The following is a 144,179-nucleotide window of genomic DNA, read 5'->3' on the forward strand; positions in this document are numbered from 1 at the left end:
GACCGCCAGTCAGACCTCCGGTATGCCCATGGGATCTGAATTTGGTTCTCTCGGCCTTAGTAGCCCAACCATTTGAACCTTTGCATCTTGCTTCGTTAGTCCTCTTGACAAAGAAGCTAGTCTCCCTAGTAGCCATATCCACGGCTAGAAGGGTATCAGAATTGGCAGCTCTTTCTTGTAAAGAGCCCTATCTAATTATCCATAAGGACCGGGTGGTTATGCGTCCCAACAGGTCCTTTCTACCTAAGGTGGTTTCAGGTTTTCATCTGAATCAAGATATAATCCTACCATCCTTTTTTCCAAATCCTCAGTCCATAGAGGAAGAATCCTTACACACTTTAGATGTGGTTAGAGCAATCAGTCTTTATCTTCAAGCAACTGCTCAGATAAGAAAAACTGACTGCTTATTTATTCTGCCAGAAGGCCCTAGAAGGGGTCAGGCAGCGTCAAAGTCCACTCTCTCGAGATGGATCAGACAGGTTATTTCTCAGGCCTATAGCTTAAAGGGGAAGATTCCTCCTTTTCAGGTGAAAGCGCACTCTACTAGGGCTGTCAGTGCTTCTTGGGCAGTGCATCACCAGGCCTCCCTGGCTCAGATCTGTAAGGCTGCGACTTGGTCATCAATCCACACATTCACCAGATTCTATCAGGTGGATGTCAGAGGGCAAGAGGATATCGCCTTCGGGCGCAGTGTACTGCAGGCTGCAGTTTAGGTCCTCAGGTCCCTGGCGGTCTATGCTTATGATCTGTGTCTCCCTCCCCTCAACCTGAGCATTGCTTTGGGACATCCCACTATGTAATGAAGCTCCTGTGTCCCGTGATGTATGATCAAGAAAATGGGATTTTTATATACAGCTTACCTGTAAAATCCTTTTCTTGAGAGTACATCACGGGACACAGGGCTCCCGCCCCTCTTGGGTTTTACGTGGTTCTTATTGCTTTGCTACAAAACTGAGGTGCCTCCCGGATGGGAGGGGTTATATAGGGGAGGAATTCTCCTTAATTAGGGTCAACCAGTGTCCAATCACCAGAGGTGCCTATATAACCCACTATGTAATGAAGCTCCTGTGTCCCGTGATGTACTCTCAAGAAAAGGATTTTACAGGTAAGCTGTATATAAAAATCCCATTTTTAAGGGCCCTGGGCCAAAGTTTGGAGACCACTGCTCTAGAGGAACCCTAGGTTGATGGATGCCTCTAAGGCCGCGTACACACGGGCGGACTGTTCGCCCAACCTTGTCCGCTGAACAGTGTTTGGGCGGACAGTCCGCTCGTGTGTGGGCTTTCAGCGGACAGTTTCAGCGGACAGTTGGACGGACAAAGTCTTTCGGAAATTCCGAAAAACTGTCCGCTGAAACTGTGTTTGAGCGAACAGTCCGCCCGTGTGTGGGCCTGTCCGCTGTACTTTCGAAATGAGCGGACTGTTCCCGCTCGGAAAGTCCGCCCATTTCGAGCGCGTGTACAGGTAGGTCGGGCCCGCGAAGGAGACTTCGCGGGCTCCGCCGCCTGGAATGGGCTTAAAGGGGAACCCCAACGCCGAAAAAAATCGGCGTGGGGGTTCCCCCAAAGTCCACACAAGACCCTTGTCCGAGCACGCTACCCGGCCGGCCAGGAAAGGGGGGCGAGCGAGCGCGCCCCCCCTCCTGAGCCGTACCAGACCGCGTGCCCTCAACATGGGGGGGTGCCTTGGGGAAGGGGGGGCCGCGCGGCCCCCCCACCCCAAAGCACCTTGTCCCCATGTTGATGAGGACAAGGGCCTCTTCCCGACAACCCTGGCCGTTGGTTGTCGGGGTCTGCGGGCGGGGGGCTTATCGGAATCCGGGAGCCCCCTTTAAGAAGGGGGCCCCCAGATACCGGCCCCCCACCCTATGTGAATGAGTATGGGGTACAATGTACCCCTACCCATTCACCTGTGAAATAAAGTACAACAAAAAAACACAACACAGGGAAAAAATATTTTATTGCACAGCTCCGAGGGGTCTTCCGTCTTCGGGGGTCTTCTCGCCGGACTCCTCCGCTATCTGTGTGTAGCTCTTTTACTAGCGGAGGAGTCCGGCTTTCTTCCTCCCCGCCGCCGGCCTCTTCTCCCGACTTCGGGGGTCTTGTCCCCCTCTTCGGTTCTTCTGCCGGGCCACCGCGCCTTCTTGTAGCTCTTTTACAGGCGGTGGCCCGGTCTTCTGTCGCCGCTGTCGTCGCCGCCGCCGCCGCCTTCCGTTCTTGTTCTTCTTCTTGTTCTTCTTCTTCTTCTCCTGGAGATGTTGACTCGACGAGCTCTCCGGCCGGAATGCCAGAGCCACGCTGTGCGGTCACTTATATAGTGACAATGGGGCGGTGTCACATGGTATATGTCACATGGGTTGGTCACATGGGTTGATGTCACATGGGGACTATGACATCGTAAGGGGGCGGGGTCACCATGTGACCAACCCATGTGACATATACCATGTGACACCGCCCCATTGTCACTATATAAGTGGCAGCGGAGCGTGTCCCTGGCATTCCGGCCGGAGAGCTCGTCGAGTCAACATCTCCAGGAGAAGAAGAAGAAGAACAAGAAGAAGAACAAGAACGGAAGGCGGCGGCGGCGGCGACAGAAGACCGGGCCACCGCCTGCAAAAGAGCTATAAGAAGGCGCGGTGGCCCGGCAGAAGAACCGAAGAGGGGGACAAGACCCCCGAAGTCGGGAGAAGAGGCCGGCGGCGGGGAGGAAGAAAGCCGGACTCCTCCGCTAGTAAAAGAGCTACACACAGATAGCGGAGGAGTCCGGCGAGAAGACCCCCGAAGACGGAAGACCCCCCGGAGCTGTGCAATAAAATATTTTTTCCCTGTGTTGTGTTTTTTTTTGTACTTTATTTCACAGGTGAATGGGTAGGGGTACATTGTACCCCATACTCATTCACATAGGGTGGGGGGCCGGTATCCGGGGGCCCCCTTCTTAAAGGGGGCTCCCGGATTCCGATAAGCCCCCCGCCCGCAGACCCCGACAACCAACGGCCAGGGTTGTCGGGAAGAGGCCCTTGTCCTCATCAACATGGGGACAAGGTGCTTTGGGGTGGGGGGGCCGCGCGGCCCCCCCTTCCCCAAGGCACCCCCCATGTTGAGGGCACGCGGCCTGGTACGGCTCAGGAGGGGGGGCGCGCTCGCTCGCCCCCCTTTCCTGGCCGGCCGGGTAGCGTGCTCGGACAAGGGTCTGGTGTGGACTTTGGTGGAACCCCCAAGCCGATTTTTTTCGGCGTTGGGGTTCCCCTTTAAGCCCATTCCAGGCGGCGGAGCCCGCGACGTCTCCTTCGCGGGCCCCGCCTACCTGTACACGCGCTCGAAATGGGCGGATTTGCCTCCTCCTTACGTGGGCGAGTCCGTTCATTTCAAAAGTTGAGCGAACTGTTTGGCAAACAGTTTGCTGAAACAGTCCGCTCGTGTGTGGGCAAGTCCGCTCATGCAAATTTTGAGCGGACTGTTTGCCGAAACTGTTTGACGAACAAGGTTGGGCAAACAGTCCGCGCGTGTGTACGCGGCCTAAGCCCCTGTACACATGGTCGGACATTCTGCCAACCAAATCCGTCGGATTTTCTCAGTCAGATTTTGTCCGTCGGATCTTGTCCGAAACTGTTGCATACACACGGTCGGACTAAGTTGTCGAAAAATCTGATCATTCAGAACGTGATGACGTAATTTCGTTACGATGGGACTACATTCAGGCTAGTAGCCAATAGCTTTTATGTAGGAATTTGATCTGAGCATGCGTGGCACTTGGTCCGATCAAAATTCTCTACACATGATCGGAGTATGTCCGATCTAACCAGTTGGTCGGAAAATATTTCCAACAAGTTGGAAAATTGGGTCCAACGGATATTCAGACGGAATCAGTCCGATGCATACCACACACAGTCGGATTATCCGACGACACGGTCCGATAGGACACATTCCGACGGATTCTCCGACCGTGTGTACAAGGGCTTATACAAGCGATGTTCATCATACTTTATGAAAAGTTCTTTTTTTTTCCCCTTCTTTTGACATGTACTTATTCTCCTGCTTTAGAAAGAGGAAGATGATCGCCTTGTACCAGGCGAAGATGTCTGACAAGCAGCCGGAAGAGACCTCTGAAAAGCAGGCTGTGGTGACTTTGGAGAAAGACGACTTACCAGACGAGCACACGGCTCTAAAGAAGGAACCTCAGCCGGGCGACATCGAAGTCCAGTGGAAGGACGGGCAGATCACGTCGCTCTTCAGACACATGCCCGAGGAGGATGTGTAAAAAAAAAAAAAAAACCTGGACGTATTTATCTACAGGGCACTGAAGTTCACTAGGCTGGTAGTTTTGATTTGCAGAGTTAGGGTTGAGAACAGTGTCGTAAAACAGCGTTATTTTATTACAGGTTTTGCCTATCCTGCTCATAAGTATTCCATACCAGAACACCAAAATAAGTCCATTTCAAAGGACATTTCCATGTTAGAAAATACACAACAACAGCGGAGCGTGCTGAAACTTTTTACCGTTGTTGCTGAGATTGTGATCCATGACTTTTGACAACCTTGACAATAATTATACAGTAACACACATCTCAGCGCGGATAATTCAATGCTTAGTTAATCAGCAACAGAGGAATATATTAGATGACATTCCCGAATCCCTGCTCCTGCTAATGTCCAATGATGTCCGTAATGCGGCTCCCCGGCACCCCCTGTAGTTGACTTCATGCCTTAGAACTGTTTCTCTGAGTGGTTGGAGTAACTGCAGGAAAACTTTAAATCATGTTCAAAAGAAGAACGACTGTTACAGACATGGGCTCCACCTATATTACAAGGATCTGGAAGTTTAGAATTAAAAATGAATAAAGAGGAATTTGTATTGGAACGTATGGACTCACGCTGAAGTTCTTCTTTAATCCTTTGCGACCCTGTTGGCATTTAATGCTAAACTCAGAAAAGTTTAGAAAATGACATGTGGGTGTTCACCTTTGCCCCATATATTAGAGGGCGGGGGGTCCCCAAACTTTCTAAATAAAGGGACAATTTATTGTCCTTCACTCTTTAGAGGGGTCGGACCATGGCCAGTGAGAGTGGGAATCTTCCTATCATAAGTGGGAGTAAACATCGCCGCATTTGGTATTGGGGAGGAATAGTGCCCCATCATTGGTATCAGTGGGAGGAATAGTGCCCCATCATTGGTATCAGTGGGAGGAATAGTGCCCCATCATTGGTATCAGTGGGAGGAATAGTGCCCCATCATTATCAGTGGGAGGAATAGTGCCCCATGATCATTATCAGTGGGAGGAATAGTGCCCCATCATTGGTATCAGTGGGAAGAATATTGTCCCATCATTGGTATTAGTGGCAGGAATAGTGCCCCATCATTGTTATCAGTGGGAAGGATAGTGCCCCATCATTGGTGTCAGAGGGAGGAATAGTGCCCCATCATTGGTATTAGTGGGATGAATAGTGTCCCATCATTGGTATCAGTGGGAAGAATCGTGCCCCATCATTGGTGTCAGAGGGAGGAATAGTGCCCCATCATTGGTATTAGTGGGATGAATAGTGTCCCATCATTGGTATCAGTGGGAGGAATCGTGCCCCATCATTGGTGTCAGAGGGAGGAATAGTGCCCCATCATTGGTATTAGTGGGAGGAATCATGCCCCATCATTGGTATCAGCGGGAGGATTAGTGTCCCTACATTGGTATCAGTGGGAGGAATAGTGCCCCATCATTGGTATTAATGGGAGGAATCATGCCCCATCATTGGTGTCAGTGGGAGGAATAGTGTCCCATCATTGGTATCAGTGGGAGGAATAGTGCCCCATAATTGGTATTAGTGGGAGGAAGAGTGCCCCATCATTGGTATTAGTGGGAGGAATAGTGCCCCATCATTGGTATCAGTGGGAGGAATAGTGCCCCATAATTGGTATTAGTGGGAGTAATAGTGCCCCATAATTGGTATTAGTGGGAGGAATAGTGCCCCATCATTGGTATCAGTGGGAGGAATAGTGCCCCATAATTGGTATTAGTGGGAGGAATAGCGCCCCATCATTGGTGTCAGTGGGAGGAATAGTGCCCCATCATTGGTATCAGTGGGAGGAATAGTGCCCCATCATTGGTGTCAGTGGGAGGAATAGTGCCCCATCATTGGTGTCAGTGGGAGGAATAGTGCCCCATCATTGGTATCAGTGGGAGGAATAGTGCCCCATCATTGGTATCAGTGGGAGGAATAGTGCCCCATCATTGGTATCAGTGGGAGGAATAGTGCCCCATCACTGGTATCAGTGGGAGGAATAGTGCCCCATCATTGGTATCAGTGGGAGGAATAGTGCCCCATCATTGGTATCAGTGGGAGGAATAGTGCCCCATCATTGGTATCAGTGGGAGGAATAGTGCCCCATCATTGGTATCAGTGGGAGGAATAGTGCCCCATCATTGGTATCAGTGGGAGGAATAGTTCCTGATCATTACAAATAAAGTTATAATCCCGCAACTATCAATAATCAGAAAAGACTAACTGCTGCAATCACCGATATGGTCAATCCGTGGCCCAAAGTAAATATAAATAATAAGTGTGCGGTGCTGCACTGTTACAGGTAAGTGGAATAAACTTGAAACATATAATATAACTAATCAGATAGACAGAACACTGTGCAAAGTGTTAAGACAATAAACTGCCAAACAAACATAAAACATGACATCATCTGACTGAGCAGCAAACCAAGAATCAGCTATAAAGTAGAAACATGTCCAAAAGTGCAACTTCTGCAAGTACAATTCATGCAAATAGTGACTCATTCACAATAAATGATAAACATAACAACGTGACACCAATAAAGTCCTAGGCGACAGTGCTGGGGGGTGGGGGGTGCTCTTTCGTTTTCTTCCTATATAGTGACACCCAAGTGCAGGGTGGCCTCTCACCTCACTGCTGATGTGGAAAGAAGATCTGAACAAATGAATGGGGGGAGGGGAAACTACATGGCAAATGAGGTTCAATGTAGAAAAATGTAAAATAATGCATTTGGGTAGCAAAAATATGAATGCAATCTATACACTGAGGGGAGAACCTCTGGGGGGGATCTAGGATGGAAAAGGACCTGAGGGTCCTAGTAGATGATAGGCTCAGCAATGCCAAGCAGTGCCAAGCTGCTGCTAACAAAGCAAACAGAATATTGGCATTAAAAAGGGATCAACTCCAGAGATAAAACTATAATTCTCCCGCTCTACAAGACTCTGGTCCGGCCGCACCTGGAGTATGCTGTCCAGTTCTGGGCACCAGTCCTCAGGAAGGTTGTACTGGAAATGGAGCGACTACAAAGAAGGGCAACAAAGCTAATAAAGGGTCTGGAGAATATTAGTTATGAGGAAAGGTTGTGAGCTCTGAACTTATTCTCTCTGGAGAAGAGACGCTTGAGAGGGGATATGATTTCAATTTATAAATACCGTACTGGTGACCCCATAATAGGGAGAAAACTTTTCCGTGGAAGGGAGTTTAATAAGACTCGTGGCCACTCATTAAAATGAGAAGAAAAGAGGTTTAACCTTAAACTATGTAGAGGGTTCTTTACTGTAAGAGCGGCAAGGATGTGGAATTCCCTTCCACAGGTGGTGGTATCAGCGGGGAACATCGATAGTTTCAAGAAATTATTAGCTAAGCACCTGAACGACCACAACATACAGGGATATACAATGTAATACTGACATATAATCACACACATAGGTTGGACTTGATGGACTTGTGTCTTATTTCAACCTCACCTACTATGTAACTATGTAAGAACATATGTGGATAATATTGGAGATCCTAGATCAGTGATGGTGAACCTTGGCACCCCAGATGTTTTGGAACTACATTTCCCATGATGCTCAGCTACACTGCAGAGTGCATGAGCATCATGGGAAATTTAGTTCTAAAACATCTGGGGTGCCAAGGTTCGCCATCACTGTCCTAGATGATGAAGTCACGTGGGCGTGACGCTACGCGTTGGGACAGACAGGCACACCGGAAGTGACGTCGGAATGCGAGCTCGCTGCTCGTGGATTACATGTTTTTATTTCAAGTATGAGTATATCAGCTGTTGTCTTTGAATAAATATCATTATATCATTGCTTTTACATACTACACTATCTGGGACCCCTTCTTTCTTTCTATATACCTGATGGGTAAGCCCGGGAGGGACCCCCAGAACATCTATTTGTCCTGAAGAAGTATATTTATTACACTCATCTGGGTGGGAATCATCAACCAGGAGAAGAAATCCCCCCCCCCCCCCAGAGGAAATCGTTTTATTCATCTACTGGAGCCCACAGCGAGACTGATCACATCATCTAGGATCTCCAATAATTACCCCCATATGCTGTTACCTTACAGCAGTAAGGTGAGAGGCCACCCCGCACTTAGGTGTCACTATATAGGAAGAAAAAGATACCCATCTATATTATTTATCTGCACAGAGCGAAAGAGGGATTATATCATGCCACCCACCCCCCAGCACTATCACCTAGAACTTTATTCGTGCCATTATTATGTTCACCATTTATTTTGCATCAGTCACCATTTGCATTAATTGTACTTGCAGAAGTTGCACTTTGGACATAGTTCCTCATCATTAATATCAGTGGGAGGAATAGTGCCCTATCATTTGTATCAGTAGTAGGAATAGTGTCCCTACATTGGTATCATTGGGAGAAATAGCACCCCATCATTGGTATCAGTGGGAGGAATAGTGCCCCCTTATGTTGGTATTGTTGGGGGCAATAGTGCCCCATCATTGGTATCATTGGTAGGAGTAGTGCCCCATTGTTGGTATCATTGGGAAGAATAGTGCTCCATCATTTCGAAGAATAGTGCCCAATCATTGGTATCATTGGGAAGAATAGTGCCTCATCTTTGGTATCATTGGGAGGAATAGTGCCCCATCATTTCGAAGAATAGTGCCCCATCATTGGTATCATTGGGAAGAATAGTGCCTCATCATTGGTATCATTGGGAGGAATAGTGCCCCATCATTTCGAAGAATAGTGCCCCATCATTGGCATCATTGGGAAGAATAGTGCCTCATCTTTGGTATCATTGGGAGGAATAGTGCCCCATCATTTCGAAGAATAGTGCCCAATCATTGGTATCATTGGGAAGAATAGTGCCTCATCTTTGGTATCATTGGGAGGAATAGTGCCCCATCATTTCGAAGAATAGTGCCCCATCATTGGTATCATTGGGAAGAATAGTGCCTCATCATTGGTATTATTGGGAAGAATAGAGCCCCATCGTTGGTATCATTGGGAAGAATAGTGCCCCATCTTTGGTATCAGTGGGAGGAATAGTGCCCCATCTTTGGTATCAGTGGGAAGAATAGTGCCCCATCATTGCGAAGAATAGTGCCCCATCATTGGTATCATTGGGAAGAATAGTGCCTCATCTTTGGTATCATTGGGAGGAATAGTGCCCCATCATTTTGAAGAATAGTGCCCCATCATTGGTATCATTGGGAAGAATAGTGCCCCATCTTTGGTATCATTGGGAGGAATAGTGCCCCATCATTGCAAAGAATAGTGCCCCATCATTGGTATCATTGGGAAGAATAGTGCCTCATCTTTGGTATCATTGGGAGGAATAGTACCCCATCATTTCTAAGAATAGTGCCTCATCTTTGATATCATTGGGAGGAATAGGGCCCCATCGTTGGTATCATTGGGAGGAATAGGGCCCCATTGTTGGTCTCAGTGAGAGAAATGGTGCCCCATTGTCGATGTTAGTTGGTAGACCAGTGTTCTATGTTGTTGCAAGGAATAGCGCCCCAAGGGCCGGATAAAAGCAAGCAAAGGGTTGCAGTTTGGAGACCACTGGTCTAGGGGGATATAATAGAGAAGTATATGTACCTTATTCATGGCTCCCTCAGCAGCCAACACTCTTGAATGTGGATTGTAGATGGGCTATTGATGGCATTAATTGTGCATACTGGAAGTGGTAGGCAGGAAGACTGCATAAACCGAGCTATCATGCATGTTAGCATGTGTTGCAATGGGAAAGCCCGTATATTTACGTGCTTCCTAACATACCAAAAATGGTGCACATGCCATTTCTGGCAGTGCAATGCAAAGCTGGACATTGCATTGCCCCACATTGTGTTGTGCTGCATCCATTGGCAAGGTGCATTGTGATGCGATTCAGAATGGATGACACCACATTACACCAACACACGTAGCACGTATAGCTGTAACACGGTAATGTGAATGGGCTCTCAATGTATGTCTGGAAATTAGATACTTAAAGAGTAAGTCCCCTTTTGTTGACAAAAAGCAATCCCCTCTGGGTGATCAATGTACATTGCAAGGATTTTATTTTTATTTTTTTTAAATCTTTTTATTGAACATTGCAAGGATTTTAACAAATTTTGTTGCAGAGTCCTACCTTTAGTTGCTCTTAACTAGAAATAGTTGTGGAGACAGGTAGAGCAAAAATGAAGGGATTATAACGGTGCAAAAATCAAACCAAGAAATAGTATTATGATAAAATCTTCAAACTTTATTAACAAAATTATCTTAAAAAGTAATGTGAAAAAACATAAGCCTAAACCCATAAATGTGGTCTGTGAACTTTTTAAAGTGGCGTGAAGTTGAATCCCGACATGTTTCGCCCTATGTATTGGGCTTCTTCAGGGTATGCTATCCGCTTGGGTTCTTAGCCTTCTAATAAACAAAAATATACAAATAGGATATCATAATTATTACATAAAAAGCAATTTTTTATATATATATATATTCTCTCATGTATAATTACACAAAGCATTTACATTTTATTGAACTTTATGCAATAGAAGACAAAGTGCTAATTCCACTGCAAAACCTGCAGATGGCCACAGGAGGCAGACAAGGACCAGTCCATGTCTGCCTCCTGTGCTCACCTGCAGGTTTTGCAGTGGAATTAGCACTTCATATTCTATTTGAATAAAAATTGTGACTATTGTCACAATTTGTGTTATTTCCAGAATACAGGGTAAGCATATCGGATAGATAACATGTGCATACACTTGCATAAAGTTCAATGAAATATAAATGCTTTGTGTAATTATACATGAGAAAATATATATAAAAAATTTGTTTTTTTTATGTAATAATTATGATATCCTATTTGTATAAGTTTGTTTATTAGAAGGCTAAGAACCCAAGCGGATAGCATCCCCTGAAGAAGCCCAATACATATTGCGAAACATGTCGGGATTCAACTCCATGCAGATTAAAAAAGTTCAGACCACATTTAGGGGTTTAAAGTGGAGGTCCACCCTAAAGTGGAGCTTCCGCTCATTGGAACCCTCCCCCCCCTCCGGCGCCACAATTGGCACCTTTCAGGGGGGAGGGGGGTGCAGGTACCTGTACAGTACAGGTATCTGCACCCACTTCTGGCGTAGATTCTGCAGAAACTACGCCCCTTTCCGCAGAATCTACGCCCCTTTCCGAAGGTCCCCCGCTGCCTGCTGGGAAACACACGAATCCCAGAGACAGCGGGGACCATCCTTATTGCGCAGCGCGACTCGCGCATTTGCAGTAGGGAACTGAGAAATGAAGCTGCAAGGCTCCACTTCCTGATTCCCATACCCAAGATGGCGACGGCAGCACCCGAGAGACGGTCGAGAGATCGGCTTCGGGTGCCGACATCGCGGGCGCGCTGGGCGGGTAAGTGTCCTTATTTTAAAAGTCAGCAGCTGCAGTATTTGTAGCTGCTGGCTTTAAAAAAAAAAAAAACGGCGGACTCCCGCTTTAAGCTTATGTTTGTTCATATTACTTTATTATAATTTTGTTAACAGCTATCAGCTATAAAAACGCACTGATTACTGTCCGAATGTCACTGGCAGAGAAGGGGTTAACACTGGGGAGCAATCAAGGGGTTAAGTGTTCCCTGGGAGGTGTTTCTAACTGTGGGGGAAGGGGACTGACTGGGAGTACAGAGAGATCGCTGTTCCTGATCACTAAGAACAGCAGATCTCTCTCTAACTCCCCTGTCAGAACGGGGATCTGTTTGTATGTAAGTTTAGGACTACAGAAAATATCGGGGTGCCTTGACGGAGCTCTGTAGCTTATGCATCCATTTGCAAATGTGGGCAGACTAAACACCTGTTTTTAATGCGTACCATTAGACAGGAAAATGTGGTTGTTTGCAGCCTGGTCGGTAAGTTGAACAAGGAATTTCTCTGTTTTTGTTTTACCTGTTTCCAGTTAGCAGTGGAGGCTTGTGCAATGTGGGCACACGGGCGCCACCGCCCATCCTTGCGCCCGGCCCCTTTCAGGATGCCGGATTAATGGATTCCTGTGATGGGGGTGGTACTTTTTGAAGCACATGATTAGACTAAAGTCCGTTCGTTTTGAACTTGATGACGGAAGACGGGACTAAGACCCCTTTCACACTGGGGCGTTTTTCGGGTGTTTTTCAGGCACTTTAGCGTTAAAAAAAGCGCCTGTAAAGCGCTTGAAAGAAGCTGCAACTGCAATCCCAATATAAAAGCCTGAGTGCCTTCACACTGAGATCCCTTTCACACTGGAGCGTTTCTCAGGTGCTTTAGCTTTAAAAAAAAGCACCTGTAAAGTGCCTGAAAGAAGCCGCAACTGCAATTCCAATGTAAAAGCCCGAGTGCTTTCACACTGAGGCGCTGCGCTGGCAGGGCATCAAAAAAAGTCCTGCAAGCAGCTTCTTTGCAGCGCTTTTGGAGCGGTGAATACAATGCTCCTAAAGCGCCCCTTCCCATTGAATCAATGGGTAGCGCCTGTAAAACGCCTGAAAAGCGCTATTGGCAGCAGCGTTTTGTGGGCGCTTTTAACCCTTTATTTGGCCACTAGCAGGGGTTAAGACCCCTTTCACACTGGGCCATTTTTCAGGCGTTTTTCATGCGCTTTAGCGTTAAAAAAAGCGCCTGAAAGAAGCCGCAACTGCAATCCCAATGTAAAAGCCCGAGTGCTTTCACACCGAGATCCCTTTCACACTGGGGCGTTTTTCAGGCGCTTTAGCGTTATAAAAAGCGCATGAAAGAAGCTGCAACTGCAATCCCAATGTAAAAGCCCGAGTGCTTTCACACCGAGGCGCTGCGCTGGCAGGGCGTCAAAAAAAGTCCTGCAAGCAGCTTCTTTGCAGCGCTTTTGGAGCGGTGAATACAATGCTCCTAAAGCGCCCCTTCCCATTGAAATCAATGGGAAGCGCCTGTAAAATGCCTGAAAAGCGCCTGAAAAGCGATATTGGCAGCAGCGTTTTGTGGGTGCTTTTAACCCTTTATTTGACCACTAGCAGGGGTTAAAAGCACCGCAATAACGCTCAAAAAACGCTGGTAAAGCGCTGCTAGTTTAGGCGGTGCTTTACGAGTGTTTTTCGGGCGCTGACATTGTGAAAGGGCTCTTAAAGCACTTGGGCTTTCACATTGGGATTGCAGATGAGGCTTCTTTCAAGCGCTTTACAGGCACTTTTTTAATGCTAAAGCACCTGAAAAACGCCTGAAAAACACCCCAGTGTGAAAGGGGTCTAAAAAAGGAAGTTCAATAGCCAGTAGCCAATAGCTTCCCTTGCGTCGTATTTGGTCCGTTGGACCAGCATACAGACTACCGGTTTTCCCGATAAGAATTGAGTCCGTTGCACAGATTTAAAACATGTTCTATTTCTAGGTCCACCAGATTTTTTAAACGAAAAACGATCGGATTAGCCCACACGCGTTCGGACCTAGTCTGCCGGAAAGTCCGGTTGTGTGTACGCGGCATTAGGATGCCTTTCATTGGGTTTATTGTGAACTGTCGTTGGATTATTTCAATACAAGTTCTTTCATTGTGTGTGCTATTGCCGTTGCAACCCACCTACAAAGAGTGCCAGTGTTAGTACACCAAGGAAGGTGTTGGAGCCAACATCACCTATGGACCTGATATCAGCACGGGCATCATTTCCACCATCAGAAACACCATGTGATAAAACCGTTTTTATTTCCAACATAAAATAAGCTCCCATTATTTCATATAGCCAAAATTTGAATCTGCCATTTTCGTGATCTCTGAGCATTGAAATATATTAAATATAGCTGAAACAAAAAACAAAGAAATGGATCTTATAAAGTTGAGATCTCTGTGTATGATGCATCTTCACTCCTGGCTGCTGCTGTGTATAATAGAAGCTGGCGGACGAGCAAGTTCTGGTTGTCAGAGGAAGTTCTGGTTGTCAGAGGTTCGGCGAGAGCCAACAGGCGCATTCCACACACTGATCAGAAGTCCGGCTCTTTGATAACAAGTGTGGGATGTGAGGTTGGCAGCAGGAGTAGTCTAAACATCTGGATAGCACATCATCAGGTCTTTGGCGTTCAGTACCGCCATATAACGTAAAATTGTTCTTTGATGATAAGCTGACCCTGTTCTTCCCAAATCCAGTAAGAAGCACAACAGCAACCTGTACTAAATATGACCTCCAAAGAAATGCAACATTTAAAGTCTCATGGACCAGAAAATCGCTTTTATTTCCACTGTCTTCCAAATAGAAGATGTCGCTTGTAGCTTATAAATAGACATAATATCCGCTGGGTAGAATGGACATCATGGGGTGGACTGTATAGAGCGGTTGCAACGTCCCTCAACTTGTTGTGCTGTTCTTCACCACCAGTGCTGGGACAAGATTCTTTAGCACCAAGGAAAAACGACCACAGTGAGCCCCATTTGCCCACTACTTCTGTAATATAGGTTGTAGGCCCTTTTGCCCCCCCCCCCCTCCCTCGTTGAAGATCCCAAGGTGGCCAACTTTTTGACTACCCCTCGGCCTGGCCTTGGTCATGCAACGTTCCTCAACTTGCTGTGCTGTTCTTTATCACCAGTGCTGGGACAAGATCCTTTAGCACCAAGGCAAAATGACCAAAGTGAGCCCCCTTTGCCCACTACTTCTGTAATATAGGTTGTAAGCCCTTTTGGCACCCCCCCCTCCCTCGCTGAAGTTCCCAAGGTGGCCAACTTTTTGACTACCCCTCAGCCTGGCCTTGGTCATGCAACATTCCTCAACTTGCTGTGCTGTTCTTTATCACCAGTGCTGGGACGAGATCCTTTAGCACCAAGGCAAAATGACCAAAGTGAGCCCCCTTTGCCCACTACTTCTGTAATATAGGTTGTAGGCCCTTTTAGCACCCCCCCCCTCCCCCTCGCTTGCTGAAGCTCCCAAGGTGGCTGATTTTTTGACTACCTCCATCAGCCAGCCCTTGTTCACTGCATTGTCAACCTCAAGATTTAAAAATAACAGTCCAGATACATTAGCTTCAGACCTTGGCCATCCTTCCTTATTCTGTGATCCAGTTCATAAATAGTGACTCGGGATTTGGTGTCCCATGCCGATAAGGACTTTGGCCTTTTTCATCCCTTAAAAAATCTTAAACCCCTTAAGAAGGGTCAGCGTCGGCGCCTTACGTTTGCTCTGGGCTCTAGATGACTTCACCGTAACAACTTTGGCTTGAGCCACAGAAGGGATCTCTTTGTAACTCAGAGGAGACAGGGTGCTGAGGGTAGGCATGCCATGACGGCTGGACGTTGCAGAGGAGGACAAGGGGGGCAGGCCGAGCAGTGCCCTCTCCTCGCTGATGTACAATGGCGGTCTAATATGATTGGACCTCTCGGCATCCCTCCTCACTTCGTGTATTGCGTCGTGAAACACCTGCTGCACCAATCGGAAATCCAGGCAAGCGGAGACCTCCCGAAAAAGGCAGCCATGACGGGAGGCAAGAGCCGAACCATCTGCCTTGCTGACCTGTCTGACAAATGGACAAAGAATCATTAATACAACTAAGTTACAGTGTGTGCATTAACTAAAGCATGCAACCGAAGAAAACCTGCCTTTTCCTATCTGTTAATAAGCATAAGCCACACTTCATTCGTCATTCTTTCATCTTCTGCATTCTAAACATATTTTCTGCAAAGCTGGATAAAAACTTGTCAAGGTTTTGCATGTTACATTAATCAAAGAGAGTTCTAGTATAATCCTATCTTCCTATTCTTGCCATAAAGCTAGCCTGGTGATTATTTCAGAGATTTATTATTAATTTTATTTACAATAGCATATGTGTGCCTATTCAAGAACGGGGTCATTTAAACCATCTGAGTAGGGATGAGCTTCAAGTTCGAGTCGAACTCATGTTCGACTCGAACATTGCCTGTTCGCCTGTTCAGCGAACAGTGAACAATTTGGGCTGTTCGCGGAAAATTCGAAAAGCCGGAACACCCTATACAAGTCTATGGGAGAAATCTAAAGTGCTAATTTTAAAGGCTAATATGCAAGTTACTGTCCTAAAAAGTGTTTGGGGACCCGGGTTCTGCCCCAGGGGACATGGATCAATGCAAAAAAAAGTTTTAAAAACGGCCGTTTTTTCAGGAGCAGTGATTCTAATAATGATTAAAGTGAAACAATAAAAGTGAAATATTCCTTTAAATTTCGTACCTGGGGGGTGTCTATAGTATGCCTGTGAAGGGGCGCATGTTTCCCGTGCTTAGAACTGTCCCTGCACAAAGTGTCATTTCGCAAGGAAAAAAAGTCTTTTAAAATCACTTTCAATTGTCGGCTCCCCGTAATACAGAGAACACTCAATGAGTTCCCCTTAATATCCATACCAGACCTGAAGGGCCTGGTAATTGAATTTAGGGGAACCCCCACGCTTTTTTTTTTTTTTTTTTTTAATCAATCAATGAATTGTTGGCTCCGTAATACAGAGAACAGTCATTGAGTGTTCTCTGTATTACGGGAGCCGACAATTGAAAGTGATTTTAAAAGACTTTTTTTCCTTGTGAAATGACACTTTGTGCAGGGACAGTTCTAAGCATGGGAAACATGCGCCCCTTCACAGGCATACTATAGACATCCCCCAGGTACGAAATTTAAATGAATATTACACTTTTATTGTTTCACTTTAATCATTATTAAAATCACTGCTGCTGAAAAAACTGCCGTTTTTAAAACTTTTTTTTCATTGGTCCATGTCCCCTGGGGCAGGACCCGGGTCCCCAAACACTTTTTAGGACAGTAACTTGCATATTAGCCTTTAAAATTAGCACTTTCGATTTTGAACGTTCGAGTCCCATAGACTTTAATAGGGTTCTAAAGTTTACACGAAGTTTAGGTCTGTTCGCAGGTTCTGGTGCGAACCGAACAGGGGGGTGTGTTCGGCTCATCCTTACATCTGAGTAGACATGTGCAGATTCGGATGTATCCAAATCTCTGAATTACAATAGTAACAAATTTAAACAGATCTGAAATAACAAAAAACTAAATTTTGTGCAAAATACCACATTCTCCAGCTTCAAATCAAATTTAAAAACAAATTAGAAATTTACTGTAAATTTATTACTGACCATTGCTAATTCCATTTAAAGACTGTGTGTATTAATTCGTATTTCGAAAAGAATATAATAATAAAGAGAATAGAATAGAAAATAAAACAATAGAATAGAATAAAAGAGAATAGAATAGGAAATAAAATAATTAAAATAGAAAATAAAAGAATAGAATAAAACAGAATAGAATAGAAAATAAAATAATTAGAGTAGCAAATAAAAGAATAGAATAGAAAGAATATAGGCTTCTTCCCAAAATCTGAAATAACAAAAAGAAATTTCATGCGAGATAACACATTTTCCAACTTCAAATCAAATTTAAAAACTAATTCGAAATTTACTGTAAATTTATTACTGACTATTGCTAATTTCCTTTAAAGGCGTTGTATGTTAGAATATAGCCTTTTTCCAAAATTTGAATTTCAAAAAGAATATACTAGAATAAACCAGAATAGACTGGAATAGAATAGAAAAGAATAGAATAGAATACAGTATGTGTGCCTATTCATGAACGGGATAATATTAAACCATCTCAGTTATGTGTAGACGTTTCGTCCTAAAACAAAGTTCAAAATTGCAATCGATTGCAAAAATGTAAATCCGATTGAAAATGATTAAACTAAAAGGAAACTATTACCCTATAGGAGTGGAAGCTCCACTTATCTACCTCCTCCTCCCCCCCCCCTCCGGTGCCACGTTTGGCACCTTTTTCGAGGCCCGAGGGCTCTCACACTGGAGCAGTGCACTAGCAGGACGGTAAAAAAAGTCCTGCTAGCAGCATCTTTGGAGCAGTGAAGGTGCGGTGTATTGAAATCAATACGGCAGTGCGGCTATACCGCCGGCAAATCGCCTCTGCAGAGGCGCTTTGCGGTGGTCTTTAACTCTTTCTCGGGTAAAACCACCCCGCTACCGGCCGAGTAGCGGCGCTTTACCACCAATGCACCTCCCGCCCCAGTGTGAAAGGGGCCTTACAGAGAATGGCAGCACCCGAGAGACATCGGCTGCGGTGCTGAAATCACTGGATTCCAGGATAGGTAAGTGTCCTAATAGTAAGTGTCAGCAGCTACAGTATGTATAGCTACTGTTTTTGTTTTGTTTTTTGCTGGGGGGGGGGGAACTCCGCTTTAATGAATCGATCTGAAATTAAACAAATTGTTTTGTTCTGCACATGTCTACGTGTTACTGGCCAATCAGACTATATGTTAGCTGAACATATGCTATCTGGTAAAGTTGGCCATATCACTGATCATGGTGGGAGAGTATTAGCTGATAATGGAGCTGGACGGTATAGGAAGGACCACAGGAGATGGACCATAAGGAGAAGAGGCAGAGTGGGAGCCGATCACGGACCATAGGGGGAAAAGGCACCAGAACAGCAGCTAAACATGGATTTTATTGGTGGTGGTTCTGAAGTGGGGGTTACATAGAGCAGGCAAAGGTTAAATCTGAACATGGGAGAAGGTGGAGATCAGAGAAGAGTGCCGAATAACCGGTGAAAGTTGGGAGAGGTGGGAAAGAGAGTGAGAGCTGAGCGTTTAGCTCAGAGAAGGAAGGGCTAATCATTGACTATAGAGGAAGAGACCCCAGAACAACAACTAAACATGGGTTTTATGGCTTTGGGGGAGCATAGAGGAGGCTGATTTGCCACTGGTTCTGGTCTGGGGGGTGGGTACATAGAGCAGCAAAGGTTAGGTTGGACATGGCAGAGGGTGGAAAAGGAGAGAGAGAGGAGTGTCAACTGACTATGGAACATTGGGAGAGTCTGAAAAGGGAGTAAGAGCTGACCATGGAGTTGATAGAAAGGACAGGCAGAGTTGGAGCTCATCATGAACCAGAAGAAAAAAGGCACCAGATGTCAGGGCTGGGCTCAGCCCTTCCTTCTATGAGCTGAACGCTCAGCTAATTGCCAGCTCCTATCTCTCCACCGTGATTCACCTGTTGATGATCCTGATCGTCAGTCCTGTCAACTTAAGCCGTCCAGTCCAGAGGTTCTCTGCCTTCGCCTTGGTCAACATCACAGAAACTATCTTCTGTGATCCTGTTAAAGACTTGCTTTGCTGACATCCCTTCTGGCTCCAGATCCTGCTTGCTGTCCCACTACATGAATCCCTGACTTCTGGCTTGGCTGACTATCCATTCCGGTTACTGAACTTTGACTATGTTTTGACTATATTTGTTCTGTTTACTTTTATTTATTAAACAAGTGTGATTTAAATGTAATTCTGTCTCGGCCTGATTTCATGGTTTCTGACACCAAAACAGGAACTGAACATGGGTTTTATGGCTGTGGGGGGGCATAGAGGAAGCCAGTTTGCCACTGGTTCTGGAATGAGGAGGGGGTAAACAGAGAAGACAAAGTTAAATCTGAAAATGGCAAATGGTGGAGGGTAGAGAGGAGTGCCAACTGACCGTGGAACATTGGGAGAGGCAGGGAAGAGAGAGTGAGAGCTGACCATCTAGTAAATAGAAAGAGTGTAGGAGCAGATCATGGACTGCAGAGGAAGAGACACTAGAACAACAACTAAACATGGGTTTTATAGATTTAGGGGAGCATAGAGGAGGCTGATTTGCCACTGGTTCTGGACTGGGGAAGGAGCATACAGAAAAATGAAAGCTAAAGCTAAACATGGCAATGGGCAGGGGGGAGTGAGGAGTGCCAATAGGCCATGGAACATTTGGGGAGTCAGAGAAGAGAGTGAAAACTGAGCAGGGAGTTGACAGAGAGAGAACAGGCAAAGTGGGTGCTGATCATGGACCATAGGGGAAGACGCACCAGAACAACAACTGAACATGGATTTTATGGGTGTGGGGGATTATAGGGGTGGCCAATTTTGCATTGGTTCTGGATTGGGGGGAGGGGGGGGCATAGAGGAGGCAAAGCTAAAGCTGAACATGGCAGAGCGTGGAAGGAAGAGAGAAGTATCAACTAGCCATGGAACATGGTAAGGGGCAGGGAAGAGAGTGAAAGCTGACTAGGAAGTAAATAGAAAGATAATGAGGGATGAGCTTGGGTTCAGTTAGCTCTCATGATTGGTCAAATCTGGAAGGAAACTGTCAGTGATGGCCCAATTAACTGTGGCTGGACCATCCCCTCTCCCTTCCCACAGTTGCACATAAACAAACGGGCAGGAGTGCGTATTACATCATTGACTTAAAGTGTTTGTTACCCCAATGTTTCATATTCCTGATTAGAGATGAGCCGGACACCCCCCTATTTGGTTTGCAGAAGAACTCCTGAACAGGGGAAAAATTGGATAAAGACAAGGGCATTGTAAGGACATATTAGAAATGAATGGGGTGTCTGAGCAAATGGGCAGGGATTTTCTTGGTTCCTTTTCACTGCTGGGAGAGCCTGTTTATTTGGGTGGAGTCAGGTGATCGGGGGTTCTGTGCCACCTGGACGGCTGTCTGGGTGAACGTGTGTCGTATTGCCCCAGGCTGCTTGGCCAGAAACCTAAGGCCTATCCCTGGGACATCTGGCTGCTAGGCTGTCTGAGGGCCTATTCCAGAAGCAGGAAAGCAGGGTAGGGTTGGGACTGCGGGCTTGTAATCCAACCAGAAGTAACGGTTCCACTGGCTGGGGGAACCAGTCGTGATTGGAGGTAGAGGGGAAAGCTGTCACCCCTAAGGGACCATCCAGCTTGTTACCCGGAGACCACTGTGAGTAAGCTGAGGCCAGTACCAGAGCAGACTTTTCGCCAGCCGGGGATGGTGAAGAAGTGGGAAAACTTCAGCAAGTGCCAAGTCAGGGACCCAGCGGGACAGCAGAGTTGGAGCATCAGTGAGCGCCAAGCCAGGGACCTAGCGGGACAGCAGAGGTGACGCTTGTGGAGTGCCATACCAGGGACCTAACATGTCAGCAGGGGTGAAGCTTATAGAGTATCTGTGAGTGCCAAGCCAGGGACCCAGTAGAGACTGACACTTGAGGAAGATACTGAGAGCTACAGTGAAAGAGCTCAGGGGATCCAGTGGCTAGTGGATCTGAAGTCTAGTGAGAGAGACTGGGAGCTCATTGTCTGCAGACCCACAGTGAGGGAGTGTGGGGTAAAGAGAACTGTTCGTGTTGCAGATAGTTGAATATCTTTAACATTAGTAACAGCTACAAGATTGTTGTCATAGGAGACAGCAGTCCTACCTATACAGAAGTGGTGTCCAGCTAGAGGCCTTCACCTGTATAGCTGTCTAGCTATAGAAGTCTCAGAGTCTGCTAATTATCTTTGCATCTACCTAAGGGTGTCCTGACCCTAGCCCTCTTTCCCACAGTTCTGTTTCAGAGACAATACATCTCTTTGCATTCAAAAAGTGTCTGGCGCCCACCTGTTCATCTTGCATTTCACCCACCATGCCTTGTAACCCACTCTATACTGAAGGCTGTCAGCTCTCCTTAACTCTGGGGGTAAATATTAGGCCAAAAGAGGCTCGGGACTTTGCTAAAAATAAAATAAAAAGAAATAGTCAATACCCATTTAAATTGACTCACGCATGCAATTGCTGGCTGGCAATATGCTGGCAATATGAAAAAAAAAAAAAAGAAAGAAACTGCAACATTTAAAAAAAATGATGTAGAGTCCCCCCCCAAGAGGGCCCCCAGATACCAGCACCCCTATGTGAATGAGTATGGGCTACATTGTACCCCTACTCATTCACCAAAAAAGTGTAAAAAAAATAATAATGACATTAGCCGGTTTTTGACAATTCCTTTCTAACAAATTTTTAAAAAGTGTCCCCTGATGTAGATCCAAAACTTCAATCACGATGCCTATCACACCACTGGCCATATATTTCCTCAGTGCCATTGACTTAAAGTGTTACTAAACCCAGGAGCCTGCATTTACTAGATCTGGTCTCCCACAGTACACAGAACATGGAAATGCAATTATTTTAGTAAATATAAACTGCTAAATACCTTTTCTCATCAGCAGTATATAGCAGTCTTGTGACTTCTAGCAGTGGCTGGTTAAAGCTTGTATGAGAAGTTTTCATTCTCCCCTGAGTGTAGGGTTGCCACTTCTTCTTCAAGCCAAACTCGAACACTTTAGCAAAAATATACTGTATATTTTATACACTATAACAGTGGTCTCCAAACTGCGGACCTTTGCTTGCCTTTATTGGGCCCTTGAGTCATTATTATTACCATTGACACCAACGATTGGGCATCATTTCTTCTAACGACAACAAAAATTGGGCACATTTCCTCCCATGGACGCCAACAATTTCTCCCCCTAATACCAAAGATCAGGCATTGTTTTCTCCCACTGGGCACAGTCTGGCCACCCTAAAGTCTGAAGAACAGTAAACTGGCCCTTTCTTTAGAATGTTTGGAGACCCCTGATCTATAGGATTGTAACAGGCCTGGGACACCTTTAGGCACTCCAAAGAGAATAGTAATGTGGCATGCATAGTGCCCTCCTCACCCTCCTATTAGGCCCTGTTCTAAACCACATTCCTGTCTGAATATTTTTATATTATCAGTCCACCTGAAACCCGAACACATGATTCAAAACCCGAACTGTCCGGGTGAATCCCGAACAGGTGGCAACCCTACCTGAGTGTCCTATGAGGCTGCAGGACTCCTGACCCTCTGTCTGGACAGTGCTGATTGGCCCTGTGCTGATCACATGCACTCTTCCAAGAAAAATAAACAAAACCTCTCTAGCAATACACACCAAACTGAGCATGTGCAGCTTGCCCCCAAGACTCTGTCCGATCAGCTGATACATTGGGGAAGATGGAAGAAGGGGAGGATCAGGGAAAACTGCCTTTTTAAACAATGCGGAGGATTGACCCCTTAGGTTCCACAGTGAGTATAACAAGCGTGCTTTACTGCATATACAGACTGATTTTACTGTTGTGGGTTTAGCAACACTTTAATATGGCCATATTAGGTCAATGACATTGGCCTAATACCACCATGGCACCATAACAGGTCAATTATGCCACTAGCATTCCTGACCCTTTGTGTGCTTGCAACTGTGTGTGGGGGGGTCCTGGCCGGAGTTGATTGGGCCAGTACTGACAGCTTCTTTCTGGATTTGGCCTGAAGCCCATTCTTACTGGCAAGAGTGTGCGAATCACATAACTGGCTGTACATAAATTACAAAATCTTTGTCAGGTAGGACAGTAGACATGTAAGTATTTCAAATGAATATTTCACTGTTTGCTTGAAGCTCTGCTTTTTAAAATAGTTAAAAACGTATCATGATACCTGCTGCATAGAACTGTCACCTCGGGGCAGAGGAGGAATTGTGAAAGAGGCAGCGCACTCTGTTACCCATATAGAAGAGCAGGTGAAAGGTGGAAGCTATAGACAGGAAAAAGAGAAGCAGGATAGGTAAAAAAAGGAGAGCATTGTATGTTAATGTAATGAACATAAATTGCAGGAATAAAAAGAGGAGGTATAAATTCCAAAACTGAGAGATGCTAGGCGAGAACCTTTTTTTTTGGTCTTTGTTTATTTTATTTTTTAAATTTTTTTATTGTTTTTTTTTTGTTAACTTTGATGTCTTTGTTGACTATAGATCTACAGTTAGGTCCATATATATTTGGACACAGGCACAATTTTCATACTTTTGGCTCTGTATGACTCCAGAATAAAGTTTAAAACAAAACAATTCCAATGAATTTGAAGTGCAGGCTTTCAGGTTTAATTCAAGGGGTTGAACATAAATATCAAGTACAAATTTTAGGAACTGCAACCATTTTTATACACAGTCCCCCCCCATTTTCAGGGGCTCAAATGTAATTGGACAAATGAATATAATCATAAATAAAATGTTATTTTTTTTTTTATATTTTGTTGAGAATCCTTTACTGGCAATGACTGCCTGAAGTCTGGAACCCATGGGCATTACCAAAGACTGGGTTTCCTCCTTTCTGATGCTTTGCCAGGCTCTAACTGCAGCTGTCTTCAGTTCTTTGTGGGTCTTTCTGCCTTTAGCTTTGCCGATTGGGTTTGATCAGGTGACTCAGCCATTGCAGAATATTCCACTTCTTTTCCTTCAAAAGCTCCTGGGTTGCTTTTGCAATGTGTTTTGGATCATTATCCATCTCTACTGTGAAGCGCCGTCCAATCAACTTTGTTGCATTTGGCTGAATCTGGGTTGACAGTATATCTCTAAACACTGCAGAATTCATCCGGCTGGCTCTGTGTTCTGTCACATCATCAATAAACACCAATGACCCAGTGCCACTGGAAGCCATGCATGCCCATGCCATCACACTGCAAGCTCCAGCATGTAACCACAGATGATGTTGTGTGCTTTGGATCATGAGTTGTTCCAAGCCTTCTCCACACTTTTTTCTTCCCATCATTCTGGTACAGATTAACCTAATGCCACATACACACTATCAGACTTTCCGGCGGACCAGAGTCCGTCAAACAATTCGATCGTGTGTGGGCTCCAGTGGGATTTTTTCTTACCTAAAGTCCGTCGGACCTAGAAATAAGACTGGCTTCAAATTTGTCTGCCGACAAGCAGACAAATCTGTTCATCTGTGTGCTAGTCCAACGGACTAACACCAACGCTAGGGCAGCTATTGGCTACTGGCTATGAACTTCCTTATTCTACGTCATCACGTTCAAATCCGTCAGACTTTTGGAGTGATCGTGTGTCGCCAAGACCGTTCGTTGGAAAGTCCGGGGGACCTCAGCTGCAAAGTCCGCCGGATTGTCCGCCGGACCAAGTCCGTCAAAAAGTCCAGTCATGTGTATACGGCATTAGTTTCATCTGTCCAAAGAATGCTTTTTCAGAACTGGTCTGGCTTTTTTTTAATGTTTTTTGGCAAAGTCTAATCTGGTTTTTCTATTCTTCAGGCCTATGAATGGTTTGCACCTTGTGGTGAACCCTCTGTATTTGCGCTCGTGAAGTCCTCTTTTGATTGTAGACTTTGACAATGATACGCCCACCTCCTGGAGGGTGTCCTTCACTTGTCTCCACCTCCTGGGGAGTGTCCTTCACTTGTCTGGATGTTGTGAATGGGTTTTTCTTTACCATAGAGAGAATCCTACGATCATCCACTACTGTTGTCTTTCATGGACGTCCAGGCTTTTTTATGTTGCTGAGCTCACCAGTGCATTCTTCTTTCCTCAGAATGTACCAAACTGTTGATTTGGCCACGCCTAATGTTGCTGCTATCTCTCTGGATTTGTTTAGTTTTTGAAGCCTTACAATGGCCTGTTTCACTTGCATGGACAGCTCCTTTGAACGCATGATGTAGGTTCACAGCAATAGATTCCAAATCCCAATACCACACTTAGGCCGCGTACACACGGGCGGATTGTCTGCCCAACTTAGTCCGCTGAACCGTGTTTCAGCGGACAATCCGCTCGTGTGTGGGCTTCAGCGGACTTTTTCAGCGGACAGTCTGACGAACAAAGTCTTACGGAATTTCCGTAATTTTGTCCGTCCAAACTTGGTTTTGTCCGTCCAAACTTGGTTTCAGCGGACAGTCCGCTCGTGTGTAGGCAAGTTGGACGGACTAAGTATGGCGCATGCTCAGAAAGGATTTACACGGCCGAAGGTTGCATTGCAGTGTATTGGACGTCGTTTTTCTAGTCCCGTCGTACGTGCTGTACACGTCATCGTGCACGCTTTCAGCGGACTGTCTGTTCATCGTGTGTGGTCAAGTCCGTTCATTCAAAAGTTGAATGGACTGTCTGTCGGATTGTCTGACGAACTTAGTTGGGCAGACAATACGCCCGTGTGTACCCGGCCTTAGAATCAACTCCAGACCTTTTACCTGCTTAACTGATGAAGAAATAATGGAGGAGTAGCCCACACCTGACCATGAAACAGCTTTTGATTCAATTCTCCATTTCATGTTGGTCCCTTGAAAAAGGGGGGTGGCTATTCTTAAGAGCTGTAATTCCTAAACCCTTCCTCCGATTTGGATGTACATACCCTCAAATTAAACCTGAAAGTGTGCACTTTCAGTCCATTATAGAACTATAGCTTGAATATGTTTGTAAATACCTGAAAAAACTAAATTGTGCCTGTGTCCAAATATAAATGGAACTAACTTTATGTTTATTCCAAGCATGTTTGAAACCATTTACTGTTGACTGCACAGGACTTACATCGCATTTCAAAAATGTTTTATTCCAGCAGCTATATAATAGTAATATGCACAATAATAACAGAAATGTATTCTAGAAATGACTGAAGGGTTGGGAGAGCGGAGGGTGCAGTTTCTCTTCGGCCAATATGGTTTAGAGCAGCCTTTTTCAACCAGGGTACCCAGGCATCCTGGTGTACCTTGAGGTTTCTTCAGCGGTGCCTTGGCAAAAGGCCTAAAAATGTCCCCAGAATTGTATGGATGGGTGGATGAAACCTGCCTTTTAGTTACACAAAGCCAAAGGTCATTGTATACCATTACAACCTTCTAGCTGCCAACCACTGCCAACCACTAACGACCACTGACATCATCAGTTGATAAGGAGGATATCAGTTGCCTGCAGTGGCATCGGGAGGGGGGGCTGAGGGGGGATGGAGCCCCGAGTGGGTCCCCAGAAGCAAACCTAGATCATGTATACCTAGATTCATCCCTCATCTAAAGAATAGATCTCCGCTCTTCTGCAACACATGGCGTAATTAACAGCTTTGTTATAATAAATGTAAACAATATATCTCCACTTGGATTATCCGGATCACCTACAGGAGCTCTGACCAATTTAAAACTTCCTTTATTATTGCCAGTACCCATTCTGTGGACCGGACTTAGGGGTAACCCCCCCTACTCAGTAGTCACTTGCCCCCCCCCCCTCCTTCAAAAAGAACTGTGCTCTTTTGGAATTGTGACAGCGGGTGTGGGGAGAAGATCCCTGGCCCCCTGTCACAGGGAGGGAGGGGAGGGGTTGATCAGGGGAAGAGCAGGCAGATGGGTGTAACATGTAACATGTTCAGAAAGGTCAACTTAATGCTCTTTTTAAGCAGTAACTGGATGTTTCTTACTATGTGGTATTATAACAGCTATCTTCTATTGATCATGTTTAATATGTTCATAAACGACCTGGAGGATGGGGTAAACAGTTCAATCTCTGTATTTGCAGATGATACTAAGCTAAGCAGGGCAATAACTTCTCTGCAGGATGTGGAAACCTTGTGTGAACACATTAATGGGGTGGGCAACTACATAGCAAATGAGGTTCAATGTAGAAAAATGTAAAATAATGCATTTGGGTGGCAAAAATATGAATGCAATCTATACACTGGGGGGAGAACCTCTGGGGGAATCTAGGATGGAAAAGGACCTGGGGGTCCTAGTAGATGATAGGCTCAGCAATGGCATGCAATACCAAGCTGCTGCTAACAAAGCAAACAATTTTGGCATGCATTAAAAAGGGGATCAACTCCAGAGATAAAACGATAATTCTCCCGCTCTACAAGACTCTGGTCCATCCGCACCTGGAATATGTTGTCCAGTTCTGGGCACCAGTCCTCAGGAAGAATGTACTGGAAATGGAGCGAGTACAAAGAAGGGCAACAAAGCTAATAAAGGGTCTGGAGGATATTAGTTATGAGGAAAGGTTGTGAGCACTGAACTTATTCTCTCTGGAGAAGAGATGCTTAAGAGAGGGGATATGATTTCAATATAAAAATACCGTACTGGTGACCCCACAATAGGGAGAAAACTGTTAAACAGAAGGGAGTTTAACAAGACATGTGACCACTCATTAAAATGAGAAGAAAAGAGGATTTATCCTTAAACTACTTAGAGGGTTATTTACTGTAAGAGCGGCAAGGATGTGGAATTCCCTTCCACAGGCGGTGGTCTCAGCAGGGAGCATCGATAGTTTCAAGAAACTATTAGATAAGCACCTGAACGACCGCAACATACAGGGATATACAATGTAATACTGACATATAATCACACACATAGGTTGGACTTGATAAACTTGTGTCTTTTTTCGACCTCACCTACTATGTAACTCGGTTTATCCTTGGGTTTGTTTGTATCTGTTGTTAGCCTTCCAAGCTTCTTACTGCGATAGCCAGCTATAAGTGTGTCACAAGTTGTGTTTTTTGGTCATGCATCTCACTGACACCTGTGTTGCCATTGTGCTGGGTGTTCAGTGTGCTCCTGTACCTTTAAGAAGGGGTGGCTCCCCTTCAGTCCACCTGCTTTCACCTATCCATCAGAATGCATGTGCCTCCACTGTGGGGACACTTATAAGTTAGTGTTAGGTACCACAGATATTGGGGTGCCTTGGCGGGGCTCTGTGGCTTACGCATGCATTTGCAAATGTGTGCAGACTAAACCCCTGTTTTTAACGCATACTGTTAGACAGGTTAATTGGTTGTCTGTGGGCTGGTGTTAAGTAAAGCTTGGTTTTTTCCTCGGTTTATCCTTGGGTTTGTTTGTATACTATGTAACTATGTAACTATGTGTCATTGAAGGATCAGTGCTAGATGATATGACCATAGTTAGAGGGGGATGCCTGCAAAAATATGGTAAAGCTTCAACAAGCGATTAAGACCCAAAAATGGCGAAACGCATCTTGGGAGTTCCCTACTGGTAGAGAACAGGAGCTGAGGCCCATCTTTTACCCATCTCATTCATATTCACACAACAGGGATTTAGTGTCTGTGTGCAGACGGTCACCATTTTGTTGAAGTCTACTAGATCCTATCAAGCTCACCCAGTCTGTTTTGCGCCAATCTATTTACATGGTGATCCGACTGATACTTGGGGGCCACTTGAGCTGTACCATTTTCTTTGCTCTGGGCTACAAATGCGGGAAAGCCTCTAATGTTAATACCAACCAGTTGGGCAATGACAGCTGGTTTCTTTCACAAGAAATGTATTGAATTTCAAGAGTTGGCAAAGTTGGAAGAGGTAAGATACACATAATAAAGAGCAACAAGCTACAGGGCAGTTTGTATACCAACTTTAAAGGGCTTACAAAAACAGTCATGGAAACATAGGGTGGGAAACCAACCTTTGGATCAAGATTCACTGTTGCTGCTCTTTTCTAGCAGATTCTCCCAAGGGAAAACATGTTCCGAATTATTAAAGGGGAGCGGACAGAAGGGAAATAGAAGACAGATGGAAGAGAGTAGATGGAAAGAGAAAAGAGAGAGAAAAAGGAACCGATTCCCCTGCCATCCTCCCCATGCAACACATACTCAATTAAAGCAAAAATAAATAGTTTGTTCCATTAGTGGGACAAGGATAATCCAACCAACGTTGTCATAGAAAATAGATTTTTGTAATGTTTGTGTAAAAGAATGGCCACCAGCCTCTCCAGTGCTCTGTAAAAACTATTTTTGACTTCTTGGAAAAAAAGAGTGTGGATGTTTTCCAGGCTGTAGCTATTGTTAGCTTCATGGCAGAAAACATCTACAAAATTAATTTCCGTTCTCATCTGAAATCAGACGCTATTGAGAAGGGCTTCCCAAGGGGTTTTTCTCTAAAGTGTATCTTTCGTCAAAGTGTAAAATCAGATATTTGTTTTCCACATCGAATTGCAATTATTTCCAAAACACTGGTGAGGGGGACACACTGGACAGCTTTGCTGCCATGGTGCTATGTGCTGGGTGTCCAGTGTGCCCCCTGTGCCTTTAAGGAGGGCTGGGCCCCTTCAGGGCTCACCTGCCCCCTACCTATCAATTATAATGCATGTGCTTCCATTATGGAGGCTCTCAGAATTTAGAGTTAGGACTACAGAAAGTACTGGGGTGCCTTGACGGGGCTCTGTAGCTTACGCATGTATTTGCAAATGTGTGCCGACTAAACCACAGTTTGTAACACATACTGGTAGACAGAATAATTTGGTTGGGTGTAGGCTGGTTGGTAAGTTGAGCTGGGAATTTTTCTGCTTTTGTTTTGCATGTGTTGCCCTTCCATGTGCTCCTTGCTGCAAAGACCAGTTATAGTTGGGGGCAGCGGCCATTTGTTTGCACAATTAATTCCAGCCTACTCCGATCATTCAGAACTATCTTGAAGTTTGTAAACTTGTTTTGTGAAGATCTCCACATATTTACTTCCCTAAATTCTGTGACACGTAGTCATTATACCCTGTGGGTAGGCACTGCTGTGTCACACATTTCACAGAGCCTTCCTTCTGACCTGCAGAGGTACAGGGTGAAAGAGTCAGTAAAGGAATCAATGCTTTGAGGTATACCAACAGTAGTGGCCGCTTATGCGGGGCGCAGGGGTGCCGCCCTCCTAATTCATGTGCCGGCCCCTAATCTCCATGCAGGATGCGGGACGCATTGGATTGTTATGGGGGTTTTTTTATTCTATTTTATTTTATTTTTTTAGAAGTACGTGATTAGAGCCTGAGGCTCTAATTGGATTTAAAATGGGTGGGCTCGGGGGTGCACTGCGCCCCGAGCCCACCCACTTGTGTGCCAATAGCAAATTAATATTCGCTATTGTTTTCTTGCTTCTGCTCCCGGCCAATCAGGAAGCAGGTCTTAAGACCTGATTGGCTGGGAGGAGAAGCGACCGGATTGGAGAAGCAGTGGAGAAGCCACCAAGGCTGCCGAGGAGGAGAAGCAGCTGGGAAGCAGCTGAAGCCGCCCAGGAAGCCGCTGAGAAGGAGAAAACAGGGGGGAAGCCACCGAAGCTGCCTGCAACCTGGATGGGCCACCGAAGCTGCCTGCAACCGGGATGGTCAACCAATCATTCAATCGGGGAGGCGGCTAGGAGGTTTGTTTGCCGCCCTCCCAAAAATCGAGCACCAACCGCCACTGGGTACCATTGGATATGTAGTCCTTATAATAATAAAAGAAAGTAAACCAATAGAATGAGCAGAAGGGAAGCTGCAAAGCATGCAGGCAATCCTGGAAGTTATGGAAAGAGATGAACCCACAAGTAAGTTTATATTGGATTGCCAAATATAACTATTGTTTTTATTGCTATCACAATGTTAATGTTATAAAATGAAAGTGACCATGGAACTCTTTTGCGTTCTTTTATAATATGGTGGTAATAAGTTAGTATACAGTACATGTATCCATAAATGCTGAACGCTTGTGTAAGACCACCAATTATAGAGTTTATATCCTCTCTGTGACTTCTCCTGAAGTATTAAAGTAGGTTCAAAGAAATGCACTTAGTTGTTTTGGCTGAAGCCAGATTAACATAGGGGCTATTGGAGCTGCAGCTCCAGGCCCCTACTTTAATATAGGCCCAGCAGGGTTGGACTAACCATTTGGACACTGCCATTGCCCTACTGATCCCGCCCACTGCCAAACCCAGCCCCAAATGCATTTTGAAAAAAATAAAAATGAAATTTTAAAACATAATAAAAAATTTACTAAAAATATTTAAAAAAACTGCTGACATTGTCCACTGCTCTACTAACTCCATCCACTGCCCTAGTGAAACTATCCACTGCCCTCCACTGCCCCAAAAGCATTGTGGAAAAAAAAAAAGTTCAATTGTAAAAAATAAAAAAAATAAATAAATAAATAAAAATGTAAAGAATAAAAGATTGCAACAAATAATAAAAAAAAATGTTAAATAGGTATAAATAAAATTTAGACTCATTCACACGGTTCCTGTTGCACATACAGTGTGAATGAGCAGTTTGTTTAAAATACTTAATTTGTTATAATAAAAAGTTGTTTGCATTTAATTTTTTTATTAACCACAAAAACGGCCCTCCAAAATCCTCAGCACCAGGCCCATGATGCTCCTAATCTGGCCCTGGGATGCAGGGGGGTGTTTCAAAAGGAATGGGACTCAATCAATATATCTTTGATTATTTATATTCTTTGCCTGTCCTGAGCAAAATCATAATCATAATCATTAAGTGCGGTGAACTGAGAAAAAGAAGAAAAAAAGTCAGTGTACTCAAAGAAGAATGGCAAAAAGAGAGCATTTCTCTTAGAAGGCTAAAGAAAATGTATTGAAAACCAAGAAGATGTACGGTAGAGCAGCCTTTCCCAACCTGGGTTCTGGGAAACCCTAAAGTTCAGAGAGCTATTTATCCTTCTCAGATAAGTAACCACCGACACCAATTATCTATTTAGTTATCTGTAAGGGGGATCATTCTTCCCAAAGACCACCCCACCAATGTAAGGAACATTCTTCCCACAGGCCACCAATGAAGGAACATTCTTCCCACTGGCCATCAATGTAAGCAACATTTGTCCAACTGGCCACCAATGTAAGGGACATTCTTGCCACTGGCCACTAATTTAAGTAGCATTCTTCCCACTGATCACCAATGTAAGGGGCATTTTTACTACTAATCACTAATGTAAGGAACATTCTTCTCACTGATCACCGATGTAAGGACATTTTTCCCACTGACCACTAATGTAAGGAACATTCTTCCCACTGGTCACCAATGTAAGGACATTTTTCCTAACTGACCACTAATGTAAGGAACATTCTTCCCACTGACCACCAATTTAAGGGGCATTCTTCTCACTGGCCACCAAAATAAAGGGGTATTTATACCACTGACCACCAATGTAAGGAACATTCTTCCCACTGGCCACCAATGTAAGGACATTGTTCCCACTGAAAACTAATGTAAGGAACATTCTTCCCACTGGTCACCAATGTAAGGACATTTTTCCTAACTGACCACTAATGTAAGGAACATTCTTCCCACTGACCACCAATTTAAGGGGCATTCTTCTCACTGGCCACCAAAGTAAAGGGGTATTTTTACCACTGACCACCAATGTAAGGAACATTCTTCCCACTGGCCACCAATGTAAGGAGCATTCTTCCCATTGACCATAGCGACAAGGTAGCGCAAGTTGCAGACACAGTAATTCTTATCAGGGGTTCCTTGAGAACTGAAAGTTTTTTCAAAGGTTCCTTCTTGTTAAAAATGTTGAGAAAGGCTGCAATAGGGTGAATATTACTTGGATTAATTAGCAGCTGTGACATACTCAAAAAAGTGACCAGGAAAACCAAAGAAAGAAACTAGATAGATGCAGTTATAGGGTTTGATACCTGTACCGTTCCATGTCAAGCTTGTTTCCTATAAGCAGAACTGGGCTCTCATGTACGACTCCTTTGTTATACTGAGAGATGACCTCCAAGTATTGAAGACAGCCCTCAAAGCTCTTCTTGTTATCAATGCTGTACACCACTAGAAAGGCATTGGCCCAGGCTAAGTACCGTTCAGGATTCACTGGCCCCTCCTAAGGCAAATGGAAAATAGTATTTAGCATGGAATAATGGATACATTTAAGAAGTAAAGTATGGTAAATAAGAATAGATTAAAGTACACCTGATAAAAATGAACAAACGTGCTATGTATGTTTATGTAGGCTGTGCATAGGAACACCCCTGTGGTTTTGCAGAATGTACCAAAAGCCCCAAAGAGTTTGATGCAAATTTTGACTTTTCAGAATTTTCGAGCTTTGGAACCTCTCTCCGTTGTATCCCAGAATACATTGTGGGTGATTCTCAATATGTTGTTGAGACACTTGCATTGCATCAGTGGATGTTCTACCTAGGCTCCAATTTCTGAAGATCTGGAAACATTTGGAGGGTTCCCCGAGCACAGTGTCTGTGAGAAGACTAGAGCTTTGCCTTTCTAACATTCATAAGCTGGATCTGCACATGAAGAAGTCCACACGAAACATGCTGGGCAGAACTAGTGTCATCCGTTTTACACTGAAGGAGCTTTTTTTTTTTTTTTGATGTTTTAAAAAAAGTGGAATAGTTTAAAAAAGACCTTTATAATTAAACTTGCTGCAAAAATCATTAGTAAGACCTCATCTGGAATATGCAGTTCAGTTTTGAGCAGCGGTTCTCAAAAAGGATATCAGGGAACTGGAGAAAGTGCAGAGAAGGGCAAACAAACTGATAAGAGACATGGAGGAGCTCAGCTATGAGGAAAGATTACAGGAACTGAATTTATTCACTCTTGATAAGAGGAGATTAAGGGGGGATATGATCAACATGTACAAATATATAAGGGGTCCATATAGTGAACTTGGTCTTGAGTTATTCACTTTAAGGTCATTACAGAGGACAAGGGGGCACTCTTTCCGTCTGGAGGAAAAGAGATTTCATCTCCAAATACGGAAAGGTTTCTTCACGGTAAGAGCTGTAAAAATTGGAATAGACTCCCTCTAGACGTGGTTCTGGCCAGCTCAGTGGATTGCTTTAAGAAAGGCCTGGATTCTTTCCTAAATGTACATAATATAACTGGATACTGACATTTATAGGGAAAGTTGATGCAGGGAAAATCCGATTGCCTCTCTGGGATCAGGAAGGATTTTTTTCCCCTGCTGGAGCCAACTGGATCCTGCTTTGCTGGGGGGGGGGGGTTTCGCCTTCCTCTGGATCAACTGTGGGTGAAAGATTGTGTATATAGGATTGTATATTGTTTATTTTATTTGTATTTATTTTTTTATGGTTGAACTAGATGGACTGAAAGTCTTAGCCCTTGTACACACGGTTGGACATTCCGACAACAAAATCCGTCGGATTATGTCTGACGGATTTTGTCCGAAACTTGTGTTGCATACACACGGTCGGACAAAGTTGTCGGAAAATCCGATCGTTCAGAACGTGATGATGTTATTTCGTTACAACGGGACTATGTTCAGGCTAGTAGCCAATAGCTTTGGTCTAGGAATTTGATCTCAGCATGCGTGGCACTTTGTCCGTTCAGAATTCTCTACACATGATCGGACAAGGTCCGATCGGATCATGTTGTCGGAAATTTTTATAGCCAAGCTCTCAAACTTGGTCCATCGGATATTCCGATGGAAACAGTCGGATGGAGCCCACACACTATCGGATTATCCGACAACACAGTCCGATCGGACCGTGTGTACAAGGGCTTAAAGTGGTTCTAAAGGCTGAGGCTCGGGTCACACTGGAACCAACTGCGGATCGCACAGGAGCGCCCCTGTTCTCTGTTTCAAGGACGAATCAGGGCAGAATCTTTGCCTGAATGTGGCCCAGAAACAGAGCCACAGACGCACAGCGTTTCTGTGCAGCTCCTCCCGGAGATATGTGAAGCAGCTCCATAGAGAGCCGATCATATTCTCCTGCTGTGTGAATTGGATGTGGTAAAAGCAACATCCAATTTGAATAGGTGTGAACCCAGCGTGAAGGTTTTTTTTACCCTAATGTATTCTCTGCATTAGGGTAAAAAACCTTCTGCATGTAGCCCCCCCACCTTATACTTACCTGAGCCCAATCCCGATCTAGCGATGTGCGTGAAAGCAGAAGCTCTCTCCCTCCTCATAGGCTCAGAGACAGCAGGGGGAGCCATTACCTTCCGCTGCTATTAACCACTTGCCGAACCCCGTACACAGACGTACGTCGGCAGAATGGCACAGGCAGGCAAATGGACGTACCTGTACGTCCCTTTAAATTTGCCACCTATCGGGCGCTCTACCGCACACCGTGGAAGCATGCCCCGGGAACTTGATGTTCACCCGCGGCCTGCGATTGCAGTGTGGAGAGGTAGAATAGGGAGATGCCTATGTAAACAAGGCATTTCCCCGTTCTGCCTATTGACATGACAGGGATATACTGCTCCCTGTGAGTGGGAGCAGTGATCGCTGTCATGTCAGTGGAATCCCCTCCCCCCCACAGTTAGAACCCCTCCCTAGGACACACTTAACCCCTTGATCACCCCCTAGTGTTTAACCCCTTCCCTGCCAGTGTCATATATACAGTAATCGGTGCATTTTTATAGCACTGATCGCTGTATAAATGACAATGGTCCCAAAATGGTGTCAAAAGTGTCCAATGTGTCCACCATAATGTCGCAGTCACGATAAAAATTGCAAATTGCCGCCATTACTAATAAAAAAAAAAAAAAAAAAAATCATAAAAATGCTATAAATCTATCCCCTATTTTGTAGACGCTATAACTTTTGCACAAGCCAATCAATATACGCTTATTGCGATTTTTTTTTATACCAAAAATATGTAGAAGAATACGTATCGGCCTAAACTGAGAAAAAAATATTTATTTTATATATTTTTTGTGGATATTTATTATAGCAAAAAGTAAAAAATACTGCTTTTATTTTCAAAACTATCGCTCTTCTTTTCTTTATAGCGCAAAAAATAAAAACCACAGAGATGATCAAATACCACCAAAAGAAAGCTCTATTTGTGGGAAAATAAGGACGTCAATTTTGTTTGGGAGTCACGTCGCACGAATGCTCAATTGTCAGTTAAAGTGACGCAGTGGCGAATCACAAAAAGTGCTGTGGTCAGGAAGGGAGTAAATCCTTCCGGGGCTAAAGTGGTTAAATAACAGCCAGTGAGGAAGGAGCAAGCCGGGCTGAGCTGTGCTCTGTGTGTCTATGGTCACACAGAGCCGGCTCGGGAGCGAGCGTTCAGGAGTGCCCCAGAGAAAGCAGCTTATTGTGGTGGGCACTCGGCAGGGGGGGGGGAGGAGGCAGGAGCAACAGCGGGGGATCCAAAAAGAGGAGGATCAGGGCTGCTCTGTGCAAAAACATTGCACATAGCGGGTAAGTATAACAGGTTTGTTAATTAAAAGAACAAATAAATTGAATGTTTACAATCACTTTAGCATATACCATTCCCTACCTCTTCTATGACAAGGTGTAAAGCTCCTAACCAGCGGGTTTGGAGATTTCAGGGCAATAGAAACAATCCAGGAGACGGATCTTCTGGACTGGAATGCAAAAAATGTAAAGCGCTTATTGACCTTCATAGCTGCACACAAGGTCAGCAATGTCCTGTAATAGACCCCATTTGTACAGCTTGGAGGAAGGCACAGGGAAAGTATTATCATAGCCTGGCTAATGCAAAGCCTGGCAAATGGATATTCCCTAGATCAACAATCTCTGGGGGCATTAACTAGAAATGTTAATAGCCAGTTATATACTGTGCATTAAAAAAACATCCAGGCCTTTTTTTTTTTTTTAAACATTGAACTGAGCTGGCTAGAACAACAGAAGTTCTTGAGAGAGTCTATTCCACATTTCACAGCTCTTACTGTGAAGAAGCCTTTCTGTTTGTAGAGGTTACATTTCTCCTATTCCAGACATAAAGAATGCCCCCTTGTCCTCTGTAATGACCTGAAAGTGAATAACTCAACACCAGGTTTACTAAATGGACAACTTATATATTCACACATGGTGATTATTTCCCCCTTATGTATTTATACATAGTGATTATTTCCCCTTTATGTATTTATACATGGTGATTATTTCCCCCTTATGTATTTATACATGGTGATTATTTCCCCCAATTGGTCTACAGTGCAGTACTGGCCTTCTCCTCCATCCTGAGGAGAAACATGGTGTCCACCTCCTCCGCCTCCCCAGCTGTCCTCCGACTCCCGGGAGCCAGCTCAGTGTCGCCTTCCCTCACTCTCTGAGCTGCTGCTGACCTCCTCTGCAGCCCCCCATGATGGATGTCCTCCACGGCTGCTACTTTCTCTGTGTTGACCAGCAGAAAATAAGTCAGCGCCCCAGCCCCCGTGTAGGGTGGCGGCCTTTAGCCCCTTGTTTCCTCGGCCAGGCTAGTAGGGAAATCAGTGGATGGGGGTGTGCCCTAGGAAGCCATGTGCTCTAGGCGGTTGCCTAGTTCGCCTAGCGTCAGCGCCAGCCCTGATGGTGATTATACCCCTCCCCTTATGTATTTATACATGGAGATCATTTCCCCCCCTTATGTATTTATACCTGGAGATCATATCTCCCCTTATGTATTTATACATGGAGATCATATCCCCCCTTATGTATTTATATATGGAGATCATATCCCCCTTAAGTATTTATACATGGAGATCATATCTCCCCTTATGTATTTATATATGGAGATCATATCCCCCTTATGTATTTATACATGGAGATCATATTCCCCCTTATGTATTTATATATGGAGATCATATCTCCCCTTATGTGTTTATACATGGAGATCATATCCCCCCTTATGTATTTATATATGGAGATCATATCCCCCCTTAAGTATTTATACATGGAGATCATATCCCCCCCTTATGTATTTATACATGGAGATCATATCCCCCCTTATGTATTTATATATGGAGATCATATCTCCCCTAATGTATTTATATATGAAGATCATATCCCCCCTTATGTATTTATGCATGGAGATCATATCCCCCCTCATGTATTTATATATGGAGATCATATCCCCCCTTATGTATTTATAAATGGAGATCATATCTCCCCTTATTTGAGCGAAGAGGGTGTATTTAACGCTGCACGCGTGGCGTCTTTGTGACGCCGCTATGGGCAGGCTGTGTTTACCATGCACGTGTACAATGGGGAGGTGACTGTGTGTCGGTGCCGGAGTTCCGGCAATCCGCCATATGGTGCTCCTCCCTCCGGTGCACGGCGTGACATTGGTGGACTTTCCCTCACCTGGTCTATTTAGGGGCGATCCCCAGGTGGTCCCGACATGCGAGGCTTTCTCTACACAAACCAGCACACAATTTGACTACTGCTGATCCCCTTGGCTCCCCCTTATGGGGTTCCTCGTCCTTACAAGTTAAATTAGTCCCACTGCACTATTACTATTTTTGGGCTCATCCATTTCACCATTCACCTTTTGTCCCTCTCCCACCATCCCCACCATACACAACCTTGCCTACTCTTTTTCTTATTCCCCCACATCACCCTTCCCACACCCTCACTATTCTCTCACATCCCCCCCCCTTCCTTCTTTCCCTTTTTTCCTCTTTTCTTCCCTTCCCTCTTTTCCTTTCCCCCTCCCCCCCCTCTTTTCCCCCCTGCTACCCCCCTTTTCTTTACCCCTTCCCCCATTTTGCTCACATTGTGTTTTCCCCTCATAGAGTGCCCTCGCTTGCCGTGCCTGCCCTGGGTATTGCCCCTTTTCCAGCCTGCCGGGTTTCCACCACAGCTCCCGGTAGGAGCTATTATCGGACTGTCTGTGGGGCCCTGCCACCATATTAGCAACACATTCAACCTCAGCACGTAAGCCTTGGTTATTGGGGTTCTATATTTTACCCCCAACCTTGTCTTCTGCACTTGTGTTAGCTTTTTTATTATCATTACATTAATTTTTTACAGATACCACACTCTCTTGCTCCTGACGAGTGGCATGAAAGCCACGAAACGCGTAGAGCTACTGGTTGCCGTGTACTTACCCACTATATCAAGTTTTTCAAATGATTATGTCATTTATCCCCTCAGGTCCAGTGAGGCCATGGGTCCCGTAGGCAATACCATTTGAATACAATTTTTATCCATTCCCTTAAGATGAATTAAGGAATTTTAATGTGTTTATACATATGTAATACTACTATTAACTGCATTGTTATCATTTTTACTGCTTATTATTGTTATCACCATCAACTTATATGGATTGTGTCTAATGGCCCAATTATTATATGTATGTAACTGCTCATTAATGATACCATGTATTTATACAATTCTAACTGAGCTTTCTAATAAAATTCCATATATTCATCCTAGTACCCTTTTGCTGTCCGGTGCTTCATATAAAGTCCCACCCTCCCCCCTTTTTTAAATACACCCTCTTCGCTCAAATGTATATGGGATGGATATTCATGACTCTACCAAATCATGATATCATTTAAAGTCCCTAGGGATGGAAATACATGACCTTACCTGGCCTTGGCTTCCTAAAAGTCCCTAACTTCCCCCCGGAAAAAATTCTGTTTTTTCCAACTTTTTTCTGAATATCTCCCCTTATGTATTTATATATAGAGATCATGCCCCCCCTTATGTATTTCTACATGGCGATCATATCCCCCCCTTATGTATTTATACATGGTGATCATACCCCCCCTTATGTATTTATACATGGCGATCATATCCCCCCCCTTATGTATTTATACATGGAGATCATATCCCCCCTTATGTATTTATACATGAAGATCATATCACCCCCTTATGTATTTATACATGGTGATCATATCCCTCCTTATGTATTTATACATGGTGATCATACCCCCCCTTATGTATTTATACATGGTGATCATATCCCCCTTGTGTATTTATACATGGTGATCATACCCCCCCCCTTATGTATTTATACATGGTGATCATATCCCCCTTATGTATTTATACATGGTGATCATACCCCCCCTTATGTATTTATACATGGAGATCATATCCCCCCTTATGTATTTATACATGAAGATCATATCCCCCCCTTATGTATTTATACATGGTGATCATACCCCCCCTTATGTATTTATACATGGTGATCATATCCCCCTTATGTATTTATACATGGTGATCATACCCCCCCCCCCCCTTATGTATTTATACATGGAGATCATATCCCCCCTTATGTATTTATACATGAAGATCATATCCCCCCCTTATGTATTTATACATGGTGATCATACCCCCCCTTATGTATTTATACATGGTGATCATATCCCCCTTATGTATTTATACATGGTGATCATACCCCCCCCCCCCCCTTATGTATTTATACATGGTGATCATATCCCCCCTTATGCATAGCTCCCAACAGTCCCGGATTTGGAGGGACTGTCCCTGATTTGGAGCAATGTCCTTCTGTTCCTCTTTCCTCCTCATTTGTCCCTTATTTTGGTCTGATCTATATAGTGGTATATAAAATGCACTTTTTATCTTTCAAAAAGTGTTTCCCGGCGCTAAACCTTTCATCTGATTTCTAAATTGCTGCATTTGTACATTTTAAAAGCCAATATAAAGGAATAGTAGTGGTAAAAAAAAGTCCTTGTGGATTTAATTAACCTTTTTTTTGGTTAATTCTCCTTTAAGGGGGTGTGACAGGGGGCGTGTCCTATGCCTACATACATTTGCCAGTAGGTGTCCCTCATTCCCATCTCAAAATGTTGGGAGGTATGCCCTTGTGTATTTATACATGGTGATCATATCCCCCCTTGGGGTATGCCCTTGTGTATTTATACATGGTGATCATATCCCCCCCTTATGTATTTATACATGGTGGGAGGGGCCAGGCTGTGCTGTCAATGGACACAAATAGCAGGGCTAGGGGGGCTCGCTCGATGAGAGCCCCCACAGCAAGTGGCTTGCTATGGGGGCATTAAACAGAGGAGGATTGAGGCTGCTCTGTGCAAAATATAACATGATTGCTATATTCATTATAAAAAAAAAAACAAACAAAAAAAAAAAAAAAACAACGAGCATTTACAATCACTTTAACTGCTGTGAGTAAAGCTGCCTGTTGATGGTGCCAGGCCAGCAAGTGACCATACTGCCCAGACACTGGGTTTATGGATCTCACTGCCTAAAGCAGCAGTTGAAACAGAACAGCAGCCAACTGAAATCTATTTTACTGCTTTAAAGTGCAGAATAATTTGGGTCATTTGGGGTCAGAGGTGGTCAGTCCCCGGACTAGACAGCGGATTTCGATCCTGTGAGACTATAAAAAAAAAAAAGTTTCTGCTCGCAGAATCCTCAGCCAAGGTCAGTGGGGTTTGCATAGGAATTGCACATCTCATGCTCTGATTGACTTACATTTTTCAGCTAATACCGAGAGATCCTTATGGTTTTTAACTCACTTCAAAGACCCCTTTGAATCTGATGAAGACTGAGCTCAAAGGACTCATTGTCTGGTTCCGGGATCGTTCTGTCCTACAACCTGAGCAGAGTGTGCCAGATACCAGGCTGTTTGTGCCCACAAAGCAGCATCTGTCTACAAAAATGCAGAGCACGCGATTAATCGCCTTGTCCGGAGATGAGTGCCGTGAGAGTCAGCGACCCGTCCGTCCCCATCCCCGTCCCCATCCCCATCCCCGTCCCATTGTCCATAGAAGTCAGATACTTGTCATGACAGAACATGTGATATGACGGGAGATGGCAAACATAACTCACAACTGTCCCTGAATTTGAGGGATTGTCCCTGATTTGGAGCAATGTCCCTCTGTCCCTCATTTCTCCTCATTTCTCCCTCATTTTTGTCTGATCCATAAAGATTAGGGCCGTGGAAATTAAAGATTAAATCATCGATTAATCGATAAATTTTTTTGATCGATCAAAATTCTTTTGATTGGTACTCGCCTCTCCGCCGGCTTCCGGATCTTCAGGGAGTTCCGTCGGAGATCCGGTGACGTCACGGACATCAATGTCACTGGACTCCTCCCCCCTTCCCCAAGTGCCTCCGTCTGCTAACGAAGGGAAGGGGGGAGGAGTCTGGTGACGTCGAAGTTCTAAATGAACGTAACGCGTACGGGGGAGGAGCTACGCATGACGCCACCCTCGGCTGCCGTACGGAACTAACACGATTGTCGGCTTTACATGCTGTGTTTTTATCATCTTTATGTGAGTAATTTGTGTTTGAACACAAAAATGAAATCTTATACTTAAGCGGTGAGCACTTAGATCTTTTCTTTCTACCCATGACCCGGCGTCTTTGCTGAGATCTAAGGAGACGTGAGAGATGTTTATGGTCCGTGTTAACCCTTTTGATACCCGCTTGCATGACCACCTGTTTGCACAGGGGTCCGTGCCATAAGGTGAGAGCGATTAGTTAGACCCGAGGTGGAGGGATTGTCACGCTACTGTGGGAAGAAAAAAAAATGACTTACGTCAGTGCTACAGTTTGAATTTAAAACATATTTGTGTGAACTGTGAAGTTGAGTCATGGATTGTGGAAACTGACTAGTGTCGGGTGATTGTATACAGTGTAACCACATTTACCACTGACTAATGCAGAGCTGTAATGCAAGGAGATCAGCTAAAAGTAGTTGGATCTGTATGTGCGTTATAATTTATCAAAATTAGTCCATTCATCGATTTAAAAAAAAAAAAATCGATTAATCGGACACAAAATTTTTAATCAGTAACAGCCCTAATATAGATGTATATAAAATGTACTTTTTTTTTAATCTATCAAAAAGTGTTTTCCCAGCACTAAACCTTTCATCTGATTTCTAAATTACTGCATTTGTAAATTCCAAAACCCGATATAAAGGAATATTAGTGGTAAAAAAAAGCACTTGTGGGTTCAACCAGTCTTGTTTTTTTTTTTGTATAATTCTCCTTTAAGGGGGCGTGGCAAGGGGTGTGTCCTATGCCTGCATGCTTTTGCTGATAGGTATCCCTCATTCCCATCTCAAAAAGTTGGGAGGTATGGGGAAAAGGATAGCGAGGGGGTCATAAAAACTGCAGAGTTTCTAGATGATGCAACCATGTCTTGTGACATCCCCATAAAAATGATAAATATCTGAGGCGTCCTATTCATTTGGATGCAGCTCCACTTGTGCAATTTATGCGGAATAGCCATGCTTACAGTAGAGATATGTTTGTACCATGGGACCCGTCTGTACAGGTTCCACCTCTCTGCGATTCGTAATCACAATCATTAAATTAAAACAGACGCTGCACCTTTGTCCTCTTGTCAATCAAAGTACATTTTATAAATGTCCTGGCAGTGGCGTCGCTAGGGGGGTGGCTTTTGGGGCTATAGCCCTGAATCTGGGGCCCATAGCCCTGAGTCTCTGCAGGGGTCCCAAGGGGAGGGGAAGTTCTCTGGGGACTCTGATGCAAAGGGGAGGCTCTCTGGGTACCCTGATTTTAAGGGGGAGGCTCTCTGGGGAACCTGATGTAAGGGGGCTCTCTGGGAACCCTGAAATAAGTGGGGGGCTCTCTGGGGACCCTGATTTTAAGGGGGAGGCTCTCTGGGGAACCTGATGTAAGTGGGGGGCTCTCTGGGGACCCTGATTTTAAGGGGGAGGCTCTCTGGGGACCCTGATTTTAAGGATGAGACTCTCTGGGGACACTTATCCAGTTCTGGGAGGGTGTCCATAGACGTCCTTCCAGAACCTCACCCCCTGTGCACCTCCTATGGCATCACAGATCATGGTAAAGAACCAATCACAGTGGCCTGTTACCATGTGATCAGCTGTGTCCATTTACAGCTGATCACATGTAAATAGACTTGCCAGCTATTGGCAGTCCTCCAACGCTGTGTCTGTGGGAAGAAAGAAGAGCCGTTAATCGGCAAGCCTATCAGTGCATTGTTTACACTGATAATCAGGGCACTGATTATCCATGCAGCCTAATCAGTGCCAATCAGTGTCCATCAGTGCTGCCTATCAGTGCCCATCAGTACCACCTACCAGTGTCAATCAGTGCCTCCATATAAGTGCCCATCAGTGTTACCTATAAGTGCCCATCAGTGCCGCATATCAGTTCCCATCAGTGCAGCCGCATCAGCGCCCATCACTGCAGCCTCATCAGTGCCCACCAGTGCAGCCTCATCAGTACAGCCTCATCAGTGCTGCTTATCAGTGCAGCCCCATCAGTGCCCATCAGTGCTGCCTATCAGTGCCCATCAGTGCTGCCTATCAGTGCAGCCTCATCAGTGCCCATCACTGCAGCCTCATCACTGCCCATCAGTTCTGCTTATCAGTGCAGCCTCATCAGTGCCCATCAGTGCAGCCTCATCAGTGCCCATCAGTGCTGCTTATCAGTGCAGCCTCATCAGTGCCCATCAATGCAGCCTCATCGGTGCTGCTTATCAGTGAAACCTCATCAGTGCCCATTAGTGCTGCTTATCAGTGCAGCCTCATCAGTGTCCATCAGTGCAGCCTCATCAGTGCTGCTTATCAGTGCAGCCTCATCAGTGCCCATCAGTGCTGCTTATCAGTGCATCCTCATTAGTGCCCATCAGTGCTGCCTATCAGTGCAGCCTCATCAGTGCCCATCAGTGCAGCCTCATCAGCGCTGCCTATCAGTGCAGCCTCATCAGTGCCCATCAGTGCAGCCTCACCACTGCCTATCAGTGCTGCTTATCAGTGCAGCCTCATCAGTGCCCATCAGTGCTGCTTATCAGTGCATCCTTATCAGTGCCCATCAGTGCAGCCTCATCACTGCCTATCAGTGCTGCTTATCAGTGCAGCCTCATCAGTGCCCATCAGTGCTGCTTATCAGTGCAGCCTCATCAGTGCCCATCAGTGCAGCCTCATCAGTGCCCATCAGTGCAGCCTCACCAGTGCTCATCAGTGATGCCCATCAGTGCAGCCTCATAAGTGCCCATCAGTGCTGCCTCATCAGTGCCCATCGGTGCAGCCTCAGCATTGCCCATCAGTGCTGCTTATCAGTGCAGCCTCATCAGTGCCCATCAGTGCTGCTTATCAGTGCAGCCTCATCAGTGCCCATCAGTGCAGTCTCATCAGTGCCCATCAGTGCAGCCTCATCAGTGCTCATCAGTGATGCCCATCAGTGCTGCCTATCAGTGCAGCCTCATTAGTGCCCATCAGTGCAACCTCATCAGTGCCCATCAGTGCTGCTTATCAGTGCAGCCTTATCAGTGCCCATCAGTGCTGCTTATCAGTGCAGCCTCATCAGTGCCTCATCAGTGCCTCATCAGTGTTGCCTCATCAGTGCAGCCTTTCAGTGCTGTCTATCAGTGCTGCCTATTAGTGCTGCCTCATCAGTGACCATAGGTACAGCCTCATCAGTGACCATCAGTGCAGCCTATCAGTGCAGCCTCATCAGTCCTTATCAGTGTCAATCAGTCCTGCCTTATCCGTTAAGAAGACACAGTGATCCCAGATAGGCTTAGCTAGGGGACCTAGTCACAAGCTTGAGTCCAGGCATCAAGTGTGGTCTGGAGAAACTCACTGGAGAGCCAAGAGGGACTTGGCGGGAAAGAGCCCAGCTGTCCTGTGGCAGAGTCTACATATGTGGCCCAGTAGGGTGGTTCATACTCCCCCTATCACCCAATCCTGCCAACCCCCATCACTTCACCTCTCTTACTTTATCTTTCCTTATTTTTTTTATAATCTGATGGTGCAAATTCTATTGCAGCAGACCTACCCATATATATAAATTACAAAGTATCATTAAGCCCAAATAATTAAAGTGGTTGTAAACCCTTATTTGCCTGAAGACGGGCACCGCTATCTACGGCGCATGCGCCGTAGACAGCGGCGCGCAGGCGCACTGTGCGGGGCATCGTCGATGACAGCAATGCCGCGGGTCTCGGCTACCGTGCGCATGCGCGGGAGTGACGTCATCGCTGCTCCGGCGAATCACAGTGCCGGAGCAGCGAGACCCACCAAGAAGATGGACGCTCGGAACTACAGGGGACAGCGGTGACTTCGCTGGCTCCTGTGTCAGGTAAGTGACACATAATGGACTACTATGCGATGCATAGTAGTCCATTATACTTTACCTTTACAGGGAATGAAAGAGGAAGTAAACTCATCAGGGTTTACTTCCTCTTTAAAAACTATCAATAAATGGTGTATTACATGCTGTTCATGCTCAGTCAGTCACTACAAGATTCGTTTTCTGTATTCTGCAAAAAACCTGGTTGATCCTGCTGTCCTCTATCACCCCCTTCTGTCCATGTCTCCAATGCAGTTGGGGATTCTGAAGAGCAGCCGTTGGCAGCTCTGGCCATGCTCAGTTTTTAGTGAGTTTCTATGCTGAGCATTTCCTCCCTATCACATCTGAGCAGCCCATGTGACAATAGAGTCACACATGTGGGCGCATACACAGTGGTGACTGACAGACCACTACCTCCCTCCTCCTCCATGCCCACTAACCAGCTAAACACAATGGGGGGTTGGATATTACATGTAGACTGATGGAGGCTTCACCTCCCTCTTATTCTAAGCTCATACACACAATAGACACAGGCTGGAGGGGTGTGACCAGGGATGTTTTTTTTTTTTTTTGCTGGTGGGGGATATATTTTTGCTGGGATCTAATGTTGCTAGGGGGGCCATTTAGTTTAGTTGACCAGCTGACCTCATTAGCACACACCCTGCATCATCCACCCTCCCATTCCCAGGTGCATGTTTTTTTTAATTAAATGCAATCAATCAGTGATCGCCCTTCTCACTAAATATACAATCAGATTGCACAGTGTATGGCCACCTTTATGCAAGTACATAGGAGGGAGTGGCCAGAAACACTCAACTGTCTGGGGGGGGGGGGCGTTTTTTTGTCTGGGGGGGGGGGCGTTTTTGGAGCATTTTCACTCATCACACATAGAACAGCCCATCCACCTGAATAGGTTACCCTACACAGAAATTTCCCCAAAGAAGCTTCATAACTTTTTTTTTACAGTGGTGTTTTGTGCATTTTTTACTGCGATTTTCGGTGCAGCGCATTTCTGAAATGCAAGAAAAACGCACAGATGTGAATGAAGCCTCGTTGTTCTTGTGTTATCGCACCAATTTCCCTTTCACAAGGCCCCATTCACACCTAGCATAGTGGGGAGCGAATGTTTTCTGGCTCGTTTTTTCCTGTGACGCGCACAGGGCAGCCTGTTGATTTTAATTGGCTGCACTACATGTGGTTAATGGGACATTATGGCGTTTTGTGGGTTGCGTGTTTTTTACTGTGCGTGTACTTTGCAGCATTTGCCTCTCGTTTTTTTCACATGACAAAATGTGTGTTTGCTTCTGTGTTTGGTGTGCCGTTAACAATTAATGACACTGAAAGCGCTACTAGTAATTTTAGGTGCACAAACGTGGCCATACGCTATGCAATCTGATTGTATATTGTGTATTTAGTGAGAAGGGTGATCACTGATTGATTGCATTTCATTTAACCACTTAAGCCCCGGACCAATTTGCAGCCAAAGGACCAGGTCCCTTTTTGTGATTCGGCACTGCGTTCGCTTTAACTGACAATTGCGCGGTCGTGCGACGTGGCTCCCAAACAAAATTGGCGCCATTTTTTTCCCACAAATAGAGCTTTCTTTTGGTGGTATTTGATCACCTCTGCGGTTTTTATTTTTTGCGCTATAAACAAAAATAGAGCGACAATTTTGAAAAAAAAATTCAATATTTTTTACTTTTTGCTATAATAAATATCCCCCAAAAATATATGAAAAAAAATGTTTTCCTCAGTTTAGGCCGATACGTATTCTTCTACATATTTTTGGTAAAAAAAAATCGCAATTAGCGATTATTGATTGGTTTGCACAAAAGTTATAGCGTTTACAAAATAGGGGATCGTTTTATAGCATTTTTATTAATCATTTTTTTACTAGTAATGGCGGCGATCAGCGATTTTTATTGTGACTGTGACATTATGGCAGACACATCGGACATTTTTGACACATTTTTGGGACCATTGTCATTTATACAGCAATCAGTGCTATTTAAATGCACTGATTCCTGTGTAAATGACACTGCAGTGAAGGAGTTAACCACTATGGGGCAGTGTAGGTGTTATGTATGACGTGATGTTTTTTTTTATTGTAGGGGGCGTGGCCTGGCTTGTGACATCACTGATTGTCCTTCCCTATAAAAGGGAAGAGACAATCGGTGACAGCCACACAGGGAAGCATGGGGAGAGGTTTGTTTACACAGACCTCTCCTCGTTCTTCAGCTCTGTGACCCGATCGCGGGACACCAGCAGCGATCGGGTACGCTGGTCCCGCGGCCACGGAGCACAGGACCGGGGCGACGCGCTCTCGACCCATGGCTGGCACTTAAAGAATCACGTACCGGTACATGATTGTGCCGAGCCGTGCCATTCTGCCGACGTATATCGGCGTGAGGCGGTCCTTAAGTGGTTAAAAAAAAAAAACGTGCAGCTGGGAGTGGGTGGGTGGATGATGCATGGTGTGTGCTAATGAGTAGGGATGAGCTTCGAGTTCGGCGAACAGTGAACAATTTGGGGTGTTCGCGGCAAATTCGAAAAGCCGCAAAACACCCTGTACAAGTCTATGGGAGAAATCTAAAGTGCTAATTTGAAAGGCTAATATGCAAGTTATTGTCCTAAAAAGTGTTTGGGGACCCGGGTCCTGCCCCCGGGGACATGGATCAATGCAAAAAAAAGTTTTAAAAACTGCAGTTTTTTCAGGAGCAGTGATTTTAATAATGCTTAAAGTGAAACAATAAAAGTGTAATATTCCTTTAAATTTCGTACCTGGGGGATGTCTTTAGTATGCCTGTAAAGGGGCGTATTTTTCTAGTGCTTAGAACTGTCCCTGCACAAAGTGTCATTTCTGAAGGAAAAAAAGTCATTTAAAATCACTCGCGGCTATAATGAATTGTCGGCTCCCATAATACAGAGAATAGTCATTGAAAGTCATTGATAAAAAAAAAAAAAAACACCCTTAAGGTCTGGTATGGATTTTAAGGGAAACTCCACACCAAATTTTTTTAAAAAATTGCGTGGAGTTCCCCCTAAAACTCCATACCAGACCCTTTATCCGAGCACGCAACCTGGCAGGCTGCAGGAATAGAGGGGGGGACAAGAGAGCGCCCCCCCTCCTGAACCGTACCAGGCCACATGCCCTCAACATTGGGAGGATGCTTTGGGGGTCTGTGACCCCTCAAAGCACCATGTCCCCATGTTGATGAGGACAAGGGCCTCATCCCCACAACCCTGGCCAGTGGTTGTGGGGGTCTGCAGGCGGGGGGCTTATCAGAATCTGGAAGCCCCCTTTAATAAGGGGTGCCCCAGATCCCGCCCCCCCCTGTTTGAAATGGTAAGGGGGTACAAAAGTACCCCTACCATTTCACAAAGAAAGTGTAAAAGAATGTTAAAAAAGACACACACACCGTTGAAAAATTCCTTTATTAAAAATATAAAAAATTAAAAAAGGATTCCAGCGGTGGTAATCCACTCTTGCTATCCAACGATGGATGATCATCTCTCCGGGGTCCAGTGATGGCTGATCTGATCCGGCGACAGGTGATCTCTCACTCCAGCGCAGCGAATCCATCCATCCTTTGTCTCCACCGGAGCAGACACTGCGGGGATCCCGGCAGCCTGACATTTCTTATATGAGGAGGGTGGGGCCACCCGTCACCTGACCCAGCCCCCCTCTGATGCAAGTGGGGAGGCCTGGCTTCCCCAATGACGTGTGGGTGACCCGCCCCCCTCTGATGTAACAGAAACCTGATGTCAGAAGAACTAGGAACTGGAAATTATGTCAACACGTTTCACCCTCCCACAGGGCGTCATCAAGGACCTAATTTCCAGTTAACTGAGCCTTCTTTAAATACAGAGGGGGAGACACCTCCCGCATGCACCAATCAAATTTCTATTGCTGCCATTTTGTTGGTAGGGCAAAAATGTTGTCTCTATGCTCAGAGCAATAGCCATAGACGGGACTTGACCGCCATATTATTGGTTAGATAAAATTTGCTATAATTACCGTATTTATCGGCGTATAACACGCACTTTTCCCCCTTAAAATCAGGGGAAAATCGTGGGTGCGTGTTATACGCTGACCCCCCGCCGATTCTCAGCTTCTCTGCCTTTTCTGACGTTCTCGGCAGCTTTCGGCAGCTTTCAGCTATTTTCGGCCGTTCTTGGAGGCTTTGGGCTATTTTCAGCCGTTCTCGAACGGCCGAGTGCGGTCGAAAATAGCCGAAAATAGTCGAGAACGGCTGAGAGCTAACGAGCGCCGCCGAGATACACAGGAAATCCGCTCTGTATCTCTTAAATGGAAAGCCTGCAAAAGAAACTGTCAAGGCTGCAAATGACTGACGAGGCTGTAATGGAAGGCTGAAAATGACATGCAAGGCTGCAAATGACTGACAAGGCTGCAATGCAAGGCTGCAAATGACACTGATAAGGCTGCATTGATGGGCATTTAAATGTAAATTTTTTTCCTTAAACTTCCCTCCTAAAAGTTTTTCTCTTTAAAATTCCCTCCTAAATTTGGGGTGCGTGTTATACGCCGGCGCGTGTTATACGCCGATAAATACGGTACTATAAAACTGCGGGATTGCGGGTCAATCCAGGTTCTTTCTTAATAGAACATGAAACATATACCTCCAATAAAATTAATATCTCTAAAAATTACATTTTAATAATAAATCATAAAAATATTAAATCGACTAAAGTGAACGAAAAAATAAAAATAAAATACAACATAAATAAAAATATGCACTTTGCGCTTTTTTTTTTTAGATTGGAGCACATCAGTCACTTTATATGAACATTCACTTTTTATTATTATTTTTTTTTTTTGATTATATTCATTTATGTTGTGTTTGCTAGCTCTGTAGCATATATCTTAGGATATATGTGGGGCTCGGGGAGAGGATCATATATGGTGTATGCAAGGTGATTTTTTTTCGGAGATAGCTTGGTGAAAGTGAGAGATAGAGAGTGGGTAAGGGATAAGAAGAGGGGGGAGAGAGAGAGAGATGGAAAAAAAGGGAGGGAGGGGGAGGAAGGGGGTAGGGTGGGGTAGTTGGCCGTCTCTTAATTCCCTCCCCAGTGGTTGGCTAATTGTGTGTAGCTCCTTCAGGAGCTTATATGTATAGTGGAGAAGGGCAGCCCTTAGGGGACAGGGATTGCAGGTCAAGAGTTTAAATAATGAAGGGGGTGTATTTCAGGTTATAATAAATGTGGGGTATTTAAGTAGTTAGAGTGTTTAGATGGGAGAATTCCGAGGTCAATTGGAAGTGTATCCAGAATGCCCATTTGGTCCCAAATTTTGAAGGAGTGTCACATATAGATATGTGCAATTAGTTTCGTTCGGAATTTGTTTTTTAACTGGATTTTGACAAATTTGTTAATTCCAAAATTTCCAGATTTTGAATTTCGAATTTCCAAATGTCCGAATTTTCAGATTTTCGGAAATCGAAAATTCGGAAAATAAAAAATTCAAAAATCCGAAAATTTGAAAAATCTGAAAAAAAAGAAAGAAAATCAGTAAAATTCGAAATAATAACTAACTATTAAATTATAGGTATTGGAATTTCCTTTCAAATTTGTCTGTTTGTGAACATAAGGAGTACGAATTTATCCGAAGTTACGAATTATCTGAAATAACGAATGCCGCATCTAAACGAATGGAACGTAATATTTAATAACAATAAAGAACAATAATAATAATAATAATAATAATAAAACCTTTTTATTATTATCATTTATTATTAATTTGTTCCATTCCTTTTGTTTAGATGCTGCATTTGCTATTTCGGATAAATCGTAACTTCAGATAAATTCATATTCGTTACATTCACAAACAGACAAATTTGAAAGGAAATTCCAATACCTGTAATTTAAAAGTTAGTTATTATTTCAAATTTTACAGATTTTTTTCTTTTTTTCAGATTTCCGAATTTTTGAATTTCCAAATTCTGAAAATCCGGAAATTTGTATTTTGGAAATTTGAAATTCGGAAATAAAAAAATTTGGAAGTTCAGAAATTAAAAAATTCGGAAATCTGAAAATTTGGAATTCGAAATTCGGAAATTTTCAATTTAGAAATTCGGAAAAATTCGGAAAAAATGAACATTTTTGTCAGTGCACATGGGGAGGGCATCTTTTACCTGCATCAGTCCCTCTGCTCTTTTATTCACTGGATCGGCTGTGTCCATGATTCGTACAAGAACCGGCTGCTGGTCTACCACTTCTTCTGAGGTGTAGGTGTCCTCTGTAACATAAAGAATGACATAGAACGTGATGTAAGAACTTTTCTGTCCAATGTGTTGAATGACTACTTACTACTTTCAGGGGTATTATGGTTCATCAAATGCAGCCTCACCAGCCCCCATCAAATGCAGCCTCACTAGCCCCCATCAAATGAAGCCTCACCAGTGCTCATCAAATGCAGCCTCACCATCCCCCATCAAATTCAGCCTCACCAGCGCCCATCAAATGCAGCCCCACCAGCACTCATCAAATGCAACCTCACTAGTGCTCATCAAATGCAGCCTCACCAGCCCCCATCAAAAGCAGCCTCCCCAGTGCCCATCAAATGTAGCCCACCAGCCCCCATCAAATGCAGCTTCACCAGCGCCCATCAAATGCAGCCCCACCAGCGCTTATCAAATGCAGCCTCACCAGTGCTCATCAAATGCAACCTCACCAGTGCTCATCAAATGCAGCCTCACCAGCCCCCATCAAATGCAGCCTCACTAGCCCCCATCAAATGCAGCCTCACTAGTCCCCATCAAATGCAGCCTCACTAGCCCCCATCAAATGTAGCCCACCAGCCCCCATCAAATGAAGCCTCACCAGTGCTCATCAAATGCAGCCTCACCATCCCCCATCAAATGAAGCCTCACCAGTGCCCATGAAATGCAGCCTCACCAGCCCCCATAAAATGCAGCCTCACCAGCGCCCATCAAATGCAGCCCCACCAGCGCTCATCAAATTCAGCCTCACCAGTGCTCATCAAATGCAGCCTCACCAGCCCCTATCAAATGCAGCCTCACTAGCCCCCATCAAATGTAGCCCACCAGCCCCCATCAAATGTAGCCCACCAGCCCCCATCAAATGTAGCTCACCAGCGCCCATCAAATGCAGCCTTACCAGCGCCCATCAAATGCAGCCTCACCAGCGCTCATCAAATTCAGCCTCACCAGTGCTCATCAAATGCAGCCTCACCAGCGCCCATCAAATGCAGCCCCACCAGCGCTCATCAAATGCAGCCTCACCAGTGCTCATCAAATTCAGCCTCACCAGCCCCCATCAAATGCAGCCTCACCAGCGCCCCCATCAAATGCAGCCTCACCAGCGCCCCCATCAAATGAAGTCCACCAGCCCCCATCAAATGCAGCCTCACTAGCACTCATCAAATGCAGCCTCATCAGCGCCCATCAAATGCAGCCTCACCAGCACCCATCAAATGCAGCCTCACCAGCACTCATCAAATGCAGCCTCACCAGCACTCATCAAATGCAGCCTCACCAGCCCCCATCAAATGCAGCCTCACCATAGCGCCCATCAAATGCAGCCTCACCAGCAACTATCAAATTCAGCCTCACTAGCCCCCATCAAATGCAGCTTCACCATAGAGCCCATCAATAACAGCCTCACCAGCGCCCATCAAATGCAGCCTCACCCGCGCCCATCAAATTCAGCCTCATCAGCCCCCATCAAATGCAGCCTCACCATCGCGCCCATCAAATGCAGTCTCACCAGCGCCCATCAAATGCAGTCTTACCAGCACCCATCAAATGTAGCCTCACCAGCCCCCATCAAATGCAGCCTCACCAGCGCCCCCATCAAATGCAGCCTCACCAGCGACCCCATCAAATGAAGTCCACCAGCCCCCATCAAAAGCAGCCTCACCAGCACTCATCAAATGCAGCCTCACCAGCGCCCATCAAATGCAGCCTCACCAGCACCCATCAAATGCAGCCTCACCAGCACTCATCAAATGCAGCCTCACCAGCACTCATCAAATGCAGTCTCACCAGCCCCCATCAAATGCAGCCTCACCATAGCGCCCATCAAATGCAGCCTCACCAGCAACTATCAAATTCACCCTCACTAGCCCCCATCAAATGCAGCTTCACCATAGAGCCCATCAATAACAGCCTCACCAGCGCCCATCAAATGCAGCCTCACCAGCGATCCACCAAATTCAGCCTCATCAGCCCCCATCAAATGCAGCCTCACCATCGCGCCCATCAAATGCAGTCTCACCAGCGCCCATCAAATGCAGTCTTACCAGCACCCATCAAATGTAGCCTCACCAGCGCCCATAAAATGCAGCCTCACCAGCACCCATCAAGTGCAGCCTACCAGTCCCCATCAATGAATGTTTGCTTGCTTCCATTCATTCGGGAATCGGGACACAAACACAGTCCGCCCTGACACTATGTGCCTGCTGATGCTGATATTTAGTTGCTTGCTGCAGAGAGAAAAGAGTAGGAACACCAGTGCCTGGGTTCCCTAGGCAGCAGTGCACCCTAGGCACCTGCCTTGTTTGCCTAGTGGTAGCACCGGCCCTGATCCCGGGAGGCTGAGAGAGCAGAGACAAATCATTCTTGCATAGGCAAGTATGGCGGCTGTTAGGGGACGAGGCCAGCCAAAAAGTGTAGAATTTGTACAGGGAGCTATCAGTGCTCTGGGGGAGGTGTAGGTCCATTTTAAGAAACTCGGATACTCCAGGCTGGACCTGTAGCGTTTTATTCCCAACCTAGTTAGAGGGGAGGGGGAGAAATGGATGTCTCATCTCATTTTTCCTTGTTTCAACACATGCCATTGTCCGACGGATTTTGTCCAACGGATTTTGTCCGAAACTGTTGCATACACACGGTCGGACAAAGTTGTTGGAAAATCCGATCGTTCAGAACGTGATGACGTTATTTTGTTATGATGGGACTACGTTCAGGCTAGTAGTCAATAGCTTTGGTGTAGGAACTTTTGGCAGCCATGTTTTGACACATGTTACGATGGTCTTCACTCTACATCTATATTTTGATTAACTACACTTTCCCTCTTAGCCCTTGTACACAGGGTCGGACATTCCGACGGACCGCGTTGTCGGATAATCCGACCGTGTGTGGGCTCCATCGGACTGTTTCCGTCGGAATATCCGACGGACCAAGTTTTCCAGCTTGGCTATAAAACTTTCCAACAACATGATCCGATCGGACCTTGTCCGATCATGTGTAGAGTATTCCGATCGGACAAGGTCCGATCGGATCATGTTGTTGGAAAGTTTTATAGCCAAGCTGGAAAACTTGGTCCGTCGGATATTCCGATGGAAACAGTCCGATGGAGCCCACACACGGTCGGATTATCCGACAACGCGGTCCGTCGGAATGTCCGACCCTGTGTACAAGGGCTAAGAGGGAAAGTGTAGTTAATCAAAATATAGATGTAGAGTGAAGACCATCGTAAAATGTGTCAAAACATGGCTGCCAAAAGTGTTCTCATATTTATACCCTCCTACTCATTGTTCCTTCCCCGCAATTCTCCCCATACACCCATTTGTCCAATAGTGTGTGGATCTAAATGGGTAGTATCCAATAGGATGATTTTTTTAAATACAGGGAAGTCTTTGCAAACCTCTTGCTAATAATGTTACAAATATTTCTAAATTTTTCAATATGTGAACGGTGTAGTTTGGACAACCCAACGTTGTATTCCTTGGGGAGAGAACTAACACCTGGAATTGCTGATTATCACATCTGGAGTTTGCAACTTGTTGGCTGATTTTAACGATTACCAAACTACAAACTACACTGCACTGCGTTATGTTATAGGAAGAAATGCATGATCAGACCTTGGACCAGTGACGGCCCAGTCAAGTGACCATACTAGAAATAGTTGGTCCACATCCGGGGTGAGTGTATATCCATGTGGGGCACTTGAATGGAACACTAGTGGAGCCCCGGTTTCATTCTGAAGATTTTACACACAGCACTTTTATCACTATATGGGACTTGTATAGCTATTTGTGTGGCTTTATTTTATTTTTGATGCATTTCTAGCGCAATGTATGATTATTGTTATTATTGAGTTTTGCATGTAACGTATAGCATCGCAGCTGGTGTGAAGTACACAGGAAGAAGAACCCAATCTTCAAGGTTGGAGAGGAGGTCTAGTTGTCAACTGCAAACCTTAAATTATCTCTGCCCTCATGGAAACTTGGGCCAAGGTTCATTGGGCCCTTTAAAATTAAGAGGATGATCAACCCTGTGGCATTTGAGTTGGCATACAATAACTCCATCCAATCCACCACTAATCAAACAGCCTTCTGGGCAAACTTTGGGTTCCATCCTCCCTTCCTCCCTAACATCATCCCTGAAATGTCTGTTCCTGCCACTCAAGACCGGATAGCTTCCATATAGTCTAACGTTCAAAAGATTCGGGATACTTTGCAGAAAGCTCAGGACAGTTATAAGAGACAGTATGACGAGGGAGGAAGGAGAACCCAATCTTCAAGGTTGGCGAGGAGGTCTGGTTGTCAACTGCAAACCTTAAATTACCTCTGCCCTCACGGAAACTCGGGCCAAGGTTCATTGGGCCCTTTAAAATTAAGAGGATGATCAACCCTGTGGCATTTGAGCTGGCATTACTAAACTCTTATGCCCTGTACACACGGTCGGAAATGCTGACGGAAAAAGTCAGATCGGATTATGTTGTCGGAAAATCCGAACGCGTGTGGGCTCTAATCGGACTTTTTCCGTCGGAAATTCCGACAGAAAAAGTTTGAGAGCTGGATCTAACATTTTCTGACAACAAAATCCGATCGGACTTTTTCCAATATTGTGTAGTGAATTCTGACCCACAAAGTGCCACGCATGCTCAGAAAAAAATTTGGAGACAAAAGCTATTGGCTACTGGCCTCTACGTAGTCCCGTCGTACGTGTATAACGTCACCTCGATCGAATATTCCGACAACTTTGCGCGACCGCGTGTATACAAGATAAATTTCGGACCGAATCTGTTGGAAAAAAATCCAACGGATTTTGTGGTCGAAATGTCCGACCGTGTGTATGGGGCACAATACTTTTTTTTTGTTTATTTACTCACAAGATCTGTGGCGTTAAAGTAGAATTTTTATATATTCCTACACCGCACCTGGTGTGAACAAGCCCTAATAGTAGAAGGTTATGTCAGAAGGGATGAAAGGAACCACCAAGCGCTACACCACACCAGTGCATAGCACAGTACAACCTTCTTATAACAGAAAGTATTCATGTCTCGTTATATCACGTCCCCAAAAATAAGACGTTTTGTGATTCCAGGATTAGATAGTGGGCAGTAGCATGCAAATCATTCTTGCCCCAATGGCCAATCTAGAGCTGCTGGTGTATAGTACAAATCTTATAGCATTATAGAGCTGTTTATTTCCAACTGCATGCAAGTTTCAGACATTTGAACCGTCATCATTGTGTGAAAAGTGTATGACAGTGTATGGAAACCATGGCATCTATGTGTAGGGCAGTGGTCTCCATCCTGTGACCTGGGGGCCAGATGTGACTTTTTTTGCCTTTATCGGGCCTTGGGGCACTATTCCTCCCACTGACACCAACAATGGGGCCAGGCTATGCGTGGCAAGTTACACACTACATCTAGCAGCAGGCGATGATGGCAAGTGACACACTGCAGTTGGTGACAGGCGACGGTGCCAAGTGACAAGCTGCATCTGGTGGCATGGGACAGTGGCAAGTGACACACTGCATCTTGTGGCTGGCGACAGTGGCAAGTGACACGCTGCATCTCGTGGCTGGAGACAGTGGCAAGTGACAAACTGCATCTGGTTGCAGGCGACGGTTGCAAGTGACGCGCCGCATCTGGTGGCAGGCGACGGTTGCAAGTGACACGCTGCATCTGAAGGCAGGTGACGGTGGCAAGTGACAAGCTGCATCTGGTGGCCAGTGGACGGTGGCAAGTGACACACTGCATCTGATGGCAGATGACAGTGACATGCTACATCTGGCAAGTAACATGCTGCATCTGGTGGCAGGCGATTGTGGCAAGTGATACGCTGCATCGAGCAAGTGACAAGCTGCATCTGGTGGCAGGTGACATTGGCAAGTGACACGATGCATCTGGTGGCAAGCAACAGTGCCAAGTGACACGCTGCATCTGGTGGCAGGTGACGGTTGCAATTGACAAGCTGCATCTGGTGGCAGGCGACGGTGCCAAGTGACACGCTGCATCTGAAGGCAGGTGACGGTGGCAAGTGACAAGCTGCATCTGGTGGACGGTGGCAAGTGACACGCTGCATCTGATGGCAGAGGACAGTGGCAAGTGACATGCTGCATCTGGCAAGTAACATGCTGCATCTGGTGGCAGGCGATTGTGGCAAGTGACACGCTGCATCTAGAAAGTGACAAGCTGCATCTGGTGGCAGGCGACGGTGCCAAGTGACACGCTGCATCTGGTGGCAGGTGACGGTGCCAAGTGACACGCTGCATCTGGTGGCAAGCGACGGTGCCAAGTAACACGCTGCATCTGGTGGCAGGCGACTGTGCCAAGTGACACGCTGCATCTGAACGCAGGCAACAGTGCCAAGTGACACGCTGCATCTCGTGGCTGGAGACAGTGGCAAGTGACAAACTGCATCTGGTGGCAGGCGACGGTTGCAAGTGACACGCCGCATCTGGTGGCAGGCGACGGTTGCAAGTGACACGCTGCATCTGAAGGCAGGTGACGGTGGCAAGTGACAAGCTGCATCTGGTGGCCAGTGGATGGTGGCAAGTGACACACTGCATCTGATGGCAGATGACAGTGACATGCTACATCTGGCAAGTAACATGCTGCATCTGGTGGCAGGCGATTGTGGCAAGTGACACGCTGCATCTAGCAAGTGACAAGCTGCATCTGGTGGCAGGTGACATTGGCAAGTGACACGATGCATCTGGTGGCAAGCGACAGTGCCAAGTGACACGCTGCATCTGGTGGCAGGTGACAGTTGCAATTGACAAGCTGCATCTGGTGGCAGGCGACGGTGCCAAGTGACATGCTGCATCTGAAGGCAGGTGACGGTGGCAAGTGACAAGCTGCATCTGGTGGACGGTGGCAAGTGACACGCTGCATCTGATGGCAGAGGACAGTGGCAAGTGACATGCTACATCTGGCAAGTAACATGCTGCATCTGGTGGCAGGCGATTGTGGCAAGTGACACGCTGCATCTAGAAAGTGACAAGCTGCATCTGGTGGCAGGCGACGGTGCCAAGTGACACGCTGCATCTGGTGGCAGGTGACGGTGCCAAGTGACACGCTGCATCTGGTGGCAAGCGACGGTGCCAAGTGACACGCTGCATCTGGTGGCAGGCGACAGTGCCAAGTGACACGCTGCATCTGAACGCAGGCAACGGTGCCAAGTGACGCGCTGCATCTGGTGGCAGGCGACGGTTGCAAGTGACATGCTGCATCTGAAGGCAGGTGACAGTGACAAGCTGCATCTGGTGGCCGGTGGACGGTGGCAAGTGACACACTGCATCTGATGGCAGACGACAGTGGCAAGTGAAATGCTACATCTGGCAAGTAACATGCTGCATCTGGTGGCAGGCAATTGTGGCAAGTGACACGCTGCATCTAGCAAGTAACAAGCTGCATCTGGTGGCAGGTGACATTGGCAAGTGACACGATGCATCTGGTGGCAAGCGACAGTGCCAAGTGACACGCTGCATCTGGTGGCAGGCGACGGTTGCATTTGACAAGCTGCATCTGGTGGCAGGCAACGGTTGCAAGTGACACGCTGCATCTGAAGGCAGGTGACAGTGGCAAGTGACAAGCTGCATATGGTGGCAGGGGATGGTGGCAAGTGACACGATGCATCTGGTGGCAGGTGACGGTGCCAAGTGACACGCTGCATCTGAATGCAGGCAACGGTGCCAAGTGACGCGCTGCATCTGGTGGCAGGCAACGGTTGCAAGTGACACGCTGCATCTGAAGGCAGGTGACAGTGGCAAGTGACAAGCTGCATATGGTGGCAGGGGATGGTGGAAAGTGACACGCTGCATCTGATGGCAGAGGACAGTGGCAAGTGACATGCTGCATCTGGCAAGTAACATGTTGCATCTGGTGGCAGGCGATTGAGGCAAGTGACACGCTGCATCTAGCAAGTGATAAGCTGCATCTGGTGGCAGGTGACATTGGCAAGTGACACGATGCATCTGGTGGCAAGCGACGGTGCCAAGTGACACGCTGCATCTGGTGGCAAGCGACGGTGCCAAGTGACACCGATGCACCTGGTGGCAGGTGACGGGGGTATGGTGCATCTGGTGGCAAGTGACAAGCTCAGGGTTCCCACAAATTCTGCATTATGGTGAGTTGAACTATTTCATTTCATATTACAATGTAATGTAATAGAAATAATGTGATTCAATCATCCTGATGCCATATAAAACATGGTGTCGGGATGATTTAAGTGCTAACACGTCCTTTGGAAGGATTATTTCATTTTCCTTGACCAATGTTAGAAATGGTGAAGGAGCCAACATGAGCTGCAGACTTTTACTGCATTCAAGTTCTTTATTTCTTGTTTCCAAACCCCTACATTGCTAAGTAGTAGAGCTGTGATTAGTTAATGCCGGTAAAATTCAGGCTGTGGTTGGCATGCTTAGTTTAGACTTACTGAAACAACTGTAAACTCAAAAGTTTAGAATTACCGGCGATAAGCTGTTGAGCATTATCCTCAGGTGTTGTGCCATCGACTCGTTGCCATAAAAAACATTTGTAAAGGGGAGGAGTTAGTAAGATGACCACGCCCATGTGGGGGGCACCAGAAATATTTCTGCACCCAGACTTCTATGACGCTAGGATTGGCCCCGGTCAGCAGCTACAGTTTTTGTAGCTGCTGACTTTAAACACAAAAAAAGCTCCGCTTTAAGTGTATACATGACAGTTCTGAAATATAAGAGCAGATTGCCATCTCAACGTATGATGGTAACAGTGGGGTTGATTTACTAAAAGGCAAATAGACTGTGCACTTTGCAAATGCTGTTGCTCCAGAGCTTAGTATACAAGGGTAAAAACTCTGCTAACTTCCATCATCCAATCATGTGCAAGCAAAAATGCTTGTTTTTTTTTTTTTAATTCTTGCATGTGATTGGGTAGTCTGTGCAAAGTGAACCTTCACTTCATTTACTAAGCTCTGGAGCAACTGCACTTGCAAAGTGCACCCACTGTGTCCTGCCAATGATTTCTTGGTAATTACCTCTTTTCGTAGAGCCAGAACAAAAATGAGTAACTATTGTGGAATGAAGAAATATTTGTACAGGGGTGATGGACAGATCTGGCTAATTAGGTGTTATATCTGGAAAAGGGTTTATCACAAAGTCAGTTCTAAAGATTGAAAACAACACTGAGCTACGAAGTCTACAGATACCTGCTAGGGCCCCCGGGATTGGAAAGCTTGTATTAGTATAAAGAGATTTGCAGCAAGAGCCCGTAACTGAAACTCACCAACTGCTTACGTTGCCCATCCAGACAAAATTGCTAAAGAAAAAATGCCTTAGCATCCATAGTGGAACTATAGAGAGCCCTAGACACAGGGGGCTTGGTGCGAACTCATAGTGATATATACGTGTGCAACCTTCTGCTCACCTCAACGTTTCTGGCCTACTGAGGATCACCCCAACTTTTCTGGCCTACTGAGGACCACCCCAGCTTTTCTGGCCTACTGAGGACCACCCCAGCTTTTCTGGCCTACTGAGGACCACCCCAGCTTTTCTGGCCTACTGAGGACCACCCCAATTTTTCTGGCCTACTGAGGACCGCCCCAACTTTTCTGGCCTACTGAGGACCGCCTCAACTTTTCTGGCGGCCTACTGAGGACCACCCCAACTTCTCTTGCCTACTGAGGACCACCCCAACTTTTCTGGCCTACTGAGGATCACCCCAACTTTTCTGGCCTACTGAGGACCACCCCAACTTCTCTGGCCTACTGAGTACCACCCCAACTTTTCTGGCCTACTGAGGACCACCCCAACTTTTCTGGCCTACTGAGGACCACCCCAACTTCTCTGGCCTACTGAGGACCACCCCAACTTTTCTGGCCTACTGAGGACCACCCCAACTTCTCTAGCCTACTGAGGACCACCCCAACTTCTCTAGCCTACTGAGGACCACCCCAACTTTTCTGGCCTACTGAGGACCACCCCAACTTTTCAACCCTACTGAGGACCAGGGGGTCATCAAAAGCAAAGATGCCAACACCAACATTTTTCTAATCATGACAGTTATAATGGCTCTGCTGCCTGCACATTGTCAAGAGGCCATTGGTAACAATTCCTGGTGGGCTCTCCTGTGGGAGATTTTTTGTACCAATGTACTTGAACGCCCCCCCCCCCCCCCCCCAAAAAAAAAGACACCTGACAAATTGAACTGCTCTAATATCTACATTTTAGCTGTAATAGACTATTGTACTGCGTTAGTCATTGATCAATGCAAAAACCCTTTATTGGAAAACTTAAGTTATTAAAGCCCAATTCTAGAAAAAGTTAAAGTCCTCCCTTGGACTTTACAGTACAGAACAGGAGGTGGCGGCTGGCGGCCACTTTCGTGGGCTACATGACAAGGCCTGGTGGGCCAGACTCGGCCCACGGGCCTTGTTTTTGCCACCTGTGGTTTAGAACCTTTCATCAGCTCACCTAAGCCTATTTGCCCTAACTCATATGCATGTATTACAGAATTCAAGAAACATGCCCTATTGTGGAGCAAGTGGTGTCCTCTGCACCAGGGCTGGCCACTGGGTCCCATTGTTCCAGATGGCATTTTAAGAGGTGTGGCAGTGACAAGTTGTACCCGTGCAGTCACCTGTGTCGGCTGCCTCCCGAGATCTGCCCGTGGGACTGTCACTGCTGTGAAAGGCTGCATCCAATGAGTGTGCAGTCTGCGCTGCCTGAGAGACAGTATCACACGGTCTGAGCCGATATTGATGCTTGATAGATCCGCTAAGTGTGTGATTCTGTCATGTAATATAACTGAATGCAGAGAGAGACCAGCTGTCAAAATTCAGCGTTGATGTCGGGGGTGGGCGAGACCCAGCAACTATCAAACACCAGCCAATGGGATGGAGCTTGGGCGGGCCAATACGTATATGTGGCCCACCCCCTTTCTTAAGCAGCCCAATGATTGGCTGGTGTTTGATAGCTGGTGGGTCCCGCCCATCCCCGGCATCACCACTGAATTTTGACAGCTGGTCTCTCTCTCTCCATTCAGTTACATTACATGACAGTGTCACGGACAGTTTCAAATAAGCGTCAATATCGGCTCAGTGTGAAACTTCCTCTCCTCTGTCAGTGCCAATCAGTGCCACCTGTCAATGACAATCAGTGCCACCTGCCAGTGCCAATTCGTGCCAATCAGTGCCACCTGCCAGTACCAATCAGTGCCAATCAGCGCCGCCTAATATCAATGCCAACCAATGCCACCTATCAGTGCCAAACAGTGTTTCATCAGTGCCACCAATGAGTGCCAATGAGTGCCACCTATCAGTGCCGCCTATCAATGCCCATGAGTGCCATCTATCGCCACCCATCAACACTGACCATCAGTGCTGCCTAACAGTGCCCATCAGTGCTGCCAATTAGTGCCCATCAGTACTGCCAATCAGTGCCACTAAATGCTGCCAAACATTGCTGCCTATCAGTGCCAATCAGTGCTGCCGATCAGTGCTGGCTATTAGTGCCAATCAGTGCAGCCTATCAGTGTCAATGCTGCCAATCAGTGCCACCTATCAGTGCCAATCAGGGCCCATCAGTGCCAGTCAGTGCTCTCTACTAGTGTAAATCAGTGCCGCCTGTCAGTGCCAAACATTGCTGCCTGTCAGTGCTGCAGTGCATTGAGTGCAGGGATGGTACGATGAACTCAGCAGCCGGGTACATTGTTTATGGGGGGCCTGCCTAGTGGAGCACAACTAAAATCTGTTGATATTTAATAATTCCACATGCCAATCTTTAGTATAATAGGTAATCACCACACTACTATTTACAAAAAAACGACTGGAGGTCAAATAAAAAAAAGTGTCAGTAAAAGACTTGCTTCTAAGCACTGTTATGTGTTCCCAAACCACAAAAAAAAAAGTGCAGCGCTAACTTGCTGATCAATAACATAACAATAATGGTGGAATCCTCTAATGTATGGAAATCTCAATAGGCTTCAATATTACCACAATACCGGTCTCTGATATGCAACTTCACTTATAATACACATCAGACTGAAAATAAGACACACTGTATAAAATGAAACTTAGCAGGGGTGGTGGAAACCCCTCCTATAGATATTGGCTATGAAAAAATGTCTTCATCAGTTTAGACCTATATGTATTCTGCTACATATTTTTAGTTATATAAAAAAAAAAATCGTAATAAGCGTATACTGATTGGTTTGCATAAAAGTTATACAAAATAGGGAATAGATTTATGGCATTTTTAATCAGATTTTTCTGATAAATTTAATTTTAGTTATCATGATATAAAATAATGAATGTGGGGGCCTTTTGGTGGGCATGATTTTTTTTGGGGGGTGGCAGCATTTCATTCTTGGGCCCAGGCAGCACAATGTCTTGGGCCTGCCCTGCTCTGCACCAAGTGGTGTCTCCAGCCTTCAGCAGTGTCTCCAAACTTCAGTGGTGTCTCCAGCCTTCAGTGGTGTCTCCAACCTTCAGTGGTGTCCCCAGCCTTCAGCAGTGTCTCCAAACTTCAGTGGTGTCTCCAAACTTCAGTGGTGTCTCCAAACTTCAGTGGTGTCTCCAAACTTCAGTGGTGTCTCCAGCCTTCAGTGGTGTCTCCAGCCTTCAGTGGTGTCTCCAACCTTCAGTGGTGTCCCCAGCCTTCAGCAGTGTCTCCAAACTTCAGTGGTGTCTCCAAACTTCAGTGGTGTCTCCAAACTTCAGTGGTGTCTCCAAACTTCAGTGGTGTCTCCAGCCTTCAGTGGTGTCTCCAGCCTTCAGTGGTGTCTCCAGCCTTCAGTGGTGTCTCCATCCAGCCTTCAGTGGAGTCTCCAGCCTTCAGTCGTGTCTCCAACCTTCAGTGGTGTCCCCAGCCTTCAGCAGTGTCTCCAGCCTTCAGTGGAGTCTCCAGCCTTCAGTGGTGTCTCCAGCCTTCAGTGGTGTCTCCAGCCTTCAGTGGTGTCTCCAGCCTTCAGTGGTGTCTCCAGCCTTCAGTGGTGTCTCCAGCCTTCAGTGGTGTCCCCAGCCTTCAGTGGTGTCCCCAGCCTTCAGTGGTGTCCCCAGCCTTCAGCAGTGTCTCCAGCCTTCAGTGGTGTCCCCAGCCTTCAGTGGTGTGGTATCTCCAACCTTCAGTGGTGTCTCTAGCCTTCAGTGGTGTGGTATCTCCAACCTTCAGTGGTGTGGTATCTCCAGCCTTCAGCAGTGTCTCCTAACTTCAGCGGAGTCTCCAGCCTTCAGCGGAGTCTCCAGCCTTCAGCAGGGTCTCCAGCCTTCAGCGGAGTCTCCAGCCTTCAGCGGTGTCTCCAGCCTTCAGTGGTGTCTCCAGCCTTCAGTGGTGTCTCCAGCCTTCAGTGGTGTCTCCAGCCTTCAGTGGTGTCTCCAGCCTTCAGTGGTGTCTCCAGCCTTCAGTGGTGCCTCCAGCCTTCAGTGGTGTGGTATCTCCAACCTTCAGTGGTGTCTCCAGACTTCAGTGGTGTGGTATCTCCAACCTTCAGTGGTGTCTCCAGACTTCAGTGGTGTGGTATCTCCAACCTTCAGTGGTGTCTCCAGACTTCAGTGGTGTGGTATCTCCAACCTTCAGTGGTGTCTCCAGACTTCAGTGGTGTGGTATCTCCAACCTTCAGTGGTGTCTATAGCCTTCAGTGGTGTGGTATCTCCAACCTTCAGTGATGTCTCCAGCCTTCAGTGGTGTGGTATCTCCAACCTTCAGTGGTGTCTCCAGCTTTCAGTGGTGTCTCCATCCAGCCTTCAGTGGAGTCTCCAGCCTTCAGTCGTGTCTCCAGCCTTCAGTCGTGTCTCCAGCCTTCAGTCGTGTCTCCAACCTTCAGTCGTGTCTCCAACCTTCAGTGGTGTCCCCAACCTTCAGCAGTGTCTCCTAACTTCAGTGGAGTCTCCAGCCTTCAGTGGAGTCTCCAGCCTTTGGTGGTGTCCCCAGCCTTCAGTGATGTGGTATCTCCAGCCTTCAGCAGTGTCTCCTAACTTCAGTGGAGTCTCCAGCCTTCAGTGGTGTCTCCAGCCTTCAGTGGTGTCTCCAGCCTTCAGTGGTGTCTCCAGCCTTTAGTGGTGTCTCCAGCCTTCAGTGGTGTGGTATCTCCAACCTTCAGTGGTGTCTCCAGCCTTCAGTGGTGTTTCCAGCCTTCAGTGGTGTGGTATCTCCAATCTTCAGTGGTGTCTCCAGCCTTCAGTGGTATCTCCAGCCTTCAGTGGTGTCCCCAGCCTTCAGTGGTGTCCCCAGCCTTCAGTGGAGTCTCCAGCCTTCAGTGGTGTCTCCAGCCTTCAGTGGTGTCTCCAGCCTTCAGTGGTGTCTCCAGCCTTCAGTGGTGTCTCCAGCATTCAGTGGTGTCCCCAGCCTTTAGCAGTGTCTCCTAACTTCAGTGGAGTCTCCGGCCTTCAGTGGTGTCTCCAGCCTTCAGTGGTGTGGTATCTCCAACCTTCAGTGGTGTCTCTAGCCTTCAGTGGTGTGGTATCTCCAACCTTCAGTGGTGTCTCCAGCCTTCAGTGGTGTCTCCAGCCTTCAGTGGTGTGGTATCTCCAACCTTCAGTGGTGTCTCCAGACTTCAGTGGTGTGGTATCTCCAACCTTCAGTGGTGTCTCCAGCCTTCAGTGGTGTCTCCAGCCTTCAGTGGCATCTCCAGCCTTCAGTGGCATCTCCAGCCTTCAGCAGGCTGCAGAAGTACATAAATAAAGCAGCTTGTGGAATCGCTCATATGATCCCTCAGCTTCAATCTTCATTTGCCACTTTGGGTTCTTTTCTTTGCCAACAACAGGAAAAGCACTGATGTGCTCCAACTTGAGCTAATGTGGCTGATTGGCTTCTGTGTTCAGTTACCATCAGGAACACTGTCTGCATAGGCTTTCCATGTTCTCCCCATATGTGTTTGTTTGTTTAAGTTAGTGGTGGTCAACTTTCTTGATATGGGGGCCTCCAGTGCAGCCCTTTATCTCACCAAAGGGACGCACATAGAATTCAGCTAATATTCAGTGTCAGATACAGTGAACACGCAACAGGGTATAGTCAAAGACTATGGGCATAATACAAGAGATCATCAAAGACTGCAGATACGGTACAAGAGATGGTCAGAGACTGCAGACATGATACAAGTGATGATCAGAGACTGCAGACATGGTACAAGAGATGGTCAGAGACTGCAGACATGATACAAGAGATGGTCAGAGACTGCAGAAATGGTACAAGAGATGGTCAGAGACTGCAGAAATGGTACAAGAGATGGTCAGAGACTGCAGACATGATACAAGAGATAGTCAGAGACTGCAGAAATGGTACAAGAGATGGTCAGAGACTGCAGACATGATACAAGAGATGGTCAGAGACTGCAGACATGATACAAGAGATGGTCAGAGACTGCAGACATGATACAAGAGATGGTCAGAGACTGCAGACATGATACAAGTGATGATCAAAGACTGCCATCTTGCTGCAGGAGAATGTAAGAGAATGTGAATGCACTATAGGGGCTGTTTGTTGGAGACTGGGGACATGCTTCAGGTCACAGTCACAGACTGGAGACATATTGCACGAGACTCCTAGAAATCACAGCTATAACAGGGCGATAGGAAAACACAGATTAGCGTTTGCAGGGCCAGCAGAAAAAGTGTCAAAGGGACATATGTTGGGCACCAGAGGTCTAAGTGCTTTGTACTGTAAAACTTTTTCTAAGAGTTTAATGCTTGTATTGTCGGCTCCATCTAGTGGCCAAAAGGCAGTTGAGTTCATTGAAATTTCTCAATGAGAAAACAGTACTGCATTTTACTCACTAGGTGGCGATAGCAACACAGGCATTATTCTCTTAGAAAAAATACAGGGCATTTGGTTCAACATGCACGAAGGCTTCCAAAATTCGTGCAACAAATGTTGTATAAATAGACCCATTTCTGGCTTCAGAAATATCTACTGTGGCATGTGGATGGGAGTTCCAGAGACTTGAAGCATCACAAGAGACGTTTAGAAGATGTGATTGGGAAAAAAGTGTACAGAGATTCATTAATGTGTGCAAAAAAGCTGTTAAAATCTGAGTGAATATATAGTCACATAATCGATTTTTACTAGGGGTCTCCAAACTACGGCCTGAGTGTCCCATCTCTCGAGAAAAGGAGATTAAGGGGGGATATGATCACCATGTACAAATACATAAGGGGTCCATATAGTGACGTATTTGTTGAGTCATTCACTTTAAGGTCATCACAGAGGACAAGGGTTCACTATGTAAAGAGACTTATTCTCCCAAAACAGAAAGGTTTCTTTACAGTAAGAGCTGTGGAAATGTGGAACGGACTCCCTCCAGAGGTTGGTTCTTACCAGCTCAGTAGATTGCTTTAAAAAAGGTCTGCATACTTTCCTAAATGTACATAATATAACTGGGATTGACATTTATAGGTAAAGATGATCCAGGGAAAATCTGATTGCCTCTCGGGGGATCAGGATGGAATTTATTATTTATTATTATTCCTTCCTGATCCCCCGATCCCCTGATCATACTTTGCTGGGGTTTTTCTCCTTCCTCTGGATCAACTGTGGGTGAAGGATTGTGTATATGGGATTGTATTTTCTTTTTTTTTTGGTTGAACTAGATGGACTTTTTTTCAACCTGACTGACTATGTAACTATGTATCATCTGGCCGGGCACAAGATTTTACTCAGCCCACAGCAACTCTGATGTGATGTGGGGGGGGGGGGCTTCTAATGCGAAAGAGTGAGTCTGATGTGAATATGGGCTCTGATGTGGTGGAGGGTTCTGAAGTGATAGGGGGCTTCTGATGTGAAAAGAGGAGCTTCTGATTAGAAAGGGGGACTCTGATGGAATGGGGAGGGGGTGCTCTGATGTGATGGGGGTGCTTCTAATGTGACAGAGGGGACTGTAATATATAGGTGGGATCTGATTTTAAAGGGAGATCTGATGTGAAAGGGGGAGTCTGATGTGAAGAGGGGGCTCTGATGTGAAGGGAGGATGTGATTTTAAAGAGAGATCTGATGTGAAAGGGGGACTCTGATGTGAAGGGGGGACTCTGGTGTGAAGAGGGGGACTCTGATGTGAAGGGGGGCTCTGATGTGAAGGGGGGGCTCTGATGTGAAGGGGGGACTCAGATGTGAAGGGGGGTGCTCTGATGCGATGGGGTGCTTCTAATGTGACAGAGGGGACTCTACTATATATGTGGGATCTGATTTTAAAGGGAGATCTGATGTGAAAGGGGGACTCTGATGTGAAGGGGGGGGGGGGGGGCTGTGATGTGAAGGGGGGATTCTGATGTCAATATTGGCTCAGATGTGGTGGAGGGTTCTGAAGTGATAGCTTGCTTCTGATGTGAAAAGAGGGGCTTCTGATTAGAAAGGGGGACTCTGATGGAATGGGGAGGGGGTGCTCTGATGGGATGGGGGTGCTTCTAATGTGACAGAGGGGACTGTAATATATAGGTGGGATCTGATTTTAAAGGGAGATCTGATGTGAAAGGGGGAGTCTGATGTGAAGAGGGGGCTCTGATGTGAAGGGAGGATGTGATTTTAAAGAGAGATCTGATGTGAAAGGGGGACTCTGATGTGAAGGGGGGACTCTGGTGTGAAGAGGGGGACTCTGATGTGAAGGGGGGACTCTGATGTGAAGGGGGGCTCTGATGTGAAGAAGGGGGAGGGGGGCGCTGATGTGAAGAAGGGGGGGGACTCTGATGTGAAAAAGGGGGGACTCTGATGTGAAGGGGGTTCTGATTTGAAAGGGGGACACTGAGGTGTGGGGCAGCTCTGATGTGAAGGGGGGGGGGACTCTGATGTGATGGGGGAGCTTCTGATGTAAAAGGATTTTTATTTATTTTTTGGCTTGGGAATATTTGTATAATATACAATGTGTCCCTCATACTGAGAAGATTTCAGCCCCCGGTATATAATAATGTGGGGAATTTCCGCTCCCACACACACGGATCCCCCCAATCAGAAGACATCTGGGAGTCCCGGGAAAGGGTTAATCCATTTGGCTGAAGATGAATGTTGGACGGAATTCTAGCGCTCTGACAAAAATGAATTCTATTTCCTCGGAGAAGTGTTTGAAGCGACTCGGAGAGAAAACATTCTCCTCCCGGCCTGTCTGGGCACTTGAAGCTTTTAGTAAGTATCAGAAAAAGATTCATATCTCTTTAATCTCCGCCATTAATCAGCCGCCATTCCCGGCCGAGTCCTGCGTCTTGTCACCTTAATGAAGACAATTATTCCCATTAGACGGAGTCCAGAGAACTCCTCGTGTCCACAGACACTCCAATCATATCTCCCGCGCGGCTTTCCTTCCAAATAGAACACATTTTCCAACTTACATTTTAAACGGCCCCCAAGTTGCGGAGGAGACAACCCGGAATACGGGAGAATGGAATTCTTCGGGATAATGATGCAGATTAAAGAGGAACTAAACTCTCTCAATCAACATGGACTCTCTTTAATCCTCATGCTGCTAACATTAGTAAATAGATAGGAAGGTCGATTATATTTACTTACACATCCCAGGAATCCTCATGGGAGGCGGGGCTTTCTCAGCTAAGCGCACCCTCCTTCCTGCATGCCTGAGTTAAGTGCAGACAGATTCCAGGAAGTAACAGCTACATGAATCATCTGCCCTTACTCAAGATGACCACGGCGTATTTTTTAAGAGCGATTTCGCAATAAATTTAAGTTTGCTTTGAACCTCAAACATGAGTGAAATAGCGTTTTACTGCTCAGATACAGTTTAGCTGCACTTTAAAAATTCAAAGTTGCTGGAAGTTTTGGGACATAATAAAATAAAATGGTTCCAGGAGAACTATGGTGGGTGCCACCGCTGATCTATTTCTGAAAATATTAGTTGCCTAGCTGGCCCTGGCTTTAAAAATTGAGTAAGAACAACTGATCTGCTACATGACATTGTGGTGCGGGGGAGATACTGTGGGGGGTTGTTGGGCACTATAATGGGCTGGGAGATACTGTGGGGGTTGTTGGGCACTATAATGGGCTGGGAAATACTGTGGGGGGTTGTTGGGCACTATAATGGGCTGGGAGATACTGTGGGGGGTTGTTGGGCACTATAATGGGCTGGGAGATACTGTGGGGGGTTGTTGGGCACTATAATGGGCTGGGAGATACTGTGGGGGTTGTTGGGCACTATAATGGGCTGGGAGATACTGTGGGGGGTTGTTGGGCACTACAATGGGCTGGGAGATACTGTGGGGGGTTGTTGGGCACTATAATGGGCTTGGAGATACTGTGGGGGTTGTTGGGCACTATAATGGGCTGGGAGATACTGTGGGGGATTGTTGGGCACTATAATGGGCTGGGAGATACTGTGGGGGGTTGTTGGCACTATAATGGTCTGGGAGATACTGTGGCAGGTTGTTGGGCACTATAACGGGCTGGGAGATACTGTGGGGGGTTGTTGGGCACTATAACAGGCTGGGAGATACTGTGGGGGATTGTTGGGCACTATAATGGGCTGGGAGATACTGTGGGGGGTTGTTGGGCACTATAATGGGCTGGGAGATACTGTGGGGGTTGTTGGGCACTATAATGGGCTGGGAGATACTGTGGGGGGTTGTTGGGCACTATAATGGGCTGGGAGATACTGTGGGGGGTTGTTTGGCAGTATAATGGGCTGGGAGATACTGTGGGGGGTTGTTTGGCACTATAATGGGCTGGGAGATACTGTGGGGGGTTGTTGGGCACTATAATGGGCTGGGAGATACTGTGGGGGGTTGTTGGGCACTATAATGGGCTGGGAGATACTGTGGGGGGTTGTTGGCACTATAACGGGCTGGGAGATACTGTGGGGGGTTGTTGGGCACTATAATGGGCTGGGAGATACTGTGGGGGGTTGTTGGGCACTATAATGGGCTGGGAGATACTGTGGGGGTTGTTGGGCACTATAATGGGCTGGGAGATACTGTGGGGGGTTGTTTGGCACTATAATGGGCTGGGAGATACTGTGGGGGGTTGTTGGGCACTATAATGGGCTGGGAGATACTGTGGGGGGTTGTTGGGCACTGCAATGGGCTGGGAGATACTGTGGGGGGTTGTTGGCACTGCAATGAGCTGGGAAATACTGTGGGGGGTTGTTGGCACTATAATGGGCTGTGAGATACTGTGGGGGGTTGTTGGGAACTATAATGGGCTGGGAGATACTGTGGGGGGTTGTTGGCACTGCAATGAGCTGGGAAATACAGTGGGGGGTTGTTGGCACTATAATGAGCTGGGAAATACTGTGGGGGGTTGTTGGCACTATAATGGGCTGGGAGATACTGTGGGGGGTTGTTGGGCACTGCAATGGGCTGGGAGATACTGTGGGGGTTTGTTGGGCACTGCAATGGGCTGGGAGATACTGTGGGGGGTTGTTGGCACTGCAATGAGCTGGGAAATACAGTGGGGGGTTGTTGGCACTATTATGAGTTGGGAAATACTGTGGGGGGTTGTTGGCACTATAATGGGCTGGGAGATACTGTGGGGGGTTGTTGGGAACTATAATCGGCTGGTAGACACTGTGGGGGTTGTTGGCACTGCAATGAGATAAAATGGTCATAGGAGAAATACTGTAGCTGGCACCGCTGATCTACTTTGGAAAATTCCAGTTGCCTAGCTACCCCTAGCTTTATAAATTTAATAAGAACAATTGATCTGCTACACGACACTGTGGTGGGGGGGGGGGGGGGGGGGGGGGTACTGTGGGGGGTTGTTGGGCACTGCAGTGAGCTGGGAGATACTGTGGGGGGGGGGGGGTTGTTGGGCACCTCAGTGAGCTGGGGGTACTGTGGCAAAATAGCCCAGTAACATTCAGTTTTGCTGGCATTCACACAGAATGAATGTATATAGTTCGCAGAATTTTTGATAAATACACTGAATTTGTTGTAGATACAATAAAGTAAATGAACTATGTATTTACATCAATTCCTATCCTGCTTGTTACTAAACCCAATCTGTAATCTGTCACGATTACACACGCCCATGGCGACTAGCTAACCGAGACGTAGTTCCGTGACTGGGGGTATATAAGGGAATAAGGGGGAACTTATACTCCGCAAGACTGGCTGTGATTCACAGCCTGCACTACCTTCGGCCACCACTAGATGGAGACTCCACTCCAATCCAGCTAGCTGACCACACACAGGCAGATACAAATCTTACATACAATCTGGTGCATGCTAAGGGTTGGGGAGCAGTCTAGCAATTACTGCACAGTTCTTCTAGATTGTAAGCTCTAACGAGCAGGGCCTTCTGATCCTTCTGTATTGATTTGTATTGTAAGTGTACTGTCTGCCCCTTTGTTGTAAAGCGCTGCGCAAACTGTTTGGCGCTATATACATCCTGTATATTAATATTAATAATAATATTAATAGTGTGCAAAAAGAAAATGTAATTCTGCCCAAAGCCACCAATGAGAATCCTTCTTTCATTTTCACAACTCGCACTGCAAAAATGGCAGTTGGAAGGTGATTGGTAGCTACAAACAGCATATATCAGAACTATTACGTAATTCTGTAACTCTAAAACAGAATATTAGAGCTTCCTGTCTAAATCATAAAAGCTCATTTTTTATTTTTTTTACTCTAGAATGCCAAATACAATAAAATAGTTTTATGTAACCCCTCTAAAAACTTTATTTCTGCGAAATGAAACCAGAAATGAATTTTGGCTGCAACAACTGAAAAAAAAGTAATAATTTTGTTATTGTTCTTTGAAAACACAGTACATTGGGTGTATGGCCTGACCGCAGGAGGACTGGCACCAATTTAAGTAGTATTAAACCGAAAAATGAAAATGTAATCTATTGCAGCTTACCGAGCCTCAGATGTGGTGTCTGAATTCATTTTCCTTGGAAGGTCCCTTTCACATGGCCGTTCCAATCGGGGGGCGGACCTGATCGGAAGGTCCATTCATTCCTATAGACGGGCGGGTTTAAACTAGACATGTGCAATTCGTTTCGTTTCGAATAAATTTTTTAATGAATTTAGAAAAATTCATTCATCCGGAAATATCCGAATTTAACGAAAACCCGTTTATCAAATTTTTCTGAATATTCGTAAATTCGAAAATTCGAAAACCCAAAAATTCTAAAATCTGAAATAATAACTAACTAATAATAGCTTAACTATTAGACCCCTTTCACACCACACCGCCCATAGCGTGGGCGGTAAAACGCCGCTATTTTTAGCGGCGTTTTACCGCTGGATTTGCGGCGCATTTCGGCCGCTAGTGGGGCGCTTTTACCCCCCGCTAGTGGCCGAGAAAGGGTTAAAACTGCCCACAATGGTGGCGTTTTGCCGGCTGTATTACAGCGCTGCCCCATTGATTTCAATGGGGAGCAGCGGTGGAGGAGCGGTAAACACACCGCTCCTTCACCGCTCCAAAGAAGATGCTGGCAGGACTTTTCCCTGACGTCCTGCCAGCGCACCGCTGTAGTGTGAAAGCCCTCGGGGCTTTAACACTACAGACAATGGTGCAGCTTCTTTAGGGCGGATTGCAGGCGCTTTTTTTAACGCTATGGCGCCTGCAAAACGCCCTGGTGTGAAAGGGGTCTTACTAACTATTAAATTATAGGTATTGGAATTTCCTTTCAAATTTGGCTGTTAGTGAAGGTAATGAATAAAAATGTATTCGAAGTTACGAATTATCCGAAATAACGAATGCGGCATCTAAACAAATGGAACGTAATGCATTAATAATAATGAATTACAATAGTAATAATAAAAATAAAAACGTTTTATTATTAATTCATTAGTTAGTTATTCTTTAGAATTTTCTGATTTTCGTTCTTTTGAATTTTCGGATTTACTTTCTTATTTTCATATTTTCTAATTTAAGAAATTACGAATTTTTGAATTTATAAATTGCGATCATAACAAATGACCTGAAAAACGAAAAAACAAAACAAAAAACTAATGAAACTAAAACAAACAAATATTTTGGCAGTGCACATGTCTGCTAATTATTATTCGCTGTGTCTTTCTTCTTCTCCTCCCGGCCAATCAGGAAGTGGGTCCTGGGACCCGATTGGCCAGGGAGTCTTAGGCCAATCTGACCTCAGGACCCACTTCCTGTTTCGCTGGGAGGAGAAGTAACAGCCCCGGCTCTTCCCTTGGCGAGCTGGAGTGAGGAGCAGCATCGGCCTCCTAAGGTAAGGCCACTGATCACCGCCGCCCGTCACCCACGGGGGGGAGGGAGGGGGGCTCTGACCGCCACCATCCATCCATACCCCCCCCCCCCCAATATTGGGCACCACTGTCTTGTACTCTCTACTTGTGTTGCACTCTAATCAGTGACATTCTTCCTAGCTACCTCTGCGGACTACAGAACACCTCCCCTTTTGTTATGGAGAAGAAGAGGAGATCGTTTTTTTTTAAGCTCTGTCCTAGTTAGACAGTTCCCTCCCTTAGATACAATGCAGTGATTGAGTGTAGTCACCCTAAGACTGCATTCACCCCCTTGGCTTTTTAAATCATGGACAGATTTGCTGCGATTCTGCTCGCGATTTAAAAATGCCCTGGTGTGTCTGCATTCATTTTCCTTGGAAGGTCCCTTTCACATGGCTGTTCCAATCGAGTCCGCCTGTTCAGGACAGGCCTGATCGGAAGGTCCATTCATTCCTATAGACAGGCGGGTTTAAACTAAACTAGACATGTGCAATTCGTTTCGTTCCAAATTCGTTTTTTTTTTTACGAATTTCGACAAATTCATTAATTCGGAAATATCCGAATTAAAGAAAAGCTGTTTAACAAATTTTTCAGAATATTCGTAAATTAGAAAATCTGGAATAATAACTAAATTAATAATAATAACTTAACTATTGCTAACAATTAAATTATAGGTATTGGAATTTCCTTTCAAATTTGGCTGTTAGGAAACACATCGAATACGAATTTATTCAAAGTTACGAATTATCCGAAATAACGAATGCTGCATCTAAACAAATGGAACGTAATGAATTAATAATAATAAATAACAATAATAATAATAAAAACGTTTTATTATTATTTATTGTTAATTTGTTCCGTTGCATTTGTTTTGTTATTTCGGATAATTCGTAACTTTGGATAAATTTGTATTTTTTGTTTTCACTAACAGCCAAATTTATTAGTTACATAGTTAGTCAGGTTGAAAAAAGACACAAGTCCATCCAGTTCAAACACAAAAAATAAATATATATACAGTATATCATACAATCCCATATACCCAATTCTATACCCACAGTTGATCCAGAGGAAGGCAAAAAACCCCAGCAGAGCATGATCCAATTTGCTAAAGCAGGGGAAAAAATTCCTCCCTGATCCCCCGAGAGGCAATTGGATTTCCCCCGGATCAACTTTACCTATAAGACCCCATTCACACCTGAGCATTTTGTAGCTTGACGCCTGAAGATACAAAACGCTGGAGGGGAAAAAATCCATTATTCTCAATGGAGATGGTTCACATCTCCACTCCAAGTCGCCTGAAGCCCTACGCCTGAAAGAGGAAGTAAACCCTTCCAAACAACTTGGACCTATAGGTAAGCCTAGATTAAGGCTTACCTGTAGGTCCAAGCAATATCTCCTAAACCTATATGGTTTAGGAGATATTTGCCCGAAAATGGGCACCGCTGTCTACGGCGCATGCGCCGTAGACAGCGGCGCGCAGGCGCACTAAATGCGGCAAATCCAAGAATGGATTTGCCTAATTTGTCGACTCCCGTGCGCATGCGCGGGAGTGACGTCATCGCGGCTTCGCCGTATGGCAGCGGCGGAGCTGCGAGGCGCGACTCCCGTGCGCATGCGCGGGAGTGACGTCATCGCGGCTGCGCCGCTGTGATTCGTCGGAGCTGCGAGACGCCACCAGCAACATGGATGCGGCGGACTACAGGGGACAGCGGCGACTTCGCTGGCTCCTGTGTCAGGTAAGTGACACATAATGAGCTACTATGCGATGTATAGTAGTCCATTATGCTTTACCTTTGCAGGGAAAAAAAGAGGAAGTAAACCCATCAGGGTTTACTTCCTCTTGAAGCTCAAACAAGTTCCGGACCCTTTTTTGTCGTGCGAATCGGGCTGATTTGGGCGTTTTTCTTCTTTTAACATTGGTGACCTTTTGCCCTGCACAAATTCGTGGTAAAAAACGCCGCAAAAAACGCTTGAAAACGCTACACTCAGGTGTGAATGCAGCCTAAATGTCAGTACCCAGTTATATTATGTACATTTAGGAAATAACCCAGGCCTTTCTTAAAGCAATCTACTGAGCTGGGAAGTAAGTAGGGAACTTATTTCCAGATTTTCAAATTTTCAAATATTCGAATTTAAGAATTGCGATCATAATGAATGACCCCAAAAAAATAAAAATGAAAAAGTGCATGTGTCTAAATGGACTTGTGTCTGTTTACACCCGCTTACCTCCGGGTCTGATCAGGCCTGTTAAAAACAAATGGGAGAGGACTCCATCCTCTTCCGTTTAGATGGAGCGGATCAGAGGTAGCCGGGTGTATACGGTATGTACAGCGGAGTCCGTTTACACCCAGCTGCCCATACAGCAGAGCGGGGCCTGTCCGTGTCCGTGTCTGCAGAGACTGAGAGGACACGGATGTGTCATCCACCCAATCAGCAGGGAGTCAGCTCACAGATCCCCCAGACCGGAATGGAATACGCACCATTGTTAAAGGGACCTTCGTCTTCTTTTGTATTTTATTTTTACCTGGTGATTTGGCCAAGTTGCAACTTCTTTTACCCGCTTCAGCCCCCGGAATATTTTACCCCCTTCCTGACCAGAGAACTTTTTGCGGTTCGGCACTGCGGCGCTTTAACTGACAATTGCGCGGTCGTGCGACGTTGCACCCAAACAAAATTGACGTCCTTTTTTCCTCACAAATAGAGTTTTCTTTTTGTGGTATTTGATCACCTCTGCGGTTATTTTTTATTTATTTTCTGCGCTATCAACAAAAAAAAATGGACAATTTTGAAAAAAAAAAAACAATATTTTTAACTTTTTGCTATAATAAATATCCCCTAAAAAATATAAAAAAATACATTTCTTTCTCAGTTTAGGCTGATATGTATTCTTCTACATATTTTTGATAAAAAACGCAATAAGCGTATATTGATTGGTTTGTGCAAAAGTTATAGCGTCTACAAAATAGAGGATAGATTTGTGTCATTTTTATTATTATTATTATTTTTTTGTCATGTCTGCGACATTATAGCGGACGCATCGGACACTTTTGACACTATTTTGGGACCATTGTCATTTATACAGCGATCAGTGCTATAAAAATGCACTGATTACTGTGTAAATAACACCGGTAGGGAAGGGGTTAAATGCTAGAAGACGATGAAGGGGTTAAGTGTGTCCTAGGGAGTGATTCTAACTGTGGGGGGGATGGGCTTCAACTCAACACGTAACAGCGATCACTGCTTCCGATGAAAGAGAGCAGTGATCTCTGTCAGGTTGCTAGGCAGAATGGGGAAATGTCTTGTTTACATAGGCATCTCCCCATTCTGCCGCTCTCTGTGACACGATCGCGGGCCCCCGGCGGACATCGAGTCTGCGGGACCCGCGGGCAAGGAGTACGCGGCGGGCACACACGTGGCCCACAATGCCGCGATTTAAAGGGGAACGTACCTGTATGCCCATTAGCCCAGCCGTGCCATTGTGCCAATGTACATCGTCATGTGTTGGTCGGTAATGGCGCATACTGTAGTCAATAATGCCAGAAACCATAGTTTGTGTGAACAGTTATGGGCATGGGGTTCAGGGACAAAAGTATATGAACTGGGTGAGAGGACATTAAATTCAGCAAGAGGAACGGACAGTCTACAGCTCCTCTTGTGGGAAGCAGAAGCATACATGTAAGAAAAAACAAAGGCGCCTTCTGAGTGCAAACAGAGCAGACTTTATAATACAAATAATAAAACAGTCACATTGAGGTAAAACCGTGTCAGCAGGAAGGAGATTAGTCCTGCAGCGGTGAGTCTCATGATCCCTGTAGGAGCCGCTCACCGGCTCTGTGAATAATAACTAAATAATAATAAAATTCTAGGTATTGGAATTTCCTTTCAAATTTGGCTGTTAGTGAACGTAACGAATACGAATTTATCCGACGTTACGAATTATCCGAAATAATGAATGCCGCATCTAAACGAAAGGAACGGAACAAATTAATAACTAAATAATAATAAAATTCTAGGTATTGGAATTTCCTTTCAAATTTGGCTGTTAGTGAACGTAAAGAATACGAATTTATCCGACGTTACGAATTATCCGAAATAATGAATGCCGCATCTAAACGAAAGGAACGTAACGAATTAATAATAAATAACAATAATAAAAATAAAAACTTTTTATTATTACTTCATTCCGTTCCATTTGTTTAGATGCGGCATTCATTATTTTGGATAATTCGTAATTTCAGATAAATTTGTATTCGTTACGTTCACTAACAGCCAAATTTGAAAGGAAATTCCAATACCTATAATTTAATAGTTAGTTATTATTAGTTAGTTAGTTAGTTAGTTAGTTATTAGTGAGTTAGTTAGTTAGTCATTCTTTCGAATTTTCGGATTTTCTTTCTTATTTTCGAATTTACCAATTTTTCAAATTTACAAATTGCGATCATAACAAATGACCCGAAAAACAAAAAAAAACGAATGAAGTGAAAACGAAAACAAATTTTTTGGCAGTGCACATGTCTAGTCCCAGGCTTTAGACAGGAAGTGTGTTAATGGCCGGATCACCAGTTGAGAATAAAGGAAAAAAAACAAAACAAAAAAGAAAATGAATGCAGCCACCACATCTAAGGATTAATACGTTTCTATATATTGCAGTTTTTTTGGGGGGGGGGGGGGGGGGGTTTAGATACGCTTGAATTTGGTTGAATATCAGACCTACAGAGATAGGGTCTCGTTTATGGCATTGGATGAATCACTGGTGAATAGCAGCTCAAGTTCTCACTGGTGGGGGTTTGGACCCCGAACAAGTCCCCCAGGTAGAATTTGTTAAAGAATACTCACCAAGATAAGGGTCGTATTCACTAATGAACCGTCTGGTCAGGAACTTCACCGTGAGTGCTGGAAAGAGAGGAAAGACATAATGTTGGTTATGTTATTGGCGATATTTTACTAATCATAACTGACAATAATGTTATAGATTATCAGGATACTCAATATCCCAATATCAGGTCAATATTTTAATGTTCACAGGATTCTATTACACACAGGAACTCTGGCCAGCCAGGTTCCCCCAACCCACTACAAGAGGGGCTTCATGGTTGGCCAATTTTGGCACCAAGCAGGGGTGTATGTACAGGGGTCACAGGGGTTGCAATTGTGACCCAGGTCCATGCTCCAGAGGACCCGTGCAGCCCCCTGTACAACTGGATAGGAGGGCAGCAGCATGTAGAGGAACCGATTCCCCCATGTAGCCGCTGAATGCCCGCTTCACCTTCCCTCCCTCCTGCAGGCATTCAGCGGAGGAAGGAAATTGAAGGCATTGGTTGCTCTACATGCTGCTTCTGCCTCCACCCTATCCCTGTCCTGCTCCCAGGGGAGGGCTGGCAGCCTTAGGCCTGAGGGGCAAGTCTAGTCAAGTGGCCCATTAAACCACGAATCAGCTCACCATCACCAATGCCCATCGATGCAGCCTCACTAGTGTCTATCAATGCCGCCTCATCAGTGCCCATCAATACAGCCTCACTAGTGCCCATCAGCTCAGCCTTGTCAGTGCCCATCAATGCAGCCTCACCATAGCCCATCAATACAGTCTGTTCAGTGCATGGGGATTAGAGAGAGAGAGAGACGCTGGATTACACAGAGCGGAGATCTACCGTTGACCCGGTGTGGCTGCTGTCATACGAAATCCTGCCTCCTGGACCAGGTTCTATGATAGATGTCACCAGTGTGCTGTTTATCATAGGACAAAGAGGAGACAGATCATGTGTTCCTAGTATATAGGATCGATCTCCTCCCTAGTCAGTCCCATCTCCCCCACAGTTAGAATGACTCCCTAGGTAACACATTGAACCCTTTGATAGCCCCCTAGTGTTAACCCCTTCCCAGCCAGTGACATTTATACAGTAATCAGTGCGTTTTTATAGCACTGATCGCTGTATAATTGTCACTGGTCCAAAAATAGTGTCAAAAGAGTCCGAACTGTCCACCATAATGTCACAGTCACAATAAAAATTGCAGCATTACTAGTAAAAAGAAAAAAATAATAAAAATGCCATAAATCAATAACCTATTTTGTAGACGCTATAACTTTTGTGCAAACCAATCAATGTACGCTTATCGCTTATTGCAATTTTTTTTACCAAAAATATGTAGAAAAATACATATCGGCCTAAACTGAGGAAACTTTTTTTTTTATTAAATTGGCATATTTATTATAGCAAAAAGTAAAAAATATTGTGTTTTTTTCAAAGTTGTTGCTCTTTTTTTGTTTAAAGCACAAATAATAAAAACTGCAGAGGTGATCAAATACCACCAAAAGAAAGCTCTATGTGTGTGAAAAAATTAATTTGAGTACAACGTTGCATGACCGCACAATGAAAATTGACCTGAGCAGGAAGGGGGTGAAAATGCCTGGTATTGAAGTGGTAAATTAATGAAAGTGTATTTCTTCCAAAAAAACTGTATTTGAAAATACAGTGTGACATAAAATATTGCAACAATTGCCATTTTATTCTCTAGGGTTCTCTGCTAAAATATATATATATATATATAATGTTTAGGGGTTCTAAGTAATTGTCTAACAAAAATACTGATTTGTTGCTTGTAAACAATTGTCAAAAAAAGGTTCAAGCATGAAGGGGTTAATAATATCAGCTCCCAGCTTGAAACAATGGGAAAGAAGTGAGAAAACTTCAAAGTGTAAGACCTTTCTTTTTTAATTAAAAAAAAAAACACATTCACCAAAAAACTTACATTATCTCTGCTCTGTCCTCAGGCTCAGCCTCATGGAGTGACAGTCTGCTCCCCCACAGCCTCTCGTTCATCCTCCTCCAGTGGGCAAAGCTGGAGAATTTTTTGTGCCCAGGAATTGCTATTGGGCTGTTGGCAATAGGGACTACATGTCCCACGATGCTTTGCAGCTGCTGGAGGCTTGGCTGATGGGCTCCCTCCCTCTACCAATGAGGAAGCAGGGGAGGGAACAGAGTGGGTGGCCTGACTGTATGAGCGGAGCTCACACATGCTGCAGTGTTTGGAGGAGAGGGAGAGGGGAAATCTCACACACGAACTGACAGGTCAGGTTGGCTCTCACTCCACTGTCCGTGGATTAGTGTGAGCGCGACCGACGGGAGGTGCGGGAACAGAGCGGCCTCCACTACATAAGTGAGTGCCGCTTGAGCTTCTGCGCCCCTCCCTCTGTCTCAGCTTGCAGCCCCTGCCCTGATCCGACTTCCTCCAGAAAAAAAAAATCGTGAGCGGCGGCTGCCGGCCATTATGCGTATATTGTTAGGGCAGCCTAGGGGGAAATTGCCACCCGCCCCTGCCTGCTCCCCCGGGCCCCTGTGTGCATCCCTGGGCCCCCCCAGTGCTGCTGGGTTTCCTCCTCCCGTCGGCTGATTTAAAGGCAGATTTTACCGGCCCCTTCGTTGTCTTAGTGATTAGAGTCATTGATCGGTACTGTTTAGACCCATGATATTTCACCAAAGCTCCCCATCAGGGGTCCTAAAAATATATGTAAAAAATAAACAAAAATAAAATTGTACAAAAAAAAAAATACAATAAAATAAAATGGTAAAAAAACAATAATAAAAAACGACTGACACCAGTGGTGGAACTACCAGGGGCGCAAAAGGTCGCACTTGCGACTGGTCTCTGGCATTCCACCACTGTGGAAGGACCCCAAGATGGCAGGAAGGTGACCTGCTGTGGGACTGTAATAAAGGGTCCCACAATGGGAGTAAAGGGCCCCCCGGGATCAGTGAGAAAGGCCCAGGTTGGGGGCCAGGGGGGCCCTTCATGGTTTCTTGCACAGGGGCTCTGAAGGTTCTCGTTACGCCTCTGGCGCCAAGCACAAGTCACTCCAGGCCTGCTAGAACACAATCCCACCTGCCAAAGCCGACCCCTCCACCATCTTGTGCCCTGCTCCTCATCATCATAGGCCCCATCACGACATTCCCTGCCATAGACCTTTAGATCTCAAAGAAGGATTGTCCACATGATAGTTAGCTTCACTGCACTTTACTGGAGTTGTTCAGGGAATGGCAAGACAAGACAGTCACAAAGGACATACATTCTGGGGTCACTTGACATTACACAGTCACATGTAGTGGACGGTCCGCAGTAGTCCCAAGTGAAAACATGTGTAGCACCTCACAGCCATCTCCCTACAGTTTCTCCTCTACCCATCTGTACTCACAGGACTGTGTTCTCTGTAGACACCTTTTAGCTGGGTACCTCTCTCCTGGGAACCCTCCAGGAAAGCAGCTTCACACAGGGATCTGCAGCCTTACCTAAAAGGCCTTTTTCAATCCACCCTAGCCCTCACCTCTATAAGTGACAGAATGTCTAAGGCTGGCTCCTCCTACATACAGGTCCACTCCACCGGGCCCCCTGCCCTGTTCAGGGCCCACGTGTGCATTATATTCTGTCAGGGATGGGCTCAGCCCTTCCTTCCTCTGAACTGGCCACTCAGCTGTTGGCTAATTGCCAGCTCCTACCTCTCCACAGTGGCTCACCTGTTGATATCCTGCTCGTCAGTCCTGCCTACTTAAAGCGGAGGTCCACCTTAAAGTGGACCTTCCGCTCATCGGAACCCTCCCCCCCTCCGGTGCCACAATAAGCACCTTTCAGGGGGGAGGGGGGTGCAGTTACCTGGATAATCCAGGTAACTGCACCCACTTCCGGGATAGCTCTCTGCGGAAAGGGGCGTAACTTACGCCCCTTTCTGCAAGTGCCCGCCCCTTCCCGCAAGTGCCCCGCTGCCTGCTGGGAAACACACAGCTCCCAGAGGCAGCGGGGAGCGTCCTTATTGCGCAGCGCGATTCGCGCATGCGCAGTAGGGAACCGGGAAATGAAGCCGAAAGGCTCAATTTCCTGATTCCCATACCCAAGATGGCGGCGGCAGGACCCGACAGATAACCTAGCGATCGGCTTCGGGTGCCGACATCACGGGCGCGCTGGACAGGTAAGTGTCACTATTTTAAAAGTCAGCAGCTGCAGTATTTGTAGCTGCTGGCTTTTAAAAAAAAAAAAAAAATGCAGAGTCCCGGTGGACTCCCGCTTTAAGCATTCTAGTCCAGATGATCTCTGCCTTCGCCTTGGTCAACATCACAGAGACTATCTCCTGTGTAACTGTTTACTATGCTTCAGTATGTGAATGGAGGGGAAGCTCTGTATAGAGCTATTCCTGTCCATTCATTCTGTGTAACTGAGGCTGCAGAGATGGAGATTGAGGGCTGTGTTCCTAACAGTGGCGGCTGGCGTTATTTTTTGGGAGGGGCAAACATCAACCCCCCAGTTGGTTATCAGTAGGTTGCAGGCGGGCGGGCTCCTTTGGCCGGGGTGCGGGCTTCTAAGGGCAGCAGGTTGCGGGCTACTATGGGCGGTGGGTTGAGGGCTCCTATGAGTGGCAGGCAATGGCTCCTGTGTCCTCTCTGCATCACGGCGGCTTCCGCCATGCGGCTCCTCACTCCTCCTCCAAGGCGTTCAATAGGATCGCTTGTTCATTTTTTTGTTTTTTTCCTAAACCTGAAAATTCGTAAATTCTAAAATTTGAAAATTCAGAATTTAGAATTTCGAAAATTCGAATATTCGAAGATTCAAAAATTCAGAAATTCGAAAATAAGAAACAATTCAAAATACCCTGTTTCCCCTAAAATAAGACCTAGTGTGATTGTCGGTGATAGCTGCAATAAAAGCCCTACCCCCCAAATAAGCCCTAGTTAAAGTCCTTGTAGGTCTTCTTTTCAGGGTAGGGCTTATTTGGGTGGTAGGGCTTATATTGCAGCCAACACCGACAATCACGCTAGGTCTTATTTTAGGGGAAACAGGGTAATAACTAACTATTAAATGATAGGTATTGGAATTTCCTTTCGAATTTTGCTGTTAGTGAACGTAACGAATACGAATTTATCTGAAGTTACGAATTATCCAAAATAACAAATGCCGCATCTAACCTCTTCCTGTCCGCGCTATAGCCGATGCACGGCTACAGCGCAAACCTACTTTGCCGGGAGGGTGTCCATAGATGCCCTCCTGTGCTCAAGCCACCTGCACGCCCCCTGTAGAGTCGGTAATCTGGGAAAAAAAAGCTGAGAGGAACATCAGTCCCGATCGTGGAGAGCCTTGGCAGAGGCTTCTGTGCCCACCTATGCCACCTACTAGTGCACAACTGTGCTGCCTACCAGTGCCCACCAGCGCCGCCTACACTGCAGTGCCCACAGTTCCACCTATCAGTGCTCACGGTCTCACCTATCTGTGCCCACAGTGTCACCTATCAGTGCCCACAGTGCCACCTATAAATGTCACCAATCAGTGCCTCATCACCAGTGTTGCCTATCAATACCACCTACCAGTGCCCATCAGTGCCACCTACCAGTGCCCATCAGTGCTACTCATCAGTGCCACCCATCAGGGCCCATCAGTGTTGCCTTATCTGTGCCTATCAGTGCAGCCTCATCAACGAATATCAATGAAGGAGAAAAATTATCCGTTTGCAAAATTTTATAACAAACTATGAAACATGTTTTTTTTTTTTTTTTAATTTCTGTTTTTTTGTTTGCTTGTTTAGCAAAAAATAAAAACCCAAGTGGTGATTAAATACCACCAAAAGAAAGCTCCATTTGTGTTAAAAAAATTATATTAAATTAAATTATAAAAATTTAATTTGAGTACAGTGTTGTATGACTGCGCAATTGTCATTCTAAGTGTGACAGCGCTGAAAGCTGAAAATTGGTCTGGGCAGGAGGAGGAACGGAACAAATTAATAATAAAAAAGAATAATAATAAAAAGTAATTTGTTACGCTCCATTCATTTAGATCCGGCATTCGTTATTTCATATAATTTATAACTTCGGATAAATTCATATTGTTACGTTCACTAACAGCCAAATTTTAAAGGAAATTCCAATGCCTATAATTTAATTGTTTAGTAATAGTTAAGTTATTATTAGTTAGTTATTTCAGATTTTCATATTTTTGGGTTTTCGAATTTTCGGATTTCCGTTCTTTTGAATTTTCGGATCTTCATTCTTATTTTTGGATTCTGGAATTTCTGAATTTCCGCATTTCCAGATTTTCACATTTCGAATTTCTGAATTTCCGAATATTTGAATTTCCAAATATTCAGAAAAATGTATTAAATGGGTTTCCGTTAAACGAATTCGGAACAAAACAAATTGCACATGTCTACCTAGGAGGGCACTACATCATGGCGGGCGGCACAGTGGTGTAGTGGTTCGGGCGGCAAACCCCAAAGACATGCAGGTAGATTAATTGGCTTCTGTCCAAAATTGGCCCTAGTATATGAATGGGGACGTTGGATTGTGGGCTCCTTAAGGGTAGGGACTGATGTGAGTGTGCAATATACAGGGATAGGGACAATTGTAGACACTCATTCAGGTTGAACTGGATGGACTTGTGTCTTTATTCAACCTTACTAACCATGTAACCATGTAGCTACAGTGCCACGGGCTGTAAACCTCTTGACGATGTTGTGCACAGAGGACACAGGAACATGAAGATCTCTGGAGATGGACCTGCAACCTTGAGATTGTCCATGCTTTTCCATAATTTTTGTTCTCAAATCCTCAGATTATTCTTTGCTGCTCTTTCTCTTCTCCATGCTCCGTGTGGCACACAGAGACACACAACTGAAAGGTTGAGTACATTTTTCACCATTTTCACTGGCTGCCGGTGTAAATTGATTTCTAAATTGTCAGCACCTGTTAATTGATACCGGTGAGTTTATTTACAAATTACAGGAGCATCACAAATTTGGAATGTAATTATTTCTTATAATTTTGGTGCCAACAGTTTTGTTGAGTCCTTTCTTTGGAGTTTTGCGTGGAATGTGTCAGATTTCTGCTTTTTGTTTCTCCACATTTATGTGTCATACCGATACAAACAAAAGAAATAAATACGAGAATGCCTAATCATTTGTCATTGCAACAATTTTCTGTGGGGGGGGGGGGGGGGGGGGAGTGGTGCATTATCTGGCAAAATTATTATTTTTTTGGATATGTTTTATACCATAAAGTAAAAAGTAAAAAAATATATATTTTTTTAAATTGTCTGTATTAAAAAAAAAATATATATATATATATTTTACTTTGTGGTATAAAACATATCCAATAAAAAAAAAATCCAAAAAAAAAAAGTCTAATTCCTTCATACAGTCATGGACAAAGATTTTGGCCAATCCAATCAATATGCACTTATTGGCATTTTTTTTACCAAAAATATGTAACAGAATACATATTAACCTAAATTGAAGAAGAAATTATGTTTTTTTACATTCTTTTATTGGATTTATTTTATAGCAGAAAGTAAAAAGTATTGTTTTGTTTTTTTCAAAATTGTCGGTCTTTTTTTGTTTATAGTGCAAAAAATGTAAAAAAAAAAAACACGAAGGTGATCAAATACCACCAAAAGAAATCTCTATTTGTGGGAAAGATAGAACATAAATTTTATTTGGGTACAGAGTTGCATGACCGCGCAATTGTCAGTTAAAGTAACGCAGTGCCGTATCGCACAAAAATGTCCTGGTCATGAAGGGGGGGTAAATCTTCCAGAGGTCAAAACGTTAAAGAGCAACTCCACTTTTGTTGAGCACGGATTTTAGCAAACTTTGTTTCAGATTCCTACCTTTTGTTATTCTGATGTCACTGATTGGAACACAAGAAAGAGTACAAGACAGTGGCGGCTGCTGCTCGATATTTGGGGGGCGCCAAATAAACCTGCCCCCCACGCATGCAGGAGATGGACAGCAGCGATCAGTGCCCCCCCCCCCCCCGCGTGGAAGACAGATAGTGGCGATTAGACAGATGGCGGGGATGCTGCTCCTCGCCCCAGCTTGCTGAGGGATAAGCCGGAGGCCTTTGCTTCTCCTCCTAAACAGAAAGTGGGCCCAGAGGGCCCGGATTGGCCGGGAGTCCTACTCCCAATATTCTAATTTCCGAAAATTCAGAAATTAAAAATGAGAAAATTCGAAAATTTGAAAATGTGGAAAATCGTGAATTCCAGAATCCGAAAATAAGAATGAAGATCCGAAAATTCAAAAGAACGACAATCCGTAAAATCCAAAAACCCCAAAATAAGAAAATCTGAAATAACTAACTAATAATAACGTAACTATTAAATTATAGGTATTGGAATTTCCTTTCAAATTTGTCTGCTAGTGAACGTAACGATTACGAATACGAATTTATCCGAAGTTACGAATTATCCGAAATAACGAATGCAGTGTATTGCTGGAGTTTTTGCCATGTAATGCTATTAATAGGACCATGTTAATAGATTGGTATTTGGCTGAACTGCATAGGTAAAAAAGGCCCGGCGTGGCCATATTCTGTCTCTTCTTGCTGGGACACGTGGCTTGCCAACAGGGATCTGTGGGAGTGAGTCCGGAAGAGCCGCGGCCTGCATCGTGCGAAGCGGAACAGTAGCCACTGAGAGTGTCTTACCACAGTGTGATGGAGCAGCGGTGTGGTCTGACCAGAGGATCCAGAACGCCTGTCGGAGCCAAACGAGGGTCACGGTCATTTTGCAGAGCGGTGCAGCATGATGGAGCTGACTGGCAGCAGGACTGAGACCACCACAGCGGAAGCATCCAGTTATCCAGGCCTGGTGTGGTGAGAGGGCTGCTGCCCAGAAGTTATATACAACACTTCACACACAAAGGCCGCGTACACACGCGGGGACTGTTCGCCCAACTTTGTCCGCTGAACAGTGTTTGGGCGGACAGTCCGCTCGTGTGTGGGCTTTCAGCGGACAGTTTCAGCGGACAGTTTGACGAACAAGGTTTTTCGGAAATTCCGTAAAACTGTCCGCTGAAACCTTGTTTGAGCGAACAGTCCGCCCGTGTGTAGGCTTGTTCGTCAAACTAAGTTCCGCGCATGCTCAGAAAGGATTTACACGCCGAAAGTTATAATGCAGTGTATAGGACGTCGTATTTTTCGTCCCGTCGTACGTGCCGTTCACGTCATCGCGCACGGTTTCAGCAAACTGTTCGTTCGTCGTGTGTGGCCATGTCCGTCCATGCTAATTTTGAGCGGACTGTTTGCCGAAACTGTTTGACGGACAAAGTTGAGCGAACAGTCCCCGCGTGTGTACGCGGCCTTAGACTAACAGTGCAGTGTTGCTGAGACCTGCAGTCCCACAGCAAGGGTCTTATTTAAGTGGACTGAATCCAACCAGGCCTCAAAGATTATACTCCACTAGGTACTGACTGACGGCCTGAGTGTGCTTTCACTGGAGACAGTTATACGTTAGTTCCATAACTGGAATTGCTGTCATCATTCACTGTAGGTCACTTTATTACCTATCAAACCTTTGGATTACAATCACTGCAGTATAATAGCTAGCAGAAGAAAGAAGACCAGAGACTATATCTTCACTGAGGACTTGGTGTCACAGTCACATGCAAAGGACTGCATTATGCCTCCGGGAGAGCTCTTGAGCAATTATACTGTGTTGTGCTTAATTACCTTGCATAGTGTGTCTAGTAAGGCCGTACTGGGAGTGGGAAGGTGACCAGGGTCAAGGCTTTATCACCCTGAGCACTAGTCCCACTTGGAGCCGCGCATGCAGAGGTCATTTAAGGAATCTTTGTAGTGCTAACAATACACAATTATTCATTGCATTATTGTGTTAAGTTGTGTGTTAATATAGTTATTGTAACCACTGTTTAAACCAATTTCAGTAAACTTGCACTCTTGTTAAGTTACAATTGGTGTGAGGCTTGTTCATTCTCCTAACAGGTGGAGCAATGGATGCCCAGGTAATGACAAAGGTATATTATATGCATATTGTTATTGTGGGATTGTTTCTAGTTATTAAGCTTCGCACCAACACTGTTACACAGCTGTGTCAAGTGGGTTGAGCCAAATTATTGGAGGTGGAAAAGCAGAGTACAGGCCCAATCAATTACCAGCAGCTCCTTTTGGGGTAAGTGCTACATGTGGGGGCTCATCCGGGATTCTGTTACTCTGCATTTAAACCCACCCTCTTGGCACCAGTATGGATCCCCTCACTGTGGTCTGGTGGTGCGAGGCAGAAGGCGCTCACTCAGAAGCAAGCATGGCAATTGAACTCCCAGGGGAAGACTGGGAGGAAGAAAGGGTCAAAGAAGTTGTGAAGGCATTGTCCCCAGATAGGAAGGCCCGGGTGATTGCTGTCAGGCCAGATTATGGGACCTCTCACACATATGCACTATTAGAATGGAGAAAGGAAGTTCCTGAAAACTTCCAAGGCACCAGGGTGAAACTATCTGACAAAACGAAACTTTATCTGACACACCCTGCGAGACCAGGTGAAAGCTGTCCCAGCTCAAAACAGATGGAGCCAACATGGCAAGAAGTCAGTTTTCAGTCAACACCGAGGGAAAATGGCAGAGGGCCCCTTAACAAGAAGAAGAGGGCCGTTGTTGAAACATTGAGAGCTCACAAGAGAGGTTCACAGTCAGAACAACAACTGGCTGACCTGAAACAGCAGTACAATGATATACAGGAGAGGTTCCAGGAAACCTCCAGCATGATTGCAGAACACATTAAAGAGCTAAGTGTCATATGCAAGGGCCCAAGATATGGTCATATAACACAGAGACCTGTTTCAGTAATACAGAAATGCACTCATGGCCAGAGGTGACGTTTCGGAAAGATTTCAAGATCGAAGGTCAGATAGGATAGAAGGAACAGAAGGGAAAGTTGTCCTACAAAAACCTCCTGCATCAGATTGACCTGGGACTCTGAAAAGGATATCTTGAATCTCAAATTGTAGATTCTGTAGTCACCACCATTAGTCCAGGCCTAAGTATCAGAGGCATGCTAGAAATGAAAAATGGACTGACTATAGTACAGCTCAGGAGGATAATAAAGAGCTACTATAAAGAGGAAGATGCTGCTGAACTATATCATCAATTGATACATATGGCACAGAGCAGTCAGGAGACTCCTCAGAACTTCTTATTCAGAGCCATCGAATTGAAAGACCACTTGTTGTCTGCCTCAGAAGGGGAAGACTCAGATGAACACTTTGGGGCTGAACTGATCCAGAAGAAATTTCTGAGGTCCGTGGCTATAGGACTGAGGAGCGACTATGCCAAGTTCCAGTTAAGGCAGTACTTTGACGATCCATTCCAGATGAGGTGCTCATTGAAGAGACTAATGAAGCAGCCAAGATGGAAATGGAAAAGGAGAAGAAACAAAAGAGAATCCAGTCCAACATCACAACAAGAACCAAGGGACAACAATCTGATGTTCTACAGGCCCCTTGGGAACCCAGTGTCCTGACGGTGTACGCTGATCAAATGTCCTGGTCCTTACCTATTCAACATCTGCCAAAGTGTGAGTCTGAATTAGGGAAATTGCTTAAGATGCAGAAGGAGATGTTGGAAATGATGGCCCTGTTGTCTGCCAAACTGGTTGAACCAAATAAGGAGGAAGTCCAGGCAGCCAAGACTCCGACGGGTCCTACAGCTGTCCAATACACCAAACAGCACAGAGACAAGCCTCAAACCTTCTGGCACAAAGTTATTTGGAGTGATGAGACCAAAATTGAGCTTTTTGACCACAACCATAAACACTAGATTTGCAGAGGAGTCGACAAGGCCTATGATGAAAGCTACATCATTCCTACTGTGAAACACGGAGGTGGATCGCTGATGTTTTGGGGATGCATGAGTCACAAAGGCACAGGAAATTTGGTCAAAATTGATGGCAAGATGAATGCAGTATGTTATCAAAAAATACTGGAGGAACATTTGCATTCCTCAGCAAGAAATCTGCACATGGGACGTACTTGGACATTCTAACATGGCAATGATCCAAAACACAAGGCCAAGTCCACCTGTCATTGGCTACAGCAGAAAAAAATGAAGGTTCTGGAGTGGCCATCTCCATCTCCTGACCTCAATATCAATGAGCCACTCTGGGGAGATCTCAAACAGGCTGTCTTGCATGAATTGCACAAGAATTTACAGGAACTAAAGGGGGCAATACACGGTATTAAGAACTGGGGTATGTAGACTTTTGATCAGGGTCATTTGGGTATTTTCTGTTGTGATTATGATTTAAAAAGAGTAAACACAGTTGATTGATAATAAATGGCTTCAGCCAAACACTAACCATGAGTGAAAGAAAAGTTTTTGTGTTCTCATTCATATTCTCTGAAAAATGGCCAAGAAATCATAAATTCTGCCAGGGTATGAAAACTTATGAGCACAACTGTATATATGTATTGCGGTCAGAAAGCGGTAGTATCAATCAGACAGGCCCTTATACTACATAGCTATTGGTAGATCTAAAGGAGATTGTACACTCAAATTGTATACTGTATGGTCAGCATTACTCTATCCACTCTATCAAACCTGGACTTGAAATCAACAGAAAGAATCTCCAAAAAAAATATACTGTATATATCAACCATAAAATTATGACCACCCACCACAACCCACCAAGCCATGGAGTCCACTAGCCCTCTGAAGGTTTGCTGTGGTATCTGACACCAAGTCATCAGTAGCAGAACCTTTAAGTCCTGTAAATGGTGAGGTGAGGCCTCCCTGGATTGGGCTCGTTTTTCCTGCATATCCCACAGATGCTGGATTGGATTGAGATATGGAGAATTTGGAGGTCAAGTTGACACCTCAAACTTGTTGTGTTCCTCAAACCCTTCTTTACTAGGCCACCTTCTTCCATTGCCCTGTGGTCCAGTTCTGATGCTCATGTGCCCATGATAGGCACTTTTGGCTGTGGACTCGGGTCAGCATGGGCCCCCTGACCAGTCTGCGGATACGCAGCCCCATACACAACAACCTGCAATTTTCTGTGTGTTCTGACACCTTTCTATTAGAACCAGCACATTTTTGAGAAATTTGAGCTCCAGTGGCTCTTTATTGGATGGGACTGCACAGGTCAGCCTTCCCTCCCCATCTCCATCAATGAGATTTGGCCACCCATGACCAATCACCGATTTTGCTTCCTTGGACCACTTTTGGTCAGTTCTGACCACTGCATTCCACAAGACCTGCAGTTTTGGAGTTGGTCTGACCCAGTTGTCTAGCTGTTACAATTTAACCCTTGGCAGAGTTGCTCAAATCCTTATGCTTGCCCTTTTTTCTGGTTTCAACACATTAACTTTAAGACAACATGTTCACTTGCTACCTAATATATCCTACCAACTTTCAGGTGCCATTGTAACAAGATAATCAATGTTATTCACTTTATCTGCCAAAGGTCATGATGTTATGGCTAATCTGTGTGTGTGCATATATATATATATATATATATATACTCAAACATAGTAGATATGGGAGCTCTCACAGTGATATTTATCTCACCTGACTTCCCGGCTCCTCGACATCCCAGCAGCACCAGGTTGCATTCTGCGTGTGGACTGCGTTCATTTGAAGAGGAGAAGTGGGACGCATGCAGAGCTCTGGGTTTCCCAAACATCATAGACATTATCTATTGTCATAGAAGAAATCTGGGTTAGGTAAGTAAAGCAGCAACAGAAAAAACATTCAGTGTTATATAATGAGTATAACAGGCACCTCTGAGACTTCCTAGGAGGATGCAGGGAACGTATGGTACTCTCATATGATAATATAAATACAACAGCAATCAGTAGACAGGGAGTACATGAGGCATGATACAATCACATGAGACATGCTCTCCATGATTGGAGGTATACAGGAGACATGATCCCCTTACTGGAGGGGAAGTACACAAGACATGATCCCCATACTGGGGGGAGTACACAAGACATGATCCCCATACTGGAGGGGAAGTACACAAGACATGATCCCCATACTGGGGGGAGTACACAAGACATGATCCCCATACTGGGGGGAGTACGCAAGACATGATCCCCATACTGGGGGGAGTACACAAGGCATAATTCCCTTACTGGGGGGAGTACACAAGACATAATCCCCATACGGGGGGGGGGGGGAGTACACAAGACATGATCCCCATACCGGGGGGAGTACACAAGACATTATCCCCATACTGGGGGGAGTACACAAGGCATAATTCCCTTACTGGGGGGGGGGGGGGGAGTACACAAGACATAATCCCCATACTGGGGGGGGGGGAGGGAGTACACAAGACATGATCCCCATACTGGGGGGGGGGGGGAGTACACAAGACATGATCCCCATACTGGGAGGAGTACACAAGACATAATTCCCATACTGGGGGGAGTACACAAGACATAATTCCCATACTGGGGAGGGGGAGGACACAAGACATGATCCCCATACTGGGGGAAGTACACAAGACATGATCCCATACTGGGGGGGTAAACAAGACATGATCCCCATACTGGGGGAAGTACACAAAACATGATCCCCATACTGGGGGAAGTATACAAGACATAATCCCCATACTGGGGGGACTAAACAAGATATGATCCCCATACTGGGGGAAGTACACAATATATAATCCCCATGCCGGGGGGAGTACACAAGACATGATCCCCATACTGGGGGAAGTACACGAGACATGATCCCCATACTGGGGAGTACAATCACATGAGATGTGATCCCCATACTAGGAGGAATACAGGAGACATGATCCCCATACTGGGGGGAAGTACACAAGACATGATCCCCATACTGGGGGGAGTACACGAGACATGATCCCCATACTGGGGGGAAGTACACAAGACATGATCCCCATACTGGGGGGGGGGGGTACACAAGACATGATCCCCATACTGGGGGGGGGGGGGAGTACACAAGACATGATCCCCATACTGGGGGGGGGGGGGAGTACACAACACATGATCCCCATACTGGGGGAAGTACACAAGACATAATTCCCATATGGGAGTCTTTCTCTAAGTCTGGAGTCAATGAGGATGGCAAATGTGATCAACTTTTCCAGCTCAGTGGGTATATCTCGGGCTGCTATCTTATCCTTGATGGTATCCGAGAGACCACGAGAAATGATCCTCATACTGAGGAGTACAATCACATGAGACGTGATCCCCATACTAGGAGGATTACCTGAGACGCAATCCCAATACTGGGGGGAGTACACAAGACATGATCCCCATTCTTGGGGAAGTACATAAGACATGACTCCCATACTGGGGAGAGTACAATCACATGAGGCGTGATCCCCATACTACAAGGAATACAGTAGACATGATCCCCATACTGGGGAGAGTACAAGAGACATGGTCCCCACGCCGGGGAGGGGGGGAGCAGACATGATCCCCATACTGGGAGAGCACAATCACAGAAGGTGAAGGAAAATGAGAAAAAATACTTCAGCTTGGCAGATACCCATTTCATATTGCTGCAGGAATGCACCCACTTAAGAGCCGCTAGTAAATTTAGTCCTATTCCCCCCTCACAGCACACGCAGCCTGGCACATAGCATTTTCTGCACCTTTCCACTGGTTCCAAAGAACAGTTTAGGGGTTTTCTTTTTTGTTTTTTTAATGGGAACAATTGGAACTTGGATAGGGAGAGGGAGTATGGGATACCCCGATAAACTGTAGAACTTAGCAACTTGAGGACTCTCCAACCTTCTGCCTGGATTGTACAGAAAGGAATGTCCCACAAGATCTCTATACTGGTGGTAACCTGTACTCCTTCCAGAGCTAAAAGCTACACACAGTCACTAACTACTCAGCACTGGGGTAATTTATTCACATTAATTTGCTATTGTCAGACAAGTGGGTGGGCTGAGGGCGCAGTTCTCTGCGCCCTGAGCCCACCATTTGTTGAAGCCAATTAGAGCCTCATTAAACCCCATTAAAATCCATGCCTCCAGTACCCTGCATGTAGATTAGAGGCCGAGCACATGGATTGGATGGGGGGGCGGCGCACCTGCGCCCTGTATTACAGGCTGCCACTGGTGCCTGGGTTTCTAACTGGACACCCAGCCACCTTACAATGTTTCCTTTCACAGGGGAGCAAACAGCCGTACCTGTTCACCATATAACCCAGGATATTGGTCCTGAAGAATGCTCATGCCAGTGCCCTGAAATAGATGTTTTCTAAGCTAAAGGCATACCTCCCAACTTTTTGAGATGGGAATGAGGGACACCTATCGGCAAAAGCATGCAGGCATAGGACACACCCCTCACCAATCCCTCTTAAAGGAGAATTGCACAAAAAAACAACATTGGTTAAACCCACAAGTGCTTTTTTTACCACTACTATTCCTTGACCTCTGTATTGTCTGACCTACTTCTGCATCATGATTTAACCGTCTCCATATGTCCCAACTCTCCAAACCCAACTCCCCCATTAATCAGACCAGACTGAGTTTGGAGTAAAGGGCCAACAGGCCTTGATTTATTTAACCAAAATAGAAATATATATATAAATAACAAATATAACTTTCAATAAATAACCATAACTTGTAAACATTCCAGTAAACTGTATCCTGGGTCATAGCATATAATCGACCCTACTGGTCACTGCACATTACCTTTTAACCTCTTGACCTCCAGACGGAATCCCCTGTCTCGGAGGCTATCCCAACCAATGCAGTGACCTACCCGTTTTTACTCTTCTATTAACCCCATGTAACCGTGAAGTACCAATCCAACCACCCCCATCACCATGGATGGGTACCACCTATTCTCCACCTGTACCACTTAACCTTCTCAACTACCCCCCAGGACACTGCCAATCCAAAACCAACCTTTGCCCAAAACCCGTCACAAAAAAAGGGAGGGTGGGTGGGAATCGCTTCCTCCTCCGCTCTACACTGACCCTCTCTTCCTCTCTGCCTCGAGATTCCTAACTTTTGGCTCCACCCACCGCCCCGCCCACCGCACTCTTAAAGCAGCAGGACCCTATTTCCTAAAAACGGCGACAGTGCATCCAAAGCATCTGTCATGCCGTCCTGCGCTGACAGCCTGCGGCTGCAGCTCCGTGACGCTCTTTATACTTGCTTCTGGAATTTACAAATGCAGCAATTTAGAAATTAGATGAAAGGTTTAGCGCTGGGAAAACATTTTTTGAAAGATAAAAAGTGCATTTTATATACATCTATATAGATCAGACCAAAATGAGGGACAAATGAGGAGGAATGAGGGACAGAGGGACATTGCTCCAAATCCGGGAAAGTCCCTCAAAATCAGGGACAGTTGGGAGCTATGTAAAGGTGGTATCTAAAAGTCCGCTCACGCTACCAATCCCGTCACTGGTGGCAACTTGCCAGCAGCAAGATTCCTCCTGGCCGGAAGCAGATGAATGTTCTGTCTTCTGTTACTGCCAAGTTGTTTGGATCACTAGTGCGACATGGGCCTAACACATTGTGGTGCCGGCTGAGCATGGAGAACATAACAGGGCAGTATGAGTCAGAGCTCAGTTTAACTTTCAATGCCTTGTAAATGTAGAGTTTATGAGACATATATACAGTGTAGGGAAGTCACAAGTTAAACAAAGTAGGGTTAGGGCGCCAAACAGATTCTGTGTAGGGCTCTATAAAGGGTTGAGCTGCCACTGTCTGAAAGTCATCAAAAAAGAATTCCAGGTATAGATATTATCACATACAGTAGTTACATTGTTCTAGCTTGGCCCAAACTATGCATATACCATACCTGTGGGACCCCGCTAGAACGTGGAAATCATTTCATAGACACCGCTACTCCAGTGATCTTCACCAGCTTCTGTGTCCGTGCCGAGTAGGATGACCACATTTCCAAACTTCCATTCAGGGATTACTTCCAGAAAATCAGCTTGTGCTGTAACAAATCACAGCACAGTGATTAGACACAAGAGGCGGGATTTATAATTTCTCCAATCACAAGCAGAGGGGCGGGGGTTGTGCTCTTCCAGACATTCCCGGCCAGGACAAGTACTGTCAGTGAGTAAAGCGGTCATGTGGCGGCAGGCCCGGACTGGCCATAGGGCAGACCGGGCATTTGCCCGGTGGGCCGGGGCCGTCCGTGGCCTGTTGATGATCAGGCCGCACAGCGGGAGTTAAGTGGCGGCCGCGGCCTGATCATGGGTAACACAGGCCACGGCCGCCACTCGCCTACCACCATGCGGCCGTGCCTGTGTCATGCGGAACTGGCGGCTGCATGGGCTGAGCTGTGTGTCTTTCTCACACACAGCTCAGCCTCAGCGCCGTGCTGACAGTTCCGCTCTCCTCCTCCAGCCATGGGTGTCTGCGTGGTGGGGAGAGCTGCAGGCTGCTGTCATTATTCCCCCCATGCTCCCCCTCCCCTTCTCACGTCGGCAGCAGGGGAAGAAAAGGCATTCCTGTATGGTCGTTTTCCCTCCCCATTGGCCAATCAGAAGAAACTAGAGGGGCATCATGGGAAATGTAGTCCCAGAGAACCCCCCCCTCCCCCCCCGTCCCTGGAAAGGTTGGCTGCTCAGTCTAAAATGCCCGGGCCTATTTTTTGTCCCAGTCCGGGCCTGTGTGGCGGGCTTTTTTGGGGGCATCAGATTGGCCTGGCTTTCATTACGGGGCACTGTATTGTCCTGGAATGAAGGTACACGAGACAAACCTTCAAAATTTGGGACTGTCCCGGGCAATCCGGGACACGTGGTCACCCTAGTGCCGAGTAGCTGCCCTGCTGCATTGTGAATACAGGGGGTTGGCTGCTGCGCATGGGCAACGTTCAGAGATTGCTTTGCATTTTCTCAATGAATGCAAAGAGTTTGCCGTTTGGAAGAGCTGAAAGGAGGGGCGGTGCTGTGGTTGACCAGCAGTCATTCTCTTTCCTTCATGTGTCTCTGCGCTCGCCCCCCCAAGTAGAAGGCCAATGTGGATGACTTTTCACTAGTTTATGGGATTTTAGTCATGCTCCCAGTTATCGTTCTACCTTTTTTCAGGAAGCAGGTTACTCACAAAACATGTAGAGGAATTTTGTGAATCCCAATCACAGTCTCAACAGGAGTGCTTCTAATGGAGGCCATGAAGACTCAAATTTTATTGGCATCATATTAACTACTGATTATGGGATTCCATTAACTAGGGAGGTTGCTTGATATATTGGAGCACTTTTAAAGCCGCGTACACACAACCAGACTTTTCGCCGGACTCGGCCCGGAGGACAATCTGAAAGACTTTGCAGCTGAGGTCCGCCGGACTTTCAAACAAACGGACTTGGCCACACACGATCACTCCAAAAGTCAGATGGATTCGAAACGTGATGATGTAGAATAAGAAAGTTCATAGCCAGTAGCCAATAGCTGCCGTAGCGTCGGTTTTAGTCCATCGGACTAGCACACGGACCGGATTTTTCGACCGGACTCGAGTCCGTCAGGAAAGATTTGAAGCAAGTTTTATTTCTAGGTCCGCCAGACTTTTGGGAAGAAAAAGTCCGCTGGAGCCCACGCACGATCGAATTGTGCGACGGATTCCAGTCCGCCGGACCAAGTCCATTGAAAAGTCCGGTCTTGTGTGCACAGCATAAGTTGTATTTTAGCTATGAATATGTGAGTAAAACTAATATTGTTTTAAAATGTCTTATTTTTTTTTTTCAACCACTTAAGCACTGGAAGGATTTGCCCCCTTAATGACCGGGCCATTTTTGGCAATTCGGCACTGTATCGCTTTAACTGACAATTGTGCTGTCGTGCGACATTGTACCCAAACAAAATTTATGTCCTTTTTTCCCTCCATAAATAGAGCTTTCTTTTTGGTGGTATTTGATCACCTCTGTGGTTTTTATTTTTTGCACTAGAAACATAAAAAGGCCACCAATTTTGAAAAAAAATAAAATATATATTTTTTACTTTTTGTTGTTATAAATATCCCCCCAAAAAATAAAAAAAATTTAATTTCTTCACCAGTTTAGGCCAATATGCATTCTTCTACATATTTTTGGTAAAAAAAAAAAAAAAAAGAATCACAATAAGCGTATATTGATTTGTTTGCGCAAAAGTTATAGCGTCTACAAAATAGGTGATAGATTTATGGCAATTTTATTATTATTTTTTTTTAACTAGTAATGGCAGCGATCAGCGTTTTTTGAAAAAAAAAAACAATATTTTTTACTTTTTGCTATAATAAATATAAAACAAACAAAAAAAAGTCTTCATCAGTTTAGGCCAATGTGCATTCTTCTACATATTTTTGGTAAAAAAACAAAACACAATAAGCGTATATTGATTTGTTTGCGCAAAAGTTATAGCGTCTATAAAATAGGGGATGGATTTATGGAATTTTTATTATTATTTGTTTTACTAGTAATGGCGGCAATCGTCAATTTTTATCGGGACTGCGACATTGTGGAGAACAGATCGGACACTTTTGACACTGTTTTGGGACCAGTGACATTTATTCAGTAATCAGAGCTAAAAATAGCCACTGATTACTGTATAAATGACACTGGCAGGGAAGAGGTTAACACTAGGGGGCGATCAAGGGGTTAAGTGCTCCCTAGGGAGGTATTTCGAACTGTGGGGGGGACTGACTGGAGGAGGAGAGAGATCGCTGTTCCTGATCACTAAGAACAGCAGATCTCTCTCTACTCCCCTGTCAGAATGGGGATCTGTCTGTTTATATACACAGATCCCCGTTCTGTCTCTCTGTGGAGTGATCGCGGATGGCCGAGGGACATTTCGGCCGCTGGCCACGCACATCCGCTTCAGCGTCTCGCCGCGGGCGTGTGCGCTTTCCCGAGCGCTCTTAAAGCGGCTGATGTACCCCTATGATGATTCGCCAAGGAGAGCCAACCTGCCGCAGTATAATGACGCCGGCTGGTCAGCAAGCGGTTAAACAATACATTTTTATTTGTTTATAATGTGCATCGTTACAAATATTCGGTAGCATAAATTATGACTGTAAAAGATTGGAGGTAGTGGTAAGATTAACACATATAGTAAGAACCGTTTGCAACATAAGGAAGGGATTAATAGATGTTGATAGAATCTTGATAACCAAATCCTGCCTACCCCAATTGGGTTCAAGCTATCCCACCCAGCCTAATGGCGGCCAGGTGGTGGTTTCATTATCCTGACTGGGCGTCATATGACATCCAGCAGGATAAGTCGCTTGCGCACAACCCCCAAGGGCGCACAGCGCGGCGATCGGTAGTGTGGTGTGTCTCTCTGACACACTCCATCTCCGATCTCGGTAAAGAGCCTACGTCAGGTTATGACCGTTTTTATTTTTTGCACTATAAACAAAAAACAAAACAAAAAAGACCGCCAATTTTGAAAAAAAAAAATATATATTTTTTGCTTTTTGCTATTATAAATATCCCCAAAAGAAATTAAAAAATAAAAATGTCTTCATCAGTTTAGGCCAATATGCATTCTTCTACATATTTTTGGTAAAAAAAAAAAAGTGTATATTGATTAAACCAATGCAATTGTTATAGCATCTACAAAATAGGGGATAGATTTATAGCATTTTTTTTTCTTTACTAGTAACGGCGGCGATCAGCGATTATTGGAAAAAAAAAATATTTTTTTACTTTTTGCTATAATAAATATAAAAAAACAAAAAACAAACAAAAAAATCTCTTCACCCGTTTAGGGCAATGTGTATTCTTCTACATATTGTTGGTAAAAAAATAAAAAAAAATCACAATAAGCGCAGATCGATTGGTGTGCGCAAAAGTTATAGCGTCTACAAAATAGGGGATAGATTCATAGAATTTTTATTATTTATTTTTTTACTAGTAATGCCGGTTAGACGTCAGGCTATGATATAATCTCTTTACCATGTAATCAGCTGTGACCAATTACAGCTGATCACAATGTAACCAGGAAGTGCTGGTTATCAGCTTTTCCTCTATTCACGCTGACAAGGCGTGAGTAGAGGAGAGCCAATAAGTGGCTCTCCTGACAAGGGGGGAGGGGGGTCTGAGCCGATAATCAGTGCATTAATTATCAGTGCAGACCTATCAAGAATGCCCACAAATGCCCACCTGGCATGCCAATCAGTGCCCACCAGGGATACAATCAGTGCCCACCAGGGATGCCGATCAGTAATGCCTGACAGATCCTCCTCATCAGTGCTGCCTAACAGTGCCATCTATCAATGCCCATTAGTGCCCATCAGTGCCACCCATCAATGCCCATTATTACCACTTTTCAGTGCCCATCAGTGCCGCCTATCAGAGCTGCATTTTCATGCCCATCGGTTCCGCCTTTCAGTGCCCATCAGTGCCACCTATCAGTGCTGCCTATCAGTGCCACTTATCAGTGCCCATCAGTGCTGCCCATCAGTGCCGCCTATTAATGTCCATCAGTGCCCATCAGTGCTGTACTATCAGTGCCACCTATCAGTGCCCATCAGTGCTGTCTATCAGTGCCCATCAGTGCTGTCTGTAAGTGTCCATCAGTGCTGCCTATCACCTATAAGTGCCCATCAGTGCCACCCCTCAGTGCTGTTTATCAGTGCCCATCAGTGCTGTCTATAAGTGTCTATCAGTGCTGCCTATCACCTATAAGTGCCCATCAGTGCCACCCCTCAGTGCTGTCTATCAGTGCCCATCAGTGCCACCTATCAGTGCTGCCTATCAGTGCCACTTATCAGTGCCCATCAGTGCTGCCCATCAGTGCTGCCTATTAATGTCCATCAGTGCCCATCAGTGCTGTACTATCAGTGCCACCTATCAGTGCCCATCAGTGCTGTCCATCAGTGCCCATCAGTGCTGTCTATAAGTGTCCATCAGTGCTGCCTATCACCTATAAGTGCCCATCAGTGCCACCCCTCAGTGCTGTTTATCAGTGCCCATCAGTGCTGTCTATAAGTGTCCATCAGTGCTGCCTATCACCTATAAGTGCCCATCAGTGCCACCCCTCAGTGCTGTTTATCAGTGCCGCCTATCAGAGATGCATTTTAGTTTCTCATTTATCAGTACCCGTCAGTGAAGGGGAAAACTTATTTACAAATTTTATAACAGAAACAAAGAAAAAAACATTTCTTTTTTTTTTTTTTTTTTTTCAAAATGTTCGGTCTTTTTTTATTTGTTTAGCAAAAAAAAAAACCCCCAGTGTTGATTAAATACCACCAAAATAAATCTCTATTTGTGTTAACAAAATGATAAAAATGTAATTTGTGTACAGTGTTGCATGATGGCGCAATTGTCATTTGAAGTGTGTCAGCACTGAAAGCTGAAAATTGGCCTGGGCAGGAAGTGGGTGAAAGTGCCCCGGTATTGAAGTGGTTAAGGTCTTCAATAAACATTGCTAATGGTGTAAATTGTTGTCAAATTGGAGGGGTAGAGATTAGTGATGGCCGAACGGTTCGCCCAGCGGTTGTTTCGCGGCGAATTTCACCCGTTCGCGGTCCGCTCGTTCGCTCGCCTATTGCCGTCGTTCGCCCCGGCGGACTTACGTGTTTAATGTGTAAAAGAACTTTGACCTATGATGACACATCCATCATGGGGTACAGGACAGCCAATTGAGACATGACAGCACATGGACACTTGGACATTCCCCCTAACCTATAAATACACCCGATCCGGTGGCCATTTTACATTCTTTCTTCTGTCACTATAGGGAGAGGTTGCTGTGTGGAGCAGGGAGAGATTACAGTGACCCAAATCGCTAGCTATTTGGTACACAAAAGTTCTTTTCAGGACTGGTATAGGTGTTAGGTGTATATAGGTTTGCTGTGCTACTGATTGTTGCAGCAGCCTGAGTGTCTTTTGTCAGTTTAGAGAAAGGGACAGGACGGTGTGTGCTACAGGGAGAGTCAGTTTAGTCGTCGTCATCATCATCATCATCATCATCATTAGCTGTTACTATCAGGTCCACAAAAGAGCTGTTCCAGTAACCACTAATCGTTCCAGTCTCCTCTTTTTTGCCACTTTGTATAGGGACAGGAAGGAAGCAGTGTGTCAGGCAGTGAGGGTCAGTTTAAAGAGTTGCTGTTACTATTAGTTCCACAAAGGACTGGTATCAGTGGTATGGTAATAGGCTTGTACACGTATAATATTCTTTCTTCCAAATATAGAAAGAATATTATACTTGACTGCTGCCCTTCAGCTGCAGTCTGCTAATCATTCACAACTCACTTGTTCCACAAAGCTCTTTATCAGGACTGGTAACTTGGTCTGTGTAGGGTGCTACAGTACATAGGGTTGAGTGAGGTACAGTCTGCTGTTCTGTAAGGACCGCTATCGGTCCACAATACATAGGGTTGAGGTGCACCACTGCTGACCGCTGCCCTATACTGCAGCAGTCCTTCATTGGTATAGGGACTGAAGTACAGTCTGCTATTCACTAACACACAACCTGCTTGGTCCACAAAAGTTCTTATAAGGACTGGTAACTTGGTCTATGGTGCTACAGTACATAGGGTTGAGTGAGGTACAGTCTGCTATTCTATAAGGACTGTTATCGGTCCACAATACATCGGGTTGAGGTGCACCACTGCTGACTGCTGCCCTATACTGCAGCAGTCCTTCATTGGTATAGGGACTGAAGTACAGTCCGCTATTCACTAACACACAACCTGCTTGGTCCACAAAAGTTCTTATAAGGACTGGTAACTTGGTCTAGGGTGCTACAGTACATAGGGTTGAGTAAGGTACAGTATACTATTCTATAAGGACTGTTTTCGGTCCACAATACATAGGGTTGAGGTGCACTACCTTCTTTCTTCATTTGGCTCACTTCCTTGTCCCAAAAAAGCACACCGTACTATATGCCCCTACCCTCCTCTTTGAAGAGGTTGAGCGGTGTCATATTTCTACTGGGGCTGCTTATGATATCCCTGTGCTGTGCTGACTTCCTCCTGGGGGTTCTTATTATGAGGGGATCACACCATCCCTGTGCTGTGCTGACTTCCTCCTGGGGGTTCTTATCATGAGGGGATCACACCATCCCTGTGTGGTGCTGAGTTTCTCCTGGGCCTGCTTATTATGAGGGGATCACACCATCCCTGTGCTGTGCTGACTTCCTCCTGGGGGTTCTTATTATGAGGGGATCACACCATCCCTGTGCTGTGCTGAGTTTCTCCTGGGCCTGCTTATTATGAGGGGATCACACCATCCCTGTGCTGTGCTGACTTCCTCCTGGGGGTTCTTATTATGAGGGGATCACACCATCCCTGTGCTGTGCTGACTTCCTCCTGGGGCTGCTTACGGTGCTGCTGTCAGTGCTGTATATCACGGTGCTGGTGTGAGTGCTTAATGTCACGGGGCTGCTGTCAGTGCTGTATATCACGGTGCTGATGTCAGTGCTTAATGTCATGCTTCTGATGTCAGTACTCTCTATCACGGTGCTGCTGTCAGTGCTGTATATCACGGTGCTGATGTCAGTGCTGTATGTCACGCTTCTGATGTCAGTGCCCTCTATCACGGTGCTGCTGTCAGTGCTGTATATCACGGTGCTGATGTCAGTGCTGTATGTCACGCTTCTGATGTCAGTGCCCTCTATCACGGTGCTGCTGTCAGTGCTGTATATCACGGTGCTGATGTCAGTGCTGTATGTCACGCTTCTGATGTCAGTGCCCTCTATCACGGTGCTGCTGTCAGTGCTGTATATCACGGTGCTGATGTCAGTGCTTAATGTCACGCTTCTGATGTCAGTACTCTCTATCACGGTGTTGCTGTCAATGCTGTATGTCACGGTGCTGGTGTTAATGCTTTATGTCACGCTGCTGATGTCAGTGCCCTCTATCACGGTGCTGTTGTCAGATGACTCTATCACGGTGCAGGTGTAATTGCTGTATGTCACGCTGCTGATGTCAGTGCTCTCTATCACGGTGCTGCTGTCAGATGACTCTATCACGGTGCTGCTGTCAGCGCTGTATGTCACGGTGCTGCTGTCAGTGCTCTCTATCACGGTGCTGTTGTCAGATGACTCTATCACGGTGCAGGTGTCATTGCTGTATGTGACGCTGCTGGTGATCATCTCCTGCACCCTCTTCTTTGCCTACCCTGGTCCCTGACCTTCCCTCTCCTCCATTGCCTTCATGCGCTCCACAGTCCTGAATTGTCAGAACAATTTCCCATATAAAAAAAGAATGCTTGTAGTTGTCGATCCCAAATTCACCTCATACATGTGTTATGTCATTGGCCAGGTGGTGGGACTATGTTTGCCCAGCTAATAATTATCTTGTGGCTGCAAATTTGACCTAAAGGTTTGCGAAGTTCGCCTCCCATTGAAGTCAATGGGGCCCGCGGCGAACGTTTGGTTTCCCGAACGGCCGGCCTCGTTCGCGGTCCGCGTTCACGAAACGTCCCGTCGGAAGTTTGGACCATCACTAGTAGAGATGTTAAAACAGCATGTGGTCCAAGAGAACATTTAAAACGATTTACGCATAAAGTAAAAATGTGCAGTTTATAGGCGAAGTAAGAATTGGATGGCTGAAAAAAGACACCGTGCACATCACTCATCATTCACAGACACGGGTCTTAGTCTAACTGATTATGATTTTGAATGCAGAAGAGACTCTGCCAACAATTCTCGGTAATTTTCTGCCAAGCACTGGGACATAGTTTAGAATAAATCTGAACCGAAAAAAAAAACGGGAAAGTGGATAAGTCTCAGAAATGTACACAAATTCTCTATCACACTTGAAACAGCTTTATACACACACAGGGGGTACGATTGTACAAAACAAGCAAGACGTATGTCGTCAGCATTTCCACTAAACACAGAGGTCACGTTCTCCAAATAATCCACCAACAGTTAGAATAAGATAAATGACTGATGAATACTTTTATTGCCATCTTAAATTTTCGGATCTAGAAAAGGAAATCTTCTCTGTAAATGACATAGTTACATGCTGTGTTGGTATGTTGTGGTCATTCAGGTGCTTATCTTATAGTTTTTTGAAACTATCGATGCTCCTCGCTGAGACCACCGCCTGTGGAAGGGAATTCCACATCCTTGCCGCTCTTACAGTAAAGAACCCTCGACGTAGTTTAAGGTTAAACCTCTTTTCTTCTAATTTTAATGAGTGGCCACGTGTCTTGTTAAACTCCCTTCCGCGAAAAAGTTTTCTCCCTATTGTGGGGTCATCAGTACGGTATTTGTATATTGATATCATATCCCCTCTCAAGCGTCTCTTCTCCAGAGAGAATAAGTTCAGTGCTCACAACCTTTCCTCATAACTAATATCCTCCAGATCCTTTATTAGCTTTGTTGCCCTTCTTTGTAGTCGCTCCATTTCCAGTACATCCTACCTGAGGACTGGTGCCCAGAACTGGACAGTATACTCCAGGTGCGGCCGGACCAGAGTCTTGTAGAGCGGGAGAATTATCGTTTTATCTCTGGAGTTGATCCCATTTTTAATGCCAATATTCTGTTTGCTTTGTTACCAGCAGCTTGCCATTGCATGCCATTGCTGAGCCCATCATCTACTAGGACCCCCAGGTCCTTTTCCATCCTAGATTCCCCCAGAGGTTCTCCCCCCAGTGTATAGATTGCATTCAGATTTTTGCCACCCAAATGCATTATTTGACATTTTTCTACATTGAACCTCATTTGCCATGTAGTTGCCCCTCCCCCCATTCATTTGTTCAGATCTTTTTGCAAGGTTTCCACATCCTGCGGAGAAGTTATTGCCCTGCGTAGCTTAGTATCGTCCGCAAATACAGAGATTGAACTGTTTACCCCATTCTCCAGGTCGTTTATTGACACAATGAACTTCATAGCTCTTTGTAGAACTCATCCATAGTGTTGAAAAACTATTGCCGCGTACACACGACCAGACTTATGTCTGACAGACTTTCGAAGGAGTTCTGACGGAGTTCCGGCAGAGTTCTGACGGACTTTCCGAATGAGCGAACTTGGCCACACACAATCACACCAAACTCCGATGGATTCGAACGTGATGACGTACGACTCGACTCGAATAAGGAAGTTCATAGCCAGTAGCCAATAGCTGCCCTCGTGTCGGTTTTAGTCCGTCGGAATAGCATACACACGAGCGAATTTCTTGGTAGGAACTGGGTCCGGCAGAGTTCTTGCGGAAAAATTTGAAGCATGTTCCAATTCTAAAGTCTGTCAGACTTTTGCGAATCAAAAGTCCGTTGCAGCCCACACACGATCGAATAGTCTGCCGGAATCATTCCGTCAGACTTTGGATGTTGAAAAGTCCGCTCGTGTGTACGGGGCTTATGGGGTATTTGTATTTTTTTTTTTACTAGTAATAGCATCAATCAGCGACTTATATATTTTTAGCACTGATCACTGTATTATGGTCACTGGTCTCCAAAAAGTGTCAGTTAGCGTCCGACAGTCAGACGCTAACTGACACTTTTTGGAGACCAGTGACACCAATACAGTGATCAGTGCTAAAAATATGCACTATCACTGTGCTAATGACACTGGCTGGGAAGGGGTTACACATCTAGCGTGATCAAAGCGCTGACTGTGTGCCTAGCCAGTGTTTATGTGTGTACTGCTTGAGGTGCTTTCACTAAGGGATGTGTTTTGCTTTCCAGCACATCCCCGCGAACAGGACAGAGCTCTGCCTTGTTCACATATGCAGAGCTCCGTCCAGTCAGTCTCCTCGCCGATCTGCTGGCGGACATCCATTGGCCGACACCCAGTGATCAGCTTCTGCTGTGACTAAGCACAGCAGAAGCGGTGGGGCCCCTACCCGAGGAGAGCAGAATTGTGTATATATAGACGTATGAAAAAGGGGGTAACTAATGTGCAAACCTACACTACACCCGAAAATATAAATGAGTAGCTGCCAACATGAAAGGTGTTCTCACACAAATGACAGATAAAAAAAGGAAGTTTGTGGCGCTAACTCAACTGAATAAAATATAAACGATCAAGGTATAAACAATGAATATATACGTGCAATATACAAACTATAGATATAGAACTTCCGTGGCCGCGCTAAAACGAAATAATGAATAATAAAGTGCAAAAAATCTTCAACATGCGCAACAATGTATATAGTCCCATTGCAATAATAACTTTCAAAGTGAAAGAATACAGTGCATATAAAGCTCCAAAGGTGACACTCGTGTAATGATAAAGTCCAGTACAAAAAATCTCCAAGTGACAGTTCATAAGGAAAAAAAGGGCATGTGCAAAGTAACCGAAAGGGATTCCACTTCATCCAATTGATTTCACCATCCGATGTGCGCCACTCATTTGCCCCAGCCTCTCACCTCATAAAAAGACCCCCTACAGGTCAAATCTGGCCTTTGTATGGATAAACGCTGGATCCTCAGCGATCGATCGACTCTCACAGATATCCACAACAATGCTGGTACCAGGGTGGGTTTAAGGCTCATCCAATGCAGTACCCCTAACTAAAATCTAGTGGAACCAATTGCCATCAGAAGTCACCTAATTAGTAAATAGAGTCCACCTGTGTGTAATTTAAGCTCAGTATAAATACAGCTGTTCAGTGAAGCCGCCAAAGGTTTGTTAGAGAACCTTAGTGAACAAACAGCATCATGAAGGCCAAGGAACACACCAGACAGGTCAGGGATAAAGTTGTGGAGAAGTATAAAGCAGGGTTAGGTTATAAAAAAAATTCCCAAGCTTTGAACATCTCACAGAGCTCTGTTCAATCCATCATCGGAAAATGGAAAGAGTATGGCACAACTGCAAACCTACCAAGACATGGCCGTCCACCTAAACTGACCGGCCGGGCAAGGAGAGCATTCATCAGAGAAGCAGCCAAGAGGCCCATGGTAACTCTGGAGGAGCTGCAGAGATCCACAGCTCAGGTGGGAGAATCTGTCCACAGGACAACTATTAGTGCTCTCCACAAATCTGCCCTTTATGGAAGAGTGACAAGAAGAAAGACATTGTTGAAAGAAAGTCATAAGAAGTCCTGTTTGTAGTTTGTGAGAAGCCATGTGGGGGGACACAGCAAACATGTAGAAGAAGGTGCTCTGGTCAGATGAGACCAAAATGTAACTTTTTGGCTTGAAATCAAAACGCTATGTGTGGTGGAAAATGAACACTGCACATAACCCTGAACACACCATCCCCACTGTGAAACATGGTGGTGGCAGCATCATGTTATGGGATGCTTTTCTTCTGTAGGGACAGGGAAGAATTTCAGAGTTGATGGGAAGATGGATGGAGCCAAATACAAGGCAATCTTAGAAGAAACCTGTTAGAGTCTGTAAAAGACTGGAGACTGGGGTGGGGGTTTGTCTTCCAGCAGGAGTCAGGGCAGCCATCAGAAATTTTAGGGCCCCTTACACAGCTTTAGGCCTGGGCCCCCCGGGGCCCGACCCCCAACATTCTCCAGGGCCCGCCCACTGGTTGTCCCACCGAATCGGCCCACTGACCCTCCCACCAAGTTTTTTGGTACACCCAATTTTATTTTAACACTTTTACACCTTAATATATGAAAAGTGGATTAAAAGTCATTAGCGCTTTCAATATTTAACAGTAAGGCCCTTTTCACACTGGGGCGGTGGGTGTGTCAGCAGTAAAGCACCTCTATTTTTAGCGCTCTTTAATGGCAAATTTGCAGCGCTATTCAGCCGCTAGCGGGCATTTTTACCCCCCGCCAGCGCCCGGGAAAGGGTTAAATCCACCGCAAAGCGCTGCTGCAGCAGCGCTATCCTGGCGGTATAGCCGCGCTGCCCCATTTATTTCAATGGCCAGGAGCTCCTCCGCTCCAAAAGATGCTGCTAGCAGGACTTTTTTTAGTGTCCTGTCAGCGCACCGCTCCAGTGTGAAAGCCCGCTCCTCCAATGCTCCTCCCCATTGAAATCAATGGGGCAGCGCTGCGATACCACTGGCAAAACGCTACTCTGGAAGTGCTCTTTATCAAAGGGAGGGAGGAATTCACTGAATGCATATCTCCATCTCCATTGTGGATAGGATGGATTATATGGATGGTCTGGTTTAAATGTTTTTTGGGGGAGGATCTAAAACACGTGGGAGTCATTTATTATCTTTGCAACTTCCCTTGTTTTATTTTGTGAGGGATTAGGGGATTTTAGATCTATTTTGTAACTTGCTATATATAGCTAATGAAATGATGTAGTTTTACTCTTCAGGGTGTGTATATTATCATATTTTTTTTATTATTTTTTTGCTTTGGATGCAGTATTTAATGTATAGCAGAGACAATATTGCATTAAGGGATTTAGAGTATCTATTAGTTTTACTACAGATCAGGTGACAATAATGCCACGTACACACGACCGGACTTTTCGACAGCAAAGGTCCGACGAACCGAATCCGTCGGACAATTCGATCGTGTGTGGGCTTCATCGGACCTTTGCTGTCCAAAAATCTGATGGACTTTAGAAATAGAACATGTTTCAAATTTTTTCGCCGGAACTCCGCCAGACCCAGATCCTATGGAGAAATCTGCTTGTGTGTATGCTAGTGCGACGGACAAAAACCGACGCTAGGGCAGTTAAATATCCAAATCTTTGATGATCCCTAGGAGCACCATCAAATCTATCATAACCAAATGGAAAGAACATGGCACAACAGCAAACCTGCCAAGAGACGGCCGCACACCAAAACTCACGGACCGGGCAAGGAGGGCATTAATCAGAGAGGCAGCACAGAGACCTAAGGTAACCCTGGAGGAGCTGCAGAGTTCCACAGGAGTTTCTGGATACAGCTCCTAGGTCCTTCCAAGACATAAGAATATTCTTAGGAATACATCAGGAAGGATGCTGCTGGAGCTAAAAAGATCACTGGTGTCTTGCCACTGACTTTTTCAAGTGCCATTGGCTGTGGAACTATGCAGGTACCATCACACTGACCTGGTCAATCAACTGCAACTCAAGGAACCGCTAGCAATCTCTGGATGAACCCTGGCATACCATAGAACCCTGGTTAAGAAATACTGCTCTATGTGGTAATGGTTAAAATAATGAGCTCACCTTGCATCAGGGAGAAGAAAGGCATTTCTGGACATAGCTCCTGGGTCCTTCCAAAACACAAGAACTTTCTTAAGAATCCATCAGCAAGGATGTTGCTGGAGCTAAAAAAAAGATCATTGGTGTCATGCCACTGGCTTTTTCGAGGGGCATTGGCCATAAAACTATGCAGGCACCATCAAATGAGAGATCAATCAATGCCAGCTCAAGGAACTCCTAGCACCCTCTGGAGGAGCCTTAGTTGAGAATGACTGCTCTAGGTTGTAATAGTTAAAAGCATAAGCTCACCTTGCATCAGTGAGAAAAGAGGAGCTTCTTCATACAGTTCCTAGGTCCTTCCAAGACATACAATTAATCTGAGGAATACATAAGGAAGGATACTGCTGGAACCAAAAAGACTATTGGTGTCATGCCAGAAGCTTTTTCAAGTGGTATTAGCCATGGAACTATGCAGGCACCATCAAATAGGAGGTCAATCAGCCACAGCTCAATGAGCTCTTAGCACCCGCTGGAGGAACCTTAGTTGAGAATGACTGCTCTAGGTTTTAATTGTTAAAACGAATGAGCTCCCCTTGCATCGGTGAGAAGAGAGGAACTTCTGGATACAGCTCCTAGGTCCTTCCAAGACATAAGACTATTCTTAAGACTACATCAGCAAGGATGGTAATGGAGATATAAAGACCATTGGTGCCATGTCACTGGCTTTTTTAGGTGCTACTAGCTGTGCAACTATGCAGGTACCATCACACTAACCTCCCAGTCAATCAGCCACAGCTCAAGGAACCTCTAGCAACCTCTGGAGGAAACTAGTTAGGAATGGCTGCTTTAGGTGATAAAGGTAAAAGAATGAGCTCACCTTGCATCAGTTAGAATAGAGGGTTTTCTGCATACAGCTCCTAGGTCCTTCCAAAACACAAGAACTTTCTTAAGAATCTATCAGCAAGGATGTTGCTGGAGCTAAAAAAAGATCATTGGTGTCATGCCACTGGCTTTTTCGAGTGGCATTGGCCATAAAACTATGCAGGCACCATCAAATGAGAAATCAATCAATGCCAGCTCAAGGAACTCCTAGCACCCTCTGGAGGAGCCTTAGTTGAGAATGACTGCTCTAGGTTGTAATAGTTAAAAGCACAAGCTCACCTTGCATCAGTGAGAAGAGAGGAGCTTCTTCATACAGTTCCTAGGTCCTTCCAAGACATACAATTAATCTTAGGAATACATCAGGAAGGATACTGCTGGAACCAAAAAGACTATTGGTGTCATGCCAGAAGCTTTTTCAAGTGGTATTAGCCATGGAACTATGCAGGCACCATCAAATAGGAGGTCAATCAGCCACAGCTCAATGAGCTCTTAGCACCCGCTGGAGGAACCTTAGTTGAGAATGACTGCTCTAGGTTTTAATTGTTAAAACGAATGAGCTCCCCTTGCATCGGTGAGAAGAGAGGAACTTCTGGATACAGCTCCTAGGTCCTTCCAAGACATAAGACTATTCTTAAGACTACATCAGCAAGGATGGTAATGGAGATATAAAGACCATTGGTGCCATGTCACTGGCTTTTTTAGGTGCTACTAGCTGTGCAACTATGCAGGTACCATCACACTAACCTCCCAGTCAATCAGCCACAGCTCAAGGAACCTCTAGCAACCTCTGGAGGAAACTAGTTAGGAATGGCTGCTTTAGGTGATAAAGGTAAAAGAATGAGCTCACCTTGCATCAGTTAGAAGAGAGGGTTTTCTGCATACAGCTCCTAGGTCCTTCCAAAACACAAGAACTTTCTTAAGAATCTATCAGCAAGGATGTTGCTGGAGCTAAAAAAAGATCATTGGTGTCATGCCACTGGCTTTTTCGAGTGGCATTGGCCATAAAACTATGCAGGCACCATCAAATGAGAAATCAATCAATGCCAGCTCAAGGAACTCCTAGCACCCTCTGGAGGAGCCTTAGTTGAGAATGACTGCTCTAGGTTGTAATAGTTAAAAGCACAAGCTCACCTTGCATCAGTGAGAAGAGAGGAGCTTCTTCATACAGTTCCTAGGTCCTTCCAAGACATACAATTAATCTTAGGAATACATCAGGAAGGATACTGCTGGAACCAAAAAGACTATTGGTGTCATGCCAGAAGCTTTTTCAAGTGGTATTAGCCATGGAACTATGCAGGCACCATCAAATAGGAGGTCAATCAGCCACAGCTCAATGAGCTCTTAGCACCCGCTGGAGGAACCTTAGTTGAGAATGACTGCTCTAGGTTTTAATTGTTAAAACGAATGAGCTCCCCTTGCATCGGTGAGAAGAGAGGAACTTCTGGATACAGCTCCTAGGTCCTTCCAAGACATAAGACTATTCTTAAGACTACATCAGCAAGGATGGTAATGGAGATATAAAGATCATTGGTGCCATGCCACTGGCTTTTTTTAGGTGCTACTAGCTGTGCAACTATGCAGGTACCATCACACTAACCTCCCAGTCAATCAGCCACAGCTCAAGGAACCTCTAGCAACCTCTGGAGGAAACTAGTTAGGAATAGCTGCTTTAGGTGATAAAGGTAAAAGAATGAGCTCACCTTGCATCAGTTAGAAGAGAGGGTTTTCTGTATACAGCTCCTAGGTCCTTCCAAAACACAAGAACATTCTTAAAAATCCATCAGGAAGGATGCTGCTGGAGCCCATTCTGTGTCAGGAGCTGGATTCCCGGTCCCTGGGGCAGAGGAGAAAGCTCCGGCCGGATGCAGAAAATTGACTTGTTCTTAATCCTCAGTAATTTTGTTCTCTGTACTAAGTTACTTCTGCTTCCTGCTACTTCAACTTCAGCTCCAGCTGCTTCACCAACATCTGGAATAAACACGGCGCTCCCCTCCCCGTCTGAGCACCCCCTCTCAGCTGATTTTTTGCTAGGTGTTTAGTAGGTTATGTTCCCAACTCCCATTTCATCACTGCGGTCTCTCGGATTACTGGAATGTGCAGATACACGGCACCGCTGTCAGTTCTACTTGTGGCTATTTTCCATTTTTTTTTGCTTTTTTTTTAGTTTTTATGCCCTATACTCTCTATGTTCCAGGTGCTGTGAGTTCTGTTTCTTTGCTTCCAGACAGATATCCGTGTGCCCAGTTTCCCTCTATGCCTTTAGCCTGTCTCCCTTCCCATCACTTTGCAGGAGGGCAGTGCTTGCTCTACTGATCTGGACGAGCTGGGCCCATGCCAAACTCCTTGTATGGGAAGTATTTCTTGTATGGGAAGGAAAATCATCGTCTGTGTGACACAGATCATTTGCAGAGCTACAAAGCTGTGCCTACTACACTCTTCAAAGTGCTTTTTCTCAAATAAGCAAACAGGGATTCATTTAATGCTAGATGCATTGTTTTACAGCAGCCCACAGACCTTAGATGGTGGTCAGACATTCCAAACTCAACAGGTGCCTATTCACCCAACTGACGTGCCAGTTTATGTGCCCAGTAGACTCCATTGTCAGCAATCTTTTTACATACTGCCCCTCTTTTGCAAACAAATTCTTGATTGAAATTCTTTGATTGTCTTTTATTTAGCTCTGTGCAAAGATCTGTATAAACCAGTGATGGTCAACTTTCTCCTTGACATTAAAAAAAGGCCGCACATAATATTAACCACTTCAGCCCTGTAAGATAAAACCCCCTCCTTCATGACCAGGCAATTTTTGCCAATACGGCACTGCGTTACTTTAACTCACAATGGCGCGGTCATGTGACGCTGTACCCAAATAACATTTTTGTCTTTTTTTTCCCCCACAAATATGCCGTGTACACACGGTCGGATTTTCCGCCGGAAAATGTTCGATGGGAGCTTTTTGTCGGAAATTTCCGACCATGTGTAAGCTCCATCAGACATTTTCCATCGGAATTTCCGACACACAAAATTTGAGATCTGGATCTCAAATTTTTCAACAACAAAATCCGTTTGTTCTAAATTCGGATTGTGTGTACACAATTCTGACGCACAAAGTTCCACGCATGCTTGGAATTACAGCGTAACCAACAAAAATACGAACACAGCGAAACACTTCAACCGATTTCATCAACGAAATATACAGACCTTCAAAGTCCAAATTATCAAAAAAGTCAACTGTTGTGCAGAGACCGCTTCTCCCTTCTTTGCAAAAGGGAGGTCTTTTGGATCTTTAGGATGGATACAAGAATTCCTAGAGGTCTTAAAGTGATTGTAAAGTCTTGTTTAACCGGTTCCTGACCAGCGCACGCCGATGTACAATGTACAGAATGGCACGGGCAGGCATATTGACGTACAGGTACGTCCAATCTTCAATGCCGCCCTGCCATCGCGAGCGCGCCACCGGCGTCGGGCTCGCGTGCCGGTCGGGACCCCCGTGAGTCCGGTCGCGGGTCTCGCGGACTCGATCGCCGCGGGCATACCCGCGATCGTCTCACGGGATGGCTGAATGGAGGAAATGCCGTGTAAACAGCATTTCTCCATTCTGCCTAGCAACTAGTGACGCTGATCTCTGCTCCATGTGATTGGAGCAGAGATCAGTTTTCACTAAATGAAAGCCCAACCCCCCCCACAGTTAGTAACACACCCCTAGGAACACTTAACCCCTACACTGCCACCCACTGGTTAACCCTTTCACTGCCAGTGTCATTTACACAGGAATCACTGCATTTATATAGCAGTGATTACTGTATAAATGACAATGGTCCCAAAAATGTGTAAAAAATGTCCGATGTGTCCCCCCACAATGTCGCAGTCACAATAAAAATCGCTGATCGCCGCCATTACTAGTAAAAAAAAAAATTATAAAAAACTATTAATAAAAATGCTATAAAACTATCCCTATTTTGTAAACGCTATAACTTTTGCGCAAACCAATCAATAATCGCTTATTGCGATTTTTTTTACCAAAAATATGTAGAAGAATACGTATCGGCCTAAACTGAGGGAAAAAAATGTTTTTTTTATATATTTTTGGGGGATATTTATTATAACAAAAAGTAAAAAATAATGCGATTTTTTTCAAAATTGTCGCTCTATTTTTGTTTATAGCGCAAAAAATAAAAACCGCAGGGGTTATCAAATACCACCAAAAGAAATCTCTATTTGTGGGAAAAAAAGGACGTCAATTTTGTTTGGGAGCCACGTCGCACGACCGCGCAATTGTCAGTTAAAGCGACTCGCAAAAAGTGGTCTGGTCTTTGACCAGCAAAATGGTCCGGTCTATAAGTGGTTAAAAAATAAAATTAAAAAATAACAAACATGTTATACTTACCTCCTCTGTGCAGTTGGTTTTGCACAGAGCAGACCCGATCCTCATCTTCTCGGGTCCCTCTTTGTTGCTCCTGGCCTATCCCTCCTGACGAGGGTCCCCATAGCCACGCAACTCACTCCGGGTGCACCCGAGCCGAGCTGCAGCTCCGTGTGCCCATTCCGACACGCAGCTGCTGTTCGGCCCCGCCCCCTCTTTACCCTGATTAGCTAACCAACTTTTATTGACAGCTGCTGGAGCCAATGGCAATTCAAGAAGTAGAATAGTCCCGGATGGCCAAGGAAATCGTGGACATCGTTAAAAAGAGATGGGGCTCACAGTAAGTAGGGGAGCTGAGGGAGGCTGCTGTACACAGAAGGTTTTTTATCTTAATGCATAGATTGCATTAAGATAAACCTTATTCCTTTACAACCCCTTTAACTACGAGTGGGACATTACCCACTATTATGAAGGAGTGTCTCATTAACAGTGCCTGAACTATTAACACATTGATATACCGACTTGCCTCAGCTACAGTGCTTTTGTTACATTATAGTCTTTAGTTCAATGTTTTTTTTAATCTGAATTATATGTGATGGATCAGAACACAATAGTCTAAGTTGGTGAAGTAAAATTAGAAAAATATATACATGTTCGTTTTTTTATTTCTGAAAAATAGTTTTAATTGGCATGTGCTTATGATTTCACCCCCTTTGTTATGAAGCCCATAAAAAGCTCTGGTGCAACTAATTACCTTCAGAAGTCACATAATTAGTGAAATGATGTCCACCGGTGTGCAATCTAAAGCCCCATACACACTATCAGATTATCTGCTGAGTTTTTCCTTCAGATTTACCAAAACCATGTAGTAGAAGGGCCTGCCTGATTGCATACACATTGAAACTCCTAAGATTTGTCCTCATATTATATGGTTTTGGTAAATCTGAAGGAAAAACTCAGCAGATAATCTGATAGTGTGTATGGGGCTTAAGTGTCACATGATCTGTGATTACATACAGGTGAAACTCGAAAAATTAGAATATCGGGCAAAAGTTAATTTATTTCACTAATGCAACTTAAAAGGTGAAAATAATATATGATATAGACTCATTACATGCAAAGCAAGATAGTTCAAGACGTGATTTGTAATAATTGTGACGATTATGGCTTTCAGCTCATGAATACCCCAAATCCACAATCTCAGAAAATTAGAATATTACATGCAATCAATAAAACAAGGATTGTACATAGATTGTACATAGAACAATATTGTGAGTCCCGCGGAAGACCAAGATGCTTCAATAGCGGCCTTCAGCTCTTCCGCATTGTTCGGTCTCATGTCTCTCATCTTTCTCCTGGCAATGCCCCACAGATTCTCTATGGGGGTTCAGGTCAGGTGAGTTTGCTGGCCAATCAAGCACAGTAATCCCACGGTCATTGAACCAGGTTTTGGTGCTTTTGGCAGTGTGGGCAGGTGCCAAGTCCTGCTGGAAAATGAAGTCAGCATCCCCATAGAGCTCATCTGTGGAAGGAAGCATGAAGTGCTCCAAAATCACCTGGTAGACGTCTGCGTTGACCCTGGACTTAATGAACACAGTGGACCAATACTAGCAGATGACACGGCTCCCCAAATCTACACAGACTGTGGAAACCTCACACTGGACTTCCAGCATCTTACAGTGTGCGCCTCTCCATTCCTCCTCCATAATCTGGGTCCTTGGTTTCCAAATGAAATGCAAAATTTGCTCTCTGCAGCAAACAGGCCTCTCATACTTTTTTGTCCCACTGTAATTCCCTGTTGTTTATTCCTGGTAATTGGTGTTCTTGGTGGGTTGTCCTTTGTCTAAATTTTATATTTTTCTTGCATTACTGCATCTCGCACACACTTGGGTGCTCTTTGGCCGCGTACACACGGGCGGATTGTCTGCCCAACTAAGTTCGTCAGACAATCCGACAGACAATCCGTTCAACTTTTGAATGAACGGACTTGACCACACACGATGAACAGACAGTCCGCTGAAAGCTTGCGCGATGACGTGTACAGCACGTACGACGGGACTAGAAAAACGACGTCCAATACACTGCAATGCAACCTTCGGCCGTGTAAATCCTTTCTGAGCATGCGCCATACTTAGTCCGTCCAACTTGCCTACACACGAGCGGACTGTCCGCTGAAACCAAGTTTGGACGGACAAAACCAAGTTTGGACGGACAAAATTACGGAAATTCCGAAAGACTAAGTCCGTCAGACTGTCCGCTGAAAAAGTCCGCTGAAGCCCACACACGAGCGGATTGTCCACTGAAACACGGTTCAGCGGACTAAGTTGGGCAGACAATCCGCCCGTGTGTACGCGGCCTTTATATGCCTTTTCATTTGTTCCTTCATTACTTCCCCACACTTTATCTTCCATCTTGTGGTTTCTTAGTATAATACCCATTTTGCTCACTATTATACAATATTATATATTACAGCTACCCTTTGGGTTCATATTCTACACTACAGTGTTGGAAGGGGGACTCTTTTGTTGTATATCTTCACACGTGATCCCTGGTTTGCCCTGCCTTGCTGCCGCTTGATAACCTCCTCAGCTCCCAGGAGGGTGCTTTACTCATCCCCTGGTACCGCCTACCATTATGAACATTACTACATATGCCTTACTACTATTATACTATATACCCATAGGTAAGAGTTCCCTCTCTTCCTGTTGTAATTAAATATCATTAATTACCAATTTATATTATATTATAGGGATTCCCAGTTAGCTGCTCCTGATGAGTGAACAAACTTCCACAAAACGCGTCAAGCATTTATATATATTTGATGTCATGTCAGAGCAATCAGGTACCAATCATGCGATCTCAATGTCTGAGTCATCCATTCTATTTTAATACAATTTTGACTGTGTATATACATGTTGGGTGTAATGCTACTATCATTTATCATGTGTTACAGTGTCTAATTGTCATGGTTATGCAATAGAGTTTGTCTGCTTACCTGTCTCCATGTGTTCATTTCTAGAGACCAGCTGACCCTAACCTGACTGCTTTTATTATCCATCCTCTGGCATGGCTCCACCCTAGTTCCTATCAGAGAGCTCTATATTAACCTGTGCACTGCAGGCCAACCCTGATGATCAACCTTTGTGTGTTAGCTTCCTGTTACCTGCCGTGTGCTCTGCTGTTATTCCGTTACCGACTTTGGCGTGTCCTTGACCATCCCTGTTTGCCTGTGATCCTGACCTTTTGGCATGTCCCCGACTATTCCTGTCTGCTTGTGGCCCCGACCTTGGCTTTGTCCCTCACGATCCCTATCCTCCTGTTGCCTACTGTGGGTGCGAGCTGGGGGACACTGGGGGTCGCGACCTGGAGCCAGTTGCAGCCAAGTCCATCCTCACCACTCGAGGCTCTGGTGAACACCTGCTGGCTCTTAGACTCTGCGCCCCAGGGAATCTTACGCTCTAACCCCGGTGGGATCCATCTTGGTGTTCTGGCGGCCCTGCCTTCCTATCACCTTGACCTCTGTCAGCAACAGTCAGCCGTAGGGTCCACAAACTTGCGGTGCACTCCTAATCCCTACGGTGTGCATCTGTCACCTGGCCTCAAGGTGACCTGACACTAATATACTACTATTTTACCATAATGTGATATAATTATCATGTTTTGTCTACTCTGCACCATACTTATTGATTTAATGTTTGTATCATTATATGCTCTCATGGGGTATCAATAAATATTTGTTGTGTACATTTAATGACTCATTCTGCCTTATTGACTTATTTCACACAAAGTCCCAATTGCCTTGTCTGCCCCCATTTTCCCAGGTCTGTTTTATTTTAGCCCAGGTAAGACGCTTCTGACGTGGTTTGTTGTTCAGGAGTGGCTTGACACGAGGAATACGACATTTAAAGCCCATGTCCAGGATCCGTCTGTGTGTCATCCCTGCTGCTTGTGCACCTTTTTCTTCCACACTTTTCCCTTCCACATAACTTTCTATTAATGTGCTTTGATACAGCACTTTGGGAACATTCAACTTCTTTTGCAATTACCTTTTAAGGCTTTCCCTCCTTATGGAGGGTGTCAATGATGGTTTTCTGCACAACTGTCAGGTCAGCAGTATTTTCCATGATTGTGATTCCTACCAAACCAGACTGAGAGACCATTTAAAGACTCAGAAACCCATTGCAGGTGTTATGGCTTAATTAGCTGATTAGAGTGGGACACTTTGAGCCTAGAATATCTCACCTTTTCACAATATTCTAATTTTTTGAGATTGCGGATTTGGGGTTTCCATTAAGGTTGCCACCTGTCCGGGATTCACCCGGACAGTTCGGGTTTGGAATCATGCGTTCGGGTTTCAGACCACACATTATTCAGACCAGACTATGGCTTTCCAGCAGGGTTGCCGGCTGCAGTTGTGTAAGCCAAGAGTGTCTGTTACACTCTCTTTCACACTGGCCAAAGCCAGTATTAACAATTACCCCTCCCCCACACAGACGAGAGAGGAGAGAGGGCTTGATCTGCGCCTCTTCCTCTCTTTGTCTGCCCACACTCCAATGCCAGGCGCTGTGCTTCAGAAAAGGAAAATGGGGGCCGGAAAATTGAAGTCCAGCAGCCTAAGATATATCTGGATGAGAGGTCCTGACTGCCAAGGGGTGAGTGAGCTCACCATCCATCTCAGCCTGTGACTGAAGTCTCCCCCCTTCTCTCTCCTGCATCTGAGTGAGTACACTAAGGTAAATCAGGGTTCTCGGAGCACCCCTTACATCAGAGTTCCCCTTTACACCAGAGGCCACAGTGTTCCCTCTTACATAAGAGTCCTCTCTGTACATCAGAGTTCTCAGTGTCCCCCCTTAGATCAGAGTCCTCTCCGTACATCAGAGTTCTCAGTGTTCCCCCTTAGATCAGAGTCCTCTCCGTACATCAGAGTTCTCAGTGTTCCCCCTTAGATCAGAGTCCTCTCCGTACATCAGAGTTCTCAGTGTTCCCCCTTAGATCAGAGTCCTCTCTCCGTACATCAGAGTTCTCATTGTTCCCCCTTAACTCAGGGTTCCCTGAGGATCCTTTATGTCAGAGTCTGCAGAGTCCCCCCTTACAGGGAAAGGGAACTCTGCGAGTTCAGATGTAAAGGGAACTCTGTGAGTTCAGATGTAAAGGGAACTCTGTGGCCTCTGATGTAAAGGGGAACTCTAGTGATTAACTTCATTTAGATTAGAAATGTTATTTAATTGCAAAATATATGTATAGTTTATACTATAAAAAAACAATTGCTGTGCGCCACTAAAGTGTTCGGGTTTGACATGAAGAAAAGGTGGCAACCCTAGTTTCCATGAGCTGTAAGCCATAATCATCACAATTATGAAAAATCACGGCTTGAACTATCTTGCTTTGCATGTAATGAGTCTATCTCATATATTAGTTTCACCTTTTAATTTGCATTAGTGAAATAAATGAACTTTTGCACGATATTCAAATTTTTAGAGTTTCACCTGTATACACACCTTTTTGAAAGGCCCCAGAGGCTGCAACACCTAAGCAAGAGGCACCAATAACCAAACACTGCCATGAAGACCAAGGAACTCTCCAAACAAGTAAGGGACAATGTTGTTGAGAAGTACATGCCAGGATTAGGTTATAAAAAAATATGAAAATCGTTGATGATCCCTAGGAGCACCATCAAATCTATCATAACTAAATGGAAAGAACATGGCACAACAGCAAACCTGCCAAGAGACAGCGGCACACCAAAATTCACGGACCGGGCAAGGAGGGCATTAATCAGAGAGGAGCACAGAGACCTAAGGTAACCCTGGAGGAGCTGCAGAGTTCCAAAGCAGAGACTGGAGTATCTGTACATAGGACGACAATAAGCCGTACGCTCCATAGAGTTGGGCTTTATGGCAGAGTGGCCAGAAGAAAGACATTACTTTCAGCAAAAAAACAAAATGGCACATTTTGAGTTTGTGAAAACCCATGTGGGAAACTCCCAAAATGTATGGAGGAAGGTGCTCTGGTCTGATGAGACTAAAATGCAACTTTTTGGCCATCAAAGAAAATGCTATATCTGGTGCAAACCCAACACATCACATCACCCAAAGAACACCATCCCCACTGTGAAGCATGGTGGTGGCAACATCGTGCTGTGGGGATGTTTTTCAGCAGTCGAGACTGGGAAACTGGTCAGAGTTAAGGGAAAGGTGGATGGTGCTAAATACAGGGATATTCTTGAGCAAAACCTGTAGCACTCTGTGTGTGATTTGAGGCTAGGACGGAGGTTCACCTTCCAGCAGGACAATGACCCCAAACACAGTGCTGAAGCAACACTTGAGTGGTTTAAGGGGAAATATGTAAATGTGTTGGAATGGCCTAGTCAAAGCCCAGACCTCAATCCAATAGAAAATCTGTGGTTAGACTTAAAGATTGCTGTTCCCAAGCGCAAACCATCCAACTTGAAGGAGCTGGAGCAGAAATGGGCAAAAATCCCAGTGGTAAGATTTGGCAAGCTCATAGAGACTTATCCAAAGCGACTTGGGACTTTGATAGCCACAAAAGGCGGCTCTACAAAGTATTGACTTTAGGGAGTGAATAGTTCTGCACATTGACTTTTTCTGTTATTTTGTCCTATTTGTTGTTTGCTTTACAATAAAAAAAAATCTTCAAAGTTGTGAGCATATTCTGTAATTTAAATGATGCAAATCCTCAAACAATCCATGTTAATTCCAGGCTGTGAGGCAACAAAACACGAAAAATGCCAAGGGGGGGGGGATACTTTTGCAAGGCCCTGTATCTATGCACAAATAGTTGTGACCCCCATACTCATATATTTACATATTCAACACATCGTTATGTATAACATCTATATATGATTTATTATTGCACAACATTGAGGGTGTTTTGGAACTATTAGGGAATCCATTTCTCCTCTCTTTCTACATGAAATTGTAGTCAATAACAAAAAAAACATTATTTTGCAAATATCGTTCTAACTATGAATATGAATCAAAAAACATTTATTATTTTTATCGCATATGTTTTAATACAATGTGTTCGTTTTTTTGCTTATTGGCCCAAATACTGTAGGAGTATAAATGCTTATATATTTTTCTTGCGCTCACAATAGTCTACATTGCACAGAGGGGAGCACTCTAGGCTAAATTGCACTATTAGATCCTTTCCACCATACTAACACCAATCACAATTAATTACACACACCCAGGGGTCAAGCACTGGGGAAAATAGTGTGGGAACTCCTGCCCAAGATCCACTCCTCCTCCACCAAAAAAAAAAAAATAATAGAACAACGGGGCACATCAGGGCACGGGGCACCTCAGGGTATGGGGCACATCAGGCCACATGGCACATCAGGGCACAGGGCACATCAGGGAATGGGGCACATGGCACATCGGGGCACATTATGGCACATAAGGGCACATTATGGGGCACAACAGGGCACATTATGGGGCACAACAGGGCACATAGCACATCAGGGCACGGGGCACATAGCACATCAGGGCATGGGGCACATCAGGGGGCACATTACAGGGCACATCAGGGGATCTTACTTGCCAGTATGCAGAGTAGCCCAGGAAGCGTTTGTAGTAAGTTTTCTCTCATGTCATGCAGCGCTGTTCGCTCCCTGGCGGCCCCTCCTCTCTTTTTGTCTATCCCAGATGATGTCACATGCCAATGGGGATAGACAAGAAGAGAGGAGGTGCTGTTGGGGAGAGAACAACGCTGCGTGACAAGAGAGAGAACCTATTACAGACAGGCGCTTCCTGCACTACTCTGCATACATCTCATTCGGCTCGGGCGGCTCTAGTCCTTCAAATGGAATGGCGTTCCTGCTGTGAAAAAAGTGCAGGACGCCGTTCTCACGCGTTCCCGCAGGACTCGAGCCCTGCCCACACCTGCTACCTTTTTGCACCTAACGGGTGACTACCGATGATACTTAAATACTCCCCATACTCATGAGTTCCCTATCCCCATGACTAAGCTCCAGGGGAGGAGTGAAACGTGTTGGGGGCGTGGCCTGGTCAGAGTCCAGCCTGAGGTTGCCACTCCATTCATTACAGTAGGATGCCATAGATTTCCAGGGGTTACCTTCCCTTTCTTGAACCTTTGCAGGAGCCAGGACGGGCTCCATCCCTCCCCTATAGAGCCTGAGGGGCCCACACACTTTTTCCAGGTCACAGTAAAGGCCACGGCACCACCTTAACCACTTCAATACCGGGCCATAGTTAAATGATGGCCACAGATGGGATCTCCCATCCTGGGTGGACGTCATATGATGGCCTCGGTATTGCTTCGTTCCTGCGGGGGCCCGCAGCGCTGCGATCGTGGATGAGCTGTGTCCCTCGGACACAGCCCATCCCCGATCTGTGGGATTTTCCTCCCCATTGACCCCCCTCCCCGAAACATGTGACTGGCCGCGTCCAATCACAGCCGGTCACATGTACTATGCCATTACAGCGCTAGTGCATGCGCCTAGGGCGCGTTCAGAGCGCCGATCGGGGATGCGGCTTGTCACCCTGACACAGCCCAACCCCAATCGCAGTAAAGAGCCAATGAAATTGTCTCTTTACCACGTGACCGGCTGTGTCCAATCACAGCCGGTCACAGAATGTAAACAAGCCGTGGTAACGAGATGTTACCGGGTTCTCCTCCTCACACACTGATCTTGTGTGAGGAGGAGATTGCGGTAACATCTCGTTACCGCTCACTGTACACCAACACACACTGATTACCCCCCCAATAAAGATGACCTGTCACCACCCATCAAAGTACCTGTCATCACCCATCACAGCCCATCTGAGTACCCGAGTACCTGTCCCAGCCCATCTGAGTACCCAAGTACCTGAGTACCTGTCCCAGCCCATCTGAGTACCTGAGTATCTGTCAGCCCATCTGTGTACCCGAGTACCTGTCCGAGCCCATCTGAGTACCCGAGTACCTGTCCCAGCTCATCTGTGTACCCGAGTACCTGAGTATCTGTCAGCCCATCTGAGTACCCGAGTACCTGAGTACCTGTCCCAGCCCATCTGAGTACCCGAGTACCTGAGTACCTGTCCCAGCCCATCTGAGTACCTGAGTACCTGAGTATCTGTCAGCCCATCTGAATACCCGAGTACCTGAGTACCTGTCCCAGCCCATCTGAGTACCCGAGTACCTGTCCCAGCCCATCTGAGAGCCCGAGTACCTGTCCCAGCCCATCTGTGTACCCAGAGTACCTGAGTATCTGTCAGCCCATCTGAGTACCCAAGTACCTGTCCCAGCCCATCTGAATACCTGAGTACCTGTCCCAGCCCATCTGAGTACCCGAGTGCCTGTCAGCCCATCTGAGTACCCGAGTACCTGAGTACCTGTCAGCCCATCTGAGTACCCGAGTACCTGTCACAGCCCATCTGAGTACCTGAGTACCTGTCACAGTCCATCTGAGTACCCGAGTACCTGAGTACCTGTCACAGCCCATCTGAGTACCTGTCACAGTTCATCTGAGTACCCGAGTACCTGTCACAGTTCATCTGAGTACCTGAATGCCTGTCACCAGCCCGTCGGAGTACTCAAGTACCTGTCACCAGCCCGTCGGAGTACCCGAGTACCTGTCACCAGCCTGTCGGAGTACCCGAGTACCTGTCACCAGCCCGTCGGAGTACCCGAGTACCTGTCACCAGCCCGTCGGAGTACCCGAGTACCTGTCACCAGCCCGTCGGAGTACCCGAGTAACTGTCACCAGCCTGTCGGAGTACCCGAGTACCTGTCACCAGCCCGTCGGAGTACCCGGGTACCTGTCACCAGCCCGTCGGAGTACCCGAGTAACTGTCACCAGCCTGTCGGAGTACCCGAGTACCTGTCACCAGTCCGTCGGAGTAACAGAGTACCTGTCACCTGCCCGTCAGAGTATCCGAGTACCTATTTGCAGCCCATGCCTCATAGAATACACATTGGGGTGTTTGCTTTCCAAAATGGGGTCATTTTGTGGGTAATTCTATTGTCCTGGTGCTCCAGGGCCTTCAAAAGTGTGATAGGTAGGAACGAAATTAGATGTGTAATTTATGCTCCTAGAACGCCTGAAGGTACCACTTCCATGTTGGACCTCTGTATATGGCCAGGCTGTGTAAAAGTCTCACACATGTGGTATCGCAATACTGAGGAGGAGTAGCAGAATGTATTTTGGGGTGTAATTTTTGCTATATACATGCTATGTGTTAGAAATATCTTATAAATGGACAACTTTGTGTAAAAAAAAAAAAAGATTTGTATTTTCTTTCCACGTTTTTTGAAGACTTGTGTAAAAAAATTAACTATTCAAAAGACTCATAATGCTTCATAGAATATACTTTGGGGTGTTTGTTTTCCAAAATGGGGTAATTTCGTGGGTAATTCTACTGTCCTGGTGCTCCAGGGCCTTCACAAATGTAATAGGTCGTTAGGAAATTAGAGGTGTAATTTATGCTCCTAGAACACCTGACGGTACTCCCTGCATGTTGGGCCTCTGTTTGTGGCCAGCCTGTGTAAAAGTCACATTATCACAAGATCAATTTTCAATGATTTGCACCACAGCTTGTAGACTCTATAACTTTCAAATAGACTAAATAATATGCACTAATTTGGTTTATTTTTACCAAAGAGATGTAGCCGTAAATCCGCGCCCCCTTTCCTGACCGGCCGGGCTGCGTGCTCGGATAAGGGTCTGGTATGGACTTTGGGGGGACCCCCACAATGTTTTTTCAGCTTAGAGGTACCCCTTTAAATCCATACCAGGTGACGGGGCTCACGAGGTGTCAATCTCGTCGATGGAGGCGGCGACATTCACTTCCCTCGCTAGTCCCGTCTACCTGGTCCCGGGCGGTAGACGTAATTGCGGTAACGCCGCTCAAGTAATGGGAACGGCGTTACCAAGAGGGGAGGAGTAATCAGTTAGATTACTCATTACCCTCTAAAGTAACTGCGTTACGTAACTCTGTTTATTTTAACTTACATCACTGCTGACCACTCCCCAGAAACATAATTTCCTGCTTGTGTGATTGGCTCACCAATTTTCCCAGAAGTCTGCCTATGATACAAGTCAGATTTTAGGCATCCCCTGCAACAAAAACATCATTTTATGAGAGATACTTTCAATAGGAACACGTCTAAAGGGATGCAGGATTTCCTCATTAGTGCTCTGCAGCTGCACAGCTGACAGATAATTATGAAACTACTCCCATTAGACCCACTGTGCCCAGAGGCACAGAGAAACACACAGGGATTTATTCAGAATAACAAAAGGTAGGAATCTGCAACAAGGTTGTTATAATCCTTGCAATGTACAGAGATCACACCGAGGGGAATGTTTTTTTTCTCAACAAAAGTGGAGTTACACTTTAATCATGTAAAACCTTTATCCCAAAAGTAAAAAAAAAAAAACTATTTGCTGTAACTGATTATAAAATATGTGCTGGAGTTTGGCTTCAATTTGCTAGTGTATTTAAATCTGTTAATACATTTAACACTCCACTCTCTCTAGAATGGCAATGCTTCTGCCTGCTGTTCCCCCTGTTCTCATTCCTCCAGAGTTGTGTCTCACTAATACAGGAGGTGTGTTGTTGCCCAGATCACCAGGTGAAAGCAGATGGGGAAAAGGCTAAAAATAAAACAAATGCAGGCACCACATCTAATGATTGGTAGGCTGCAATATATAAAATTTTTGCTTTTGGGTTTAATACTGAAAGTTTTGGCTTTGCATAGACCTTAGTACATATTGCAATGATTACTTACATAAAGCTCATCACTTACACATTTAATAGACTTTAACTACATGCCGACCTGCCACTGTCATAATACGGGTTGGCTCCCCTGCATAAATTGCTGTGGCTGTACAACGGGCGCTTTAAGGGGTATAGGGGGCGCACGCCCGCTGCTTGACGTAGGAGCTGATGCACATGCCCCGGCGGCCTCGATGTCTGCCGGGCACCCGCGAGCGTTCCTGAGACAGAACGGAGATCGGTCAATGTAAACAGACAGATCCCCGTTCTGTAAGGGAAGTAGAGAGGGATCTGCTGTTTCTACTGATTAGGAATAGCGATCTCTCTCCTCCTCCAAGCAGTCCCACCCCCCCCACCCACAGTTAGAATCACTCCCTAGGACACACATTTAACCCCTTGATCGCCCCCTAGTGTTAACACCTTCTATGCCAATGATATTAGTACAGTATTTATTGGCTATTTTTAGCTCTGATCGCTGTATAAATGTTAATGGTCCCAAAAAGTGTAAAAAGTGTTCAATTTGTCCGCCGCAATGTCACAGTCCCAATAAAAATCACAGATCGCTGCCAATACTAATAAAACAAAATAATAATAATAAAAATGTCATAAATCTATACCCTATTTTGAAGACGCTATAACTTTTGCGCAAACCAATCAATATACGCTTATTGTGATTTTTTTTTTTTTTTACCAAACATATGTAGAAGAATACATATCGGCCTAAATTGATGAAGAAATTCGTTGTTTTTTTTGTTCTTGTTTTTTTGGATATTTATTATAGCAGAAAGTAAAAAATATTGTGTTTTTTTTTTCAAAATTGTCGGGTTTTTTTTTTGTTGTTGTTTATAGCGCAAAAAAAAAAAAACGTAGCACGCGGGCGACGCTGGAGCCGATGCGCGTGGCCAGCAGGCCACACATCCCCGTTCTGTCAGGGAAGTAGAGAGAGATCTTCTGTTACTAGTGATCAGGAACAGCAATCTCTCTCTACTCTCAGTCAGTCCCCTCCCCATACATACAGTTAGAAACACCTCTCTAGAGAACACACATTTAACCCCTTGATCGTCCCCTCGTGTTAACCCGTTCCCTGCCAGTGACTAGGCATGGGCACCGTCAAAAAAATGTTTTATGTTTCATTCTGTACGAAAAAAAAAACTTATTTCGTAATTCGTGTACGAAATTCAATTCGGATTCGTACGAAATACGTTTTGAATTTAGAATTTTCGTTAGATTCGTAAACTTTTCTTTAAAATAACGAAAGTTCGTTATGATGAATTTATCATTATGATGGGTTCCCACCATCCCTGTGCTGTGATGACTTCCTGGGTTTTGAACTTTTAGGTTCATTAACTTTTCGTTAATTGCGAATTTTCGTTATGAATTTGGAATCCGAAATTCGTAAATGAAATTTAGTGTTTCGTACGGAATTCGTATGCAGAAAAATTCGTATTTCGGATTCGTACGAATGTACAAATTTCTGGAAATTCGTCAGAATTTCCGCTTCGTACGAAACGAATCGCACATTTCTAACATTTACACAGTAACCAGTGGCTCTTTTTAGCTGTCATCGCTATATAATAATGTCACTGGTTCCAAAAAAGCGTCAAACGTGTCCGATCTGTCCGCCGCAATGTCACAGTCCCGCTAAAAATCGCTGATCACCGCCATTACTAGTATAAAAAAAAAAAAATTATAATAAAAATGGCATAAACGTATCCCCTATTTTGTAGACGCTATAACTGTTGCGCAAACCAATCAATTAAATGCTTATTGGTATTTTTTTTACCAAAAATATGTAGAAGAATACATATTGGCCTAAACTGATAAAGACATTTATTTATTTTATTTATTATAGCAAAAAGTAAAAAAATATTGTTTTTTTTTTTCCAAAATTGTCGGTATTTTCTTTGTTTATAGTTCAAAAAATGAAAAACGCAGAGGTGATCAAATACCACCAAAAGCAAGCTCTATTTGTGGGAGAAAAAGGACGTCAATTTTATTTGGGTACAGCGTCGCACGACCGCGCAATTGTCAGTTAAAGTGACGCAGTGCCGAATCGCAAAAAGGGGCCTGGTCCTTTAGCTGGACCAGGCTTAAGTGGTTACATTTTTCATTAGCATACAAAATTAGCCCACACAGGGGCCAAACCTTTGCCCCTGGTCATTAACCACTTCCCACCCGGCCAATGCACATATACGGCTGGGTGGGAGCCGTCTACTTCTGATAGGACGTTCAGGAACGTCCATCAGAAGGAGCGGGATCGCGCGCGCGTGCCCGCGCAGCGGCGCGATCCCGATTCGCCCGTGTCACCCGGACACGGCGCATCTCAGATCGGTAGGAGGGCTCTCTGATTGGCCCTCCTGATCACATGACGGCCGTGTCCAATCACGGCCACCATGTGATGTAAACAAACAGCCGGTTGCTAGGCAATCGGCTCCTCCTCTCCTCACACAGAAGTCATCGCTGAGGAGAGGAGAGCAGATCGCTGCAGCCGGCTGATGATCAGTGAGTATGAGCTGTTTTTTACAGCTTTTTACTCACTGATCATCAGTCTAGTGTAATACACAACACACCACACAGTGTAAACACAGTCCCCACATATGTCCCCATAACACACATGTCCCCAAATAATAAAAACATGTCCCCCACATATGTCCCACTAAAATCACATGTCCCAATGATTATCTGCACACATATATACGTGATCACCTGCACACATATGTACATGATCATTTGCGTACATATGTCCCTGATCACACAAACCAATTATTATACACTTAACGGAATTTTTTTTACCAAAAACATGTAGCAGAATACATTTTGGCTTAAATTTATGACAAAATTTGATTTTATTGGATTTCTTTTAAAATAGAAAAAAGAAAATATAGTTTTTTTTCCAAATTTCCGCTTTTTTGCGCTTATATCGCAAAAAATAAAAAACGGAGTCGTGAATAAATAGCGCCAAAATAAAGCTCTATATGTGCGAACAAAATGATAAAAATTTCATTTGGGTACAGTGTAGCATGACCGCGCAATTGTCACTGAAAGCGCTAGAGCAATGAAAGCTGAAAATTGGGCTGGGAAGGAAGGGGGCGAAAGTGCCCGGTATTGAAGTGGTTAAGGGGGTAAATCCTTCCAGGGCTGATGGTTAAATGACAGCACGTGTAAAGCCATATGAATGCAAGACAGAGCTTTGTAAAATATGTGTGTTTTATGGAATGATGAATGACTCCCGACATTTTTCCCCCGAGACGGGTCATAAAGATCCCTATAAAAGTCTCCCGCTGCAGAAATCGCAATGATGTGAATAGGCGTGCGCTCGCGCCTTGTCAGATCATTAGGCACTCCGGACTTTACAGCTCGTAATTTTGTTTAGACACTTCTGGGAGCCTCACCAGGCCGAGACAGACACCAGATTTGTATGGGGGGAGGCTGGCACTCCACACTTCCCTTATATGACCAGTTTATATTATATATATACAGTACGTCTCCTCTTTAAAATGTTTACAGCTCCCTACGAAGGGCCTTTATATAGACGCTGAAAACAGGTCTGTACTTTGTGTCATTGTTTTGTGCTACTGAGGCTTCACAGCCACATGGATCTGCCAACTTTACCCTCTTCAGCTCTGGAAGATTTACTCCCCCCACCCTCTTGACCAGGCCATTTTTTACGATTTTTTTACAATATGGCACTGCGCTACATTTTTTTTTTTTTGCAAAATCTTTTTTATTAACCGCTTAACCACTTCCCGACCGGCGCACGCCGATGCACGTCGGTACATTCAGTTTTAAATGCCGCCCTGGCATCACGAGCTTGCCGCCGGCGGCGCGCTCACGTGCCGATCGGGACCCCCGTGAGTCCGGTCGCAGGTCCCGCGGACTCGATCGCCTGCGGGCATACCCGCGATCGTCTCACGGGGCAGCTGACCGAGGAGATGCCGTTGTAAACAGCATCTCCCCGTTCTGCCTAGCAACAAGTGACGCTGATCTCTGCTCCATGTGATTGGAGCAGAGATCAGTGTTCCCTAAAACAAAGCCCAGCCCCCCCCACAGTTAGTAGCACGCCCCTAGGAACACTTAACCCCTACACTGCCACCCACTGGTTAACCCCTTCAATGCCAGTGTCCTTTACACAGGAATCACTGATCGCTGTATAAATGACAATGGTCCCAAAAATGTGTCAAAAAATGTCCGATGTGTCCGCCATAATGTCGCAGTCACAATAAAATTCGCTGATCGCTGCCATTACTAGTAAAAAAAAAAGTTATTAATAAAAATGCCATAAAACTATCCCCTATTTTGTAGACGCTATAACTTTTGCGCAAACCAATCAATAAACGCTTATTGCGATTTTTTTTTTTTTTTTTTACCAAAAATATGTAGAAGAATACATATCGGCCTAAATAAATGTTTTTTATATATTTTGGGGGGATATTTATTATAGAAAAATGTAAAAAATTATGCGTTTTTTCTTTCAAAATTGTTGCTCTTTTTTTGTTTATAGCTCAGTATATAAAAACCGCAGGGGTGATCAAATACCACCAAAAGGAATCTCTATTTGTGGGGAAAAAAGGACGTCAATTTTGTTTCGGAGCCACGTCGCACGACCGCGCAATTGTCAGTTAAAGCGACGCAGTGCCGAATCGCAAAAAGGAGCCTGGTCCTTTAGCTGGACCAGGCTTAAGTGGTTACATTTTTTATTAGCATACAAAATTAGCCCACACAGGGGCCAAACCTTTGCCCACGCAGGGGCAGTTCTTCTGATGCGGCAACATACCGCAACAGGGCACAACATACAACATAAACAAACTAACTTATACTATAACCCCAATGTGGGGAGAGGTTCAGTTCAGGAGAATCTGTGCTCAAATTGGTACCAACAGGATTATGCAACATGAGAGTAGTTGGGTCAATATACTAACAGACTAGAGATGTATTGTTAATCTAGGAATTGGTTACTGCATCAGTTGCCGTGGCATTATCATCTAACCAACAGGTCCATACCTTTTAAAATTTTTGTGGACAACCCCTGCCTGAGTAGGTGGCTTTATACAGGGGTAAACTGGCATTCACTAGACTTTTCCAGAATCTGACAGAGGGGGGAGACGATTGTTTCCAGTTCATCCTAATGGCCTTACGAGCATAGTACAATAGCAGGGATATGTTCCTGGCTCTGAGCAGTGACAGTTGTTCTACTAGCCCCAGCAGACAATATTTAGGATCATGAGTCTTCGTGACCTTAGCAATCACCTGGAGTACTTCTTTCCAATAATGTTCGATTGCTGGGCAAACCCAAAAAATGTGGAAAAGGTCACCCGGTTGGTAGGAGCAACGCCAGCACGCCGGAGAATGCGTCAGCGACATCTGGTGCAGCCTGTGAGACATGTAGTGAGCTCTATGCACAATTTTATATTGGACCAGTTTGTCCCTAGCTGAGACCAGAGGGGAGAAGGGAAAGTCCCAAATCTCCCTCCAGTCGTCCTCGTCCAGCTCCGGTATGTCCCCCACCCATTTCCTGCGGAGGCAGGACCACTCGGGGGCCGGCAGCAACAAGCAGGGACCCGTAGAGCTGAGGCGTGGGTTTCTCCAAGTCCTTTACCCGAAGGGTGGATTCGAGCTCCGAGTATGCCAATTCAACTGGTTGGCCTAAGAACTGACACCTGTGTGCATGAGCGATTTGAAGATACCTAAAATGGGCCCGTGCAGGCACATTAAATGCGGTGCGTAAAACGTGAAAGAGGGTGAGCTCTCTGTTGGTGATAATATGCTCAAGGGTCAGTATTTTGTATTAGGCCCAGGCCTGTGGATCCGGGATGGTATTGAACTGTGATAGGTTAGGGTTCAGCCACAGGGGGGTATGAGGAGACCAGGAGTTTGGCTGGGGTGCCCTCAGCGCCTCACCCACCTTCCATGGACGCATAGTGGTACGCATAGAAGGGGTGAGATGGTGAGGCGTTTTAGGCCCCCTGAATAGCAACCCCTTCAAGGCCTCCAGAGACCCCACTATAGCCTCCTGCAGCACCACTGCAGAGTTGGTCAGGTCTGGCTGCAACCACCAATGGGCGGTCACAAGCTGAGTGGCCAAGAAATACTTGTGGCAATCAGGGAGAGCCAAGCCCCCACTGTCCACAGGCCTGGTCAAAGTGGTGTATTTAAATCTAGGCAGTTTAGGCCCCCAAATAAATGAGAGGAAGAGTTGCTTAAGAGAATCAAAGAAAGTTTTGGTCAGCCATTGTGGGGAGTTCCGAAAAAATTTACGTAAATTTAGGGAGGACTTTCATTTTGAAAAGATTGATGTGCCCAAAGAGGAAAAGGGGAAGATTGCTCCATGCCTTCAGTTTGGTTTTATTGCTACCAAGACAGGGTCAAGATTGAGCCGCACAAAGTCTCTACTCTCTCTTGAGATGATAATACCTAAATAGGTAAACTGATCAACCCACTGGAGTGGGAGAGAGGAGGGTGAGAAGGATCTGGCCCCCTCATCCACTGGGAACAGCTGAGACTTGTGCCAGTTCACTCTCAACCCTGTGAAGGAGGAAAAGGCATCCATGATACCGAGTGCGCCCCGCAGAGAGTCACCAGCGTCATTCAAATAAAGCAGCAGATCTCCTCCAGCCAGCCCACCGTAAGACCACAAACCTCAGCCGAGCTCCTGAGGGCCTCAGCAATAGGCTCCATGGCCAGGACGAACAGAGCCGGGGTGAGAGGGCATCCCTGTCTGGTGCCCCTCTGCAGGGGGTACAGAGGAGACAGGGAGCCATTCAGTTTAATGCATGCCATGGGACTGACATACAGTGTGCGTATCCAAGCAATACATTTCAGTGGGAAACCCATACTTCTAAGCATCTCCCACAGATATACCCACTCCACTGTGTCAAATGCTTTTTCCATATCAAGGGTGGCAATTGTCCTAGTGCCCTGGTTAGTATGGGGGGCATGTATATTAGAAAATAGTCTACGTATATTAATGTCTGTGGACCTACCGGGCATAAAGGCTGTTTGATCAGAGTCAATCAGGGATTTTATTACTCTATTAAGTCTAGTGGCCAGTAACTTGGTTAGTATTTTTAGGTCACAATTGAGAAGTGTGATTGGTCTGTTGGAGGCACACAGCTTAGGGTCTTTATTAGGCTTTGGAATGAGAACGACATGGGCTTCCCTCATAGAGGACGGCAAGGAGCCCTGTTGCAAACAGGCTTGAAACATCTGAGCTAGTTTGGGGGCAACTAGTTCTGTGTGGGTTCTATAATACTCTATGACCAGGCCATCCGGCCCTGGGGTTTTACCTGCTGGGAAAGACTTAGTGGCCATTGTGATTTCTTCTGGAGTGATCTCTGAGTTGCCTCTCTGCATCAGAAAGCCATCCCAGTGCTAGCGTGTCTGGCACTGCGCTACTTTAACCACTTCAGCCCCAGAAGATTTAACCCCCCTCCTGACAAGAGCACTTTTTGCGATTCGGTACTGCGATGGGGCGATAATTATTATAAGATGTGTGATCAACATTAGGTTGATATGGCAAGAGTACGTGCTGTGAGACAGAGCAGACACACTGTCAGAAGCTCTGTCACCAGCCGTCCACAATTTCCGGCCCCTCCAGCCTCAGCTTTCCCTGGACCTCCAGCAGCAAGAACCGGCTATCAGCCTGACCCCCCCACCGGGCACGGGGGCCTAGGAACGGGATCCCCCCGGCCCCCGATAGCAGCCGATCCGGACACGCCCGCAGGAAACACCGTGGCTCCGGCCTAGCCTAGTGCCTCTGCCGGCCATTCCTGCGCACACCGGCCCCTCCACTCAAATCTACTCACTGCAGCAGGCCCTGCAATCCACACCGACCTGACTCCTCCCCTCATCCGCAAGGACCCCGAATCAAGACTGGGAGGCCGAGTCTGGGACAGCCCGGGGCTTCGACCTAGCCCGGCGGCCATATTGGTCCACTCAGCCTGAGCTAGAGCCTAGGCTCTGGCCTAGCCCAGCAGCCATCTTGGTACACCCAGCACCTCCAGGCACTGCCTCAGCTCCACCAGGACCTGGAGGCACCACCCCCTGACCCACCCTCAGCAGGTTCTTTTGGTGACCTGGTCCCCCGCCTACTAGCCATCTGGAGGAGCATCAACCACAGCCCCCATTGGTCGCCTCCAATGTTCTAGCTTGCTAGACAAGGAAGACAGTGGCTGAGCCCCAGCACACTTGAGCCCACCGCCCAGCTCACCGCGTGAGCCCACCTCCCAGCTTACCCACCTCCTTCCTCTCCGTAGGCTTTTTCCCGAATCAGTACTCCGCTGCCTGTCACTATCAGACCGCTACGCAGAGACACCAGGAGACAGCAAGACAGGACCACCACAACAGGACCACCGCACAGCAAGCCAGGACCACCACCCTCAGGTAAGCTCACATGACCCCCCCCCAGGTTGATCCAGGGTCTTGCGGTCCGACCGCCTTCGGGGGTCAGTAAGGATTTTTTTCCCCCTATTGGTGCAATTGGCCGGCACAGCTAGGGTTTTTTTCACCTTCCTCAGGATCAACGGGTGGGCGGTGGGTCCACAGGACCCCCCCCCCCCCCCAGCACCGCCACCTAAATTATTTTACACCTTCATTAGCTCAACAATTCGGCCTTCACCAGCAGTAATCTTCTGGTTCTTCGCTTCAAGTAGAGGCAGCTGGAACAGCCAGGAATTCATGACCCCAATATAAATACTCTGACCGCTTAAGCAACCCAAAAGATCAACTTGCGTGCTTACAAATAGCCTTAACACGGCGGCAAGTCTGATAACTAGAATGACAACAGGATAAAATCCCAGAGCAGGATCACCAGCTTTTGTCCTCCCAGGACCATCAACTTCCCTCCGCGGGCCATGTGCTACTTCAAATACTCAGCAGAAGCTCTCCACAGACTAAGGAATACCACCTCAACATTGCCACCCTCTTTACAAAAAATCCTACAAAAAGAACGACTACTAAATACCGGCCTACAATCAACCGTCAAACACAGGAAGACAGCTACTCATCCACAACAATTAGCATGCACCTTGATCAACACCAGGTCGGCAGTCAAACACAGACTGGAAGTACACGACTACATCATCGATAACAACATAAATTGCCTCTTCATAACTGAAAGCTGGCTTACTCCCGACTGCAACACCATCCTCACCGAATTGGTGCCAAAAACTATAGGATCCTAACGGAGCATTGAAAAGGGAAAAAAGGAGGAGGCCTAGCAGTGATCTTTAAATCACACTTGGCGCTCACCAAACCAATGATACAGAACCCAGTGGCTTTTATGGAGACACTGACGCTACATCTTCAATCAACACCCCATGACACCACTCACATGCTACAGACTGCCTGGGCCAAAGACTAATCTTCTTGCACCCCTCACAGAACTCATTGCAATGCACACCCTGAAATCGAAGAACTTCTTGGCACTTGGGGATTTTAACCTTTGGGCAAACGACTCGCAAGATCACATCGCGACCGCCTGCATCAACCAACTGGAAGAACTGGGTCTCCAGCAACTGATAAAGACTTCCACACACGGGTCAGGACACACCCTGGACCTCATCTTCAAACAAAATATGGACATTGATATACTCAACAACATAACACTACCATGGACGGACCACCACGCCATCATATTCAAAATCTCTTCCAATACCGTACACCAGAAACGGAAACCTGCAACAACAACGCATTGGACCAGATCGCAGAAAAAACTACACTCCGAAACCTTCAAAACCATTTTATCCAACAAAATAGCAACACTGGATTTAAGCCACTCATCTGAGCAAATACTCAGCACCCTTAACAAGGTACTACTACAATCAGCAGACGCAGTAGCTCCAAACCACAGGACACGCATCAGGAGAAAAAACTCGGGATGGTTTAATGACCACCTCTCTCTACTAAAGCAAGAATGTAGAAGAGCTGAAAGAACATGGAGAAGAAATCCCACAGAGGAAAACCACACAAACTACAAAGGACTCATGGTGAATTATCGCAAAGCAATCTTTGAAGCTAAAAAGGACCATTTCTCAAAGACAATCTCAACGGCCCTAAACCACCCTCGGGAACTCTTTAAAATAGTCGCTCAATCGATGAACCCGGTATGCTTAGAGCCCCCAGCAAACGAAACCCAAGATTTCTGCAATGAATTATCTGATTTTTTCATCAACAAAATCGAAACCATCAAGAAAACAATTCATCAGAAAAAAACAGCCAACCACAGTCAACAAAAGAAAAAAGAAGATATCTACACCAACATCCCATAACCGCCGAAGTTTTCACTGACCCCAATTACCACTGACCTCACTAAAAACATCGTCAAAAACCTTCGTGACAGTACATCACCTATGGACATCATCCCCACAGAACTCCTGAAAGAATGATCCGACATCGTGGCTCCCACCATAACCCACCTCATAAATCAGTCGTTTAAAGAAGGGATCGTTCCGGGCGCCCTCAAACAAGGGATCATAAAACCCCTGCTAAAGCAACCTAACCTCGACCCTCAGGAGCCAAACAATCGCAGGCCGATTACAAGCCTCATCACCATCTCCAAGATCATGGAGAAAGCAGATACAACACCACCTGGATACACCCAAGCTCCTAGATCTGCTGCAATCAGGCTTCCGCCCGGGCCATGGTACAAAAACAGCACTCCTCAAGATATGGGATGACGCCCTCGAAGCAGCGGATGACGGAGAATCATGTCTCCTGGTACTGTTGGACCTCAGTGCAGCATTTAATACAGTGGACCACAATACTCTACTCATCAGAAGTAGCAGGAGTCACAGGCTCAGATCTTCAATGGTTCGCATCCTTCCTAGGAAATCGGTCACGGACAGTGAAACTAGGAGAATTCACCTCTGAAACCAAGGCAGTCCCCTGCTGAGTCCCCCAAGGATCACCCTTGTCGCCAGTGCTCTTCAACATATACATCCGCCCACTCCTCAATATCATCAGATCTTCGGACCTCTGCTTCCACTCGTACGCTGACGACACGCAACTGTACTTTCGTATCACTGAACAAAAAGACCATCATCAGCAATTAGAAAATTGCCTCGCTCTGATAGAAGACTGGATGACCACTAACTCCCTCAAACTCAACGAATCTAAAACAGAGCTTCTCATCCTCCATGCAAACCATAAGTCCCGAACCAAGATCCCCTGGACACCCCCCACCATTTTTGGACAGACCGTCATCCCAAAGACCAAGGCAAAGAGTCTCGGGGTCATCTTTGACTCGCAAATGTCTATGGATGTCTAAATAGGAGCAGTAGTCAGTGGCTCTCACCATCTGCTCCGCCTGCTACGTAGACTAATTCCATTCATACCACAGAAGGACAAAGCAGTGGTAGTTGGAACAGTCATTAATTCACGGCTTGATTACGCAAATTCCCTTTACTTAGGATTACCCCAATATCAACTTGCGCGCTTACAACTTATCCAAAACACAGCGGCAAGGCTGATAACAGGGAAAAAACCCTGGGAATAAATCTCCCCTACCCGAAGGAACCTACACTGGCTAACCGTAAAATAATTTTTCAGCTTTGTCTGTTTTATTTTTCGCTTTTATTTTTAAAAATGGCGCCGCCGAGATGTCCTGTGTATCTCGGCGACGCTCGGTAGTTCTCGGCCGCCTTCGGCCGTTCTCGGCAGCTTTGAGCTGCCTTCGGCCCTTCCCGACGGCTTTCGGCTACCTTCGGCTCTTCTCTGAGGTTTTCGACCACCGGGAAGGGCCGAAGGCGGCCAAAAGCCGACGAGAAGAGCTGAAGGAGGCCGAAAGCCGTCGAGAAGAGCCGAAGGAGGCCGAGAGCCGTCGAGAAGAGCCGAAGGAGGCCGAAGGCAACCGAGAAGGGCCGAAGGCGGGCGAAAGCTGCCGGGAAGGGCCGAAGGTGGCTAAAAGCCACCCAGAGGCTCCAAAATGGCAGGGGATCGGCGTATAACACACACCCACGATTTTCCCCTGATTTTAAGGGTAAAAAAAGTGTGCATTATACGCCGATAAATACAGTAAGTCTTTTTTGTTCATAAATTTGGGCCAAAATTTATACTGCTACATCTATTTGGTAAAAATAACCCAAATTAGTGGATATTATTTAGTCTCTTTGAAAGTTATAGAGTCTACAAGCTATGGTGCAAATCATTGAAAATTGATCACATCTGATCACACCTGATGCACTGACGGCCTATCTCTTTACTTGAGGCTCTGAAATGTCAGGAAAGTACAAATACCCCCCAAATGACCCCTTTTTGAAAAGTAGACAGTCCAAGGTATTTAGTAAGAGGTATGGTGAGTTTTTTGAAGTTGTAATTTTTTCCCACAATTCTTGGGAAAAAGAAGAATGTTTTTTTTTTTTTTTTTTTTTTTTACAAAATTGTCATATTAACAAGTTATTTCTCATACACAGCATATGCATACTTCCAATTACACCCCAAAATACATTCTGCAACTCTTCCAGAGTATGGCGATACCACATGTGTGGGACTTTTACACAGGCTGGCCACACGGAGAGGTCCAACGTGCAGGGAGCACCGTAAGGGGTTCTAGGAGCATAAATTACACCTCTAATTTCCTAACAACCTATTACATTTGTGAAGGCCCTGGAGCACCAGGACAGAAGAATTACCCACAAAATGACCCCATTTTGGAAAGCAAACACTCCAACGTATATTCTATGAGGCATGATGAGTCTTTTGAACAGTTAATTTTTTTCCACAAGTCTTCGGAAAACGTGGAAAGAAACTGAAAACATATTTTTTTTTTACACAAAGTGGTCAGTTTATAAGATATTTCTAACTCAAAGCATGTACATTGCAAAAATGACACCCCAAAATACATTCTGCTACTCATCCTGAGTATCGCAATACCACATGTGTGAAAAAGGAATCAGGTAGAATTGGCTCTATACCTTTAAATTAATATATTTATTGCCACTAATACTCAACTTGTTAGCACTATAAAATTGCTATCGTTGTTATACAAATTGTTAAGATGTTAGTGTCCATACCCTTTTGCAGGGACCTTCTGCTGAAAAAAATGATATGTGTATATATAATAGTGACGATTAAACAGCCCCAAATGTCTTAAGATGTTTTGGGGTACGAGCTGCCTCTACTTGGTGTACCCCCCCCCCCCGAAAACGGGTGGGGCTTATTAGTATGTGAAAAAAGGTCAGGTAGAATTGGCGCTATACCCTTAAAAAAAATGTGTGTCACTCTATTAATTAATAAAATTATTCCTAATCCGTGCAATTGGTTAAACAGTTATACATCCATACCAATAAAGGTTGTGAAACAAAAAAAATATAAATAAATTGGTAATATACACCTAGTGAAAAATACTGAAATAAATAAATGCAATATTATTATCCTACAGTGGGGATCGAAAGTTTGGGCACCCCAGGTAAAAATGTGTATTAATGTGCATAACGAAGCCAAGGAAAGATGGAAAAATCTCCAAATGGCATCAAATTACAGATTAGACATTCTTATAATATGTCAAAAAAAGTTAGATTTTATTTTCATCATTTACACTTTCAAAATTACAGAAAACAAAAAAATGGCGTCTGCAAAAGTTTGGGCACCCTGCAGAATTTATAGCATGCACTGCCCCCTTTGCAAAGCTGAGACCTGCCAGTGTCATGGATTGTTCTCAATCATCGTCTGGGAAGACCAGGTGATGTCAATCTCAAAGGTTTTAAATGGCCAGACTCATCTGACCTTGCCCCAAAAATCAGCACCATGGGTTCTTCTAAGCAGTTGTCTAGAAAACTGAAACTGAAAATAGTTGACGTTCACTAAGCTGGAGAAGGCTATAAGAAGATAGCAAAGTGTTTTCAGATGTCAATATCCTCTGTTCGGAATGTAATTAAGAAATGGCAGTCATCAGGAACAGTGGAAGTTAAAGCAAGATCTGGAAGACCAAGAAAAATATCAGACAGAACAGCTTGCATTATTGTGAGAAAAGTAATTCAAAACCCACGTTTGACTGCACGATCCCTCCAGAAAGATCTGGCAGACACTGAAGTTGTGGTACACTATTCCACTATAAAGAGATACTTGTACAAATATGGTCTTCATGGAAGAGTCATCAGAAGAAAACCTCTTCTACGTCCTCACCACAAAAATCTGCATTTGAACTTTGCAAATGAACATATAGACAAGCCTGAGGCATTTTGGAAACAAGTTCTGTGGACCGATGAGGTTAAAATATAACTTTTTGGCCGGAATGAGCAAAGGTACGTTTGGAGAAGAAAGGGCACAGAATTTAATGAAAAGAACCTCTGTCCAACTGTTAAGCATGGGGGTGGATCAATCATGCTTTGGGGTTGTATTGCAGCCAGTGGCACAGGGAACATTTCACGAGTAGAAGGAAAAATGGATTCAATAAAATTTCAGCAAATTTTGGATGGTAACTTGATGCCATCTGTGAAAAAGCTGAAGTTAAAGAGAGGATGGCTTCTACAAATGGATAATGATCCTAAACACACCTCAAAATCCACGGGGGATTACATCAAGAGGTGTAAACTGAAGGTTTTGCCATGGCCTTCACAATCTCCTGACCTCAACATTATTGAAAATCTATGGATAGACCTTAAAAGAGCAGTGCGTGACAGACAGCCCAGAAATCTCAAAGAACTGGAACACTTTTGTAAGGAAGAATGGGCAAAGATACCTCAAACAAGAACTGAAAGACTCTTGGCTGGCTACAAAAAGCGTTTACAAGCTGTGATACTTGCCAAAGGGGGCAGTACAAGATATTAACTCTGCAGGGTGCCCAAACTTTTGCAGACACAATTTTTTTGTTTTCTGTAATTTTGAAAGTGTAAATGATGGAAATAAAATCTAACTTTTTTTTAAATAT

At 45.4% G+C, this 144,179-nt stretch overlaps 2 protein-coding genes across 11 annotated transcripts in view; one reads left to right on the plus strand and one right to left on the minus strand.

Annotated features, from left to right (window-relative positions):
* The window catches only part of LOC143963322 (organic solute transporter subunit beta-like), a 56,477-nt gene extending 51,620 nt beyond the window's left edge, over window positions 1-4,857 (plus strand). For all 4 annotated transcript variants that reach the window (XM_077472924.1, XM_077472925.1, XM_077472923.1 and 1 more), the window contains one exon: window positions 4,041-4,857. In XM_077472924.1, the coding sequence (XP_077329050.1) occupies window positions 4,041-4,257 (217 nt within the window). In that variant the 3' untranslated portion in view covers window positions 4,258-4,857. The remainder of the gene's footprint in view (window positions 1-4,040) is intronic.
* A 9,057-nt stretch (window positions 4,858-13,914) lies between these two features.
* On the minus strand, window positions 13,915-115,540 carry LOC143963733 (ras-like protein family member 12). Of its 7 annotated transcripts, none has more exons than XM_077473454.1 (7): window positions 114,913-115,540; window positions 98,198-98,341; window positions 93,969-94,095; window positions 80,480-80,536; window positions 52,458-52,561; window positions 33,224-33,414; window positions 13,915-15,729 (listed from the first exon to the last, which is right to left on the minus strand). In XM_077473454.1, exons 3-7 carry the CDS (start codon window positions 94,090-94,092, stop codon window positions 15,342-15,344), a joined length of 864 nt encoding a protein of 287 aa, XP_077329580.1. In that variant the 5' UTR covers window positions 94,093-94,095; window positions 98,198-98,341; window positions 114,913-115,540; the 3' UTR covers window positions 13,915-15,341. The 7 variants fall into 7 exon arrangements, with proteins under 7 accessions (XP_077329580.1, XP_077329581.1, XP_077329583.1 ...); XM_077473455.1 differs by lacking the exon at window positions 114,913-115,540 and adding an exon at window positions 114,060-114,178; XM_077473457.1 differs by lacking the exon at window positions 114,913-115,540 and adding an exon at window positions 113,208-113,332.
* Between the last annotated feature and the right edge of the window lie 28,639 nt (window positions 115,541-144,179).

The sequence above is a fragment of the Lithobates pipiens genome, unplaced genomic scaffold (assembly GCF_037356315.1).
Source record: "Lithobates pipiens isolate NorthernLeopardFrog02 unplaced genomic scaffold, aLitPip1_a1.2 Scaffold_8, whole genome shotgun sequence".
In the NCBI taxonomy this organism is placed as follows: domain Eukaryota; kingdom Metazoa; phylum Chordata; class Amphibia; order Anura; family Ranidae; genus Lithobates; species Lithobates pipiens.

Coding starts and splice junctions, on each gene's coding strand:
- LOC143963733 (XM_077473458.1), bottom strand. CDS start 94,092: ATGTCTATGATGTTTGGGAAACCCAGAGCTCTGCATGCGTCCCACTTC. Junction 52,562..80,479: donor TGAATACGACCCTTATCTTG/GTGAGTATTCTT, acceptor TTTATGTTACAG/AGGACACCTACACCTCAGAA. Junction 33,415..52,457: donor GAGCAGAGGGACTGATGCAG/GTAAAAGATGCC, acceptor CATTTGCCTTAG/GAGGGGCCAGTGAATCCTGA.